Source organism: Syngnathus leptorhynchus, chromosome 1 (assembly GCF_054491065.1).
Source record: "Syngnathus leptorhynchus isolate UIUO chromosome 1, UIUO_Slep, whole genome shotgun sequence".
Classification (NCBI taxonomy): Eukaryota; Metazoa; Chordata; class Actinopteri; order Syngnathiformes; family Syngnathidae; genus Syngnathus; species Syngnathus leptorhynchus.
The window spans coordinates 1,764,791-1,895,499 of NC_141195.1; the positions used below are offsets into that span (position 1 = coordinate 1,764,791).

At 44.3% G+C, this 130,709-nt stretch overlaps 6 protein-coding genes and 1 long non-coding RNA gene across 14 annotated transcripts; 3 read left to right on the plus strand and 4 right to left on the minus strand.

Annotated features, from left to right (window-relative positions):
* The first annotated feature begins 17,452 nt into the window (after nucleotides 1–17,452).
* LOC147061389 (SRSF protein kinase 3-like) lies at nucleotides 17,453–96,887 on the plus strand. 5 transcript variants are annotated; one of them, XM_085910434.1, is made up of 18 exons: nucleotides 17,453–18,008; nucleotides 19,783–19,866; nucleotides 26,048–26,144; nucleotides 35,635–36,698; nucleotides 36,803–36,911; nucleotides 37,003–37,090; nucleotides 51,504–51,591; nucleotides 51,684–51,790; nucleotides 51,925–52,090; nucleotides 52,282–52,307; nucleotides 56,199–56,291; nucleotides 66,145–66,178; nucleotides 72,772–72,990; nucleotides 85,449–85,546; nucleotides 85,651–85,758; nucleotides 85,848–85,917; nucleotides 92,247–92,339; nucleotides 92,407–96,887. In XM_085910434.1, exons 1-18 carry the CDS (start codon nucleotides 17,657–17,659, stop codon nucleotides 92,589–92,591), a joined length of 3,081 nt encoding a protein of 1,026 aa, XP_085766560.1. In that variant the 5' UTR covers nucleotides 17,453–17,656; the 3' UTR covers nucleotides 92,592–96,887. The 5 variants fall into 5 exon arrangements, 4 of the variants coding, with proteins under 4 accessions (XP_085766560.1, XP_085766565.1, XP_085766573.1 ...); XM_085910456.1 differs by lacking the exon at nucleotides 17,453–18,008 and adding an exon at nucleotides 19,533–19,669; XM_085910439.1 differs by lacking the exon at nucleotides 56,199–56,291.
* On the minus strand, nucleotides 71,716–89,342 carry LOC147061390 (uncharacterized). The gene is made up of 3 exons (XR_015065909.1): nucleotides 89,031–89,342; nucleotides 85,690–85,751; nucleotides 71,716–72,975 (listed from the first exon to the last, which is right to left on the minus strand). It is a non-coding gene; the product is annotated as an uncharacterized LOC147061390 (long non-coding RNA).
* On the plus strand, nucleotides 74,936–78,678 carry LOC147061391 (uncharacterized). The gene is made up of 2 exons (XM_085910471.1): nucleotides 74,936–75,081; nucleotides 75,695–78,678. Exons 1-2 carry the CDS (start codon nucleotides 75,007–75,009, stop codon nucleotides 77,456–77,458), a joined length of 1,839 nt encoding a protein of 612 aa, XP_085766597.1. The 5' UTR covers nucleotides 74,936–75,006; the 3' UTR covers nucleotides 77,459–78,678.
* A 5,791-nt stretch (nucleotides 96,888–102,678) lies between the features above and the next one.
* On the minus strand, nucleotides 102,679–110,317 carry ndufs1 (NADH:ubiquinone oxidoreductase core subunit S1). Of its 2 annotated transcripts, XM_085909631.1 has the most exons (20): nucleotides 109,966–110,078; nucleotides 109,875–109,904; nucleotides 109,424–109,500; nucleotides 108,698–108,789; nucleotides 108,418–108,525; nucleotides 108,269–108,345; nucleotides 108,091–108,172; nucleotides 107,865–107,995; nucleotides 107,599–107,784; nucleotides 107,397–107,531; nucleotides 107,203–107,317; nucleotides 106,890–107,035; nucleotides 106,683–106,811; nucleotides 105,387–105,516; nucleotides 105,144–105,304; nucleotides 104,929–105,083; nucleotides 104,675–104,850; nucleotides 104,464–104,598; nucleotides 103,050–103,122; nucleotides 102,679–102,958 (listed from the first exon to the last, which is right to left on the minus strand). In XM_085909631.1, exons 3-20 carry the CDS (start codon nucleotides 109,494–109,496, stop codon nucleotides 102,867–102,869), a joined length of 2,196 nt encoding a protein of 731 aa, XP_085765757.1. In that variant the 5' UTR covers nucleotides 109,497–109,500; nucleotides 109,875–109,904; nucleotides 109,966–110,078; the 3' UTR covers nucleotides 102,679–102,866. The 2 variants fall into 2 exon arrangements, with proteins under 2 accessions (XP_085765757.1, XP_085765748.1); XM_085909622.1 differs by lacking the exons at nucleotides 109,875–109,904; nucleotides 109,966–110,078 and adding an exon at nucleotides 110,161–110,317.
* A 111-nt stretch (nucleotides 110,318–110,428) lies between these two features.
* On the plus strand, nucleotides 110,429–116,327 carry unc50 (unc-50 homolog (C. elegans)). Of its 3 annotated transcripts, none has more exons than XM_085909677.1 (6): nucleotides 110,447–110,654; nucleotides 111,421–111,641; nucleotides 111,723–111,843; nucleotides 111,917–112,056; nucleotides 112,562–112,669; nucleotides 115,599–116,327. In XM_085909677.1, the coding sequence occupies exons 2-6, from the start codon at nucleotides 111,491–111,493 to the stop codon at nucleotides 115,733–115,735; spliced, it is 657 nt and encodes a 218-aa protein (XP_085765803.1). In that variant the 5' UTR covers nucleotides 110,447–110,654; nucleotides 111,421–111,490; the 3' UTR covers nucleotides 115,736–116,327. The 3 variants fall into 3 exon arrangements, with proteins under 3 accessions (XP_085765792.1, XP_085765803.1, XP_085765784.1); XM_085909658.1 differs by having other exon boundaries at nucleotides 110,454–110,654; nucleotides 111,370–111,641; XM_085909666.1 differs by lacking the exon at nucleotides 112,562–112,669 and having other exon boundaries at nucleotides 110,429–110,654; nucleotides 111,370–111,641.
* A 1,464-nt stretch (nucleotides 116,328–117,791) lies between these two features.
* On the minus strand, nucleotides 117,792–121,620 carry LOC147061394 (inosine-uridine preferring nucleoside hydrolase-like). The gene is made up of 8 exons (XM_085909645.1): nucleotides 121,151–121,620; nucleotides 120,522–120,703; nucleotides 120,262–120,441; nucleotides 119,286–119,397; nucleotides 119,060–119,196; nucleotides 118,902–118,979; nucleotides 118,658–118,774; nucleotides 117,792–118,569 (listed from the first exon to the last, which is right to left on the minus strand). The coding sequence occupies exons 1-8, from the start codon at nucleotides 121,221–121,223 to the stop codon at nucleotides 118,417–118,419; spliced, it is 1,032 nt and encodes a 343-aa protein (XP_085765771.1). The 5' UTR covers nucleotides 121,224–121,620; the 3' UTR covers nucleotides 117,792–118,416.
* A 3,100-nt stretch (nucleotides 121,621–124,720) lies between these two features.
* LOC147061395 (inosine-uridine preferring nucleoside hydrolase-like) lies at nucleotides 124,721–127,226 on the minus strand. Its single transcript, XM_085922881.1, has 8 exons — nucleotides 127,160–127,226; nucleotides 126,389–126,569; nucleotides 126,129–126,308; nucleotides 125,946–126,057; nucleotides 125,721–125,857; nucleotides 125,572–125,649; nucleotides 125,019–125,135; nucleotides 124,721–124,941 (listed from the first exon to the last, which is right to left on the minus strand). The coding sequence occupies exons 2-8, from the start codon at nucleotides 126,566–126,568 to the stop codon at nucleotides 124,789–124,791; spliced, it is 957 nt and encodes a 318-aa protein (XP_085779007.1). The 5' UTR covers nucleotide 126,569; nucleotides 127,160–127,226; the 3' UTR covers nucleotides 124,721–124,788.
* Between the last annotated feature and the right edge of the window lie 3,483 nt (nucleotides 127,227–130,709).

Here is a 130,709-nt window from a genome sequence, read left to right on the forward strand (position 1 = left end):
TGCGCAATTTAAGTGGACCTCCACTTAAATTTTGGGAAGTACATCAGGACTTTAAAAATATTTTCTAAATTTCAGCGGCCGCTCTGTCACAATAATGCGACCAGCGCGGTGCAGTTGCGCGCTGCAGTTGCGCGGTTGGCGACGCGCTACGGTTGCGCGTTCGACGGTGCGCTGCAGTTGCGCGATCGGACAAAAAGTAAAAACAAGAAGGCACATACAATGAATAAATAAATAAATAAATAAATAAATAAATAAATAAATAAATAAATAAATGGTGCAAAAATGGAGCAAGTGTGCAGACAGTCAGAATATAGCGCAAAAGTACAGGCAGCCAAGGTGGCCCAAAAGGCCAGGACGTTATGCAGCCGAGGGTGGAGGGGGGAGAGAGTTCAGGATCCTAAATGCCGGGAGTATAAAGCTGTTGGTGAGTCTGGTGGTGCAGGAGCCCAGGCTTCTGTACCTCTTCCCAGAGGGCAGTAGATCAAACAAAGTGTGAGCGAGGTGACTCACATCACACACAATCGTGGTCGCCTTGCGGATGAGATAGGAGGTGTAAATGTCCTTCAGGGATAGGAGTGAAGCACCAATAATCCTACCAGCTGTGTTCACTATGCGCTGCAGGGCCTTGTTGTATTCAGTGCAGCTACCACCCCACACAGCGATACAACTGGAGAGGACGCTCTCAATGGTGCCACGGTAGAATGTGGTCATGATGGCTGGTGGAGCACTTGCTCGCCTGAGTTTCCGCAGTAAGTACACGCAGCACTGAGCTTTCTTCGCCAGTGATGCAGTGTTGGTGGTCCAGGAGAGGTCTTCACTGATGTGCACCCCCAGGAATCTGGTGCTGCTCACTCTCGCCCGACTGTGCCTTCCATTCTTCTGGCGAACGTTCGGTCGCTGGACAACAAACTGGATTACGTTCGTCTGCTGAGATCCACGAACCGGGCAGTGAGTAACTGCTGTGTGCTCGTGTTCACTGAAACTTGGCTCAACATTCCGGACTCTGCTGTGCAACTGGAGCGGCTAGCGGGCTATCGGGTGGACCAGGCCATTGAAAAAGGGAAAATCGCGTGGAGGAGGTATCTGTGTCTACATCCGCGACGAATGGTGCCGGGACTCTGTAGTTGTGTGCAGACACTGCTCGCCACTGGCAGAGTTTGTGATCATTAAGTGCTGACCTTTCTACCTGCCAAGGGAATTTACTGCGATTCTGCCTGTCGCGGTCTACATCCCGCCTTCCGACGTTGGGAGTGACAGGACCTTAGTGAACTGTACCAGGCTGTCAGTGATCAGCAGACGGCGCACCCTGACGGTTTCACCATCTTCGCTGGTGATTTTAATCATGCTGACCTGAAGTCTGTTTTTCCAAAGCTTCACCAGCATGTTAATTTTCCAACACATGGTTACAGCTTCCTGGACCTGGTCTACACTGCACAAAACGGAGCTTTCAAGGCCACCCCCCTCCCCCACATTGAACTTTCTGACCACGTCACCATTCTGCTTACGCCCGCGTACAGACAAAGAGTGAGGGCTTCCAGGCCGGTTCGCAAGCGGGTGAGAGTGTGGCCTGAGGGGGCCTCTGATGCTCTTCGAGACTGCTTTGGCACTACGGACTGGAAAATGTTTAAGAGGGCGGCCACATGCAACAATCGGATGGACATTGAGGAGTATGCTGACTCTGTGACCTCGTACATCGCAAAGTGCATTGATGATGTGACCCTCACTAAGTACGTCGTCGCTCGGGCTAACTGGAAGCCATGGGTGACAGGGGCTGTCCTCGGGCTGCTGAGGGCCAGAGACAAAGCCTACAGGATGTAGCGGGCGTGAGATCAGCCAGGGCGAAGCTGTCCCGGGGCATCAAGGTTGCGAAAAAGGCGTTCTCTTCCAAGATCACTGCCCACTTCGAGGACAGCAGGGATGCTCGGGGCCTGTGGCGAGGCATACAGACCATCACGGACTACAAGCCCGCGCCGCGGAGCTGTGAGGGCGACGTCCCTCTGCTCAACAAACTGAACCGCTTCTTTGCTCGCTTCAACGCTCAGAACGACACTGCCTCTCTGCCGTTAGCGTGAGGAGGGCGCTTGCTGCTATCAACACCCGTAAGGCGGCGGGCCTGTTCTTTTGCGCTATGATCTGGCGGTCTGCTATTAGCACGCTTGCTCCATTTTGCTGCTCTTGTCTATTTATTTATTTATTTATTTATTTATTTATTTATTTATTTATTGTTTATTTATTTGGGTTAATTGCTTATTACTTATTCGTTGCTCTTGTCTGTTCGTTTTTACTCTTTGTGCTATTTGCTTGTGAGTGTTGTGTACTGTGTCTAGTCACCGTGGGACGGTGGGAAACGTAATTTCGATCTCTTTGTGTGCCTTAACGTGAAGAAATTGACAATAAAGCGGACTTTGACTATGACTTTGAATGTGGTTCTCAAAATATTGTACATCCTAAAGAACAGGACACATTTGTCAAACAAGTTTTGTTTGATTATTGGCATTCAGAATTAAATGTCTTATCACCACCATATGAATATTATTATTATTATTATTAATAATAATAATAATAATAATAATAATAATACCATTGAATTTGTCCTTGACAGCAACAAGCCTGTATTGTATTGGCTTGTAACAATTTAGACAATGTTTATGATGAAAATATTATTGCAATTGATGATTGTTTTCAGTACAGACATACATTGTATACATTTTACATTGTATACATTTTACCGTGCTGGATTTTAAATGTGCCTAAGGTATTGTGAATTCACATTGTGCTATCACTGTGTGCCTTAACGTGAAGAAATTGACAATAAAGCGGACTTTGACTTTGAATGTGGTTCTCAAAATATTGTACATCCTAAAGAACAGGACACATTTGTCAAACAAGTTTTGTTTGATTATTGGCATTCAGAATTAAATGTCTTATCACCACCATAATAATAATAATAATAATAATAATAATAATAATAATAATAATAATAATAATAATACCATTGAATTTGTCCTTGACAGCAACAAGCCTGTATTGTATTGGCTTGTAACAATTTAGACAATGTTTATGATGAAAATATTATTGCAATTGATGATTGTTTTCAGTACAGACATACATTTATATTGTATTATTTATATTATATTATATACATTTTACATTGTATACATTTTACTGTGCTGGATTTTAAATGTGCCTAAGGTATTGTGAATTCACATTGTGCTATCAAGTCAAGTCAAGCCAAGTCAAGTTTATTTGTATAGCCCTAAATCACAAGCAGTCTCAAAGGGCTTTACATAGACAATCAATTCACAATTATTCTCAAAGCATCCCCTGATCTTGGGCTCCCAAAAGGGCAAGGAAAAACTCAAAAACCCCTACCAGGGGAAAAATGAGAAACCTTGAGAAGGGACCACAGATGGAAGGATCCCCCTTTCAGGATCACCAGGCTGCAATGGATGCAAAGAGGACACATAAAATACATAATATGGAAATCAAAAAGTGGATGCCCAGGCCAAAGCGAAGAGCTGTCGGAGGTGCCTTCGATTGTCCTGGCAGTGTCATCTAGGAGGGTATTCCGCTGCAGTTCCCTCATGCTGAATTGGTCCACGAGAATCTAGATAGCCGTCGTCAGCTTGGGTGTCACCTAACCACCTCCCCAGCCGGGGAGCGGTGGGGGGAGTGGGGTCGGGGAGAGGGAGCAAAAACAAACTCCAGCCGAATCGGCTACTACAGGTTAATTAAAGGCCATATCATAGAAATACGTCTTTAAACGTGTCTTAAATGTTTCTACTGAGGTAGCAGTTCTAATATCCATTGGTAGGGCATTCCAGAGCTCTGGAGCCCGAATAGAAAATGCTCTAGCCCCTGCAGACATTTTCTTGGCCCTCGGTGTCACTAAAAGACTCGCGTTTTGCGAACGAAGGTTACGAGACGGAACATAAGGAACAACTAAGTCGACGAGATATGAAGGCGCTAAGCCATGCAATGATTTATAGGTTAATAGAAGAACCTTGAAGTCGCATCTTAAATGGACCGGGAGCCAGTGTAAATTGGCTAATATCGGGGTAATGTGATCAAATTTTCTTGTCCGTGAGAGCAGCCTTGCAGCAGCATTTTGAACTAACTGTAGACTTTTGATGCTGGACTTGGGAAGACCAGAGAATAATGCATTACAGTAGTCCAGGCGCGACGTGATAAATGCATGTATAATAATTTTCACATCACCGGTCGAGAGGATTGGGCGAATCTTAGCAATATTACGAAGGTGAAAAAATGCTATTCTGGTTATATTCTTAATGTGCTTTTGAAAGGAGAGCGTTTGGTCAAATATTACCCCGAGATTAGTTACAGTATCACGCTGAGTGATAGTACGGTTATCTAGAGTTATAGCGGTTTCCTTAAATAAATGTTGATAACGAGCTGGACCAATTATCAACATCTCAGTTTTATCTGGGTTCAGACGAAGGAAGTTGAGAGACATCCATTGCTTGATCTCCGCAAGGCATGCCTCAAGATTACAACAGTCCCGCGGATCTGTCATTGATAATGGCATATATAATTGGGTGTCATCCGCGTAACATTGAAAACTAATATTATATTTACGTATTATGTCCCCAAGCGGAGTCATATAAATATTAAATAGAATTGGTCCTAGTACCGATCCCTGTGGGACACCACACGTAACTTTATAGAGCTCAGAGGACGCATTGCCATGGACCACTCGGTGCGTCCTGTCTGATAGATACAAATGAAACCAGCCTAGTGCTGACCCCGAAGTACCAACACAACCTTTAAGACGCTCTAATAAAATTTTGAAGTCAACAGTGTCGAAGGCAGCACTAAGATCGAGTAGTAACAATACCGATGAAGTATTTGAATCCATAGCTAAGAGGAGATCATTAGTCACTTTAGCAAGTGCTGTCTCAGTGGAATGATTAGCTCTAAACCCAGACTGAAAAGATTCATATCGATTATTAGCGACCATGTAATCAATAAGCTGCTGGGCTACTACTTTTTCAAGCAGTTTTGCTATGAATGGGAGATTTGAAACTGGCCTATAGTTACAGAGACAGTCCGGGTCAAGATTTGGTCGCTTAAGCAGCGGTTTAATGATAGCGGTTTTAAAGGCTGTTGGCACTATCCCAGAGGAGATAGACAGATTGATTATATTTAGAACGGACGGTCCTAAGATTTGAAATAATTCTTTAAATAGTTTGGTTGGAAGCGGGTCAAGTAAACATGTTGTTTGTTTAGCCGCACTAACTAATTGTGTAAGCCTTTCGAGGGACACGCTTTTAAAATTTGAAAGGGTTATTGCATGATCGTCGGCGCCGGTAATCGGCGATCCCGACTGAGTGATTGGAATGGTCATCTTGATCTCATCCCTAATGGATTCAATCTTTCGAGCAAAAAATTTCATGAACTCGTCAGCCGAGTGAAAGGAGCTATCGGGGGTTGGCTGGCGTAGTGTTAGCTTTGCCACCGTATCAAATAGGTATTTAGGATTGTTCTTATTGAGATTAATGACCTGCGAAAAATAACGAGTTTTTACTAAAATGAGCGCATCTTTATATTTCAGGAGGCTGTCGCGCCATGCCTGATGGAAAACCTCAAGTTTGGTTAAACGCCATTTGCGCTCATGCTTTCTACTTAATTGTTTAAGCGAACATGTTTCATCTGTGAACCACGGAGTAGGCAGTCTACGGCGAGTTTTTAGACGTAGCGGCGCCACAGAATCAATGGCATTTAACAATGTAGCATTGAATTCATTTGTAAGATTATCAATAGAGCCGGTATATGAGGGCAATACGGCAGTTGCTGGTGGCAGTAGCCCAGATAGCGCAGTCGCAGTCATGGAGTTAATATTACGGCTGCTATAATTCTGATTGCTCTCTTGTCTTTGACTAAGAACTAAAATTTCAAATTTTATTAAGTAGTGATCAGACAAAACAGTAGTGTATGGCAGTACTGTTATATTAGAGGTTGCCAGTCCTCGGGATAATACCAAATCTAAGGTATTACCATTCTTATGCGTTGCTACCTGTACGGCTTGCGTAAAACCAAACGTATCAATTAGAGTCTGAAACGCCGAAGTAAGTGGCTCTGACGGTAAATTCATGTGGACGTTAAAATCGCCCATGATTATTATATTATCCGCGTTTGTCACTAGATCAGTCACGAATTCTGAAAATTCATCCAGGAAGCTAGCGTAAGCCCCAGGTGGACGGTAAATAACAGCAAGATAAAATGACGGTAAAGCGGTGGATCGGACAGTGAGAACTTCAAATGTTTTAAATATGTTAATCGAACGAGGCGTAATTCTAAGATCGGAATTTGAGATGATGGCAACACCCCCACCCTTTTTTCGAGGACGCGCCACATGCGAGCTCACAAAATTTGGAGGCGAGGCCTCATTAAGCGGTAGCAGTTCATTAGGTTTTAACCAGGTCTCGCAAAGACCAAATATATTTAGATTATGTTCCGTGATGAGGTCATTAACGAGAACTGCTTTTGTATGAAGCGATCTAATATTCATAAAACCAAGTTTAAGTGTAATCGGTTGGTCAGGGTTTGGATTTATCAGAGGATTTTTTAACGAAATGAAAGTAAGATTGTGTTCTCTAGGCCTGACATCACCTCTCAATTGTTTATTCGCGTGGTGGGACGATACGACCGTAGGAATTTGATAGTAAATATTTGGTACACACGTAATATTATCTGAAACAGGCACCATATCATCAGCTATACCGGTCGGGGTGGAGCGTTTGGATTTGTCTGCCACCTCAGTAGAAAGTGTGTTCATGTGTACTGTAGCACTATTCAAACTGTGACGCTCTAGTCTACACAAGGAGCTATGTGCATGCTGGAAGTCTAGCCTAGCGCTAGTTAACTTTAACTTAACTGACTCCAAACCCATCCTGACAGGTGGTCTAGTCACCTGTGCTCCGGCCTGCTCTAAGGTGACCTGTCATGAGTGGCTCAAACAGTAATCTATATTTCTAGAAAGAGTGAAGGCCGTCCTTCCTCAGCAGGTCGGGGCGGCCCCAGAAGGAGGTCCAGTTATCTATGAAATACAGTCCCTGCTTTTTACAGAACCCAGCCATCCATCGATTAAGGGAGACTAATCTACTAAACCTCTCATCAGAGCCTCTCCCAGGCAGGGGGCCAGAGACAAATACTCGATGCCGACTCATCTTTCTGGCGAGATCACAAGTCCTCGCTATGTTTTTCTTTGTGATCTCTGATTGCCTCATCCTATCATCATTGGCGCCAACGTGTATCACTATATCAGAGTAGCTAGCTGTTGCTAGCTGTAGCTAGCTGTTGTTGGAACTACGCTGTTGACTAGTCCTATTGCGAGTCAGCTCCCTAAGATTAGCTTCTATGTCGGGTGCTCAGCCCCCAGGAATACACATTACCGTGGCTGGATTTTTAAGCGTGATATTTCGGGTAATGGAGTCACCTATGACCAAGGTGCGAGGGCCAGTAGACCGAGATGACTTTGGACGGCTATGCGTCTTACCTGGCTCATCGCAATTAGCAAGCTGCTTGGGCCTAATGCTAACGGGGCTAGCGGGCTGACTACAGTCCGCGACTGTGTCCGCCACATCTACTGTTATCGCACTATTCTGCTCTAACTGGCGGACACGTCCCTCTAGCAGGGACAACCTCTCTAACAGAAGGGTGCAGTTGGTGCACGCAGCAGTACAAACCTCTTGTTCCGCAGCCATACTATAGGTGAGGGTAGGAGCGTAGATCGACCAGTAAATCGAGAGCTTTGCCATTTGGCTCAGCTCTCTCTTCACCACGACGGACCGGTACAGAGTCCGCATTACTGCCGACGCTGCACTGATCCGCCTGTCGATCTCAGGCTCCATCCTGCCCTCACTCGTGAACAAGACCCCAAGATACTTGAACTCCTCCACTTGGGGCAGGATCTCATCCCCGATCCGGAGAGGGCATTCCACCCTTTTCCGACCGAGGACCATGGACTCGGATTTGGAGGTGCTGACCCTCATCCCGACCGCTTCACACTCGGCTGCGAACCGCTCCAGTGAGAGCTGGGGATCATGGACTGAAGAAGCCAACAGCACCACGTCATCTGCAAAAACCAGTGACGCGATGCTGAGGTCCCCAAACTGGACCCTCTCAAAGCCTCGGCTGCGCCTAGAAATTCTGTCCATAAAAAGTATGAACAGAATCGGTGACAAAGGGCAGCCTTGGCGGAGTCCTCACTGGGAACGAATCCGACTTACTGCCGGAAATGCGGACCAAACTCTGGCATCGGTGATACAAGGACTGAACCGCCCTTATCAGTTGGCTCGGCACCCTGTACTCTCGAAGCACCCTCCAGAGAACCTCCCGAGGGACACGGTCGAACGCCTTCTCCAAGTCCACATAACACATGTGGACTGGTTGGGCGAACTCCCATGCACCCTCGAGGATCCTGCCGAGGGTGTAGAGCTGGTCCACTGTTCCACGGCCAGGACGAAAGCCACACTGCTCCTCCTGAATCCGAGGTTCGACCTCCCGACGGATCCTCCTCTCCAGCACCCCTGAATAGACCTTACCAGGGAGGCTGATAAGTGTGATTCCCCTGTAATTGGAACACACCCTCCGGTCCCCCTTCTTAAAGAGGGGAACCACCACCCCAGTCTGCCAATCCAGAGACACCGTGCCCGATGTCCACGCAATGCTGTAGAGGCGTGTCAGCCATGACAGCCCCACAACATCCAGATTCTTTAAGAACTCCGGGCGGATCTCATCCACCCCCGGGGCCTTGCCACCAAGGAGTTTTTTTAACTACCTCAGTGACTTCGACCTCCAAGATTAGAGAGTCCGCCTCAGAGTCCTCAGGCCCTGCTTCCACAATGGAAGGTGTGTCGGTGGAATTGAGGAGGTCTTCGAAGTATTCCCCCCTCCGACTCACGACATCCCGAGTCGAGGTCAGCAGCACACCATCTCCACTGTAAACAGTGCTGACCGTGCACTGCTTCCCCCTCCTGAGACGCCGGATGGTGGACCAGAATTTCCTCGAAGCCGTCCGGAAGTCATTCTCCATGGCCTCGCCAAACTCCTCCCACGCCGGAGTTTTTGCCTCAGCAACCGCCGAAGCCGCGTTCCGCTTGGCCATCCGGTACCTGTCGGCTGCCTCCGGAGTCCCGCAGGCCAAAACGGCCCTATAGGACTCCTTCTTCAGCTTGACGGCATCCCTTACCGCCGGTGTCCACCAGCGGGTTCGGAGATTGCCGCCACGACAGGCACCAACAACCTTACGGCCACAGCTCCGGTTGGCTGCCTCAACAATGGAGGCGCAGAACAAGGTCCACTCGGACTCAATGTCCCCCGCCTCCCCCGGGACGTGGGAAAAGCTCTGCCGGAGGTGGGAGTTGAAGCTCTTCCTGACAGGGGATTCTGCCAGACGTTCCCAGCAGACCCTCACAAAGCATTTGGGTCTGCCAGGTCGGACCGGCATCTTCCCCCACCATCGGAGCCAACCCACCACCAGGTGGTGATCAGTTGACAGCTCCGCCCCTCTCTTCACCCGAGTGTCCAAAACATGCGGCCGCAAATCCGATGACACGACTACAAGGTCGATCAACGAACTGCGGCCTAGGGTGTCCTGGTGCCAAGTGCACACATGGACACCCTTATGCTTGAACATGGTGTTCATTATAGAAAATCCGTGTCGAGCACAGAAGTCCAACAATAGAACACCGCTCGGGTTCAGATCGGGGGGACCGTTCCTCCCAATCACGCCCTTCCAGGTCTCACTGTCATTGCCCACGTGAGCATTGAAGTCACCCAGTAGAACGATGGAGTCCCCAGAAGGAGCGCTCTCCAGCACTTCCTCCAGGGACTCTAAGAAGGGTGGGTACTCTGAGCTGCCGTTCGGTGTATAGACACAAACAACAGTCAGGACCCGTCCCTCCACCCGCAGGCGGAGGGAGGCTACCCTCTCGCTCACCGGGGTGAACCCCAATGTGCAGGCGCCCAGCCGGGGGGCAATAAGTATGCCAACACCTGCTCGACGCCTCTCACCATGGGCAACTCCAGAGTGGAAGAGAGTCCAGCCCCTCTCGAGAGGGCTTGTACCAGAGCCCAAACTATGTGTGGAGGCAAGTCCGACTATGTCTAGTCGGAACCTTTCTGCCTCACACACCAGCTTGGGCTCCTTTCGAGCCAGAGAGGTGACATTCCATGTCCCTAGAGCCAGCCTTTGCAGCCGGGGATCGGACCGCCAAGGTCCCCGCCTTTGGCCGCCGCCCAGCTCACAATGCACCCGACCCCTTTGGCCCCTCCTACAGGTGGTGAGCCCATGGGAAGGGGGACCCACGTTTTCTTTTTGGGCTATGCCCGACCGGACCCCATGAGCGAAGGCCCGGCCACCAGGCGCTCGCCTTCGAGCCCCACCTCCATGCCTGATTCCAGAGAGGGGCCCCGGTGACCGACATCACCGACAAAACGACATCCAAATATTTTTTTCATCATAAGGGGTCTTCTGAGCCGTGCTTTGTCTGGCCCCTCACCTAGGACCCTTCTGCCATGGGTGACGTATATGATCTATATGTGCTGTTAGTACTGACAAACAGCTGAGATGAGACGTTTGGATAATTTTCTGCTGTGCAACAAAATTCGACAATGTGTGAAATATGGGTGTAAGAAAAAAATATGCACCCCTTTGGCACTATTTTGTTAGGGAACCCAAACAACACCCTTGACACCTATTCTGAGTCAATGCAAAAAGCAGTTATGCGCATTTGTTATTCTTGTGTCAGTGCGATCTTGAATGTTTCCAAAACACCATTTCATGTGATTGGCAGATGTGCATATGTCCATTTACAGCTTCATATAAGTACTGAAGCTTTGCATGCATTTTTGATTGGTCATTTACAGTGGGGGAAAAAAGTATTTGGTCAGCCACCGATTGTGCAAGTTCTTCCACTTGAAAGGTGAGAGATGCCTGTAATTTTCATCATAGGTATACTTCAACTATGAGAGAATTTTTTTTTAATCCAGAAAATCAGATTGTCTGATTTTTAAAGGATTTATTTGTAAATTATGGTGTAAAATAAATATTTGATAAAAAAAAAATGGCCTCGATCTCGGGCTCCACGCAAGATCTTACCCCGTGGACCTAGTGAATGACTTGGAGAGAGCTGGGACCAAAGTAACAAAGACTACCATCAGTAACACACTATGCCGCCAGAGACTCAAATCCCGGAGTGCCAGACATCTCCCCCTATTTAAGCCAGTACATGTTCAGGCCCGTCTGAAGTTTGCTAGTGAGCATTTGGATGAACTAGAAGAGGATTGGGAGAAGGTCATATGGAATGTCAAATTTCAGATGGGCCTGGACATGTCTGGCTTAAGAAGGGGGACAAAATCCCCAAAATTGCCAAGTTAAATTTAAAATTTAAAAACATTTAAAATGTGCGCAAAATTTCACAAAATTTTGGTTTTCACTTCTAATTTCTACATTTTTCAACCAATTCAACCCATTCCAATATTAAACTGTCAATCATTTGCCTACTTATTCCAGAACTTGCCACAATCCAGGGGTGTTGACAGTTGAAAGACGAGTCAATTGAAGCTAAAAATGTGCTCTTCATCAAACCTAGATAGGATGAACAGATTTAGACAGGATTTGACACAAATATGGACCCTTCATGCTCCAACTTTTTCCATTCATCTTCCATTCCATATAAGGTGTGAGTGAGTGAGTGAGTGAGTGAGTGAGTGAGTGAGTGAGTGAGTAAGTGAGTGAGTGAGTGAGTGTGTGTGTGTGTGTGTGTGTGTGTGTGTGTGTGTGTGTGTGTGTGTGTGTGTGTGTGTGTGTGTGTGTACGTGCGCCCGTGCGTGCATGCGTGTGTGCATGTGTATGCATGCATGCATGCATGCAAAGCTTCAGTACTTATATGGAGCTGTAAATGGACATATGCACATCTGCCAATCAAATGAAATGGTGTTTTGGAAACATTCAAGATCGCACTGACACAAGAATAACAAATGCGCATAACTGCTTTTTGCATTGACTCAGAATCGGTGTCAAGCGCGTTGTTTGGGTTCCCTAACAAAATAGTGACAAAGGGGTGCATATTTTTTTCTTACACCCATATTTCACACATTGTCAAATTTTGTTGCACAGCAGAAAATTATCCAAACGTCTCATCTCAGCTGTTTGTCAGTACTAACAGCACATATAGATCATATACGTATAGAACAATTTCACAGTCTCACAATATACTGTTAGTTACAATTGCTACCACAACAGTGGAAAAAGGTAAATAAATCCATCCATGCATTATCTGAACCGTTTATCCTGACGAGGATTGTAGGCATACTCAAGCCTATCCCAGCTGACTTCAGACAGCAGACAGAGGACACCTTGAACTGTATCTGGAGAAAACCAACATGCAGACTCCACGCAGGAAGGCCAGAGCTCGAATCGAACCTACACCTCTAAGTTGTGTCAGTTTAACGCGTTAATGCGATGAATTCAACCCTATTTTAATGGCATAAATTTTTTTAATCGCGCAATTAAGGCTCATTTTGGCCTCATAAAATGTGCACTTATTTCATGTACTGTTGCCGTAAAAAAACTACAACACCTCAACGAGACCGGAAATAAACGTCAAGCATGCCACACTGGTGACACTTGCCAGGGCCTGTTGTGCAGAGAAACAAACTTTAAAAATGGTTTGTTGCACTATAGATTTAATCCTTGTTTTTCTGTGCATGTTGTATTTTTTTATATTGCCCAAATTTTCAACTCTTAGAATGGAATGTTGATGTATGTGTGTCTTATTAAAAGTGTGTCTTATTAAAGAATTAACTCATGGTTAATCACATATTTTATTTATTGTAAAAAAAATAAATGAAAAAAATCGCTTTTTTTTCTGTGCCACTATTTTACAATAAATTAAATGTGCAATTAACTGAAACACACGCCCACACCCACACACTTACAAACAAGCATCTGACGTCTGAACTTCGTAAGCGCGTTCTCCAGATCTCCGGCGGCTGATTCCACCACAGCGATTATCCTTCAAACTGCACACACGCACGCACACACACGCACACCTACGCAGTCCCAAGTATTGCTCCAGTTGATAGGATTAGCATTCCATTCACCATCATGTATGATGTCCAGCTAAAGACTGATTACCAAACTATTAAATGCTGATTTATTCTGTATTGTATAACACGAACACAAAGGTGATATAAACCTTTGTCTCGTATGAAGACAAATTATTTGCATATATAAATATTTACACATTTTGAGCATTTTGATTGAAATATGCATTAGAGCAATTAATTTCTAATATTTAGATTTTGTAAAGCATATTCTATCAATACAAACATCATTCAAAGTCTGTGACCTCACGTTATAAATTAAAACATTTAACATTATATCCCACACTACATAAATAAAAAACCTCATTACAAGTTTACCAGCTATGGTTGCAGATTTTGCATTTTGCTTTTGTAATTTGGAAGCATTATTTGTCAAGAACAGAGACGGGGCGACCAAATGCAGCACAAACCTTTATTGAACAGGGGGGAGGGGAAGTGGAACACTAGACTGCCGGTGTGGCTGAGCAGAAGAGCGCAGGGCGTACTCGGAGACAGGCAGGGCGTTGAGGCAGGCGGCGATCCGAAAGTGGTCAAGGATAGGTGAGTAGTCAGGGCAGGCAGCGAGCAAGGCAAGTCGGGTCAGAACACAAGCAAAGTCGACAACGGGAATCGTTCGGGCAGGGCGCAGTGAGCAGGTCGCAGTGAGCAGGGCGCAATGAGCAGGGCGCAGTGATGAGGGCGCAGTGAGCATGTCTATAAAGTAATTTGAGACTGTAGATAATTTTATTCATTGGGTTCAGTCTGGGATTCTTGATTTAATGTCAGAATTGGTATGGAGCAGGGCAACCAAATGCAGCTTGGACCAGGGTTTATTGAAGGGAAAAGGTAGTTGGAACGGGAACAAGACCAACAGAACTGACAAACTAACATAACGGACCAACCGACAGGGATGGCAAACAGAAAACGACCGAGGCAAAAACGGAAAGACAGGAACGACGAGAGACAAGAAATAATCCGACAAGGTCGTAACACGCAGACAGGACCGCGAAGGACTGCTTTTTGTTAAAAAAAGACATCAAATTGCACACCCCCATATTGCACAGTTAAAATATAGACATGTTAAACATTGTTAGTTTACGGATTTTAGCTATTGATCTGACTCCAAATTGCGATCAACACTTAACACAAGTTGCTATGTCCTAATCCACACACTGGCGCACCTAACAATTTTGCGAGTTCGTTCTGTCAAAGAGAAGACCAGTAGATCAATCAGACCAAATTTACCAATTGTTTATTCCTCACAAAGCGCACTAATACAGGCCTGGGTCCCGGGTGCCTCACACTAAAACTCGTGCATTTTTGTGACCACCAAAAGACGACACATTCTTCCAGGTTGCCCAGTTTTAAAGAAACACAATATGAATACTAAAACATGCAAAACATTGTGTGATGATTGGTCGATGGCCATCTCCTCCCCGTCGAGGTGTCATCACTCTGGTCAGGCGGTTGTTTTTTTTCCTCTCGAAGCCCAACTACCTGGACGTGGTGTTGTTCTTTGTTCTCGTTCCTCACCGACCTTGAGGTGTCATCGTCCGGTACTCCCTTCGTCCCGTACTCCCTTCGTCTGGTACTCCCTTCCTGGGCCTGTTCCACAACACTTCAAAGAAGACAAGTTCATCCAGTGTGCCTGCACATTCCTCACCCCCACCAATCCACACGAGCACTCCAATACTAGATATTATATTGGTATGATTATAAGTTTAACACAACCTAAAAAAATATGTTTGCAAACTGCTGAAAGCACATTTCCCTTTAACATGTAGATTACCATTTTTTTTTTAGCGGCATTAAGTGTGACTACGCTGTAGGGTAAAAGCTGTTGGCGAATCTGCTAGTCCTTGATCTAATTGGTCTGTAGTGTCTGCCTGATGGCAACAGTTCAAAAAGGGTGTGGCCAGGGTGGGAAGTGTCCTTCAGAATGTTCTGTGTTTTTTTGAGACAGACGGTTCTGTGTAGGCCTTCCAGTGTGGGGAGAGGGCAGCCAACGATCTTCTGTGCTGTGTTGATGACCCCTTGGAGCTTTTTCCTCTGAGCTGCAGTGCAGCTGGTGTACCAAACACATATACAATATGTTAGAATGCTCTCTATGGAGCACCGATAGGATACCAGCAGTCTTTGTGTAATGCTGTACCTCCTGAGCACCCTTAGGAAGTAGAGTTTCTGCTGGGCCTTTTTTAGCAGCTCAGAGGTGTTCATGCTCCAGGTGAAGTCCTCCTCGATGTGAACTCCCAGGTAGCGGAAGGAGGACTTCCTCTCCACACAGACCCCGTTGATGATAAGTGGTGGAATGTCCGTTTTTTTTTTTTTCTCCTAAAGTCAATGACCAGTTATTGGGTTTTAGCCATGTTTAGGAGCAGATTGTTCTCTCCGCACCACTCCGATAGCTGCACCACCACGGTGGTGTCATCCACAAACTTCACGATGGTGTTGCTGCGGTGGGCGGGGGTGCATGTGTGTGTGTAGAGCGTGTAGAGCAGTGGGCTCAGTACGCAGCCCTGTGGGGAGCCGGTACCAAGGCTGAGAGGTGTGGATGTATGACGGGCCACTCTCACCCTCTGGCTGTGACCCGTCAAGAAGCTCCTAATCCCCATGCAGGTGTTGTGTGGAAGTCCCAGGTCCCCCAGTATGTCCACCAGTCTTTGGGGGAGGATGGTGTTAAAAGCCGAGCTGAAGTCCACGAAGAGCAGGAGTGATGTGATGTGACCCCGGACCAGCTTTTCAAAGCACTTCACCACCAGGGTGAGTGCGACTGGCCGGTAGTCATTAAGGCTGGTATTGTGGCGTTTCTTGGGCAGGGGGAGAATAGTGGAGGATTTTAAACAGGATGGAACAGTAGACTCCGTAAGGGACTGGTTGCAGCCTTACTCGGGTTGATGGTCCGCAGCGTGCCCCTCACCTCGTGTTCCTTCACTGTGAGGGTGAAGCTGCTGCAGAATGTGGGATGTGATCTGGCCGCTTCAGGTGGCTCAGACTTGAGCCGGGCAAAGAAAGTGTTATGGTCCTCTGTTAGTGAGGCGTCCCCTTCAGCAGCTCTGATGGTGGTCCTGTAGTTGGTGAGATGCTGGACTCCTTGCCACACGTGCTTGCTGTTGTTGCTGTCCAGGTGAACCTCAATCCTCCTCTTGTAGTCAAGCTGGGTCTATCTGATGCCTCTTCTCAAGTTGGCTTTGGCTGTGCTGTAGAGAGCCCCGTCCTCAGACCTGAGGGACAGGGCGGTGTCCCTCTCCTCCAGCAGCCGAAGGACCTCCTGGGTCATCCAGGGCTGACAGGAGCTGATTTTCTGATGGTGGGATATGCAGGGAATAATAGCAGTGACATGGTCAGACTGGCCCAGGTGAGGTAGCTGTTTTGCCCTGTGGCCTAGCTTGATGTTGGAGTAGACCTTCTCCAGTGTTAACTCCTCTAGCGGCACATTTAACATGCTGGTGGAATCTAGGGAGTGCTGCTTTCAAGTCTGCATGATTAAAGTCCCCTGCTATGATGTGGACTGCGTCAGGATATCTGCTCAGTTGGCTGCTAATACTGCCATGTAATAATCAAATAGCTAGCTTAGCATTAGCCTCCAGGGGTATGTAGACAATAGTCGTCATGACTACAGTAAATTCACGAGGGAGGTAAAAGGGCCTGCATTTAATAGTCACATACTTCAGGTCCGGGCAGCAGTGACTGTCTACAGCAGGGGTGTCCAAACTTTTTGCAAGGAGGGCCAGATTTGATAAAGTGAAGGGGCCCAGGGGCCAGTAGTTTTTTTGGACATTTTTTTAACTACAATTTCATCCAAATAAACACTGTTATAAAACAAATTTCATTCTCCCAATTGTCTTTATTTTTTAAATGACAAAATAACCAAATATAAGCCACTCAGGCAGATGTGAACAACTCTAAAAACACAAATTCTGCCTTTCATTCATATCTGAAGAGTCCTATAACATTGAACAAACTGTATGAAATACCTTAAATTTACATGAGTTTAAAATTATTTTCGCCTCATGAACATTTTAAACAGGAGTTATAAGTAATACATAAAATACGATAACATTGAACAAGCTGTATGAAATACCTTAAATTTACATGAGTTTAAAATTATTTTCGCCTCATAAACATTTTAAACAGGAGTTATAAGTAATACATAAAATACGATAACATTGAACAAACTGTATGAAATACCTTAAATTTACATGAGTTTAAAATTATTTTTGCCTCATGAACATTTCACACAGGGTTCACACAGGGTTCACGCAGCCGGTTCGCGCGTACCCTTTTTACAACGGGTTTATTTCCGCATTTGACTTGCGCATGCTCCGCATAGCAGGACAGCTGGAGTCATGTTCTCGCTGTGAAATCACGCCGGGTCGCGCGAGATTACATTTCTGCGGCATAAATATAAAATAGCTTTGGTACGTGTGTATTAAAGCGCTGGTCAACAATGCCGGCGGGCCACATACTAAAGATTTTATCACAGAGGCTGCGGGCCTGATGAAATTTGACCACGGGCCGCAATTGGCCCGCGGGCCGGACCTTGGACATGTCTGTTCTACTGGGTGACTTCAATGCTCACGTGGGCAATGACAGTGAGACCTGGAAGGGCGTGATTTGGAGGAACGGCCCCGCTGATCTGAACCCGAGCGGTGTTCTATTGTTGGACTTCTGTGCTCAACACGGATTTTCTATAATGAACACCTTGTTCAAGCATAAGGGTGTCCATGTGTGCACTTGGCACCAGGACACCCTAGGCCGCAGTTCGATGATCGACTTTGTAGTCGTGTCATCGGATTTGCGGCCGCATGTTTGGGACACTCGGGTGAAGAGAGGGGCGGAGCTGTCAACTGATCACCACCTGGTGGTGGGTTGGCTCCGATGGTGGGGGAAGATGTCAGGTAATGCAACCTAAAATACCTTGTTTGTGATAAAAGAACCAAAAAAATGATCCTTTATTGACCTTTATTGTCGCCAATGGAATCATAACAAATGGAATGTTATTTAAAAAAAAAACAGTTAGAGGAAAGAAAAGAAAATGCAACTTGTAGACAAAACAACCGACTATACTTATCGGCTGAAAGAAAACAGAGAGAAGCACAGTAAGATGGAGAGTGTGTAAAAGGGGACAGGAATGAATGAATGAGTAAATTTGTTTCAAACATGTAAACTATACATCAATCAATCAAATGAAGAAAAATAAGGTGAAAATAACTCAAACTGTGACTTTGTAAAAATGTTAGGTACAAACCAACCTCTGTAAGTCTAATTTGTGTTTTGGTGTCTTATTCTTTTCCTAAACCTAAAGAAAGACAACGACCATGCAGTGAGTGAATTGTATAAGAGCTGATTGGCTATGGCTTGAGGCGCGGATAGCGTGCGTCCCACATTTCAGACCAAATCCAACAAACTGAATGTGGAAAGTTTCAATGAGGTGGAAGGTTTTAACAAAGTTAATAAGTCCAGTCAACATTCCAACATATGATCAAAATAATTTGTCAACCCTAACACTGTCAAAGACTTGTGTTTTCATTTTCCGAATTTCTCACACAGTAATGTTTTTCATTTTTATTTCCATGTATTCTCTGTGTGAATATTTTATTGGTCAGCCACAGTCTGAAAAAACGGCACTGGCATGTAAGCTACGTACAGTCATAAGTTACAATGACAATGTTATATATTTTAAATGTTTTCGCACAGGTATTGGCTTTTGCAAACAAAATGTGTCATTATGATCACTGTGGCATGTGTTTAGCACTCTGCGTTAACAATGACATTGTTCCATATTTTAAATGTTTTGGCATTTTGCAAACAAAATTTGTCATTATGATCACTGTGGCATGTGTTCAGCATTCTGCGTTAACAGTTTGAAAATGTCGATTTTGAGTTGACGTCTGCGTCAAAAAAATCTGTAAAAACTGTAAAATATTCTTGGTGGGAGAGTGCAAGTCTTATGTTTGATTTTACCACCTTTTAAATCCTGCTAAATATTATTTATAACTTTGTAACTTTTTGTAAATTCATGTTTAGAATTAACAGACCCAACAATGGAATTAAAACGTCGCTAAATGATCCTACTTTGAGTGATCTTAAGTATACTTGAATGTTCTGAAAATATTGGCTACATAATTGCATGCTTTTTAAACCAAGAATTGCACTTTAGCGTGCTTATTCCTGTGTGATGAGCTTTTTGAGTACTGTCTGTTGTCTCAAACTCGTGGTTTTTATTTTGTCTTGTTTTACTTGGACCATCAATAAAGATGTATTAAGTATTAATGCTAAACAGTTTTGAGGTCAAATTACACTAACGTGCATGTATTTCCTGTTTACATATCATTCTCTCGCTCTCTCGCTCTTGCTCTCGCTTGCTCGCTCGCGAGGTGGCCAGTGCGCATGTGTCAAGCAAGCTGGTGTTGTGCCAAAGTGTTTGGTGTCAGCAGCTGTTCTCAGCAGTGATCAATCTCTTCAAAAGCAGCACACCAAGAATAACCCAAGAAGTTATGGAACAAACAAACCACTGAGCCGGCAGTGCGGAAAGATGCTCTGTTCACCACGGCACGCCGTGAGTTAAAGAGGGAAAGTTCTGACAGGCTGAGAATAGAGCGTCAGCTGCTCTGACAGCGCACCTCACTCACCAGCTCAGACCCTGACCCAGTTCTTACCCTGTGCCGCTAGGAACCACCAGAGAAGCCGGACTGTCTCTCAAGTCTGTTGAGCTTACAAAGTTCGAGGATAGCTTGGGTTCCACAATGCTCATAGGTAAAGTATTATGGATTGGGTGTTGGTTTCATAATTCAATGTTCATTCACTCATGCATTTAATGTGGTCATGAGCAGGTCAACATGCTAAGTGCTTAACAGCTCCACGACCACAAAAATACACGTTCATTTGGCACTCATTGATGTCACTTGTTGTGTGTTTCCTTGGTATATTGCGGTTCACCTTTCACGGCGTTGCTGTTTAGCAGATTTTTTTGAGGGGCTATCAGTGTAGCAAAGAGTGAACATTTTCGATCCGGGGGAGGGGAGCGTTTAGTCGCCGACTGCAGGACAAGGATGGTGAAACATTAGCAAATAACTATGCTATTGTTTTTGTTAGAATTTGTTTTACCTGAACTGTAATCTGACATCTTCAGTCAAAGGTACAGTCCTAGTGGTTTATGGTGTTCCTTATTGGTGTTATTCTTCAAAGTAAGTTGCCATGGCTACTTCTGGCTGGTTCATCTTCATACTCTTATAAGAACAGAGTAGTAGATGATGACACAACGAAGTAGATGACAACAGAAAAGATGACGAAGTAGAAGATAACAAAGAAGCAACAAAGTCGAGGCCACCAACCTTTGTTTTTTAGAACAAAAACAAAGAGCTTAAAGTCACACAAATCCACCAAAAATGAAATCCACCATGGGATTCTAATTAAAGGAAGCCATTTTAAGATAAAGAATGTACCGTATTTTCCGGACTATAAAGCGCACCGGATTATAAGGGGCACCTTCAATGAATGGCCCACTTTAAAACTTTGTCCATATATAAGGCGCATAAAATAGAAGCTATACTGCAACAAACTGAGGTTGACTAGTGTTGCGGTATGCGTCCACTAGCCAATAACCAATGAGCCCTCTGTAAACAATCGCGTTTCTCAAACTATCTCCTATAAAATCTAACAATCGATCTAACGCATTGGTACTGCATACCTATGTTTCCCTTCCATATTGATCTCTAGATTTACTCAAAACATTAACAGACCAGCCTATTTTGACATGAAATAGCCTCGTGCGTATAGCAGCTATTACTAAAGCATTAGCCACCTGCAAACTCCCATGAGCCTCAGCTCGCAGACTCCCATGAACCTCAGCAAAGTGTAAACAATCGCGTTTGTCTAACGAGCTCCTATAAAATGATCGGAACTGACTAAAGTTCGATCTAACACATTGGTACTGCTTACATATGTTTCCCTTCCATATCGATCCGTAAATTTTTTCGAAACATTAACGGAGCAGCCTATTTTGAAATGAAATAGCCTCACGGGTACAACAGCTATTCAGTGACGCCCCCTGACCACGGTTGCCGTAATGCTGGGAAGCGATGCGACTTTGTAATTTACTAGTAGTACTAAAATGTACTGAAACAATTTGGCAGAGCACTGTGTACAACCAGGATGAATCAACAAATTCATCAATTGATCCATATATAACGCGCACCGGACTAAAAGGCGCACTGTCAGCTTTTGAGAAAATTTTAGGGTTTTAGGTGCGTTTTATAGTCCGGGAAATACGTTAGTACTCGTCCACTGCTGTGGGGCAAAGCGCACCCCTTCTTACAGCCCGCAGCTCGCAATCTTTTCTTGATTTTGCGTTTTAGAATTTTTATTTATTTTCGTTAATAGAGTACCATTTATGTGTGTGGGGGGGGGGGGGGGGGGGGCTCGTAACTGTGTAAGAGGCGTAAATAATAATAGTAATGGTAACTAGAATTGGCAATTTCTGGAGAAATTGCGTGTGAAGGCGAAGGCACTTCACACTATTGTGGGACTCGAAATGATGATTAAATGACATAAAAATGGTAAATTGATGATGATTAAATAAAATAAAAATGGTAAATTAATGATGATGATGAAAATAATTATTAAAGTGATGTGTTAAAATTGAATGAATGAAAAAAAAATATTGGTCAAGCGGGATTCGAACTCGCACGGGAACAGCGCTCGTGCTCCAATTTCCAGTCTCTTCTTACTGAGCTAAACAGCGGCTTAGTGTTGCTGAGGTGGAATGATGATATTAAACAAGAAATAAATGGTAAATGCCAAAACGGTAAAATGATGTTTTTAACTTAAAATTAAATGAATAACTAAATGAATGAATGGAAAATAACCAAATAAAAAATAAAAGAGTTAAATAAACGAGTTAAGGAAAGAAATCATGAAAAAAGTTGTCAGATGTCAAAATTTGAACTCACTCCTGAACGTCGCTCGTGTCTAATGCGCCATTAAGAATGAATGGGGGATTTTAAGGCACAAATTTGCTAATTATGCAAAAACGGTAAATGTTATGAACAAATGAAATACTAGCAGTCATGCCGTGAATTTTTGGAACGTGTGAAAGTTGGAATGGGGTGAATCGGTTAAAGCATGTGGGAGTAGTTAAGTGTCAAAAAAGTGGGAGGAATAAAGTAGGATAATAACTAGAATGTGCAATTCCTGAGGAAATTGCGTGTGAAGGTGAAGAAGTTGAATAAATACTCGGGGAATGCCGAAGAATGATGTTGAAACGAGTCGAATCGGTTGAAAAATGTCGAAATTAGAGTGGAAAAAGGAAATTTCGGAAAATTTGGTTGAATTTCAAATTTGAAAATGTGGAATTTATGGTAAGTGTGAATTTGGGGAATAGGGAGGAAGAATATGAAGAGTTGAAAGTTGAAACGAGTTGAATCGGTTGAAAAATGTAGAAATTAGAGTGGAAAAAGGAAATTTCGGAAAATTTGGTTGAATTTCAAATTTGAAAATGTGGAATTTATGGTAAGTGTGAATTTGGGGAATAGGGAGGAAGAATATGAAGAGTTGAAAGTTGGAATGGGTTGAATCGGTTGAAAAATGTAGAAGTTAGAGCAAATGATAAATCCCCATTGAGAATGAATGGGAATTTCTAAAAAAAATTGCGCCAAAAAGTTTTGAAATTTGGAACGAAACGAAATATACGGCTGTCTAGTTGTCACTTTCGGAGTTAAATGTTGAAACGGGTTGAATCGGACAAAAATTGAAAAAGTTAGCGAAAATGCATAAGTTGAACAAAGTGAATACAATTGGAATGGGTTGAATCGGTTGAAGAATGTTGAAATTAGAGTGGAAAAAGGAAATTTTGGTTGAATTTCAAATTTGAAAAATGTGGAATTTTTGTTAAGTGGGAATTTGGGGAATAGGTAGGAAGAATATGAAGAGTTGAAAAGTGGAATGGGTTGAATCGGTTGAAAAATGTGGAAACTAGAGGTGAAAAACGAGAATTTTGCAGAATTTGGTTGAATTTCAAATTTGAAAAATGTGAAATTTTTGCTGAATGGGAAGGTGTGGAATAGGTAGGGAAAAGATGAACAGTTGAAAGTTGGAACGAGTTGAATCGGTTGAAGTATGTTGAAATTAGAAGTGAAAAAGGAAATTTTGTGAAATTTTGTGAAATTTTGTGAAAATTTGAAACGTGAAAACGTGAAATTTTTTAATTTGCCAAGTTTGGGAATGTCCCCAATGTGATTTGAATGTGTTGAATTATGTGAATTTCAAACTGGAACAACGTAAATGTGAAATGTTGAATCTGCCATTAAGAATGAATGGGGAAAAAATTGCCGTAAATTTGTGAATTTTGTGAAAACGGAAAATTTTTTGAATGTATAAAATGTGAGCGCGCGATTCCTGAATATTTGGAATAAGTGAAAAGTGGAACGGAGTGAATTGGTTGAAGTATGTGGAAGTAGTTAAGCGCCGAAAAAACAGGCAGAATAAGTAAAATAATAACTAGAATTTGCAATTCCTGAGGAAATTGCGTGTGAAGGTGAAGAAGTTGAATAAATACTCGGGGAATGCCGAAGAATGATGTTGAAACGAGTCGAATCGGTTGAAAAATGTCGAAATTAGAGTGGAAAAGGGAAATTTCGGAAAATTTGGTTGAATTTCAAATTTGAAAATGTGGAATTTATGGTAAGTGTAAATTTGGGGAATAGGGAGGAAGAATATGAAGAGTTGAAAGTTGGAATGGGTTGAATCGGTTGAAAAATGTAGAAGTTAGAGTGGAAAAAGGAAATTTTGGTTGAATTTCAAATTTGAAAATGTGGAATTTATGGTAAGTGTGAATTTGGGGAATAGGGAGGAAGAATATGAAGAGTTGAAAGTTGAAACGAGTTGAATCGGTTGAAAAATGTAGAAATTAGAGTGGAAAAGGGAAATTTTGGAAAATTTGGTTGAATTTCAAATTTCAAAATGTGGAATTTATGGTAAGTTTGAATTTGGGGAATAGGCAGGAAGAATATGAAGAGTTGAAAGTTGGAATGGGTTGAATCGGTTGAAAAATGTAGAAGTTAGAGCAAATGATAAATCCCCATTGAGAATGAATGAGAATTTTAAAAAAAAATTGCGCCAAAAAGTTTTGAAATTTGGAACGAAACGAAATATACGGCCGTCTAGTTGTCACTCTCGGAGATAAATGTTGAAACGGGTTGAATCGGACAAAAATTGAAAAAGTTAGCGAAAATGCATAAGTTGAACATAGTGAATACAATTGGAATGGGTTGAATCGGTTGAAGAATGTTGAAATTAGAGTGGAAAAAGGAAATTTTGGTTGAATTTCAAATTTGAAAAATGTGGAATTTTTGTTAAGTGGGAATTTGGGGAATAGGTAGGAAGAATATGAAGAGTTGAAAAGTGGAATGGGTTGAATCGGTTGAAAAATGTGGAAACTAGAGGTGAAAAACGAGAATTTTGCAGAATTTGGTTGAATTTCAAATTTGAAAAATGTGAAATTTTTGCTGAATGGGAAGGTGTGGAATAGGTAGGGAAAAGATGAACAGTTGAAAGTTGGAACGAGTTGAATCGGTTGAAGTATGTTGAAATTAGAAGTGAAAAAGGAAATTTTGTGGAATTTTGTGGAATTTTGTGAAATTTTGTGAAATTTTGAAACGTGAATATGTGAAAATTTTGAATTTGCCAAGTTTGGGAATGTCCCCAATGTGATTTGAATGGGTTGAATTATGTGAATTTCAAACTGGAACAACGTAAATGTGAAATGTTGAATCTGCCATTAAGAATGAATGGGGAAAAATTGCCGGAAATTTGTGAATTTTGTGAAAACGGAAATTTTTTTGAATGAAGAAAATGTGAACAGCCGTGTCATGAATATTTGGAATAAGTGAAAAGTGGAACGGAGTGAATCGGTTGAAGTATGTGAAAGTAGTTAAACGCCGAAAAAGTAGGCAGAATAAGTAAAATAATAATAATAATAATAATAATAATAATAATAAAGGACAGGAATAACAATAGTGTGAAGGTCTTCACCTTCACACTAATAATAATAATAAAGGACAGGAATAACAATAGTGTGAAGGTCTTCACCTTCACACTAATAATAATAATAATAAAGGACAGGAATAACAATAGTGTGAAGGTCTTCACCTTCACACTAATAATAAAGGACAGGAATAACAATAGTGTGAAGGTCTTCACCTTCACACTAATAAAGGACAGGAATAACAATAGTGTGAAGGTCTTCACCTTCACACTAATAAGAAGAAAAATAAAGTAGAATAACAATAGTGTGAAGGCCTTCGCCTTCACACTAATAATAATAAATCCAGGGCTACATGGTGGATGCGACTGTGAGTGTGAATGGTTGTTCGTCTATGTGTGCCCTACGATTGGCAACTACAATGTCATTTTCAGTCAACAGCAAGTGGCAAAATGGCTGCCCCCTGAGTTACTTAAGAAATTGGTGAATTTTGCTGTTCAACCCAGACTCCACAAACACAATATTTATAGGTATATAGTACATGGTATTTTCCGGACTATAAGTCCCAGGATTTTCATAGTTTGGCTGGGGGTGCGAATTATATTTAGGGGCGATTTTTATGTGAAATTATTAACACATTAGCATATCACCACAAATGTTGTTTTCACGCTCAACTGCATGTGGAATAATTGGAACTGCAACTGAGGATGAGTCTGATAAGCCACGTAGAAGACAAAGCACTGCATCTTGTACTTCCGCGGTTAGCAGAGTCGTTTATAAGTGACACAGAGGATGAAGATTTTGTTGGATTTAATGATTTGGAGTGACGCGGATGATTCGATAAACTTGTTAGCATGTTTTTATGCTATAGTTATTTGAATAACTCTTAATAGGGTATGTTGAAGCTATGCGTTCATGGCTTTTTGATGACATGTTTTTTTTTTCTCTGTCTGTCAGCATCAGCCGGGATTGCACGTGAAACCCCTGTCTGCGTAAACAAGAAACACAGGCGGCGAGGCAGAAAGCAACGTAGGGTCCGCACTGAGGAGACCTGGTGAGACGGACGCATGTGGACTCTTAATCTATAGATGGATGCGTGCTCCCTGCATTCATTGCACATGTGGCATGCACAGCTCGCCACTGCATGAACATGAACTGCGCTAAGCTTAGCCAGGTTGTCCAGACTCTAGCCTCCGTTCTTCTAGCCTATGCTAGCTGGTGTCCAGCTGATTCAGAGAGGATTAATTGACAGGCCGCAGCCAGTCACGGCCATTAATACACTGCTCAAAAAAAATTAAAGGAACACTTTGAAAACACATCCGATTTAAATGGTGAAAAAAAAGTTGGATATCTATACTGATATGGACAGTTTAATGTCTCAGGAACAAAAAGATGCCACATCTTTTGATGGAAATAAAAATTTTCAGCCTACAGAGGGCTCAGTATATAGACACCCCAAAAATTAAAGTAAAAAAATGATGTGGCAGGCTCGTCCATTTTGCCTAAATTCAATTTCTGCAATTCAAAACTCTTTTCAATATCTTGTGTAGCCCCCACATGCTTGTATGCATGCTTGACAACGTCGCGCCATGCTCCTAATGAGACGACGGATGGTGTCTTGTGGGATGTCGTCCCAAATCTGTCTAAGGGCATCAGTGAGCTCCTGCAACGTCTAACGAGCAACCTGGCGGCGTCTGGTGGACCGAAACATTATGTCCCAAAGGTGTTCTATCAGGTTTAGATCAGGTGATCGTGAGGGCCATTCAATTGTGTCAATTCCTTCATCCTCCAGATACTGTCTGCACACTCTTGCCACATGAGGCCGGGAACGTCGTGGATCAGGAGGAACCCAGGACCTACCGCACCAGCGTAGGGTCTGACCACGGGTGCAAGGATTTCATCCCAATACCTAATGGCAGTCAGACTGCCATTCTCTAGCCTGTAGAGGTCTGTTCGTCCCTCCATGGAAATGCCTCCCCAGACTATCACTGAACCACCACCGAACCGGTCATGCTGAATGATGTTGCAGGGAGCATAGCGCTCTCCTTGGCTTCTCCAGACCCTTTCACGTCTATCACAGGTGCTCAGGGTAAACCTGCTCTCATCTATGAAAAGCACAGGGCGCCAGTGGCGGACTTGTCAATTCTAGGGTTCAATGGGTAATGCCAATTGAGCTCCGCGGTGCTGAGTGGTGAATATAGGGCATACTACAGGACGTCGTGCCCCGAGGCCACCCTCGTGAAGTCTGTTTCTGACTGTTTGGGCAAAAACATTCACACCAGTAGCCTGCTGAAGATCATTCTGTAGGGCTCGGGCAGTGCTCAACCTGTTCCTCCTAGCACAAAGCAGCAGATATCGGTCATGCTGATGGGATGAGGACCGTCTACGGCCCTGTGCAGCTTGTCTCCTGGAATCTCCTCCATGCTCTGGAGATTGTACTGGGAGACACATCAAATCTTCTTGTAACAGCACGCATGGATGTGTCATCCTGGAGGAGTTGGACAATCTGCGCAACTTCGGGAGGGTTAAGAAATTGCCTCATGCTTCCAGTTGTGATAATGACTCTTGCTAAAGCCAACACTTGTGGAAAAACAGTTAAAAAAGATCAAGAGGGAGCAGCTTGAAATGGCTCCACCTGCAAAACCAGTCCTGTTTTGCGGACCATCTCATTGTTGCCCCTCTAGTGTACCTGTTGTTAATTCCATCAACACCAATGCAGCTGAAAGTGATTAACAACCCCCTCTGCCACGTGCATGACCGAAACCTTATCAGAAAAGTGTAATTGAATTCATGCCATACCCTGATAAAAAAACAGTTCCTTTAATTTTTTTGAGCAGTGTAGAAGCACACACACACACACACACACACACACACACACACACACACACACACACACACACACACACACACACACACACACACACACACACACACACACACAGTGTGCAAATGTCTTAAAACTCATGACCACATCCTGTTCCTGGTTTACAGGGTGTTGCATGTGTGTGAGCGCATGATGGTGCAGACACGTATATGTTTGACAACTGTCAGTAAATGAGGGCTGATTCTAAAAAGCAAATAATGTGTATTTCAAAAGTAAAATCAGCCATATTATGAAAGTTTCTCGACTCTTGGTATGTGTTGGTGCATGTGTGTGTGTGCTCTGTTCTATAATTTGTATCCATTAGCATCAGTCTTAACGTGGTTGAGCCAAGGAAGACCTGAGAGAGATGGGAGTTAGCTGACATGGAGCAGGAAGGATCGCCAGTGACCAGAGCAAATGGAGAGAACTTGTCGCCCAATGTTTCAATAGGAATAGGAGGAACTAACTAACTAACTAACTAACTAACTAACTAACTAACTAACTAACTAACTAACTAACTAACTAACTAACTAACTAACTAACTAACTAACTAACGCGGTTAATAATTAGGGATGGCAGATATCAAATTTTTAGGAGGATTACTGTATTTTCCGGACTATAAGGCGCACCTAAAACCCTAAAATTTTCTCAAAAGCCCACAGTGCGCCTTATAGTCCAGTGCGCCTTATATATGGATCAATTTATGAATTTGTTGATCCATACTGGGTGTACACAGTGCTCTGCCAAAATCTTCAGTACGTTTTAGTACAACTAGTAAATTACAAGGCTGCATCGCTTACCAGCATTACGGCAACCGTGGTCAGGGGGCGTCACTGAATAGCTGTTGTACCCGTGAGGCTATTTCATGTCAAAATAGGCTGCTCTGTTAACGCGATTGTTTACACTTTGCTGAGGCTCATGGGAGTTTGCCGGTGGCTAATGCTGTAGTGATAGCTGCTATACGCACGAGACTATTTTATGTCTAAATCGGCTGCTCTGTTAATGTTTCGAGTAAATTTACAGATCGATATGGAAGGGAAACGTAGGTAAGCAGTACCAAGGTGTTAGATCAGACCTGGGCATTGTACGGCCCGCGGGCCACATACGGCCCTTTGGTTGACTTTGACTGGCCCGTGTAAGGTTCATTGGAAATTACAAAATAAACATATTTTCTTATTTTACTTGATGCATGGACTGAAGCTGCCTTGCTTTTATTTTGAAGTTGTTTTTTATTCACGTACATGCAATACGTATATCAAGGCGTGCGAGACGTGCGCATGATTGGATCATTGTCCTAGCAAGTCACAAGACTTAAGCCCTCAGAAATGCCCGCTGCTAAAAAAGGTAGATGCCGAATGCAGGGTTTTCAACAAAAACTGGACTGCTAAGTATTTATTTACTGAAGTCGGAGGTAAAGCCGTGTGTTTAGTTTGCGGGGAGCAGATCGCCGTGTTTAAAGACTACAATTTGAGTCGGCATTACATCTCACTGGCGATCATCTGTCAGCTGTGCTTCGCATCTCCACCTCAGACATGCAACCTCACTTCGATGCACTCGTTAAAGCACAGCAGAGACTAGATTTCTCTCACTGAACAAGAAAAAAGAATTTAAAAATGTAAGAAGGTAGAAGTTTTAAAGCATGTTTTTATGGTTGAGTTGTGCATGATTTTAATTGTAGTGTGGTTATTTTTATTTGCATGTTTAGTGTGTTTTTATTATGTTGTTTTAGTGATTTAATTATTTAATTACATGCTTTTCTTCAGAGATATTGATTACCTGATTGCCTGCATCTAAGTTCATTGGATAAATGTCACAGATAGTAAAAAACGTTCACATTTTGTTTACCATTGTTTTGGGAAAATTTGATTGAATAAATGACATTTTTTGCTAGGAAAACTCACTTTTTCATTACTTAATTATGATATGTACTCTTACCAGCTTGTCAAAAATAATGTTATTTACTGCTTTTTATAAAGAAATGCAATTAATAATATGAAGAATTGAGTTCAGCCTTTTGGCCGGCCCTCCACAATATTTTCAGTTTCTCATGTGGCCCCATGGAAAAAATAATTGCCCACCCCTGTGTTAGATGGAATTTTAATCAGTTCTGATCATTTTATAGGATAGTTTGAGAAACACGATTGTTTACAGAGGGCAGACAACACACACAAACACACACACCACATACACAAACACACACACATACACACACACACCACCCCTTCCTCTTTCTCACACTCCCTTCGTTGTGTTTCATTGACTAAACGAATGGCTCGTCAGCTGATGGCTCTCAACTACTACAACTTTCGAAACAACAGTTCAACGTTGACAAAACACCCTTTCCTCTCACACTTTCTTCCCTTTTGATTCAATTGCACAGACTTAGGTTGCACAGGCTGAACAAAATACTAGTCAGCTGGTGGTTCTCAAACCAACAGTAAAATGTTAACAATGAACCCTAGTTTACAACGCATTTGGGTCCTGACTGTATCGAAGACCTTGGCACGTTTTAACTCGGCATTGCGCAAGATTTTCCCTCATGTTCCACACGAAATTAACCGCAGAACAAAGGCAATGGGTGGCCTCTCCATCTAAAGAGAGGGGTTACCTTGCCTTGCTTACCTGACTGCTGTGTCTTTATTCATTGTCATAAACACCTCTTTCTTTTTTCATTCCCCGATTTAAAATGCTGCAACATCTTTGCGGCTACGAGTCATTATTCCACTTTAATAGTAAGTCACTGTTTAGCTCAGTTAGTAGAGAATGGCACATTCAACATGAGCTATTTTTTCCCGGTTCGAATCTCACTTGGCCGTTATTTTTTATTCATTAATTCATGATGTAATTTCATGAAAATTAAATGAATTTTAAAACATCATTTTAATAATTTATTTCATTCAACATCAATATAATTAATTTACCATTTTTTTCATTTAATCATTTTATTTCTCATGATTTAACATTATTCGTCCGCTTCAAGGTCACTGTTTAGCTCAGTTAGTAGACAATGGCACATTCAACACGAGCCATTTTGGGGTTTTGGGTTCAAATCTCACTTGGCCGTTATTTTTTATTTATTCATTTAATTTTTACACATCATTTTAATAATTTATTTTATTCAACACCATCCATCCGTCCATCCATCCATCCATCCATCCATCCATCCATCCATCCATCTTCTAACGCTTATCCGGGGTCGGGTCGCGGGGGCAGCAGCTTTAGGAGGGACTCCCAGACCTCCCTCCCAAGGCGTTCCCAGGCCAGCTGAGAGACGTAGTCTCTCCAGCGCGTCCTGGATCGTCCCCGGGGTCTCCTACCGGTGGGACATGCCCGGAACACCTCCCCAGGGAGGCGTCCAGGAGGCATCCTGGTGAGATGCCCGAGCCACCTCATCTGGCTCCTCTCAACGTGGAGGAGCAGCGGCTCTACTCCGAGTCTCTCCCGGATGACCGAGCTTCTCACCCTATCTCTAAGGGAGAGCCCGGACACCCTGCGGAGGAAACTCATTTCGGCCGCTTGTATTCTGGATCTCGTTCTTTCGGTCACGACCCATAGCTCGTGACCATAGGTGAGGGTAGGAGCGTAGATCAACCGGTAAATTGCGAGCTTTGCCATTTGGCTCAGCTCTCTCTTCACCACGACGGACCGGTACAGAGTCCGCATTACTGCCGACGCTGCACCGATGCGCCTGTCGATCTCGCGCTCCATCCTGCCCTCACTCGTGAACAAGACCCCAAGATACTTGAACTCCTCCACTTGTGGCAGGATCTCATCCCCGATCTGGAGAGTGCATTCTACCCTTTTCCGACCGAGGACCATGGACTCGGATTTGGAGGTGCTGACCCTCATCCCGACCGCTTCACACTCGGCTGCGAACCGCTCCAGTGAGCTGAAGATCACGGACTGAAGAAGCCAACAGCACCACGTCATCTGCAATAAGCAGAGACGCGATGCTGAGGTCGCCAAACCGGAACCCCTCAACGCCTCAGTTGCGCCTAGAAATTCTGTCCATAAAAATTATTAACAGAATCGGTGAATAAAGGGCAGCCTTGGCGGAGTCCAACCCTCACTGGGAATGAATCCGACTTACCGCCGGAAATGCGGACCAAACTCTGGCATCGGTGATACAGGGACCGAACCGCCGTTATCAGTTGGCTCGGCACCCCGTACTCCCGAAGCACCCCCCAGAGAACCTCCCGAGGGACACGGTCGAACGCCTTCTCCAAGTCCACAAAACACATGTGGACTGGTTGGGCGAACTCCCATGCACCCTTGAGGATCTTGCAGAGGGTGTAGAGCTGGTCCACTGTTTCACGGCCAGGACGAAAGCCACACTGCTCCTCCTGAATCCGAGGTTCGACCTCCCGACGGATCCTCCTCTCCAGCACCCCTGAATAGACCTTACCAGGGAGGCTGAGAAGTGTGATTCCCCTGTAATTGGAACAAACCCTCCGGTCCCCCTTCTTAAAGAGGGGAACCACCACCCCAGTCTGCCAATCCAGAGGCACCGTCCCCGATGTCCACGCAATGCTGTAGAGGCGTGTCAGCCATGACAGCCCCACAACATCCAGAGCCTTTAAGAACTCCGGGCGGATCTCATCCACCCCCGGGGCCTTGCCACTAAGGAGTTTTTTAACTACCTCAGTGACTTCGACCTCTGAGATTGGAGAGTCCGCCTCAGAGTCCTCAGGCCCTGCTTTCACAATGGAAGGCGTGTCGGGGGAATTGAGGAGGTCTTCGAAGTATTCCCCCCACCGACTCACGACATCCCGAGTCGAGGTCAGCAGCACACCATCTCCACTGTAAACAGTGTTGACCGTGCACTGCTTCCCCCTCCTGAGACGCCGGATGATGGTCCAGAATTTCCTCGAAGCCGTCCGGAAGTCATTCTCCATGGCCTCGCCAAAATCCTCCCACGCCCGGGTTTTTGCCTCAGCAACCGCTGAAGCCGCGTTCTGCTTGGCCCTCCGGTACCTGTCAGCTGCCTCCGGAGTCCCGCAGGCCAAAACGGCCCTATAGGACTCCTTCTTCAGCTTGACGGCATCCCTTACTGCCGGTGTCCACCAGGGGGTTCGGGGATTGCCGCCACGACAGGCACCAACAACCTTACGGCCACAGCTCCGGTTGGCTGCCTCAACAATGGAGGCGCGGAACAAGGTCCACTCGGACTCAATGTCCCCCGCCTCCCCCGGGACGTGGGAAAAGCTCTGCCGGAGGTGGGAGTTGAAGCTCTTCCTGACAGGGGATTCTGCCAGACGTTCCCAGCAGACCCTCACAAAGCATTTGGGTCTGCCAGGTCGGACCGGCATCTTCCCCCACCATCGGAGCCAACCCACCACCAGGTGGTGATCAGTTGACAGCTCCGCCCCTCTCTTCACCCGAGTGTCCAAAACATGCGGCCGCAAATCCAATGACACGACTACAAGGTCGATCAACGAACTGCGGCCTAGGGTGTCCTGGTGCCAAGTGCACACATGGACACCCTTATGCTTGAACATGGTGTTCATTACAGAAAATCCGTGTCGAGCACAGAAGTCCAATACAGTAATCCCTCCTACTTCGCGGCTTCAACTATCGCGGCTTCGCTGTATCGCGGGTTTTCAAAAATAAATTAATGATTTTATCGCAGAAATTTCATCATTTCACGAGGTTTCGCGGCCACTTGAGTTTCTTCATTTTCCTTTAATAATGATAGCTTATGTTTAAAAGTCGTTTTCTTGTTTTGAAATGAATAAATTAAAGAGTCAGTACAGTATACTTTATCGTCACATGTGACTTCAGGGCGTTCTCTCTGTTGTATATTTTGGACTAACTCATGTTCCGTAGTGGGAAAACCCCGGATGTGGGAGGGGGAGCTTCGGGGACGTTCAGTGTTGCGATGTACGGCCAGTGAACTGACTGTGATGAAAGGAATAAAGCAGTATCCATCACGTCGTTGTCCGAACCATGCTTGCTACATCAGAACCTGGAAAATAGTAAAGATATAACACTCTCCACCGGCGGTGGCCTTCATCTGGACATAGCAATACACTGTTAGTCTCGTCGCTAAGGCATGAATGCGGAGCGCACAGTCCATTGATATGAAAGTCCCCTAGCAGCGAGCTGGTTGATGTCAGCGATAAAAATAGAATATCTTCCAAGAATAGCTAAAAAAAATCTAGTTTCTATTTCGCGGAAATTCCCATTTCGCGGGTGGGTCTGGAACGTAACCCCCGCGAAGTAGGAGGGATTACTGTAATAGAACACCGCTCTGGTTCAGATCGGGGGTGCCGTTCCTCCCAATCACGCCCTTCCAGGTCTCACTGTCATTGCCCACGTGAGCATTGAAGTCACCCAGTAGAACGATGGAGTCCCCAGAAGGAGCGCTCTCCAGCACTTCCTCCAGGGACTCTAAGAATGGTGGGTACTCTGAGCTGCCATTCGGTGCATAGACACAAACAACAGTCAGGACCCGTCCCCCCACCTGAAGGTGGAGGGAGGCTACCCTCTCGCTCACCGGGGTGAACCCCAATGTGCAGGCGCCCAGCCGGGGGGCAATAAGTATGCCAACACCTGCTCGACGCCTCTCACCGTGGGCAACTCCAGAGTGGAAGAGAGTCCAGCCCCTCTCGAGAGGGCTTGTACCAGAGCCCAATCTATGTGTGGAGGCAAGTCCGACTATGTCTAGTCGGAACCTTTCTGCCTCACACACCAGTTCGGGCTCCTTTCCAGCCAGAGAGGTGACATTCCATGTCCCTAGAGCCAGCCTCTGCAGCCGGGGATCGGACCGCCAAGGTCCCCGCCTTTGGCCGCCGCCCAGCTCACTATGCACCCGACCCCTTTGCCCCCTCCTATAGGTGGTGAGCCCATTGGAAGGGGGACCCACGTTTTCTTTTCAGGCTATGTCCGACCGGACCCCATGAGCGAAGGCCCGGCCACCAGGCGCTCGCCTTCGAGCCCCACCTTCAGGCCTGGCTCCATAGAGGGGCCCCGGTGACCCGCGTCCGGGCGAGGGAAAATCACATCCATATATTTTATTCATCATAAGGGGTCTTCTGGGGTCAACATCATCATCATAATTAATTTACCATTTTTATTTCATTTAATCATTATTTCGAGACCCACAATAGTGTGAAGTGTCTTCAAGATTTAAGAGGAATTTATTCGCCATGTTTGAGCGTGCCAAACAAAGAATTTAACTTCGTTACATCACAGTCTCTGTTCAACATTTAGGTGACTAACAACACTCAGGACATGTGAAAAAGACAAATGACAATACAATGACAATATTCTCAGCCATCCCTTGGTCTTAAACTCCCATGAGGGCAAGGAAAAACTCAACTCTCCGACTAGGGGAAGTGAGAAACCTTGAGAAGAGACCACAGATGGGAGGGTCCCTCTTCCAGGATGACCAGGCTGCAATGGATGCAGAGAAGACACATAGTGCAAGCAGTGTAGACAATCCAAAATTTTCCATTTTGAAATTTACGCCAAATTTTCCAAATGTTTGTTTTTCCCTTCTAATTTCTACATTTTTCAACTAATTCTACCCATTCCAACTTCAAACATTATTCTGCAGCATTCCCCAAGTTTTTATTCAGCTTCTTCGCCTTCATTCTCTAGTTAAGTCGCTAATATTTTCGTGAAACCTTGCCTCCTTTCATTAGTGAGTGTACTTAGTCATGGTTTCTGTCTCTTCTAGTTGTGATGACCATTGTGACAGACCACAGCACTGGACGCAGGAAGATCTCTCAGTCCCACCCTTAACTCCCAAAACAGTCCCACCTCTAGACAGTACTCATAGTGACACCACAGTTGAAGTCCAAGAAGTTACCCCCCACTCTGTGGATACAAGATTCCCCCACCTGGACCCACCCACCACAGATTCAACACGTACCCCTTTAGATTGTCCGCACTGCCCTAAAGATGTTCCTGACAATGTCATTCTCCTACCTCTTGACACTATAGCATTGCTGCCTACAGAGACACACCTCAGCCAGCTGTTTTCTGTCACACCTCACAGGCCCACCCAGTCACTTCAGATTTCACATGAGTTCCCTGCCGACAACCAGCTACTTCCTATCCCATCCCAGAGTCCCACCCACTGCACATCATTTCCTGTTTCACCTCAGACCAGGCATTTACTTTCTGTCTCACATCAGAGCCCCTTCCACTCTCAGGCCCTTTCTGATCCAGGTCAGAGCCCCACCCACAGCCATTCACTTCCTTCCCATAGCCAGGCACCCCTTGTCACATTTCAGAGTCTCCCGGAATTCTCTCAGAACGCCACCGACAGCCAGTCACACGCTGTCCCAGCTATGAGCCCCAGCCAAAATCATTCATTTTGTATGCCATCTCAAAACCATGCACATCCTGTCACATTTCAGATTTCTGCCCACAGCCAGTTATTTCCTGTCCCTTCTCAGAGTCCCACTCATAGCATTAGCCAATCACCATCAAGTGTCAAGAAGGAAAGGCCATCTGATTTCAGCACATGGACTGATTTAACATTTGAAAACTCAAAATCTTGTCTGACAGCAGCCAAAACCAACACCCTGTGCCCAGCTGAGGCCTTTAGTTCTACATTAAGCTCGTCCCACACAAATCCATCATCAAATGCTAACCATTTAAGTTCTGTGATATCATCAGTGCCAATGTGCAAAGCCATGGCATCACCGGCCCCACCTGCGGGATTAAGACTGCCCCATGGTCAGCTTCTGGGCTCTGATGATGAAGAGCAAGAAGACCCATCAGATTATTGCAAAGGTAAAATTTTATAAATAAAACCTTATCTGGTCATCCCAGGAATCTTTTTACATGACCATTAGCTGGATTAAGTATATTTGTGACTTCTGATCTTTGTCTTCTAGGTGGTTATTACCCAGTCACCATCGGGGACCTCTTTAATGGGAGCTACCATGTGGTCCGCAAACTTGGTTGGGGACATTTCTCGACTGTCTGGCTCTGCTGGGACCTACAGTATGTTTCTGTACAGTTTGTATGGTTTTGCTACCTTTGCCTGGAGTCATGTCTTCTTACCTGCCTGTGCCTTCTCTTTGTTTGTTGTCAGGAAGAAGCGCATTGTGGCATTGAAGGTGGTGAAAAGTGCACCCCATTACACAGAGACTGCACTGGATGAGATCAAACTGCTTAGATGTGTGAGTGTCAAGCGTGACATTTACATCCTTTACCTAACTCTTCTTTGTGTCCTGCATGAAGCCCTCAAGCTTGGCTTACACCTCGCCCTGTTCAAAGTGTTGCACCTACTCTTGTACAAAGTCCTGCACATAGTCATGCACTTTGCCCTGGACCTATCCCTAAACTTAGTCCGACACTTTTCTGGACATATGATACTGGTCATAGTATTGCACACAATGTTATATGTAGCATTACATGCGTAGTTCAGCACAAAGCCTTACAACTTGTCGAGACGTCGTCAGACATGGAATGCATCACAAAGCTTTAGTCCAGGGGTCGCCAACCTTTCTTAAACCGAGGGCTACTTCCTGGGTACTGATTAATGCAGGATTGGGCAAACTTTTTGACTTGCGGGCTGAATTGGGTTCTAAATTTTGACTGAGGGCCGAACCAGGAGCAGATGGATGCAGTGCTTGCGTGAAGTTAGATAAATGACATGTAAAGTTCATTGCATAAAAGGTTTTGGCCTTAAGTAGGTAGTAAAGCATGAATGTTCGAAAAAAAAAGCTTTTTGAAAACAAATGCATTTATTAACAGCATTAAAAAAATCCCCCCAAAAATATATAAATCAGTGATTCTCATTAAATACGACACTGTAATTATGAATAAGATTTATGAAAGATGGAACAATCAACAACTTATTCCTCCCACTTTTTTGCGAACTAACTAGTCCCATATGCTTTAACCGATTCACCCCGTTCTCAAATTCACGCGCTATCTACCATTTTGCCCCACATTAAACTAATTCCACGGTTTCAATAGAAGGACACTGGTTAGCTCAGTTGGTAGAGAATCAGACTCCTAACCTTAGTGTCGTGGGTTAGATCCCTACATTGGGCAACTTCATCAATATCTCCATTTATCAAGTCAAGTTTATTTGTATAGCCCTAAATCACAAGCAGTCTCAAAGGGCTTCACATAGACAATCAATTGACAATTATTCTCAAAGCATCCCCTGATCTTGGGCTCCCAAAAGGGCAAGGAAAAACTCAAAAACCCCTACCAGGGGAAAAATGAGAAACCTTGAGAAGGGACCACAGATGGAAGGATCCCCCTTTCAGGATCACCAGGCTGCAATGGATGCAAAGAGGGCACATAAAATACATCATATGGAAATCAAAAAGTGGATGTCCAGGCCAAAGCGAAGAGCTGTTGGAGGTGCCTTCGATTGTCCTGGCAGTGTCCTCTAGGAGGGTATTCCGCTGCAGATCCCTCATGCTGAATTGGTCCACGAGAATCTAGATAGCCGTCGTCAGCTTGGGTGTCACCTAACCACCTCCCCAGCCGGGGAGGGGTGGGGGGAGTGGGGTCGGGGAGAGGGAGCAAAAACAGACTCCAGCCGAATCGGCTACTACAGGTTAATTAAAGGCCACATCATAAAAATACGTCTTTAAACGTGTCTTAAATATTTCTACTGAGGTAGCAGTTCTAATATCCATTGGCAGGGCATTCCAGAGCTCTGGAGCCCGAATAGAAAATGCTCTAGCCCCTGCAGACATTTTCTTGGCCCTCGGTGTCACTAAAAGACTAGCGTTTTGCGAACGAAGGTTACGAGACGGAACATAAGGAAAAACTAAGTCGACGAGATATGAAGGCGCTAAGCCATGCAATGATTTATAGGTTAATAGAAGAACCTTAAAGTCACATCTTAAATGGACCGGGAGCCAGTGTAAATTGGCTAATATTGGGGTAATGTGATCAAATTTTCTTGTCCGTGAGAGCAGCCTTGCAGCAGCATTTTGTACTAACTGTAGACTTTTGATGCTGGACTTGGGAAGACCAGAGAATAATGCATTACAGTAGTCCAGGCGCGACGTGATAAATGCATGTATAATAATTTCGGCATCACCGGTCGAGAGGATTGGGCGAATCTTAGCAATATTACGAAGGTGCAAAAATGCTATTCTGGTTATATTCTTAATGTGCTTTTGAAAGGAGAGCGTTTGGTCAAATATTACCCCGAGATTAGTTACAGTATCACTCTGAGTGATAGTACGGTTATCTAGAGTTATAGCGGTTTCCTTAAATAGATGTTGATAACGAGCTGGACCAATTATCAACATTTCAGTTTTATCTGGGTTCAGACGAAGGAAGTTGAGAGACATCCATTGCTTGATCTCCGCAAGGCATGCCTCAAGATTACAACAGTCCCACGGATCTGTCATTGATAATGGCATATATAATTGGGTGTCATCCGCGTAACATTGAAAGCTAATATTATATTTACGTATTATGTTCCCAAGCGGAGTCATATAAATATTAAATAGAATTGGTCCTAGTACCGATCCCTGAGGGACACCACACGTAACTTTATAGAGCTCAGAGGACGCATTGCCATGGACCACACGGTGCGTCCTGTCCGATAGATACGAATGAAACCAGCCTAGTGCTGACCCCGAAATACCGACACTACCTTTAAGACGCTCTAGTAAAATATTGAAGTCAACAGTGTCGAAGGCAGCACTAAGATCGAGTAGTAACAATACCGATGAAGTATTTGAATCCATAGCTAAGAGGAGATCATTAGTCACTTTAGCAAGTGCTGTCTCAGTGGAATGATTAGCTCTAAACCCAGACTGAAAAGATTCATATCGATTATTAGCGACCATGTAATCAATAAGATGCTGCGCTACTACTTTTTCAAGCAGTTTTGCTATGAATGGGAGATTTGAAACTGGCCTATAGTTACTGAGACAGTCCGGGTCAAGATTTGGTCGCTTAAGTAGCGGTTTAATAATAGCGGTTTTAAAGGCTGTTGGCACTATCCCAGAGGAGATAGACAGATTAATTATATTTGAAACGGACGGTCCTAAGATTTGAAATAATTCTTTAAATAGTTTGGTTGGAAGCGGGTCAAGTAAACATGTTGTTTGTTTAGCCGCACTAACTAATTGTGAAAGCCTTTCGAGGGACACGCTTTTAAAATTTGAAAGGGTTATTGCATGATCGTCGGCGCCGGTAATCGGCGGTCCCGACTGAGTGATCGGAATGGTCATCTTGATCTCATCCCTAATGGATTCAATCTTTCGAGCAAAAAATTTCATGAACTCGTCAGCCGAGTGAAAGGAGCCATCGGGGGTTGGCTGGCGTAGTGTTAGCTTTGCCACCGTATCAAATAGGTATTTAGGATTGTTCTTATTGAGATTAATGACCTGCGAAAAATAACGAGTTTTTGCTAAAATAAGCGCATCTTTATATTTCAGGAGGCTGTCGCGCCATGCCTGATGGAAAACCTCAAGTTTGGTTAAACGCCATTTGCGCTCATGCTTTCTACTTAATTGTTTAAGCGAACGTGTTTCATCTGTGAACCACGGAGTAGGCTGTCTACAGCGAGTTTTTAGACGTAGCGGCGCCACAGATTCAATGGCATTTAACAATGTAGCATTGAATTCATTTGTAAGATTATCAATAGAGCCGGTATATGAGGGCAATACGGCAGTTGCTGGTGGCAGTAGCCCAGATAGCGCAGTCGCAGTCATGGAGTTAATATTACGGCTGCTATAATTCTGATTGCTCTCTTGTCTTTGACTAAGAACTAAAATTTCAAATTTTATTAAGTAGTGATCAGACAAAACAGTAGTGTAAGGCAGTACTGTTATATTAGAGGTTGCCAGTCCTCGGGATAATACCAAATCTAAGGTATTACCATTCTTGTGCGTTGCTACCTGTACGGCTTGCGTAAAACCAAACGTATCAATTAGAGTCTGAAACGCCGAAGTAAGTGGCTCTGACGGTAAATTCATGTGGACGTTAAAATCGCCCATGATTATTATATTATCCGCGTTTGTCACTAGAGCAGCCACGAATTCTGAAAATTCATCCAGGAAGCTAGCGTAAGCCCCAGGTGGACGGTAAATAACAGCAAGATAAAATGACGGTAAAGCGGTGGATCGGACAGTGAGAACTTCAAATGTTTTAAATATGTTAATCGAACGAGGCGTAAATCTAAGATCGGAATTTGAGATGAGGGCAACACCCCCACCCTTTTTTCGAGGACGCGCCACATGCGAGCTCACAAAATTTGGAGGCGAGGCCTCATTAAGCGGTAGCAGGTCATTAGGTTTTAACCAGGTCTCGCAAAGACCAAATATATTTAGATTATGTTCCGTGATGAGGTCATTAACGAGAACCGCTTTTGTATGAAGCGATCTAATATTCATAAAGCCAAGTTTAAGTGTAATCGGTTGGTCAGGGTTTGTATTTATCGGAGGAGTTTTGAACGAAATGAAAGTGAGGTTGTGTTCTCTAGGCCTGACATCACCTCTCAATTGTTTATTCGCGCGGTGGGACGATACGACCGTAGGAATTTGATAGTAAATATTTGGTACACACGTAATATTATCTGAAACAGTCACCATATCATCAGCTATACTGGTCGGGGTGGAGCTTTTGGATTTGTCTGCCACCTCAGTAGAAAGCGCGATCATGTGGACTGTAGCACTATTCAAACTGTTACGCTTTAGTCTACACAAGGAGCTATGTGCATGCTGGAAGTCTAGCCTAGCGCTAGTTAACTTTAACTTAACTGACTCCAAACCCATCCTGACAGGTGGTCTAATCACCTGTGCTCCGGCCTGCTCTAAGGTGACCTGTCATGAGTGGCTCAAACAGTAATCTATATTTCTAGAAAGAGTGAAGGCGCCTTCACGGTTAGGATGAAGGCCGTCCTTCCTCAGCAGGTCGGGGCGGCCCCAGAAGGAGGGCCAGTTATCTATGAAATACAGTCCCTGCTTTTTACAGAACCCAGCCATCCATCGATTAAGGGAGACTAATCTACTAAACCTCTCATCAGAGCCTCTCCCAGGCAGGGGGCCAGAGACAAATACTCGATGCCGACTCATCTTTCTGGCGAGATCACAAGTCCTCGCTATGTTTCTCTTTGTGATCTCAGATTGCCTCATCCTAACATCATTGGCGCCGACGTGTATCACTATATCAGAGTAGCTAGTGTTGTTGGAACTACGCTGTTGACTAGTCCTATTGCGAGTCAGCTCCCTAAGATTAGCTTCTATGTCGGGTGCTCTGCCCCCAGGAATACACATTACCGTGGCTGGATTTTTAAGCGTGATATTTCGGGTAATGGAGTCACCTATGACCAAGGTGCGAGGGCCAGTAGACCGAGATGACTTTGGACGGCTATGCGTCTTACCTGGCTCATCGCGATTAGCAAGCCGCTTGGGGCTAATGCTAACGGGGCTAGCGGGCTGACTACAGTCCGCGACTGTGTCCGCCACATCTACTGTTATCGCACTATTCTGCTCTAACTGGCGGACACGTCCCTCTAGCAGGGACAACCTCTCTAAAAGAAGGGTGCAGTTGGTGCACGAAGCAGTACAAACCTCTTGTTCCGCAGACATACTTCCGCGTCCGATGATCGACGGTAGACAAACGGTAGACAAACGGCCACCACAGCCAGAGCAGGCGGCGATTTGGTTGCTTCTTTGTCGCCTCTGGAATGCCAGATGCTGGCTAAATTAAACTAAGCTAATTTTAGTGTCATGGATTTCTTCCGTATGGACCCAAAATACATCATGACGGAACCAGCCGGATTTTTGTAAAATTGTCCTCACAATCCCAAGCAAGTCGAAGACGAATCCGAAAATATGAAATCACGTGAGCTTGAGAGGATCACCATTTATTTCCCTTTTCATTTTTCCCCTTTATCATTTTCCCATTTATCTTTATCATTTATTTCCCTTTTTATTAATTTGTCATCATTTATCACCATTTATTTCCCTTTTTTATATTTCCCGCTTATCGTTTTTCCCATTCATTCTACTTCTCATCATTTATCATCATTTGTTTCCTTTTATGTTTTTTCCACTTATCATTTCTAACGTTTATAATTTTTTACCATTAATCTTTCCCATTAGAATTTTTAGCCTCTTCGCCTTCACACACAATTTGTCCAGAAATTGCAATTCTAGTTATTTTTTTGTATTATTCTCCTCACTTTTCTGTCCTTCTTCTTCTTCCATATAATTTCAACCCATTCACTCCATTCCACCTTTCACGTATTCCAAATATTCACGAAATGAGTGCTTCCATTTTTCTTATTCCGAAAATTCTCAGTTTTCGCAAATTTCCGACAAATTTTCCCCCATTCATTCTCAAAGGCACATTCAACATTTCACATTTACATGGTTCCAGTTTGAAATTCACATCATTTAGCAGAGGATCCTGAATTCCTTCCCCCCTCCACCCTCTGCTGCATAACGTCCTGTTCTTTTGCGCTATGATCTGGCTGTCTGCTATTAGCACGCTTGCTCAATTTTGCTGCTCTTATTTGTCTGTTTATTTATTTATTGTTTATTTATTTGGGTTATTTGCTTATTACTTATTCGTTGCTCTTGTCTGTTCATTTTTACTCTTTTTGCTATTTGATTGTAAGTGTTGTGTACTGTGTCTAGTCACCGTGGGACGGTGGGAAACATAATTTCGATCTCTTTGTGTGTCTTAACGTGAAGAAATTGACAATAAAGTGGACTTTGACTTTTGACAATCAAATTACATTCAGAAAGATTCTCGACATCCCCCAACTTCCCACTTTCCATAAATTCCACATTTTCAAATTTGAAATTCCACCAAATTCTCAAGTCAAGATTCTCGTGAACCAATTCAGGATGAGGGAACTGCAGCGGATTACCCTCCTCGAGGTTACCTCCGACAGCTCTTCGCTTTGGCCTGGACATCCACTTTTTGATTTCCATATTATGTATTTTACTATGTGCCATCTTTGCATCCATTGCAGCGAGGGGATCCTGAAGGGGGGATCCTTCCATCTGTGGTCCCTTCTCAAGGTTTCTTTTGTACTAACTGTAAACCTTTGATGCTGGACTTGGGAAGACCAGAGAATAGTGCATTACAGTAGTCCAGGCGTGACGTAATAAACGCATGTATAATAATTTCCACATCACTGGCCGAGAGGATTGGGAGAATCTTAGCAATATTACGAAGGTGAAAAAACGCAATTCTGGTTATATTCTTAATGTGCTTGTGAAAGGAGAGCGTTTGGTCAAATATTACCCCGAGATAAGTTACATTATCACTCTTAGTAATAGTACGGTTATCTATAGTTATAGTGGTTTCCTTAAATAAATGTTGATAATGAGCTGGACCAATTATCAACATCTCAGTTTTATCTGGGTTAAGACGAAGGAAGTTGACAGACATCCATTGCTTGATCTCCACAAGGCATGCCTCAAGATTACAACAGTCCCACGGATCTGTCATTTATAACGGCATATACAATTGGGGGTCATCCGAGTAACATTGAAAACTAGTATTATATTTACGTATTATGTCCCCAAGCGGAATCATATAAATATTAAATAGAATTGGTCCCAGTACCGATCCCTGTGGGACACCACACGTAACCTTATAGAGCTCAGAGGACGTATTGCCATGGACCACTCGGTGCGTCCTGTCCGATAGATATGAGTGAAACCAGCCTAGCCCTGAAATACCAACACAACCTTTAAGACACTCTAATAAAATATTGAAGTCTACAGTGTCGAAGGCAGCACTAAGATCGAGGAGCAACAATACCGATGAAGTGTTTGAATCCATAACTATGAGGAGATCATGAGTCACTTTAGCAAGTGCTGTCTCAGTGGAATGATTAGCTTTAAAACCGGACTGAAAAGATTCATACATATCAATTATTAGCGACCATGTAATCAATAAGCTGCTGCGCTACTACATTTTCAAGCAGTTTTGCTATGAATGGGAGATTGAAACTGGCCTATAATTACTGATACAGTGCGGGTCAAGATTTGGTCGCTTAAGTAGCGGTTTAATGATAGCGGTTTTAAAGGCTGTTGGCACTATCTCAGAGGAGACAGACCGATTAATTATATTTAAGACGAACGGTCCTAAGATTTGAAATAGTTCTTTAAATAGTTTGGCTGGAAGCGGGTCGAGTAAACATGTTATTTGTTTAGCCGCACTAACTAATTGTGTAAGCCTTTCGAGGGACACGCTTTTAAAATTTGAGAGGGTTATTGGATGATCGTCAGCGCCAGCAATCGAGCGATCGGAATGGTCATCTTGATCTCATCCCTAATGGATTCAATGTTTCGAGCGAAGAATGTTATGAACTCGTCAGCTGAGTGAAAGGAGCTATCGGTGGTTGGCTGGCGTAGTTAGCTTTGCCACTGTATCAAATAGGTATTTCACCTTCATCTTCTTCCGCTTATCCGGGGTCGGGTCGCGGGGGCAGCAGCTTTAGGAGGGACTCCCAGACCTCCCTCTCCCAAGCCACTTCCTCCAGCTCATCCCGGGGGATCCCAAGGCGTTCCCAGGCCAGCCGAGAGACGTAGTCTCTCCAGCGCGTCCTGGGTCGACCCCGGGGTCTCCTACCGGTGGGGAACACCTCCCCAGGGAGGCGTCCAGGAGGCATCCTGATGAGATGCCCGAGCCACCTCATCTGGCTCCTCTCAACGTGGAGGAGCAGCGGCTCTACTCCGAGTCTCTCCCGGATGACCGAGCTTCTCACCCTATCTCTAAGGGAGAGCCCGGACACCCTGCGGAGGAAACTCATTTCAGCCGCTTGTATCCTGGATCTCGTTCTTTCGGTCACGACCCATAGCTCGTGACCATAGGTGAGGGTAGGAGCGTAGATCGACCGGTAAATCGAGAGCTTTGCCTTTTGGCTCAGCTCTCTCTTCACCACGACGGACCGGTACAGAGTCCGCATTACTGCCGACGCTGCACCGATCTCGCGCTCCATCCTGCCCTCACTCGTGAACAAGACCCCAAGATACTTGAACTCCTCCACTTGGGGCAGGATCTCATCCCCGATCCGGAGAGGGCATTTCACCCTTTTCCGACCGAGGACCATGGACTCGGATTTGGAGGTGCTGACCCTCATCCCGACCGCTTCACACTCGGCTGCGAACCGCTCCAGTGAGAGCTGGAGATCACGGACTGAAGAAGCCAACAGCACCACGTCATCTGCAAAAAGCAGAGACGCGATGCTGAGGTCCCCAAACCGGACCCCCTCAACGCCTCGGCTGCGCCTAGAAATTCTGTCCATAAAAATTCTGAACAGAATCGGTGCCAAAGGGCAGCCTTGGCGGAGTCCAACCCTCACTGGGAACGAATCCGACTTACTGCCGGAAATGCGGACCAAACTCTGGCATCGGTGATACAGGGACCGAACCGCCCTTATCAGTTGGCTCGGCACCCCGTACTCCCGAAGCACCCCCCAGAGAACCTCCCGAGGGACACGGTCGAACGCCTTCTCCAAGTCCACAAAACAGATGTGGACTGGTTGGGCGAACTCCCATGCACCCTCGAGGATCCTGCCGAGGGTGTAGAGCTGGTCCACTGTTCCACGGCCAGGACGAAAGCCACACTGCTCCTCCTGAATCCGAGGTTCGACCTCCCGACGGATCCTCCTCTCCAGCACCCCTGAATAGACCTTACCAGGGAGGCTGAGGAGTGTGATTCCCCTGTAATTGCAACACACCCTCCGGTCCCCCTTCTTAAAGAGGGGAACCACCACCCCAGTCTGCCAATCCAGAGGCACCGTCCCCGATGTCCACGCAATGCTGTAGAGGCGTGTCAGCCATGACAGCCCCACAACATCCAGAGCCTTTAAGAACTCCGGGCGGATCTCATCCACCCCCGGGGCCTTGCCACCGAGGAGTTTTTTGACTACCTCAGTGACTTCGACCTCCGAGATTGGAGAGTCCGCCTCAGAGTCCCAGGCCCTGCTTCCACAATGGAAGGCGTGTCGGTGGAATTGAGGAGGTCTTCGAAGTATTCCCCCCACCGACTCACGACATCCCGAGTCGAGGTCAGCAGCACACCATCTCCACTGTAAACAGTGTTGACCGTGCACTGCTTCCCCCTCCTGAGACGCCGGATGGTGGACCAGAATTTCCTCGAAGCCGTCCGGAAGTCATTCTCCATGGCCTCGCCAAACTCCTCCCACGTTTTTGCCTCAGCAACCGCCGAAGCCGCGTTCCGCTTGGCCATCCGGTACCTGTCAGCTGCCTCCGGAGTCCCGCAGGCCAAAAAGGCCCTATAGGACTCCTTCTTCAGCTTGACGGCATCCCTTACCGCCGGTGTCCACCACCGGGTTCGGAGATTGCCGCCACGACAGGCACCAACAACCTTACGGCCACAGCTCCGGTCGGCTGCCTCAACAATGGAGGCGCGGAACAAGGTCCACTCGGACTCAATGTCCCCCGCCTCCCTCGGGACGTGGAAAAAGCTCTGCCGGAGGTGGGAGTTGAAGCTCTTCCTGACAGGGGATTCTGACAGACGTTCCCAGCAGACCCTCACAGAGCGTTTGGGCCTGCCAGGTCGGACCGGCATCTTCCCCCACCATCGGAGCCAACCCACCACCAGGTGGTGATCAGTTGACAGCTCCGCCCCTCTCTTCACCCGAGTGTCCAAAACATGCGGCCGCAAATCCGATGACACGACTACAAGGTCCCCAGAAGGAGCGCTCTCCAGCACTTCCTCCAGTGACTCTAAGAAGGGTGGGTACTCTGAGCTGCCGTTCGGTGCATAGACACAGACAACAGTCAGGACCCGTCCCCCCACCCGAAGGCGGAGGGAGGCTACCCTCTCGCTCACCGGGGTGAACCCCAATGTGCAGGCGCCCAGCCGGGGGGCAATAAGTATGCCAACACCTGCTCGACGCCTCTCACCGTGGGCAACTCCAGAGTGGAAGAGAGTCCAGCCCCTCTCGAGAGGACTTGTACCAGAGCCCAAACTATGTGTGGAGGCAAGGCCGACTATATCTAGTTGGAACCTTTCTGCCTCACACACCAGCTCGGGCTCCTTTCCAGCCAGAGAGGTGACATTCCATGTCCCTAGAGCCAGTTTCTGCAGCCGGGGATCGGACCGCCAAGGTCCCCGCCTTTGGCCGCCGCCCAGCTCACTATGCACCCGACCCCTTTGGCCCCTCCTATAGGTGGTGAGCCCATTGGAAGGGGGACCCACGTCTTCTTTTCGGGCTATGCCCGACCGGACCCCATGAGCGAAGGCCCGGCCACCAGGCGCTCGCCTTCGAGCCCCACCTCCAGGCCTGGCTCCAGAGAGGGGCCCCGGTGACCCGCGTCCAGGCGAGGGAAAACGACGTCCATTTATTGTTATCATCATCAGGGGTCTTCTGAGCCGTGCTTTGTCTGGCCCCTCACCTAGGACCCTTCTGCCATGGGTGACCCTACCAGGGGCATGAAGCCCCAGACAACATGGCTCCTAGGATCATAGGGGCACGCAAACCCCTCCACCACGATAAGGTGACGACTCACGGAGGGGCAAATAGGAATTTAGTTTTGTTTTTATTGAGATTAATGACTTGTGAAAAATAGCGAGTTTTTGCTAAAATAAGCGCATCTTAATATTTTTGGAGGCTGTTGCGCCATGCCTGATGGAAAACTCAAGTTTGGTTAAACACCATTTGCGTTCATGCTTTCTACATAATTGCTTAAGCGTACGTGTTTCATCTGTGAACCACGGAGTAGGCAATCTACGGCGTGTTTTCAGACGTAGCGACACCACAGAGTTGATGGCATTTAACAATGTAGCATTGAATTCATTTGTAAGATTATCAATAGAGCCGGTATATGGGGGAAATACAGCAGTTTAAGTAATAGGCAAATAACCCAAATAAACAAACAATAAATAAATAAATAAATAAGAGGAGCAAAATGGAGCGAGCGTGCTTACAGCAGACAGCCAGCGCAAAAGAACAGGACGTCACGCAGCCGAGGGTGGAGCGGGGAGAAAATTCAGGATCCTGACAGCTTGGAGTACGAAGCTGTTGGCGAGTCAGGTGGTGCGGGAGCGCAGCCATCTGTACCTCTTCCCAGAGGGCAGAAGATCAAACAAAGAGTGAGCGGGGTGACTCACATCACACACAATCGCGGTCGTCTTGTGGGTGAGACGGGAGGTGTAAATGTCCTTCAGGGAGGGGAGCGGAGTCCCAATGATCTTACTAGCAGTATTCACTATGCGCTGCAGAGCCTTCATGTTGTATTCAGTGCAGCCACCACCCCACACAGAGATACAACTGGAGAGGACACTCTCAATGGTGCCACGGTAGATTGTGGTCATGATGGCAGGAGGAGCACTTGCTCGCCTGAGTTTCCGCAGAAAGTACAGGCGGCGCTGAGGTTTCTTCGCCAGCGATGCAGCGTTGATGGTCCAGGAGAGGTCCTCACTGATGTGCACCCCCAGGAATCTGGTACTGCTCACTCTCCACCACAGCACCGTCGATGGTCAGCGGTAGGTGTTGGGCATGATCCTTCCGGACGTCAACAACAATCTCCTTGGTCTTGCTGACGTTCAGCAGGAGGTTGTTGTCCCTGCACCACGTGGCCAGAAGGTCAACCTCCGACCTGTATTGGGTCTCGTCGCCCCCGGTGATCAGACCCACCGCAGTCGTGTCGTCGGCATATTTCAGCACGCGGTTGCTGCTGTAAGTTGCGGTGCAGTCATTCGTCAGCAGGGTGAAGAGCAGCGTGATGCTGCCGGAGACATTGTCGCCAACACCTACTACCTGAGGCTGCTGACAGAGGAAGTCCAGTAGCCAGTTTCAAAGGCAGGTACTGAGGCCCAGCTTGTCGAGTTTGCAGAAAGCTCCGTTTTTTGCAGATGAGACGCTGTGGAACAATAGTGTTGAATGCAGAACTGAAGTCCACAAACAGCAATCTCACATACGAGTCACATACAAGGGCAAAGCAGATGGCATCCTCAGAGGACCGATTGGCTCGGAAGGCAAACTGGAAGGGATCTATGGTGGGGGGAAGAACAGATCTGACGTGCGCCATGACAAGCCGCTCAAAGCACTTCATGATGATGGGCGTCAGTGCCACAGGACGGTAGTCATTGAAGCAGGAAGGAGCAGGATTTTTCGGCACAGGTATGATGGTGGGAGCCTTGAAACATGACGGGACGACGGCCTGCTGCAGGGAAATGTTAAAGATGTCCGTGAAGACATCCATCAGCTCCTCAGCGCAGTCCTTTAGCGCTTGCCCCTGGATGTTGTCCTGGCCCGCCGCCTGACGGGTGTTGATAGCGGCAAGCGTCCTCCTCACGCTAACAGGAGAGAGGCACAGGGGTTGCTCGTTCGAAGGGGGAGAGGTCTTCAGCGGGCAAGTGCTGTTTTGAGCATCGAAGCGAGCAAAGAAGCGGTTCAGTTCGTTGATCAGAGGGACGTCGCCCTCACAGCTCTGCGGAGCGGCCTTGTAGTCCGTGATGGTCTGAATGCCTTGCCACAGGCCCTGAGCATCCCTGCTGTCTTTGAAGTGGGCAGTAATCTTGGAAGAGAATGCCTTTTTCGCATCCTTGATGCCCCGGGACAGGTTCGCCCTAGCTGATCTCACACCCGCTTCATCCCCAGCCCTGTAGGCTTTGTCTCTGGCTTTGTCTCTGGCCCTCAGCAGCCCGAGGACAGCCCCTGTCAGCCAAGGCTTCCAGTTAGCTCGAGTGACGATGTATTTTGTGAGGGTCACATCATCAATGCACTTCGCGATGTAAGAGGTCACAGAGTCAGCATACTCCTCATTGTCAGTCTGATTGTTGCAAGTGGCTGCCTGCTTAAACATTTCCCAGTCTGTAGTGCCAAAGCAGTCTCGAAGAGCATCAGAGGCCCCCTCAGGCCACACTCTCACCCGCTTGCGAACCGGCCTGGAAGCCCTCACTCTTTGTCTGTACGCGGGCGTAAGCAGAACGGTGACGTGGTCAGAAAGTCCAATGTCGGGCAGGGGGGTGGCCTTGAAAGCTCCGTTTTGTGCAGTGTAGACCAGGTCCAGGAAGCTGTCACCACGCGTTGGAAAATTAACATGCTGGTGAAGCTTTGGAAAAACAGACTTCAGGTCAGCATGATTAAAATCACCAGCGAAGATGGTGAAACTGTCAGGGTGCGCCGTCTGCTGATCACTGACAGCCTGGTACAGTTCACTAAGGGCCGTGATCCTGTCACTCCCAACGTCAGAAGGCGGGATGTAGACCGCGACAGGGAGAATCGCAGTAAATTCCCTTGGCAGGTAGAAAGGACGGCACTTAATGATCACAAACTCCGCCAGTGGCGAGCAGTGTCTGCGTACAACTACAGAGTCCCGATCAATCGGTTGGGACAGAGAGAGGCCGCTCCGTGTGCACGCGCCGCCATCTTTTCATATGTTGAAACAAGAATAGCAAAAATAAACTAAATAGGTGCAGCTCACTGATAAGTGTCGCTAATTGAGCTAATTATAGAACAGACCTGTGGGCGACTCATGCGGTCCTCACGGGTGACCTGGTGCCCGAGGGCACCGTGTTGGTGACCACTGCTTTAGTCAATACATATTCCTTCATTTTGCGTGGTCATGTACCCATTGAATAGGCAACACAGTGCCTCTCTGTGTCCAGGTGAGGGACAGTGACCCCTCCGACCCCCACAGGGAGAAGATTGTCCAATTAATTGATGATTTCAAAATTTCTGGAGTCAATGGAGTTCGTATCCTTCATTCAGTCCCACCTGACTCACCTGATTTGTCTGTCTGTCTGACCATGTCCCCTTGAGTCTTTGTTCTCCTCAGCCATTGTTAGATGTGTGTATGGTTCTGGAGGTTCTTGGTCATCATCTGTTAAAGTGGATCATCAAGTCAAACTACATGGGGCTACCTCTTGTATGCGTCAAGAGCATCATCAGACAGGTAACAAAAACGCAATACACGCACGCACACACACACACACACACACACACACACACACACACACACACACACACACACAAACTGTGATGTCGTGTCACGTGTTGTTTCATATGTATTTGCTGACATGTTTGCAGGTGCTACAGGGTCTGGATTACTTGCACACAAAGTGTAAGATCATCCACACAGACATCAAACCAGAGAATATCTTGCTGGATGTGGATGAGGTCTACATCAGGAGGCTGGCTGCCGAAGCCACTATCTGGCAGAAAGCGGGAGCCCTGCCTCCATCTGTCTCATTAGGTGAAAGTCACTGTTTCGTAAGACTCTTCTTTAATGCTGACGAATCTGTCACACTCAATGCTAGTATACTCCTCTTTGCCTGACTGGTCTGCTGCTGTCTTTTAAAAGCCAGTTCCAGACGTTTTATGCACTTCCTGCTCCCTGTTCTCATTTTCTCCTCTCTTCATCTTTCCCTCCATATGTGTGGCCAGTCAGCACAACTCCCATTGATGTTCAGGTAACAGATTCACTGTACCAGATGCTGTGTTGTGATTGGTTGTTTTGCTTCTCTTGACTTGTAACTGATTGAACAAACCTCAATACAACAGCCAAATGTCTATGTCATCACCAACTTCATACCACTCACCCAGTCACACACAAATAGGCAAATACTTTTGGACCTGCTCCTCCCCTTGCGATCACTTGTTGTAAAGCTCCTTTGATCTCAGCGTTCGTTTAGTATGGGAATACTGCTTTTTTATTTGGCCTCACTTTCGTGTCAATCTTTGTGACACAGCAGTTAGGCTCAACAGCACACATACAAGCTATTATACACACTTGGAGACTTCGACTCAACTTTGCAGCTCCACCACAATTTAACCAAATTTAATTTAAAATTAAATTGGCGTCAACTTATCGTGGTGGAGGGGTTTGCGTGCCCCTATGAACCCAAAGGTTGGAGATTCGATCCTCAGCCATTGTGACCATGTCGAAGTGTCTTTGAGGCAAACACTCAACCACCGGTTGCTCCTGATGGCATGTCATCAGTAGGTAAATGAGGAAGCAGTGTGAAGAGCTTCAAGTACCAAAAGTAGAAAAGTGCCATACAAGTACCGTAATTTTCGGACTATAAATCGCTCTGGAGTATAAGTCGCACCACCCATAAAATGCACACTAACGTGAAAAAAAACATATATAAGTCGCACTTTTGGGGCAAATGTATTTGTCAAAATCCAACACCAAAAACAGACACAAACCAGCAACAACAGGCTAAACGATACGGTATGCTAACGTGACATACACAAACGAGAGGCTGAGAACGGGCCTAACGTAACATTCAGATTTATTCAAATGATTATTACATAAATAACACGTTTATCAAACCATCTGTGTCACTCCAAATCATAAAATACATCGATCATCGATCGTGTAAACAATGCCTCGTACGTGCGCTGTCGGACTCGTGATTTGCATGTCTAATTATTCCACAGACCCATATAACGATATATAAAGTATATTTCAAATAACTATCATATAGCAACAATATTACCAAACCATCTGTCACTCCAAATCATAAAATACATCGATCATCGATCGTGTAATCAATGCCGCGTATGCGCACCGTAGGACTCGTGATTTGCATGTCTGGCGTGATGTGTGCTCGCATGCTGTCCATCACAAGCAGAGCTTGCATCCTAAATTGCATTGCTGCCCCTACTGTTTTTTTTCTTTTTTTACATCACCACACTAAATTCTCTTCACCAGACCTGTGCTTTTTAAAAACTCAAAAAAACAGCGCTTTCCCCTCCCAGTTGTTGCGTTACGGCCAATGGTGAAATTTAAATCACCATCCTTCAGTTTAGTTTGAAAATAACTATATTTCTTTTTCAGTTGTTTTTTTTTGTTTTGTTTATTTGTTTCATGAACTTGAATCTTGTGCTTTAAAGTGTGAATTGCTTTATTCGTTTTTTCAGTGTATTAAAAATAATATGTGAGGTCATCAACTGTACTAGTAAGTGATGTGTTAATCCATCCATCCATTTTCTGAACCGCTTTGTCTCTATGGGGGTCGCGGGCGTGCTGGAGCCTATCCCAGCCGTCATCGGGCAGTAGGCGGGGGACACCCTGAACTGGTTGCCAACCAATCGCAGGGCACACAGAGACGAACAACCATTCGCACTCGCACTCACACCTAGGGACAATTTGGAGTGCTCAATCGGCCTATCAAGCATGTTTTTGGGATGTGGGAGGAAACCGGAGTGCCCGGAGAAAACCCACGCGGACACGGGGAGAACATGCAAACTCCACACAGGGAGGGCCGGAGGTGGAATCGAACCCGCACCTTCCTAACTGTGAGGCGGACGTGCTACCCACTGCCCCACCGAGCCGCCCTGATGTGTTAATGATCAAGTAAAATTTTTTGAAAAAAAACAAACAACTCATATAAGTTGCTCATGTCAACCCCCCCCCCACCCACCCAAACTATGAAAAAAAACGCGACTTATGGTCCGAAAATTACGGTACTATTTACCATTTTTCGGCTGAAAGTGGCAGTGGCAGTTGCGATTAAAAACTCAATATTCTGTGGATTTCATCTTGAATGCTTAATCAGAATCAGAATCAGCTTTATTGGCCAAGTATGTGCATGCCAAACAAGGAATTTGACTCCGGTCGATCTCAGCCTCTGTACAACATTTAAGTGATGAACAACATTCAGGTGACTAACAACATTTAAGTGGCAAGAACAGGATGTCTCTGAGTCTCTATGAAATATGCGAGCTCATCAGAGCGGCAGCTTGGGGAAAGAAGCTGTGTCTCTATCTGCTGGTTTTGGCGTACAGCGCTCTGTAACGCCGTCCGGAGGGGAGTAGTTCGAACAGACTGTAACCTGGATGAGAAGGGTTTGTAGAGATGTTACTTGCACGTTTCCTGGTGCTGGACAGGTACAGGTCTTGGATAGATGGGAGGTTGGTCCTGATTATCTTTTCTGCTGTCCTGATTGTCCGTTGCAGTCTGTGCTTGTTTTGTTTGATTGCCGATCCAAATCAGACAGTGATGGAGGTGCAGAAGATAGACTGGATGATGGCAGGTAGGAGGTCTTCAGCAGCTCCTGTGGCAGATTGAACTTCCTGAGCTGTCTTAGAAAGTACAACCTCTGCCGGGCCTTCTTCCAGACAGAGTCTATGTGGCCAGTCCATTTCAGATCCCGGGAGATTGTGGATCCCAGGAACTTGAAGGTGTCTGTGGTGGGAATAGCATTACTGAGGATGGTGAGGGGTTGAAGTGGCGAAGGGTCTCTCCTGAAGTCCACTGTCATCTCCATGGTCTTGAGCGGCTTCAGCTCCAGGTCGTTTTGGCTGGACCAGTGGACCAGCCACTCCACCTCCTGTCTGTACGCATTCTCGTCACCGTCCCGGATCAGTCCGATGAGAGTGGTGTCGTCCGCGTACTTCAGGAGCTTCACAGAAGAGTCTCCTGAGGAGCAATCGTTGGTGTAGAGAGAGAAGAGCAGTGGGGAGAGTATGTACCCCTGGGGGGCGCCAGTGCTGGTGGTCCGGGTGTCGGATGTGATGGTCCCCAGCCTCACATGCTGTCTCCTGTTGGTCAGGAAGCTGGTGATCCACTGACAGATGGAGGCAGGCACAGCGAGCTGAATGAGCTTCTGCTGGAGGATGTTGGGTGCAATGGTGTTGAACGCCAAACTGAAGTCCACAAACAGGATCCTGCCATACATCCCTGGGGTGTCTAGGTGGCGCAGGATGTAGTGCAATCCAATGTTGAAACCATAAATAACCATTAGGAAAGAAATTATAGTAGTCATGTTGGAATCTATTTTGGGCGTCCTTATATACCTGCATTTTAATACATGATACTGTGAGCCCAAACAAAAACAATTCCTGAACCATAGTAAAAGAACTTAAAGATACATTAGACCTGGGGTGTCAAAGAATTTGTTTTCGCTGGCCGCATTATAGTCATAGCTACTTTCAGAGGGCCATTATGACTGTCAACCCAAATAAATGTATGAGCACCTCATATTATATACAGTAAAAGCTACAAAACAAACTGACAGATAACTTGTTTTCAAATCAGACGAGTAAAAAAACCTGTCAAATATTTTAAAAAATATATATATTATCAAAAGTGAAGACAATTTGCAATTCTAGTAATGACACACGAATTTGATGCACAATTTGTCTTCGCGGGCCACATAAAATGATGTGGCGGGCCCCCGGGCCATGAGTGTGACACCTGTGCATTAGACTATAGTTTGTGTGAGTATAGCGCTTGCCTTCTGGAGGGCCATAATTTGATGTGATGCCTATGCTCACAGTTATAGTATGTGATTGAACTGAATTTACAATTTTGTTGTGTCTTCATTCATTCTCATATGTATGTGTGTTTGTAGGTTGGTAAAATTTCAAAAAACAAGAGGAAAAAATTGAAGCGAAAAGCTAAGCGGCAAGAAAAACTGTTACAGGAGAGACTGATGGATATTCAGGTACTGCAATCACACTTATTTGTAAGCAAACATATACCATGGTACTATTACCAATTCTAGTAGCGTCTCTATTGACTAATCCTGAATTATTACATTACATCATTAAGATTTTCTTTCATATTATAAATCACCCTAGAGTATAAATAACATAAGTCAAAAAATGCGTCAAGAAAAAAAAACCTAGCATTTTTTGGACTATAGTCTCACTTTGTTTCATAGTTTGGCTGGTCCTACAATAGGTGCAACTTATATTTCTTAAAATTAGAGCTCAGAAGTCCCCATTTTCTAATCAGGTTTGCTTTCTTTTTGGAGTTGAGAAATAGTTTTAATGTGTTATTGCATGTGACCAGAACGTGCTGGTAATGGGCCGAAAGTATTTGCTAACCGTCAAAAGAAAGAAGGAGCACGTGTCAAGTCAAGTTTATTTATACAGCCATTTATCACAGAAACATCTTTAAGAGCTTCACATTCCCACAATTGACAAGTATTAATGACACCCCCTGATCTTAACACCCAGAGGGTAAGAAAAAACAAAAAAAAAACTCATTCAGGGCAAAATGAGAAAGCTTGTGAAGAGGCCACCAATGGGGGAATGCCCCATTTTAGGACGACAAGGCTGCATTGGGTGCCTAGTGTGCAAAATTTAACATATAATGTGATACAGAGCAATATGAGATAAAATAGAGTGATAGTCTATTCAATCAGGAGAAGCACCGCAGGAAGATGTTCAGTCAAGTGTTGCTCAATGCAGAAATCTCAACGGCAGCGACTGCAAAGTGGTGGTTCCCCTCAAATCTTGTCCCGGTCAGTCAGAGCAGAATTGAGACGGCAGCTTTCGGTTTGGAGAGTAGAAGCAGTTGTCAAATTGGCCAATATTTATCTTAACAAAATGTCAGACGTTGTTTATCAGGTTTTGAATATTTCTACAAATAACTGTAAGTAGTGCTTTCCAGAGCTCTGGTACCCAAATAGAGAATGCGCTAAAACCTGGGGACATCTTTTTGGCTCTCTGGGTCATTAAAAGAACAGTGTTTTGTGAAAGGTTTCATGATGGAATATGTAGTACCAATAAATCAATGAAATAGGAAGAAGTTAATCCGTGTAATATTTTATTGGTAAATCACAAAGCCTTGAAATCGCATTGCAAGTGGATCGGGAACCAATGCAAGATGGCTATCACAGTAATCAAATCCAATGTTCTAGCTCAAAGTCAGCTTTATTGTCAATTTCTTCACGTTAAGACACACAAAGAGATCGAAATTACGTTTCCCACCGTCCCACGGTGACTAGACACATTACACAACACATACAAGCAAATAGCACAAAGAGTAAAAACGAATAGACAAGAGTGATGAATAAGCAAATAACCCAAATAAATAAACAATAAATAAATAAATAGATAAATAAGAGCTGCAGCATTTTGTATTAACTGCAGACTTTGTCTAGGTATAGTAAGACCAGGGACCAGAATACATTGCAATAATTGTGACCAGATGTAACAAACGCATGAATTATGATTTCTGTGTTATGTGTTAATGTGTGTTTGAAACAAGAGAGTGAGTCACGTATAATTTCACATGATTTTCTGTTGAATCATTTTGGGTTGTATTACTTGTATCAAGACTCAGAGTGGTGTGCTTAAATAGGTGATGATGACAAGCAGGGCATATGATCAACAACTCGGTTTTATCGCGGTTAAGAAGCAAAGAATCAAAATATGTGCCAAGATTACAGCAATGACACGGATTTGTTATTTCCAAGAGTAAATATAATTGGGTATCAACCACATAACAGTGAAAACTAATTTACATACTAGAGTTGCAACCAGCAATAAAGGGCCCTCGCAGCCGTGGGAATGTTAGGGTACTGGCACATTGGGATACTAGCACATTAAAATTTTAATTTTTTTCAAAAAAGAACATCAGACTAAAAGCTTCCTTGATCAAATATGACCTCAATCAAAGGCTAAAAATGAGGCAAATTATAAAAGGAAGTAGAAAATGGCTGTTCTCCTGTTCAGTTCAGAATATAGCTTAGAGCTCCAGAGACTTTTTGATGCTCCTCTGTGCGACATTGCGGGATGGAAGGAGACTTTCCAGCCAATCAGCACCATGTTCCTCATATGCAGAAAAGGTTGGGCAGTCCAAGCGCAAGTTCGAGTCCGCCGTGCCTGGCATTGCGTAAAAAATATTCACCCAACTTGGGAATCGCACCCACGCCACCGGTGACCCCAGGTTGGAAGCGCAAACCACGAGCCGTGGAGTTAAACTTTGGGGCTACCAATCCACATAATTGACTTATAACCCCAATGGAAAGTACATCTGAGGCTCGCATGATGAGCATCTGTGAAACAATTTCACATTTGTGGCTTTTTGTCCCCTCTGACCCAGCAAGATGCCCTTCAACGTGCACATTAATTGTTGATGAGCCAATGAACGTACTAATAATTAATTTACAATGGAGGACTTGGGGGCAGCGCTCATGAGAAAGACGATTTAATAGTTAATAATTAATTAAATTAATTAACAATACAGAATTGTCCCACGATGGTGTTATACTTGTGAATGAAATAGCTACATGACGTTGTCCATCATTCACACCTGTGAGGCGTTCTGTGCCTCGGTTAAATAAACCAAAATGAAGTTCTACAGCTTGCACATAAAAGTGGAGATACTTTTTTCGGTCTTGCATTTATTCTACTTTTTACACCAAAACAGCAGGCGCGTATGTGAGACGTAGCGTGTCCACCAAATTTATAACCATGCCAAATTAAACCTATGTCCCTGAAAGTTTCAACATGCTCTAAGGAAATTTTGTGCTACATGTAACAGCCCAAGACCTACAAAAAAGTCTCTTGGAGCCATATGTTAAAATGAAAAAGAAGGCAGACATTTTGAATTCACTTTAGAATTTGGGATAGCTTTGACTTAAAAAGCTGCTGTAACTTTACCTTACCCATGATCTTAATTTGCAAACTTTTGCAAATTTAATGACAGTTTGGGCCTAAGGTTATCTACAAGCTTAGTTTTCGTTGTAGTGGCAGCGCCACCTACTGGCTACAGTAAAAAAAAGTTTTATTATTTTGTTTTGCCTCCTAGCAGGTCAACCAGATCTCTTTAAACCAAGTAAGAGTTTTGAGTTTTTCCTTGCCCTCCTGGGAGTTTAAGATCAGGGGATGTTTGAGAATAATTGTCAATTTTCACACATGTCCTGAATGTTGTTAGTTTTGTAAGGCAGAGACCTACCGGAGTCAAATTCCTTGTTTGGCATGCCCTAACATGGCCAATAAACTTCTTGAATCTTAATATTTGCTTGTCAAATCAAGTTTATTTATATAGCCCTAAATCACAGGCAAGTCTCAAAGGGCTTCACATGTACAAAAAATTGACAATTATTCTCAAACATCCCGTCATTATAAACTCCCAGGAGGGCAAGTAAAAACAAAAAAAAACCCTACTGGGGGAAAAATGAGAAACCTTGAGAAGGGACCACAGATGGGAGGATCCCCCTTCCAGGATGACCAGGCTGCAATGGATGCAGAGAGGGCACATAGAATACATCATAAAAAATAATCTTTAGAAAAATGTAGAAATGTCGAAATGTCTCTTGTGACGCTGTGGCACTCTACGGGGAAAACCGGAAGATTGTGTGGTCGGATGGAAATGATGAAAAATCAGCTTGCGTTTAGACCTTCTCGGTGCTTAAAACACTGTCACGGCAATGCAGGGTTTACAAAAACAACACTAAATTTGGCCTAAACCTGAACGAAAACTCATGAAGCTGCACACACATCAAGGTAGGCAAACTCATCAAATCATCATCATCCCTGGTTCCATTGGGATGTGGAATGTCATCTCTCTGGCAAGGAAGAAGTCCAATCTGGTGTGCGAGGCAGAGGTGTTCTGACTAGACATAGTCAGATTTGCCCCACACATAGCTTAGATTCTTGTACCAGTCATCTCGACAGGGGTTAGACTCTCTTTCACTCTGGAGGTGCCACTGTTTGAGAGGCACAGTGCAGTTGTGGGCATACTTATTACCCCATGGGTCGACGCCTGTACACTGGGGTTTATCCTTGTGGGGTTTACCCCTGTGGACATGAGGGTAGCCTTCCTCTGCATAGTCCTTTGTGACTATGCACCAAATAGCAGTTTAGAGTACCCGCCCTTTTTGAAGTCCTTAGAAGTGCTGGAGAGTGCCCCTCCTGGAGACTCCATCAATCTGCCGGCTGACTTAAATGCTCATGTGGTAAATGACAGTGAGACCCAAAAGGGCATGATTGGGAGGAATGGCCACCCTGATAAGTGCCCAGCTGGTGTTTTGTTTTGGGACTGTGCTCGTCATGGATTGTCCGTTACATTATGTTTAAAAACAAGTTTATCTATATGAGCACTTGGTACAATGACACGCGAGGCCGCATTTCAATGTCCAACTTTGTAGTTGTGTCATCAAATTTGCGGCCGCATATTTTGTACAATCGGGTGAAGAGAGGGGGGAGAGGTGCGGAGCTGTCAACTAATCAGCACACCTGGTTTTGTGCTGGCTCCGATGGTGGGAGAAGATGCCGGTCCACCCTGGCAGACCCAACTGTATTGTTAGCGTTTGCTGGGAATGTCTGACAGACCCTCCTTTCAGAAAGCGTTTCAACGCACACCTCTGGCAGAACTTTACCCACAATCTGAGAGAAGTGGGTGTCTAAGTGGATCATGTTCCATTGTTGATGCTCCTGATCGGAGTTGTGGCCGTAAGGTAGCTGGTACCGTTCGTGGCAGAAATCCCAGAACCTGCAAGTGTACACCAGCGGTAAGAGATGTTGTCCACCTAAAGAAAGCCCTATCAACCCTTTTTAGTCTGTGGGGTTCCAGAGACAGCTGATGGGTGCTGCATGGACAAGCAAAAGGCAGCTATGGCGGTTGCTGAGACAAAAACGTGGCGAGGCCATGTAAAATGACTTCTGGACGGCTTTGAGGAAATTCTGTTACACCATCCTATGCAGTACACCATTAACACTGTAGCATGAAAACGTGGTGCTGCTGACCCAGACTGGGGACGTTGTGGGTCGGTGGGGAGTAGACCTCAATTCCAACAACACGCCTTCTTGAGGAAGCACAGCCTGGAGACTCTGAGGTGGGCTCTCCTATCTCTGAGTTTGAAATCACATAGGTGTTTAAAAAGCTCCTGAGTAGCAAGGTTACCAAAAGGCTTTGGATGTTGTGGGGCTGATCTGGTTGACTCACCTCTACAACATCATGTGGCCATCGAGGACAGTGCCCCGGGCTCCTCTCAACGCAGAGGAGCAGCGGCTTGACTGAGTCCCTCTGGGATGACCGAACTTCTCACCCTATCTCTTTGGGAGAGCTCGGACACAGAGACCAAAAAGGGTTGATAGGACTTTTTTCAGGTGTACAAGATCCCTTGGGACCCACAGCTTGTGACCATATGTGGGTAGATGGTAGTATGTCATCAGTGGGTAAATGAGGAAGCTGTGTGAAGCAGGTAGAAAAGTGCTATACAAGTACAGCCCATTTCAAAATGCTGATTTTCATCCCAACCACTTCAAACTTGGCTGAGAGCCGCCCCAATGAGGGTTTGAGATCATGGCTAAAGAAGCCAACAAATCAGAAAAACAAGAGAAATAAAACAAAAAAATAAATACATTTGTATCAAAGACAGTAACAGGTTATCTTACTTGAAGGCTTAGTCTTGGCTTACAGAAAAAAATGACATTAAGTGATGGTAAAAAAAGCACCACAACATTTGCAAATAGCAGAGATGCGAAACTGATTTCACTTAACCAGACCTCCCAATGCCTAGGCTGCATCTAGAAATTTTGTCCATTGAATTTATAAACAGAGGGCAACCTTGGCGGAGTCCAAACCTACACCGGAAAAGAATCTGACTTACTCATACTCAGTAGGTTTGGTAGAATAGGATGACTTTATTGTCATTGTACAACCAATGCACAATGAATTTAAGATATTCTACCAGCAGGTGGCTGCTGCCATGCAGGGCGCTTCCAGATGCCACTTGGAGAAATTCTGGGTTGAGTGTTTTACTCAAGGACACTTGGACATGGTCACCATGGACATGGGATGAGGATTGAACCCATAACCTGCAAGTTGGGAGACAAACACTGTACCATTGAGCTACAGCGCCCTGATCCTGTACCCTCCACATAATGAATCTGAAATTCGACCGCCTAATGGACCCTCCAGTACCCCTGAATAGACCTTATCAGGGAGCCTGAGAAGTGTGATTACTCTGGAGTTGGACCGCCATCCCAGTTTGTTAACCCAGATGAGTTAACTTGTGCATCTGATTAAGATACTGCCTTTATGCCTCCCCAGTTGAAGTCGCAGGAGGAAGTGTTAGGGTAAACCCTAACTCAGGACGCATAGGAGAGACTATGTCTCTTGGCTGGCCTGAGAGCGTTTTGGCATCCCTCAGGACGAACTGGACAAAATGCCTGATGAGAGGGAAGTCTGGTTTTCTCTACTCAAAACTGTGGATGGAACAAATCCAACCAAAACTTTTTATTTTGTCCACGACTGTTGTCGTGGGAACACATTGTTTGCTAAAAAAAAAAAAAAAAAAATGTATGGTCTTAGCAATGATGAAAATATATTATAAAATATAGGGCTCAAAAGTAGGACATGTCCGGGAAAAAGAGGACGTCTGGTCACCCTAGATCTACATTGAATTAGTTCTACTTTATCTTCATTCATCTTCTCTCAGCTAGAAAAGAAGTACATGTTTATTGAGTCCTGTATGTGCAAATGGAGGGGTGGCAAAGAGCAAAACTGCCCACACTTTCCCACACAAACACACAACATAATTAGACACTCATCCATGTTACAGTTGGCTCAACACTCAGTCATGTACTTTATTTACAATAAGGTATTTTTCTTCTTTAAAACAGGCCTATGTTAAAACACAAACCTTTTGCGAAGCGCTGTTGCCATGGTTCCCAAGTAAATAGCACTTACTTTGATTGTCTAAACGTGCACCAAATCTATTATAAGTTTATTTCCTAAACATCTCACAAACAATGAGGAGAGAAGACACTTCCAGTTACTTGCAAGGAGAATTAGGAGAGCTGTATGCTGTTCTCTCACCTATTCTCCTCGCAAGGAGAATAGGAGAGTCGTATGCTGGTCTCTCAACTACTCTAATCAGCTCTCCCATCAACCTCACTTTTATTTGGTTTGAGGTCCCTAATTTACATAACTCTAAGGGGTGGGGAAATCAGCCCTTGTTTGCATGTTTTTCTTGCCGAGTCTCTGCAAGAAGATATTAGCAGATAAGCTCTTTTGCATGTCATTTCATCATATCACCTAACAGCAGAAATGTCTTCTCCAGTGGTTTCCTCTTATCGCCGGCTTGGGATCAGCTGGGGCCAAGCAGAGGCAACAGGTTTCGGCTCCTCTGCTTCTGTTCCTTAGTTACTACACACTTTCCACAGCGATCACAAGTGTATAATAACATAATAAATCACAATGAAATATTACTGCGACAAAAACGCACACGCATGGGTTTGGCTTAATCATCAATGTTTTATTAGTTATTGTGATTTTTTTTTATGGTTCAATGAAGCACCCTACAAAAGTTTAAAAGAGCAGCTCCGGTTGTAAGTTCCTACTAGCTCTTTGCAAAATATCAACACATGTAATAGCTCGAGACCTACTAAAAGTCCCTCACAGCTACATACTAAAGCCAACAGGAAGGTGGCCAATTTTTTATTTAACGTATTTTTTTGGACTAAAAGTCGCTCCGGAGTATAAGTCGCATTTTGGGGGAAATTCATTTGACAAAATCCAACACCAAGAACAGACATGACATGACATGACACGACATAACCAGCTCAGTGGCCTAGTGGTAGAGTGTCCGCCCTGAGACTGGAAGGTTATGGGTTCAAACCCCGGCCCGGTCATACCAAAGACTCTAAAACATTGGACCCATTGCCTCCCTGCTAGGCACTCAGTATTAAGGGTTTGAATTGGGGGGTTAGCTCACCAAATGGTTCCCGAGCGTGGCACCGCTGCTGCTCACTGCTCCCCTCTCCCCCAGGGGATGGATCAAAATCACATGGGGATGCAAAGGACAAATTTCACCACACCCAGATGTGTGTGTGACAATGTCCGACCCCCATCCACCGTCCCCGGACAGCCACCCGGCCGAGCACCGGCCCCTGACTTTCATCCAGGTGAAAGAGAGCTCCGTCGAGTCGGACAGGGCGTGCGTAAAAGCCATAATAGTTTTTCAAACCTTCTGTGTCACTCTAAATCATTAAATCCTTCAAACTCTTCATCCTCCGTGTCACTTACAAACAAAGCCGCTAATTATGCCGGTAGTACGTGGGGCCCTTCGTCATCTTCATCATCCCGTGATCGAATCCTTTGCCCTTTATGCAAACAACTGCCGCGCGGCACGGGTGACGTCACTTGCAGTTCAAATGACGTCATTTTCGTCGTCCCGTGATCAAATATTTGGCCTTTATGTAAACAACCGCCTCGCCGCTGATGTCACTTGAAATTAAAATTACAGCAATCCCTTGCTACATCGCGGTTCGTTTATCACGGTTTCCCACGGTTGTGAAAAAAATCACATATAAGTCGCTCCTCAGTATAAGTTGCCCCCCCTCACCCAAATTAATAAAAAAAAACGCGACTTATAGTCAGAAAATGACGGTACTTCAAAATTCTGTGTAGCATCGACTTTAAAAGTAGCTTGAACATTCCCTACATGACCCTATCTTGTAAAGAAAATGCAGATTTAATCAGAGTCTAGTCATGAAGACATCTATGAACTTATTTTTTGTTGTAGTGCTATCACTATGGTCAACTCCAAAAAATCGTAGTCAATTTTCAATTGTCAACAAACTATTGTCCCCACGTAGTTATCCCTGTAAAAAAAAAATAATCAGCGAACCACCTGTTCTGATTTTGGTGGGTCAAACACATTACAAAACTTTCAATGTGCTCATTTACTGACTACTTTTTGCTGTTTGGTGCATTAAATGAGTATTTTTGGGGATATTTGAGATGTAGGACTGTATGAGTGGTGGAGGCACCTTGAGTAAACTGCTGAACGTGTGTACAGTTCCTTTGTTTCTCTACGCAGCTATTGATCATTCGATGCAAGCACTTTTTTAAAAAAAAACATAAAACTGGAAATTAGGAAACACAAAAGTATGTTTGCGTCTTTAAATGATAACAACAAGTAATGTTGCACCTCTGTCACTCAATTCGTGCCCGCTCCTGTAGGGATACTACTATATTGGCACAACAACTGTTGAGATGCCTCAACAAATGTTGCGTTGTCATTATATTTCATTGGGCATTTGTAAAGGCTATGCACGGAAAATGTCTTTCTTGCAAAATCCCAATTGTTCCCACAGAGGAAGCTGCATTCCGCTGTCTCGTCTACTCTTCCTCATCGCTGTTATTATCTCGATTGCATGCTTGATGTATATCTGTGGCGCCAGCAATGTATACGAGCGGAAAATGAATTAAAATTGACTGAAAATAACTTTCAAATAAATATTAAAATTATTTTAGGGATTTTTAGTCTAAAATGATGTCATGAACTATTTCAATTGAATTGCTCAATAATTTAAAACAATTATGTTTTGTAGGTGTGGCCAGCTCCAACGTAAACAACTCCAGCTCTCATGGTTGTAACTCTAATGCGAGGCAGACAATTCATTGGGGAATGGGAATCTTGGTTGCGAGTCTGAACTCTAATTTGACGACATACAAGTCACAAATGCAACTATTACAAAAAGTGCTACTAAAAAGACTGCACTATAAATTAACAATCAATTACATTAAATATGTCTTTTGTTTGTCTTCAGAAGATGGATGAGGATGACGACACACACTCAAACTGTGAGTACACACGTACAGTAATTCTATGATATTGTAAACTAGGGCTGGGCGATATTTTGTCAGAGGTGGTCATTGTCCTCCATCCTTGAGTTTTGTGTCCTTTACCCATGTGGGCCCAGCCTGCCCCTCATTGGTGACAGCCAATCGGCATTTAGACCATAATTTCCACGTCACAAGCAGGCACAATGCAAGCAGACAGCCAAATAACAACAAAAAAAGAAACGCACTCTGTTTTATTTTCCTTGTTCTTTACTTGGCAGCATGTTAAGTGTGCAGCATCTGGTTTTGATGAGGTACTGATGAGTCCGTTCTCTATGGCATTCGGCTGACTCGGACTGACTGAGCGAGGCTGTAATGGGGACTGGAAAGACAGGGACAACTCTAGTTCCATCCATCGTTTTCTATACCGCTTGTCCCCCACTGGGGTTGCGGGCGTGCTGGAGCCTATCCCAGCAGTCATCAGGAAGTAGGCAGGAGACACCCTGAACCTGTTGCCATCCAATCCCAGGACACACAGAGACGAACAACCACCCGCACTCACACTCACAACTAGAGGCAGTTTGGAGTGCTCAATTGGCCTACCAAGCATGTTTTTGGGATGTTGTAGGAAACCGGGAATGCCCGTCGAAAACCCACGCTGGCACGGGGAGAACATGTAAACTCCACATAGGAGGTGGAATCGAACCAGCACCCTCCTAACTGTGAGGCGGACATGCTGACCGAGCCACCCCCACCTCTAGTTATCGTATAAAAATCAAGACATGAACATTAAAGATATTAACATCGAAATTAGGCCAATATCAGTCATGTGACCTTGCCACACTTGAGTTGCATGTTTAGCTCAGTCCAGCTAACCACATTGCTCCTTTCAAATTGGACATGGAAAAAAAAATAAGCCACCCAATGATGGTCATCATGCGGAGGATGCAGGGCATGCAGAGCCGCAGCATACAGTAGAACCCTCGGTCTTGACGCTAATTTCTACTAAAAGAAGCATTGACTAGCGTTCCGTATGTGGCGCATGATATGTCGGACATTTAAAAGAAAATTATGAGCTGGAAATAAATTAATCATGACAAAATAATACTACTTAAACACAAAACGTACTTACCATGGTAAAAGAGCCAAAGTACTGAAAATAATGTCCCAATACGAATCAATGTGAACAAAAGAATAGCTTGTAGTGCTTTCTCCAAGCACAACATAATTCACTTCATCATATGTGTGTTCTGTTATATGTTATGATGTTTTGATTAAATTTATAGTTGCGTTTGTTTTAAGAGTTCCGGTGACGTTTACCGTTGCTGGCTTTTTCTGTCATGCGCATTGGATGTTATTTTGTCAGTTAATAAACACGGCTCACAGAGTCTGAATGTGAGAGGTTTTTGGCTCATTTTCTACTTTAAAGCAAGTTCCACACTGGTGACCCCTGACGTTTGTTTACTGGACTTATCCAGATCGACATGGCCGCCAACGCTGTGTCTCTCAAGCTCCCCAAGTTCTGGGAGTTTTCTGCTTCAGCCTGATTCGCTAAAACTGAGGCACAGTTTGCCTTACGACAGATTACCGCCGATGAAACGAGATACTACTACAAGGTATCTGTCCTCGGGAGGTGGTGAGCCTTCTTAAACGTCCTCCTCAAACAAGAAAGTATGAAACTGAAGTACTTACTGAAGAAGTTTGAACTGTCTGACACTGAGAGGGCCAGTAGGCTTTTCTCTCTTCAAGCCTCAGTGACAGCAAGGCCTCAGAGCTAATGGACCGAATGCTCGATCTGCTTGGTGACAATGAGCCAGGGTTCCTTTTCGTCCACCTTTTCCTGCGCCAACTGCCTGCTCATGTGAGAGCTGTTTTGGCCAACACAGATTGCAGAGAACTGGCGGATGAGGCTGACAAGTGTTTCTTGGCTAGTCAGCAACCCTGCGCAGCTGCCCTCCACCCTACTGGTTTTGTATCTGAGGTAATGGATGATCATTCGCTCGTCGCAGCAGCCCTGCATCATCTACAGTCTTCGGGTGTGTGCTTCTACCATGCCAAGTTTGGCTCCAAGGCCAAACGATGCCACTCTCCATGCTGCTTCGGTGAAGTGGGAAATGCCAAGGCCGGCGCTCGTTAGTGGCAGTGAGCATCGGCCATGCCGGTAGGCTGCTTTTCATCCGCGACTCCATCTGCGGCCGACGTTTCCTCTCCGACATAGGGGCACAGCGGAGGTTTTTTTTGTGTGCATATGGACTGTTAGTGGACGTTAAAAATCGGCGCTTGATCGACGCCGTCACTTTCTGTTCTTATGCCCGCGCCCTCAGCGACTCTGGCACGGTGCACCTCTCCAGCCTGCTCTCCGTCACAGTTTCCAGCGTCTGCTCGTCAAGTTCCCAGCACTGACCCAGCCCACCTCCTCTTCCACAGCCAAGCACGGTGTCGAGCACCACATTGACATCACTGGCCCACCCGTGTACGCCTGTGCTCGTTGCCTCGAGCCGAACAAGCTTGCCGTAGCCAAGATGGAGTTCGAGTCCATGGACCGCCTGGGAATTTTTCAACGCTCCAACAGTCCTTGGGCCTCCCCCCTGCACCTCGTCCCCAAACCAGGAGGGGGGCTGGCATCCTTGTGGGGACTACCAATGGCTCAACGACGCGACGCCTGACCGCTACCCTGTGCCCCACATCCAGGATTTTTCAGCGCATCTGGTTGACAAGGTCATTTTTTCAAAGGTGGACCTGATCAGAGGATACCATCAGGTGACCGTACACCCTCTCGACATCCCAAAAACAGCTGTGATCACACCATTTGGTTTGCTTGAGTTCCTGCGCACACCATTTGGGCTCAAAAATGCTGCTCAGACTTTCCAGGGGCTCATGGACTATGTGTTACGGGATCTGCCTTTCGTGTTTGTGTACCTTGACAACATCCTGGTGGCCAATTCATCACCTTCAGAGCACCTTTTGCACCTTCGCGCTATGTTTGAGCGCCTTACAGAGGACGGGCTCATCATCAATCCTGCCAAGTGCGAGTTCGGCCTTTCCACCATAGACTTTCTGGGGGCACAGAGTCACAAAGGACGGGATCGTTCCTCTCCCATCAAAAGTGGAGGCCATCGCTACTTTTCCATGCCCAGTCACTGTCAAAGCCTTGTAGGAGTTCCTTGGCATGGTTAACTTCTACCACTGTTTTCTCCCGTTTCTGCCCAAACCATGCGACCCTTGTACGAAGCTCTGATAGGTGGCAAGCCGAAACACACTGACTGGAACCCAGAAAGAGACAGGGCTTTTGCTGACGCTAAGACTGCCCTGGCTAAGGCTGCCATGTTGGCCCATCCCGCCTCCTCTGTCCCAATTGCACTTACCACGGACGCCTCAGACTACGCAGTCGGTGCGGTTTGGGTGGGTAATGCTTGGCAGCCTCTCGCCTTTTTCAGCAGGCAGTTACGTCCCAGTGAACGGAAGTATAGCAACTTCGACCGGGAGCTATTTGGTGTGTACCTTGACATCCGACACTTTCGTTCACTGTTGGAGGTACGCCCGTTCACCATTTTTGTGGACCACAAGCCTCTGACTTTTGCAATGTCCAAAGTCGCTCAACCATGGTCTGGCAGGCACCAGCAGCAGCTGACTTACATTTCTGAGTTCCCGACAGACATTGCACATCTTTCTGGAAAACACAACCAGGTTTCAGACTGCCTCTCCCGTGCTGTTGCAGGGGCGGTTCACCTCGGCATGGACTACGGCAGCATGGCAGCGGAGCAGGCCGCTGACCCGGATGTGCAGGCTTGCTGTTCATCCATGACTGGACTGCAGTTGCAGGAGGTGGCATTTGATGACGCTGGCACCACTCTGCTGTGTGACATCTCCATGGGCCCTCCTAGGCCTATTGTGCCTGTGAAGTGGAGGCTGTCTGTTTTTGACGCCATCCATGGCCTCTAACACCCAGATACCAAGGCCTCACACCGGCTGGTGGCAGCCAAGTTTGTGTGGCACGGACTTAAAAAGGACGTGAGGGACTGGGCGAACACCTATGTCTAATGCCAACGTGCCAAAGTACACCGCCACACCAAAGCGGCACTGGAACAGTTTCAGGTGCCAGAACGATGTTTCGACCACGTCAACATCGACCTAATTGGCCCAGTTCCACCTTCGCAGGGTTACACTCACGTGCTCACCATGGTCGACAGGACACTACGGTGGTCTGAGGCTGTTCCTCTGTCATCTATAACATCAGCTGATATGGCACGGCCGTTTATTGGCACCTGGGTGTCTCCTCAGACCGTGGCGTTCAGCTCACTTCTGAACTTTGGAACACTGTCGCAGGGAGCTTGGGTGTTAAACTCGCACCACGGCCTACCACCCCCAGAGCAATGGCCTCTGTGAACGTTTTCACAGCCTCCCTGCTTGCCGGCCTGATGGACAGTTCCTGGGCTGACAAGCTCCCATGGGTCATGCTGGGTATCAGGACTGCACCAAAGGAAGACTTCTAGAACTCCTCCGTGGAGCTGGTCTATGGTCAGCCACTACAGGTCCCCGGGGAGTTCGTCCCCAGCACCATGACCCCTTGGTCCACCGCACTCCAACACTCCAGCATGTTGGACAATGCCAGGCTGTTTGCTCCACTTCCTACCTCCTGCCATGGTTTGCCAAACTCTCATGTCCCCAGTGGCCTTCGGTCTGATGGCTATGTCTTTATTCGAGTTGACGGCCATCGCGGACCTCTCCGTCCGCCTTACGAAAGCCCTTTCCGCATCGTAGAAACGGAGGACAAGCACTTTGTGGTAGACATTGGGGGCAAGCCGGAGTGTGTGTCTGTGAACTGCCTAAAACTAGCTCACCTAGATCTGGCCAGGCCTGTTGATTTGGCGCAACCCCCAAAACGGGGCCGGCCTCCGACTAGACCCCCTCTTCCCGTTCCTCCTACCCCTCGGCCATGCCACAGGAGAGCCCTACAGACAGGCACGGAGGGGGCGGTTCCGCCTTCTCTCGTTCAGCGGAGCTACACTGGACATCTGATTCGCCCCCCACGCCAGTGATGATCGATTTTTTTCTTTTCTCAGGTTTTATGTAATGTGAATTGTGGGGGGTCATGTGTAGTGCTTTCTCCAAGGACAACATAATTCACTTTATCATATGTGTGTTCTATGTTATGACGTTCTGATTAAATTTATAGTTGCGGTCCCTTTATGAGTTCCGGTGATGTTTAGCGTTGCCGTCTTTTTCTGTCATGCGCATTCAATGTTATTTTGTCAATTAATAAACACGGCTCACAGAGTCTGAATGTGAGAAGTTTTTGGCTCGTTTTCTACGCCTTTAAAGCAACTTCCACAAGCTATTGTCTACAAATACAGTGTGATGCAGAAAAATGATTGACCTTTCACCAAGGCCCCTACTATTTGCTTCTCTTACAATACCTACGTGTCATTGTCCAGTATGGAAGTTGAGCTGAGTTGCATCTCGCGAATATGTTCATTACTTAAAAGGCCCCGCATTAAAGATTGTGCTGGAAAAGATCCGCTGTCCAGCTTCTTCAATGTAACATACTTTAGCTCTCTTTTTGCATGGTTGTGAACTAAACTCTTCAACTTGAACCCCTGTGATCTTGTGGGCTCGCCGGTGCAGCTTTCCAGCTATGTACAATAGCTCTTTTTACCTGGTTGTTATCGCGTGAAGTCTACTCTCAGCGTGAACCCCCATGATCTCGCATTCTTGCGGGGGCAGCTTTCTGGAAGCATGCCGCGCACGACTGCACTCGGGTGTGTCAATGGTTTAAAACCCGCTAAACAACAATGCCAACTAACGTTAGTTTCTGAAGCTTTATCCGACAACCGAGACAAAGATTTCCTGAAATTCTTCAGCAAAAAACGAATACGTCAACTACGGAGGCGGTCAACTTCTGGGGTTCAACTGTACTTGTACATGTAAGCAACATTTGCAAAAATATTTACGGAAAACTGTAAAATATATACGGTATACCTGTATTGAGCTTCAGAACATTATGTTGTGGCAGAAAGAAGCACACCCGGTTGACTGTGAAAAAACGTATTTAATCCAAAATTGCCAACAAGTGAATCATAGCAAGGACAATATTGTGCCAAAAAAATTAAGCATTCCCCCAACTGCCTGCCTGCTTGGGTGAGAGGCATTGTCCTAATGTCCACCACAACATGAACATATTTTCGATTTCCCCATTGCCCATGGATGAAATAGCAGCGCTTGTTGGGAAAATATACAAGCTGCTCGTCCTCACCTGTCTATTCACATGAATGGCCAAGAGCATCAACGTTCATGTGGCTTTTGTCAAGTCGCGTCTTCCTTGACTGCCAGTATGTTTTTGTTGGTAATAAAGTCATACAATGCAATATGTATAGGAATCTAGGGGTAAACGTTTTTTTTTCAAATTGGATAAATCATTACGTAATGCAGTTCACATACGCGTGCACACACACACAAAACAAGCACATATTCTTATTATTATCAAGATATCTAGCAAATATATAGAGATAGGATGTTTTGGCCATATCGCAAAGCCCTAACACATGCACGCACACACAATCACATACATACGCACATTCTTGTGGATTTAATTAAAAAATATATTGCTTCCACAGGCCCACCATTCTTCAACGGCAACACTTCCTGCAATGCAACCTATGACAAAGTGAGCCCATTGTCATCTTATTCTTTGTTGGGGGACAGTTGTAATGGCCTCGGTCATGGGCGGTTCTCCAGCCCTGCTTCCGGTGTGTCAGGGCTCTCCAGTTCTGTGATCTCAGCCACATCTGAATCAACGCTCTCCACAAAGTCAGGATATTCTGGTAGACAAGAATGTGAGAATACCCTCCCAATTAGAAAAATGATTGACCTTTCGCCGAGGCCCATACCTTTCACTTCTCTCAAATATACTGTAGTCATTGCAGTTCTTGCGTTTATATGACCGGCAGGGTGATTGAAGCGTTCAAAGCGGAAATTTTGCTCCTTTGTCCATTCCTCCCGCGTGGACTGAAGTGAACGTTTGGCATTGCATAGGTGACAGCCAATTGGCATCCAAAATGTATCACACGCATGCGCATGAGCAGATACTGCAGCCAAATATAGTTAAAAAACACAAACACCTGAACACAACGTATGTTGTGAAATAGCAATGTGGGAATACAATATTGTTGTGGTCTGTGGAAGAGACTTTCAAGAAAAATGTTGGATTGTGATTTTTCTGGCAGATTTTGTGATTTTGATTTGATTTGTGATTTTATTTAAATGAAGCTTTTCACGTATGCAGTAACACAAACATGACGGGAAATGACATCATAACATTATTTCACTGGTTCTTTTATCACAGACAAATTATTGATTTACCTGACATGTTTTGGCGTGTACTTCCATGCTGAAACATGTCAGGTAAATCAACCTAAATAATTTGTCTGTGATAAAAGAACCAGTAAAATAATCTATAAGTGAAGACAAAATGAACGTAGTACAACGACATCATAACATGAAAAACATTCAAATCTATAATCAAACTGCTTCAAACAGAAACCGAAGGCTTAGCATTATGGCCTGAAGGAAAGTTTAGCGACATGGCCTAAACATCAGACCATAGTATTAATTGAATCTTTTGTTCCTATTAGCAATGGTTAATGTATAAGTGTAGGAATAATAATGGAAGTTGCTGATCGTATTATTTAAATGTGAAAAGGTTAATGTGAAGTCAGAAAGTTCATTCTTCAATCCGCTTCTTTTTACATTTTTCATTTTCATGTGTGGGTTTTGAACTCTAATGTGATGTAATGCAATCTATTTAACAAATAGTAAAAACAGCGTAGTCGCTGGGCAAAGTTGATGTCACAGTTGATACAGTATTTGGTGATCAGTTGACAGCTCCGCCCCTCTCTTCACCCGAGTGTCCAAAACATGCGGCCGCAAATCCGATGACACGACTACAAAGTCGATCATCGAACCGTGGCCTAGGGTGTCCTGGTGCCAAGTGCACACCTGGACACCCTTATGTTTGAACATGGTGTTCATTATAGAAAATCCGTGTCGAGCACAGAAGTCCAACAATAGAACACCGCTCGGGTTCAGATCGGGGGGGCCGTTCCTCCCAATCACGCCCTTCCAGGTCTCACTGTCATTGCCCACGTGAGCATTGAAGTCACCCAGTAGAAGAATGGAGTCCCCGGAAGAAGCGCCCATTCAATGTTCATCATTTAAAAAATATTAGTTGACTTTTATTTTTTTGGTTCACGTTTTATAGCTTTTTTTTAATTCATGGGAACAACTGATTTAGGATATTTTTTTTACGATGATATTTTTTCAAAGTACTAAACACATATAAGTACGGAAGAGGATTAGGGCCAGTGAAGAAAAAAAAACCGAGGGGTGACAGGATTCTGGCTTTTTTTCTCAGAATTCTGACTTTATTCTCAGAATTCTGACTTTAAAGTCAGAATTCTGACTTTAAAGTCAGAATTATGACTTTATTCTCAGAATTCTGACTTTAAAGTCGGAATTCTGACTTTAAAGTCAGAATTCTGACTTTATTCTCAGAATTCCGACTTTAAAGTCAGAATTCCCCATTTCTGACTTTAAAGTCAGAATTCTGACTTTATTCTCAGAATTCTGACTTTAAAGTCGGAATTCTGACTTTATTCTCAGAATTCTGACTTTAAAGTCGGAATTCTGACTTTATTCTCAGAATTCTGACTTTAAAGTCGGAATTCTGACTTTATTCTCAGAATTCTGACTTTATTCTCAGAATTCTGAGAATAAAGTCAGAATTCTGACTTTATGGTGTGGGGTGGCGGAGGGAAAGTCAGTGTGGTGTGGTTTTGACCAGAGAGGACATTATGTCGTCAACGAGTGACTTTTTGCGTGCCAGAGGATTGCCGGAGGACATCATTTCACTCTTGGAGGAGCAGGGGGTGAGTAAATAAAGCATTGTGTTCATTTTGGTGACTGTTGCGTATATAACTGGCTCCGTGTAGCATGTAGCTCCGTTGCCAATTGATAGCTCTTGACGGGATGCGTCGCATTTACACGTAAAGAAGCATTATGCTATTTTTGTTCATTCAGGAGTCAGTTTCATTCAACCGATGACGTAATGTACGATTATAAATGTATATATATGTATATACATAGTTTCCTTAAACCGATGACGTCATGTACGATTATAAATATACATATACATACATACATACACGTCACGGCAACGTCACAAAGCGTCGGTAAAACACCGCGACTCGCGGCATCAAACCCCTTATGCTTTGCTGACTCCATACCACAATCCAACTCTAGCTCATTTTAAGTATGTACACACTCACATTAAGTGAACTGATGATTGAAGTAGTGTATAAAATGAAATAAAAAAACACAGACTTCAGGTATAAATGTGGCTTAATAAATTCCTAAAGATTAAACAGTTGCAACATGTTTGTCGAGTGTGGATTTGATTTACAATAAGTATTATATTTGTGCTTCATTCTTTCAAATTAAGTGATTCTGTGTGATGGATTTTTTTTTTCTATCATCGTGCAGATTGACAGTGATGTCATCACACTGATGGACGATGCCACTCTTGCCAATTACATCCCTCGCTATGGAGACCGGATTGCACTCTTTAATTTTTGCAAGACGAAACAGCCTACATCCAAAAGAAAAAACGGACTTGTAGAAAAACTACGTGAAAAAATGAAACTCAGGAAAGATAGTGACAAAGAGGACACCACCTCAAAGACACAACCACAAGAGACAAAGAAGCAGAAAACAACGAGAAATATTGCAATCGAATGGATACACAGTGATGGAAAGATAACCAAACAGGTAAGGGAGAAGCAGGGAGGGGGTACCAGAAAACTTCAAATGTCCACAGAAGCTGGGTTGAAAGACATTCTCAAGGAAGGAAAAAAACTATTTTTCCCAGATGGAATTTCTCCCAAAGGATCACAATTGGACTTTGAGTTTGAGGTTTGGGATTTCAAACAAAACTGCCTCAGTGATGACACCTGCCATTCCATCGGCTATATGTACGAGGCTGCAAAGCTAACATTGTTGCGTTTTTACATTGCAACAAGACCAAAAGACAACCAAGATGATGTCCACACACACGAGGAAGTTACGTCTGTCAGTGGCAGTGAATACAATGCCGCAGAAAGTGACGAGGTCTCTGTTTATTCAAATGAAGTCTACCAGCCATTCAACATTTCTGTTGATTCAGAAATTACTTTTGGTCCCACATATGACACAATAGAAGATACAGAAGTCACAATGATCTACGGTGGTCCTGCTATGCCCCTCAATCCACCTGATCCACAGGATGTGTTGACTATAACTGTCCACTCCACTGACACATTGAATGATATGATAAGAGCATTCTGTAAAGAAGAAATATTGAACAAACCACTCAGTGTGAAACGCATACTCCCAGATGATAGAGAAGAAACAGGTGTTGGGTCTGGAGTACTGAGAGATGTTCTCACCTGTTTCTGGCAGGAATTCTATGACCGATGCATCCTTGGTACATCAATTAAAGTGCCATTTATCCGTCATGATTTTTCTGCAGCAAAGTGGAAAGCAGTTGGGAGAATACTTATAAAAGGTTACCAAGATTGTTGCTATTTCCCAAACAAACTTGCGTTTCCTTTCCTCGAGCAAGTGCTTTTCAACTGTGTCTACAGTGATCCAAGGGCCCACTTTCTGCAGTTTGTGAGCAGCCAGGAGCGTGACGTTTTGATGGACGCAATGAAGGACTTTTCAGAAGTGGACCAAGATGATCTTGTGGAAGTTCTTGATAGCTACGGGTGTAGAAAGAGAATCACACCTGAAACCTTTCCCACAATACTGCAGGAAATAGCGCACAAAGAGCTTGTCCAAAAGCCCATGTTTGTTATTGACTGCTGGAGGGAGGTTACTTTTCACCATGACTTCATAAGTCCTGACGCACTTAACAAGTTGTGCTCTGACTTGCAACCTACTTCCAAAAAGGTCTGCCAACTGCTGAAATTTCCAAATTATTTAACCTCAACGCAGAAGGAAGTGGTAAATCATCTGAAAAGGTTCATCAGAGAGTTGGATGAACTCAAGCTTCAGATATTTCTCCGGTTTTGCACTGGATCTGATCTTATTGTCACCGACACCATCCTTGTGGAGTTTCAACAAATGACAGAGTTTAGTAGAAGACCAGTGGGGCACACGTGTGGAAAGGTTTTGTGCATTGCTGACAGCTATGAAAATTTCCCAGACTTCCGATCAGAATTCAATGCCGTTCTCGAAAGCAATATCTGGGTCATGGATATTGTTTAATTCTGTCAATAACCATAACTCCGTTAATTATCCGTTGTAAGTTGCATCAACACAACATATTTTGTTCACTGTTATTGGTCAAATAGAAACAAACTTTGTATTCATTCCTTCACTGTTTTTAGAATTTTATAGAAACAGCTTGCATTTGGTATTATGTTCCAGTTATATAAAAATTCTAGGGCTTTATTAAAATGACCCAAGATGTTATGCATAACCATTGTATGGTTGTTTTCAGCAGCTACATTGTATTAAGTGAATGCTTCTGTAATAAACAGTCGTAATATTTTATTGCATTCAATAAACTCACTCTTCATCCACTATGTATTTCCTGACTGTACCTGAATGTTGGTATATAAAAATAAAGTATTGTAATGTTGTACAGATGCCTTCTATGGAAAGACACAATTTTTTATATACAAGTAATACATTAATACATATTTAAGCAGTCAATTTCAGGACATTTCAAGCAAAATGTAACATCTTTGTTTTTGTTAGTCACAAATGGAAAAGAATAAGCATAGATCAGGTAAGCATAGTTAAAAAGCAATTCAATTTTGCAATGAATTATTCCGGAAAATTTGGGTCATTAAGAATAAGAAATCCTTTTTGAATCGCACGTAGATGAAGCCAACGATAACCTTGCATCTGGCCACAAGTCAGGATTTCATGCTGGACAAAAGCCAACACATCTTCCAGGTTCGACTGATTCTTTCTTCGGAACAGACCAAGTCTTTTACAAGTTCTCTTCAGAGTCCGAATACTTATAGTAGTCTGAGCATTATGTGCTAAAACTGCAAGTATTTCCTTGTTACTGAATGCAAGTCTAAAGCATAGTTTGATTAAGTCATCCAAATCCGGCTTTTCAGGCACTGGTTGAGTTGCACCCTCCATCAGTCACTTTATCTGCACAACAAAGTAAAAATAATTACAATTTGTCAAACACAACAGTGGGCATTTTGAAAACATGACTTTATGACAGTATGCTTATTGTACAAAGTTGTTTTATTTAAATAATAATGTTCTCACTCCTGATACGATGTCAGGTGTAACATCACTAAACAAGTCTCATCCAGTGAGTAAATAAAGGTGTGCATGATTATACTTGAAATGATGTAACCTTGAATTGTGGCACGTAGAATCACTACTCTTAAACAACAGTGTGATCAGTGTATTGAGTTAAATTTAAGGTTGCCGGCCACAATCAGCAAGGCATAGTTTATGGCGCGAGTCGCGGTGTTTTACCGACGCTTTGTGACGTTGCCGTGACGTGTATGTATATATATGTATATTTATAATCGTACATGACGTCATCGGTTTAAGGAAACTATATATATATATATATATATATATATATATATATATATATATATATATATATATATATATATATATAATCGTGCATTACGTCATCGGTTGAATGAAACTGACTCCTGAATGATCAAAAATAGCATTATGCTTCTTTACGTGTAAATGCAGCGCATCCCGTCAAGAGCTATCAATTAGCAACGGAGCTACATGCTACACGGAGCCAGTTATATACGCAACAGTCACCAAAATGAACACAATGCTTTATTTACTCACCCCCTGCTCCTCCAAGAGTGAAATGTCCTCCGGCAATCCTCTGGCACGCAAAAAGTCACTCGTTGACGACATAATGTCCTCTCTGGTCAAAACCACACCACACTGACTTTCCCTCCGCCACCCCACGCCATAAAGTCAGAATTCTGACTTTATTCTCAGAATTCTGACTTTAAAGTCGGAATTCTGAGAATAAAGTCAGAATTCCGACTTTAAAGTCAGAATTCTGAGAATAAAGTCAGAATTCTGACTTTAAAGTCAGAAATGGGGAATTCTGACTTTAAAGTCGGAATTCTGAGAATAAAGTCAGAACTTTATTCTCAGAATTCCGACTTTAAAGTCAGAATTCTGAGAATAAAGTCAGAATCCTGTCACCCCTCGTTTTTTTTTTTGTTTTTTTTCTTCACTGGCCCTAATCCTCTTCCGTATTATAAGCACGTATTGGTCGTCCTCTGGGGTAAATTTGACCCCAAGGTGTTTTAGCTGTTAAAACCTCTCTATCAGTGAGATTTCCCACGCCATTGGCATGAATGTGTGTGTGTGTGTGTGTGTGTGTGTGTGTGTGTGTGTGTGTGTGTGTGTGTGTGTGTGCGTGCGTGCGTGCGTGCGTGCGTGCGTGCGTGCGTGCGTGCGTGCGTGCGTGCGTGCGTTCGTTCGTGCGCGTGTGTGTGTCCTGTACTCACATTTCATGGCAAATCAGGGAGGTGCAAACATATAAAAGCATGCATGGCAGACCTCTATCGAAATCATTCCTCATTGAGTATACTGCTATCTGCCTGTCTCTGAAAATGCCGTCTTGAAAAATTTGCTCTCCGTGACACCATAAACAGAAATATTGGTCTTGGGATGCCAAATTTAGAGGGGAAGTGAGTGTTTGGGGACTACGACCTGCCCAAGCTGGTGCAGACCATGCTCAACTTCTTCAGCGACAACACGCACATGGCCCACGCCAACTAGCCGCGCGGCGCCTGAGCTAAGCTAACGCAGCTTTTTTGTACATAGTGTATAAATTGGTCACGATTTTTATCATGATAATCTGTTGTAATTGTGTATGTAAAGCGGCTTTGAGTGTCTAGAAAAGCGCTATATAAAACCGATGAGTTGGAAAGACTTGGTTTTAGTTTACTTGGAACCCTACATCGGCTTGCTAATTTTGACAGGGCTTTACAAATCAAAAGGTGAAGCAACAGCAAGCCTTTGGAATGAATCGAAGAGCAATACTTTCAGCCTCCATGTCTCTGAAGACATTCCATGTTTTATCCCGTGTCATATGCTTCAATGACAAATGAACAAGACAGACCAGCGAGAATATAACGAACTTACAGCAATAAGGGATGTGTAGGACAAATAGAGCCTGCATTTACCCTTGTTTATAATCCAGGCCCCAAAGTGACTGTAGAGTGCTTAGATGCGTTTTGTGGGCGCTTTCCTACCGACAATATATGTCTAGTACACCAGCCAAATATGGCTTCAAAATATGGGCAGCATGTGATGGACACTCTAGCTTTGCCTGAAATATGCAGGTGTACATGCGCGATTTGCCAGCAAAGCAACTGAATGAAACCCCAGCCACAAGGGTTGTGCTTGATATGGCTGAAGGATTGCATGGACATAACATGTGATAATCTTTTCACATCTTATGCCCTGTCTGAGGAACTGCTTAAAAGGAAGGTTAGAATGTTAGGGAAGGTGAAACAGAGTAAATCAGAGCGTCCCAAGCCCTGATAATCAAAGAAGAGGGGTGAATAATATGTTACAGTAATTTGCCACAAATATAATTCAAAAATTAGATGAAAAAACAAGTCATATGCATAGGTCATATTCTATCATCACCAAAACCAGATAGTTGAGAGATAAATTTGACAAGATTTGTATTAAATCAAATTAATTCGAGTATATAGATTTGTCGTCCCCTTATCGTGGTGGAGGGGGTTTGCATGTCCCAATGATCCTTGGAGCCATGTTGTCTGGAGCTTCGTGCCTCTGGTAGGGACACCCAGAGCAAAAGGGTCCGAGGTGAGGGGCCAGACAAAGCATGGCTCAAAAGACCCCTTATGAAGAATGAAATATATGGACATAGTTTTCCCTCGCCCGGACGTGGGTCACCAGGGCCCCTCTCCGGAGCCAGGCCTGGAGGTGGGGCTCGAAGGCGAGCGTCTGGCGGCCGGGCCTTCGCCCATGAGGCCTGGCCGGGCACAGCCCGAAAAGGGAACATGGGTCGCCCTTCCCATGGGCTCACCCCCTGTGTGAGGGGCCGAAGGGGTCGGGTGCATAGTGAGCTGGGCGGCGGCCAAGGATGGGAACCTTGGCGGTCTGATCCCCGGCTGCAGAGGTTGGCTCTAGGGACATGGAATGTCACCTCTCTGGCTGGAAAGGAGCCCGAGCTGGTGTGTGAGGCAGAAAATGTCTAGTTGGACTTGCCTCCACACACAGTTTGGATTCTAGTACAAGCCCTCTCGAGAGGGGCTGGACTCTCTTCCACTCTGGAGCTGCCCACGGTGAGAGGCTGTCGAGCAGGTGTGGGTATACCCTTTGCCCCTCGGCTGTGCGCCTGCACACTGGGGTTCATCCCGGTAAACGAGAGGGTAGCCTCCCTCCACCTTCGGGTAGGATTACGTGTTGGGTCTTCAAGATTCACAAAGAATTTCACAGAGGCAAAGAGTTGTCTTCAATGGCTACAGCTTTTGCAACAGGACGGTGATCAAACAACAGCAAGTGTTGCTCAAAAACCGTGCCCTTCTTCAGGCTGGCCGCTTTTTATTTTTTTATTGAGTAGATAAAATGGGTGCGGTTTACACAAATGTATAGCTTCTCATTTGTTCACAGCAGTCAGTTGAACACATGATCGCAGAAAACCCAGATGTTATTACTTAAGGCGAGCAGTATAGACCTCTCAATGGGGTCATTATTCAAATCCAGGACATTCTTGCTTAACGACTCATGACTCCAGACATATACATCACGACTCATGGCTCCAGACATGTACATCACAACTCATGGCTCCAGACATGTACATCACAACTCATGGAAGAGCAAACCCAGACGTTCTTGCTTAACATTCTATAACGGTTGGAAACTCCCTGGAGGCAGCCGACAGGTATCGGATGGCCAAACGGAACGCGGCTTCTGCGGTTGGTGAGGCAAAAACCCTGGCGTAGGAGGAGTTTGGCGAGGCCATGGAGAATAACTTCCGGACGGCTTCGAAGAAATTCTAGTCCACCATCCGGCGTCTCGGGAAAAGCAGTGCACCGTCAACACTCTTTCCAATGGAGATGCCATGCTGCTGACTTCGACTTGGGACGTCGTGAGTCAGTGGAGAGAATATTAGATCTATAATATGAGATCTCCTCAATTCCACCGACACACCTTCCATTGTGGAAGCAGGGCCTGGAGACTCTGAGGTGGACTCTCCAATCTCAGGGGTCAAAGTCACTGAGGCAGTTGAAAAACTCCCCAAGGGTGAGGCCCCAGGGGTCCAAAAGATCCACCCGGAGTTCTTAAAGACTCTAGATGTTGTGCGGCTGTCCTGGCTGACACGTCTCTGCAACATTGTGTGGACATTGGGTACCCCTCTTTAAGAAAGGGGACCGGGGTATGTGTTCCAACTACAGAGGAATCACACTCCTCAGCCTCTCTGGTTAGGTCTAGTCAAGGGTGCTGGAGAGGAGGGTCCGTCGGGAGGTCAAACCAGGAGGAGCAGTGTGGTTTTCATCCTGGCCGTGGAACAGTGGACCAGCTCTATACCCTCGGCAGGATCCTCAAGGGGGCATGGGAGTTCGCTCAACCAGTCCACATGTGTTTTGTGGTCTTGGAGAAGGAGTTTGACCGTGTCCCTCGGGAGGTTCTGTGGAGGGTGCTTCGGGAGTACAGGATGTTGAGCCAACTGTTAAGGGCGGTTTGGTCCCTGTATCATCGATCCCAGAGTTTGGTCCGCATTTCCAGCAGTAAGTCAGATTCAATCCCAGTGAGTGTTGGACAAGACACCAGGACACCAATCTATTGTCACCGATTCTGTTCAAATCTTTAATCGACAGAATTTCTTGGCGCAGCCGAGGCGTTGAGGGTGTCCGGTTTGGGGACCTCAGCATTGCATCTCTGGTTTTTGCAGACGACGGGGTGCTGTTGGCTTCTTCAAGCCGTGATATCCAGCTCTCACTGAAGCGGTTCGCAGCCGAGTGTGAAGCGGTCGGGATGAGAGTCAGCACCTCCAAATCTGAATCCATAGTCCTCGGTTGGAAAAGGATGGAATGCCCTCTCCAGATCAGGGATGAGATCCTCTTCCAAATGGAGGAGTTCAATTATCTTGGGGTCTTGTTCACGAGTGAGGGCAGGATGGAGCGTGAGATTGGCGGGCGGATCGGTGCAGCGTCGGCTGCAATGCAGATTCTGTATTGGTCCGTCGTGGTGAAGAAAGAGCTGACCCACAAGCTAAGCTCTCAATTTACCGGTCGATCTACGCTCCTACCCTCACCTATGGTCACGAGCTATGGGTCGTGACCGAAAGAATGAGATCCTGGATCCAAGCAGACGGAATGAGTTTTATCCGTAGGGTGTCCGGGCTCTCGCTTAGAGATAGGCTAAGAAGCTCCGTCATTCGGGAGAGACTCGGAGTAGAGGTGCTGCGCCTCCACATTGAGAGGAGCCAGATGAGGTGACTCGGGTATCTCATTAGGATGCCTCCTGGACGCCTCCCTGGAGAGGTGTTCCGGGAATTTTCCACCGGCAGGAGACCCCGTGGATGACCCAGGACGTGCTGGAGAGAATATGTCTCTCAGGTGGCCTGGGAACGTCTTGGGATCCCCGGGGATGAGCTGGGCGAAGTGGCCGGGAAGAGGGAAGTCTGGGAGTTCCTCCTAAAGCTGCTGCCTCTGCGACCAGACCCCGGATAAGCGGATGGATGGATGGATGGATGGATATAAAGATTTGACCTGATGGTGGTGATACAGATGTCAGCTCAATGATTTTCATGGGCTTATTTATGTATTCAACAAACAAAGTGTCTTTCACACTTGGGCTATAGAATTCTGTAAACAATTTTCTGAAGGTAAACTTTTCTGTGGTCAAACGAACCCAAGGACCAATTTGTTTTTTTATTTGAAGACGATAGGAGGGCTGGGGAAAAAAAAAGATTCTCATATAAAACATCCAAAATCATTTTGCTCTACAGAGAGGTATACAACACAGCCACCTTCCTTTACAGACGATACAAAATTATGATTCAGAGCAAAGAAGTCAGAATATCTTGTTAGTAGATCAAATTGTTTAAAATTTTAAAACCAAGATACCTTTTTACAGCCAGCTCAATCATCGCCGGTCACCAGATTGACTGACGATGTGTTTTTTTTTTTTCCCCCAAAGAGGAGTGCTCCTCTCTTTGTCTTGTTAAAGCAACCTGCAGTGAAGTCACCTCCTCGTTAAAACAAATGAAACAAACAACACATTACGATATTTCACATTTGGTCTGAATGTGGCGTAAGCATTAAACCGTCTGCACTCCCTTTGTTTTGGTAAGGCCTTGGTTTCAAATCAGTTTTAAATTTCAACCCAAGTAGACTGTGTGCAGTGCATCCACTCAAGTTAACCAAATTTAAATGCTAGGCTAACACAGCATTCACGTTATAGGGCAACTTTGTCAGTCCTCTCTTTACTTTTACAATGCTTATTGAGTTTTAGCAATTTTCTACTTGCAAATGTATCTACTTATCTTTTCATTTTTCTATAGCCTTTGTTTGCCACTGAAAAATGTGCTGTTCAAGCAAAGACGGCACAAGATCTCAGTGTGATCAACTACAGTATGTTGAAATGGCAAATCTCGACTAAGAGACAATTAAAACTGATTTTTGGAAAAAATTTTATTGCTATTCGAAGCATCGTTTGGAATGTGCAGTCATTCAAAAGCAAAAAACTATAGGTCTATGAGAATATTGCAATCAAAAGTGTGTACATACCGATTAGTTTATCAGATTGAAGTTTTACCAACATTAGCATTTTTGAGAGAACCTCAGATCATTTTACAGATAAGGTAATCATTTTTGAAAAATTTTTTACCCTGTGAGCGATTCAAATGACTGCGTGATTCAAATGTCGATTTGGATAACCAGAGTTTGCGTTTATCTGGCTTACACTGGGGTACTAAAAAGGAAAAAAAAACATTTCCCTTCGATGTACGACTCATATTCTTGTGCAGCTGCCCCAAGCACATCTATTAATCACAAAACAAAAAAACAAAACCCTGGTGAATTTCACAGTGCTTCTAGGAATGTCAGGCTTCTGTTTTTTTCTGCTGCAATTGGCCAGTCTGTTTGGGTGTGGCTTAGCGAAAGGTCAATTGAACAGTACACAACATTACAACAATCTAATTTTGAAAAAAAAGATACTACTTGTCAATGTGTGTCTCGGTGTGTGGTAACAGTGTTACGCGCATCAGACTTTGTCATCAGTCCTCTTGACCCTCAAAACGCCAACAAGCTGCGAGTGAAGATTGCTGATCTAGGAAATGCTTGCTGGGTGGTGAGACTCTTAATGTGCTAACATTCTGTACTTTCGGCATCACAACATCTTTATGAAAAATGATCACTCACACCGCTTATGCCCACTCTGTCTCCTCCACACAGCACAAGCATTTTACTGAAGACATTCAGACAAGACAGTACCGTTCCCTGGAGGTTCTGATTGGAGCTGAGTATGGACCGCCAGCTGACATCTGGAGCGTCGCCTGCATGGTACACTCACGATCAGATACGCGCAGCACACAATGAACTGCGCATACACATTCAAAGAATCATGAGTGTTTGTGTTTTGAATATTTCAGGCGTTCGAATTGGCTACTGGTGATTATTTATTTGAACCTCATTCTGGCGAAGATTACACAAGAGATGAAGGTAAGGCTACATGTGCCCAAACTCTAGGGGCCGTCACAAATAAAATTCAGGATTACGTCTCACACCCATACTAGTGAAACACTCTCATTCACTCATCAAACAACAATTAGACCACATTTCTCTAAGACAACCAACAATCTGCTCCTTGGGCTGCGTTTGGGGATGCAATAAAATTGGGTAAAACAACACAACACAGCAAGTCGGCAGTTTTATCTCCATGGTTCTAGTCGCAGGCAAGCGCAAGCGTTAAATGTTTGCTCATTGTCCAAATATTCCATCACACTGTCAGGTGAATGCAGAGTTTTCACACAATGTATTTAAGTCTTAATGGCTGTTTGCCATATTTTGCATATATGCGTATCGTATTATTATTACACCGCAAAAACTGACTTAGATTTAATTCTACCTTGGGCTATAATGAAGTCGGATCCTGGTAAAGAAGTCATTTTAAACTTTGGGGCATTGTTGCAAGTATTGTAACAACTTGTGACTGAGCGTAATGAAGCGTGCTTAGAGGAGGAATGCAGGAGCGAGAGTGACTGACAGTATGATACAGGAAAGCTATCGGGACGTCCTCACGTTATTTAGCCATGAATCGTTTGAAAGACAGTGACCGCTGATACAGGAGTTACCAATAACTCCCCACCCTGTGATGCCGTGAATCGCTTGAGAAACACAAGTACAAATTCTGCACAATTATGTATGCTGCCTGCCTCGTAGCACATAGTAGTGAGCGATTTTCGTGAAGCAACTACTTAACCCTGCGTTTCATAGGTTCAAATATTGCTCTCAAGCCACCCACATTATTGTTAATGTTATTTTTACTATGTTTACATTATGAACGTCCCTAGGCGTTCATTGTTGAAGCCGCTCTTGGCACCCATCTCTTGTCACACGAGACTCCTCAAATCTCCCGCTGATCAGATGGGAAGTTCTCTCACAATTTCCTCACAATTCAGACATCTCATCCAATCACAATTCCTGGGTATCCACACATATTTACAATCAAGATTTCCGAACATGGAGATTCCAGCAACTTGTCACTAGTTTCGGCCGTGCTCCCACTCCACAATATTACGAAGCAGCCAGGAGATTTATTGAAAAAGGGTTCCCCTTTATGTGTCCCAAACGGGTTTGTAATGTAGAGTGCAGAGCAAGTCACAAAATCCCCAAAACATCACGTCGAGGTCACCATTTTTATGTGGCATCAATGAACAGAATAAAGCAACACAGCAATATATACAGGGTCAGGCAAAATGATCTGACACACCTACCGTAATTTTCGGATTATAAATCGCTCCAGAGTATGAGTCGCACTAGCCATAAAATGCACGATAACGTGAAAAAAAACATATATAAGTCGCTCCGGAGTATAAGACGCACTTTTGGGGCAAATTTATTTGCCAAAATCCGACACCAAGAACAGACATGAACGAGCAACAACAGGCTAAACGATACAGTATGCTAACGTGACATATACACAAACGAGGAGCTGAGAACGGGCCTGATGTAACATTCAAGTAAGTATTACATAAATAACACATTTATCAAACCATCTGTCAGTCCAATTCATTAAATCCATCGATTGTGCTTTATGTAAACAATGCCGCGTATGCGCCGCATATGCTCACGTCAGACCCGTTGTAAATTGCTTTTCTAATTATTCCACAATACCATAGAACGATATATAAAGTATATTTCAAATAACTATCATATTAAAACAATATTATCAAACCATCGGTGTCACTCCAAATCATTAAATCCATTGATCAAATTCCTCGTCCTTCGTCAAAAACGCTGCGCGTGCACACTGACGTCAGCCTTGTCGTTATTCCACAGATCTACTATTTAACTATATTGTAGCGTTAAGAAAGTACAAGCAAAGCCGTGGGTTTGATAAACGGCTCTTTATTTAACAAGAGTTCAACTAGGCAACAACTACTGAACTGTAACGATAAAAACATATACAAATTGCTACATGAAATAAAATATATCAAATAACTATAACATAAATAGCAACTTTTTCAAACCTTCTGTGTTCCTTCAAATCATTAAATTCTTCAAACTCTTCATCCTCCGTGTCACTGACAAACGCCGTTACTGATGCCGGTGGTACGTGGGGCCCTTCGTCATCTCCGTCGCTGACGTCAGACTCCTCGTTAGTTTCATTTGCACTTATTCCAGCTTTTCTGAATCCTGACAGAATGGTTTTGAGTGTAACCGAAGCCCATGCTTTGTCAATCCATCCAATGACGTCCAGGAATGTTGCACGTCGCATTCTCCCGGTTGCCGTGAAGCTGTGCTCTCCGTCCATCATCCACTGCTCCCACAGGTTACGCAGAACTGCTTTAAAGCTCCTTTTCACTGAGACGTCAAGTGGCTGGAGTATTTTAGTGCAGCCTCCAGGGATGATGGCAGGTATGGAGTTGAGTTTTTTAAATGTATTTTTTATCTGTGGCGTGATGTGCGCTCGGATGCTGTTCATCACAAGCAGAGCTTTGTTCGCTCTGAAGAAGCCATCCGGACGCCTAATGTAGCACTTCCTAAGCCACAAGTTCATAATTTCTTGATCCATCCACCCTTTCTCATTTACGGCGACAGTCACTGAGGGGGATTGGATTTTTGGCATAGTTTTTCGTTTAAAAATGACCATTGGTGGCAATTTTGAGCCATCTCCGCAACATACTAGCCCCACTTGTCAAGTGTGATTTTTCATGACCAATTGTTTGTACATTAACACTCCTCTGCCCTTTTTCTGCAACACTTCGGCCCATGGGAATGTCAAACGTGAGGGGGATCTCGTCCATGTTAATAATAAGATCCGGTGTCACGTTGTGCTCACTTACATGCTTCTTAATGAACTCACAGAAACAGACGGTCTTTACTTGGAAATTTGCTGAAAGTGATTGGGACAGCGATGTTCTTGCTCTGATAGAGAGGCGATTGCGTTGCATGAAGCAATAACACCAAGCAGGTCCACCTTGAAAATCTTTTAAATTCATCTCCTTGGCAAGCACCTGATCATGGATTGAGAGGCCTTTGCGTTGCATGAAGCGATAACAACAAGATCCTCCCACTACAAAGTCATTTATTTTCATGATTTTGGCAAATACCTGGGCGTGGAGACGCAAATGCACTGTTGATGGGCCTCTCCCAGCAGAACGTTGTTCAAGCACCCATGTACAAACTCGTTCTTCGAGCTGTGGCCACTTAGCTTTTAGCCGGCGATTAGCTTTTTTTGTTTTCTTCATTTCGCTAAGAGTAACCTCCACTTTTCGCCAATCCCTTACAAGTTTCTCACTAACTCCAAACTTTCTTTCTGCTGCTCGATTACTGTTTTGGCTGCATATTTTACAACTTGCGGTTTGGAACCTGCAGGATACGAGTTTCTTTTTGGTGCCATTTTTGTTAAGCCCTTCCCAGTTGTTGCGTCACGGCCAATGGTGAAATTTAAAGCGCCCTCATCCAGTTTAGTCTGAAAATAACTATGTTTTTCTTTTTTCAGTTGTTGTTTTCTGTTTTATTTGTTTCATGAACTTGGATATAGTGCTTTAAAGTGTTAATTACTTTATTAGTTTTTTCACTATACTAAAAATAATATGTGAAGTGATCAACTATACTAGTAAGTATATATATATATATATATATATATATATATATATATATATATATATATATATATATATATATATATATATATATATATATATATATATATATATATATATATATATATATATATATATATAACGATACAAACGAACCGCGATATAGCAAGGGATTACTGTCATTTGAACTGCAAGTGATGTCACCGGCGCCGCACGGTGGTTGTTTACATAACGGACAAAGGATTCAATCGCGGGATGATGAAGGGCCCCATGTTTGAAGGATTTAATGATTTGGAGTGACACAAGGTTTGAAAGGCAATTTATGTTATAGTTATTTGATATATTTTATTTCGTGGAGCAACTTGTATATGTTTTTATCGTTACAGTTCAGTAGTTGTTCGCTCGTTGAACTCTTGTTTTGTTAAATAAAGACCCATATACCAAACCCACATCTTTCCTGGTACTTTGTTAACGCTACAATATATCGTAATTTTCCAACTATAAGTCGCCCAGAGTATAAGTCGCACCAGCCATAAAATGCACAATAAAATGAAAAAAAAAAACCATATATGTCGCACAGGAGTATAAGTCGCACTTTTGGGGCAAATTTATTTGCCAAGATCCAACACCAAAAACAGACATAAACCAGCAACAACAAGCTAAACGATACGGTATGGTAACGTGAAATATACACAAACGAGGAGCTGAGAACGAGCCTGACGTAACATCCAGAGTTATTCAAGTAAGTATTAAATAAATAACACGTTTATCAAACCGTGTGTGTCACTCCAATTCATTAAATCCATCGATCGTGCTATATGTAAACAATGCCGGATATGCTCACGTCGGACCCGTTGTAAGTTGCATTTCTAATTATTCCACAGACCCACATAACGATATATAAAGTATAATTCAAATAACTATCATATTAAAACAATATTATCAAACCATCCGTGTCACTCCAAATCATAAAATTCATCGATCAAATTCCTCGTTCTTTATGTCAACAACGCCGCGCCTGCGCTGCCGAGATCTAGTATATAACTATATTGTAGCGTTAACAAAGTACCAGGAAAGACGTGGGTTTATATAACAACAATATTATCAAACCATCTGTGTCACTCCAAATCATTAAATCCATTAATCAAATTCCTCCTCCTTCATGTCAACAACGCCGCGCATGCGCGCCGCACAGATCTAGTATATAACTATATTGGAGCGTTAACAAAGTACCAGGAAAGACGTGGGTTTATATAACAACAATATTATCATACCATCTGTGTCATTCCAAATCATTAAATCCATCGATCAAATTCCTTGTCCTTTATGTCAACAACGCCGCGCCGCACAGATCTAGTATATAACTACCGTAACTTTCGGACTATAAGTCGCGGTTTTTGTCATAATTTTGGTGGGGGGGGCGACTTATTTTCAGGAGCGACTTATATGTGATTTTTTTCACAAATTTTCAAAATTCGAAAATCCGGGATGTAGTGAAACCACGATAAACGAACCGCGATGTAGCAAGGGATTACTGTCATTTGAACTGCAAGTGACGTCACCCGTGCCGCGCGGCAGTTGTTTGCATAAAGGGCAAAGGATTTGATCATGGGATGATGAAGATGATGAAGGGCCCCACGTACTACCGGCATCATTAGTGGCTTTGTTTGTAAGTGACACGGAGGACGAAGAGTTTGAAGGATTTAATGATTTGAAGTGACACAGAAGGTTTCAAAAACTATTATGGCTTTTACGCACGCCCGGTCCTTCTCGAACAATACAATACAATACATTTGCACTACAATATAGTTATATACAATCTAGTTAAATATTAGATCTGTGCGGCGTTGTTGACATCAAGGACAAGGAATTTGATCAATGGATTTAATGATTTGGAGTGACACAGATGGTTTGATAATATTGTTGTAATATGATAGTTATTTGAAATATACTTCATATATCGTTATATGGGTCTAAGAATCAATAAGCAATAATAATATAATAATAATATTGTTGTAATATGATACTTATTTGAAATATACTTTATATATCGTTATATGGGTCTGTGGAAAAATTAGAAATGCGACTTACCACGGGTCTGAAGTCAGCATATGCGGCGCGATCGATGGGTTTAATGAATTGGAGTGACACAGATGGTTTGATAAACGTGTTATTTAAGTAATACTTACTTGAATAACTCTGAATGTTACGTCAGGCTCGTTCTCAGCTCCTCGTGTGTCACAGATGGTTTGATAATATTGTTGTAATATGATAGTCATTTGAAATATACTTTTTATATTGTTATATGGGTCTGTGGAATAATTTGAAATGCCTTACGAGTCCGATGTCAGCGGCGCGGCGCATATGCGGCATTGTTTACATAAAGGACGATCGATGGATTTAATGAATTGGAGTGACACAGATGGTTTGATAAACGTGTTATTTATGAAATACATACTGAATAACTCTGAATGTTACATCAGGCCCGTTCTAAGCTCCTCCTTTGTGTATATGTCACGTTAGCATACCGTATCGTTTAGCCTGTTGTTGCTGGTTCATGTCTGTTCTTGGTGTTGGATTTGACAAATAAATTTGCCCCAAAAGAGCAACTTATACTCTGGTGCGCATCAATAGTCTCGTCAACAAGCCTCTAATTTTCATTGACGACAGCACCACTGCACAGACACAGTGCAGGGAGTAACGTTGATGGTTTTTGTTCAGATCACATTGCTCACATCATCGAGTTGCTGGGCTCCATCCCTTTGCCGTTCGCCTTGTCTGGCAGATACTCTAGAGAATACTTCAACAGACGAGGTGAGCCCCCACGTAAGTCCTTGGCGTGTGTGCACATTCTATTATGTGATCCATATGTGGCCATCAGGTGACCTCCGCCACATCTCCAGCTTGAAGCCATGGGCTCTCTTTGAGATTCTTCTAGAGAAGTACGAGTGGCCACTGGAAGAGGCTGCTCAGTTCAGCGGTTTCCTGTCTGGCATGTTAGAGCTGGAGCCAGAACACAGAGCAACCGCTGCCGAATGTCTGCAACACGCCTGGCTTCGGCCATGAGCGCATACTGTTTGTGTTTGTGTGTGTGTTTGTGTGTGTTTGTGTGTGTGTGTGTGCGTGTGTGTGCGTGCGTGTGTGTGCGTGTGTGTGTGTGTGTGTGCGTGTGTGTGTGTGTGTGTGTGTGTGTGTGTGTGTGTGTGTGTGTGTGTGTGTGTGTGTGTGTGTGTGTGTGTGTGTGTGTGTGTGTGTGTGTGTGTGTGTTTGTAAGTGAGAGAGAACTGTCATGGTATTGCAAATAACCATGACTCTGATTTTCCCCTCACTGGTACCATACCTTGCATTTAGGTGATGCCAGCTCCTTAGGAATATGTCACAAGATCACAGGGTGCATTCCCACCTGGATCACACTCATATTTCCTGTCTGGCTTAGGTCTACAAACTTGGTGCCTTGTGTCTGTCATCATATCTCCTGCAAAGGCCATTTGACACGATTACATTTTTGAGAAGTACCTGAAGTGGACTATGCTGCCTCTTCTTTACTTTTGTTTTGGGACTCTGCTGAATTGTATTGATTGAGCATGTATCCTTCGTGACCACAAAAAAACAACTTCATACCATGGAGACAAGCTTCCTCTCTTGAAAAACAAGTGCCTTTAAAATAGCCCTGATCCTTGACTGCCTCCCAGTCTCTATTTTTTCTGCCCATCCGCCTTTTATGTGAATTGTTTCTTCTGTTAAAATAAACACAAAAGCACTCCTGACATGTTGGCGTAGCTTTGACCTCAAGGTTTCCACCCAATAGAGTGAGTGAGTTTATATGCTTCCCTCTGCTGGTGATGCCATACGCTTACAATATATAGAGCTCTGTACGCCAAAACCAGCAGACACAGAGACAGCTTCTTCCTCCAAGCAGTACTGTAAAAAGTTTAATAAAATGTGACCTCTATAAATGGGACACATTTAAAAATGAAGGTAGATGTCCTATTAGATTAGCATATGATTCCAAGAAACGTTTTATAGATTTGTATTTATTGTAACATAAACCTCCAATATGTCATAGAGTTAGATGAAAGCTGACATTTGTGAAAACATTTGTTTGAATCACACAATAACCTAATGAAATAATGCTTTGACCAGGCCTGATGTGTTTTACAAAGTTTCAAATTTATGTTAATGTTTAGACCCTCTGACCAGTTCTTTATCTTTAATGCTTGCTAAGCTAATAGTAATCATCAGAAGACTGCCTTTTCAGTTTAACTAGTATTTAATACTAGGGGCTCAAACTTCATTTACCTGGGGGCCACTGAAGGTAGAACCAGGGGTGAGGCTGGGCTGCATTGTTTTTTTTTAGGCTCGGATAAAAACTTTTAATATTATCAAATGGAATAAAAATAATTATCAAAAAGTAATAAACAAATAAAAGGATAATAATGAAAACAATAATAATACATGTTAGGGTTGAATAGATTAGGTTGATCATATTATGTTGGAATGTAATCAGTAATAATTAACCTAAGCTTGTCCTGTCTTAACAAAGTAGTAGAACAAAGTGCTAAGATCCTTTGCACTGATTGACCAATTGTAGAAGACGCAATCAAAGTTGTTCTGTCTACTCAACATCGTAAAACATCCCCCGCTATGATGTGATCAGAGGCCAGGTGTTTCACCCCCACCTTGGCCACCACACATGTAAATTGTCACCCCCACCCTTCTTTTCTCAATAAATACTGTCTTGCATGAATGCAACGGCAGACTTTGTTCGGACATTGCTGTGTCTACAGCAACGAACAAATTCTCCACTTGCAGAATTTGTTCGGACATTGTTGTATCTACAATGACGAACAAATTCTCCACGTGCAAGTGTTCAAAAGGGCATACTGTCTCGTGTGGTTCTTGCACAATAAGTTAGAGTCGAAACATCTCTAACATTTTGGTGCCGTGACCCGGATCCAACATACCCACTGCTGATCGACGGAGGACGACGTGCTGCATTGTCGACAAGCCAGCGTCCATTAGGAGGACCTGGTAAAGAAAAGACCTGGCAAGTAAATTCTTCGCTGGGCCAGCATCTAAGGTCTGCCTTCGTCGAACAACAGTGGATTGACGGAATCCGGCAGTGCAACGAACCAGGGGACAAGTAAGTTAAAGCCCTAAAAATTGTGTGATTGTGTTGTTGTGAAAGGGGTTGAAAGAAAAAAAAGAAAAAAGAAAAAAAAGATACGGCTTTGGTTTGTCCGAGCTATGAGATACGGCTCTGGTTTGTCCGAGCTATGATATACGGCTTTGGTTTGTCCGAGCTATGAGATACGGCTTTGGTTTGTCCGAGCTATGAGATACGGCTTTGGTTTGTCCGAGCTATGAGATACGGCTTTGGTTTGTCCGAGCTATGAGATACGGCTTTGGTTTGTCCGAGCTATGAGATACGGCTCTGGTTTGTCCGAGCTATGAGATACGGCTTTGGTTTGTCCGAGCTATGAGATACGGCTTTGGTTTGTCCGAGCTATGAAGTTTACGGTTTGGTTTATCCGAGCTATGAGATACGGCTTTGGTTTGTCCGAGCTAAGAAACAGCTGGGGTTCTCGCCCCAGGGGAAGGAACAGGCTAAGAAAAAAAACAGAGCTTCTTTTTCTTAATTGAGGAAGGGCATAGATTCTTTTTTTTTGGTCTGTTTTTCCGAGCTGTTTGCATGAAAGTTGTGTGATTGAGAGTGTGAATGGTAGTATAAATTAAAAAAAAAAAAAAAAAAAAAGGTCAATTCACTACCTTTGGTTCAGATGCTTACTTATTTTTTTTTGTAAAGCATGTCCTGTTTGTGTAAAACATAATCCACAAGGAAACATGAGACCTAAGAGAGGCTCATTTCCAAAACCATCTTACCCATTCCAAATCATGCACATGGATTTTATTGGACTCACAGAAAAGAACTTGTGATCAAACTCTTTTGGATTAATGTCAACGCAACTGTTAAAGGACGAACGTTGCCGCAAGTGGCCTACACAGAGAGACCAGCTGAAGTGAACTATACATGTTACATCCAAGGAAACAAGACCCACAAATGCATCAACGACGACTGCTCTCCAGGAGGACACTGGATGGGAGCTTTGGATGTCACTGCTAAGTGTCAGGATGAGAGAGCCATTTCAAGTGGTTGTCCGATGCTGCCCGCCAACTGGACAAGTGTGTGCACCAGTGTGGGTGACAGACCACACCTACAGGATACAACATCATCAGCTGACGACAGCACGCAACTCTTCTGCACGTCGACGCAGGACTGTTGTGACCTTTGACTCTCATGATCCTGTCTGGGGATGGTTCTGGACTTGATGACTGCAACACGACGGTTCCAGCAAGGAAGCAGATCCACCATCGACAGCGTCCCCGCCCCCAATTCAAATAGAGGCAGAATAATCCTCTTCCCCCTTGGTGGCCAGGTAGTCTACCCTGGCCACTGAAGACTGAAGACGACAACCACACGGCAGACACTTCCAGGTTCTCCCCCGACGAAGCAGTGCTGCAGAGGGGGTGAGAATTGTGCTCACCCTCCAACAGTGGGCGTGCCAAGCCCCCGACGGCTGAACAATCACGAGCAATTTTTGTCTTGACTGTTGTTATTGGTAACATTCTGGTCGCCTAAGGCAGAGGGACCGTGTGAGACTTTTCCTGCATTATAACATCTTGCCGCAGGTTTTTCACTCACACACTAAAATTGATATACGTAGATTGCAATGATGCTGTTTAGCCGTACATGTCTTACAGACACTTAATGATTTGGCCATCGAAAATGCTTCGCAAGTGATGGGTGCAATGATACGCTGTTTCTGTGTTTTTGTTGTTTTTTTTTGTTTGTTTTTTAAATTGTTTTTCTTGACAACATCATATGATAAACAGGAGGGATATGTTAGGGTTGAATAGATTAGGTTGATCATATTATGTTGGAATGTAATCAGTAATAATTAACCTAAGCTTGTCCTGTCTTAACAAAGTAGTAGAACAAAGTGCTAAGATCCTTTGCACTGATTGACCAATTGTAGAAGACGCAATCAAAGTTGTTCTGTCTACTCAACATCGTAAAACATCCCCCGCTATGATGTGATCAGAGGCCAGGTGTTTCACCCCCACCTTGGCCACCACACATGTAAATTGTCACCCCCACCCTTCTTTTCTCAATAAATACTGTCTTGCATGAATGCAACGGCAGACTTTGTTCGGACATTGCTGTGTCTACAGCAACGAACAAATTCTCCACTTGCAGAATTTGTTCGGACATTGTTGTATCTACAATGACGAACAAATTCTCCACGTGCAAGTGTTCAAAAGGGCATACTGTCTCGTGTGGTTCTTGCACAATAAGTTAGAGTCGGAACATCTCTAACAATACAGCAGATATAGAAACCTGAAAAAAACATATCTAGTTGCTGACTAGAAAAATGTGTTATTCATATTCACATCTGTATTAACAGTTCTGCCTGTTAATACAGACTTTTAGCACATGTCTGTATTAACAGTCCTTTACATTTGGAAGGAACATTGTTCTGAACATGGCTTCTGCCAACTTCTTGCTGCTAGAGACCTGGCAGCGCTTCCTTTTGCATTGCTGAGTTACATTTGGCATGAGGGAGGAAGCAGTTGAGACTCTGTCATAGTTTTGAAAATGCGCATCAATAAGTCTGGACCTGTATTGGGGGCATATTGAAATTTAGAAAAGACCTTTTCGCACTCGTACATGTGCTCCCAAAAAAAAGCACATTTGAATCAGCACCCAACCATTGATATCAAAATTGCAGGCCACACTAACATTAAACTTTCATATTAAGCCGAGGGCCACAAACTATCGTCCAGTGGCCGCAATTCGCCCGTGGATCAAGAATTTGAGACCACTGATTTAATATATGCCAGAAAGATCAAGACACAGCTGTGGAGCCTTCTCTGCAAAATTGCGGCAGAAGGCCTAACCGTATGGCAAGCCATTTGACCATTCCATATCCTTGATATCGGACATTAGTGTTCTTCACTAGTACGGTCTTTGTCAGCACTAGTTGGACATTGAGCCACACTAGTCATACAAATTGTCATACAAGTTGCACAGAAACTTAAACCAGTCACTCGTTTTCAACAACTTGCAAACTACTCAAACATGATTTATTCCAACATGTTAACTTGTGACTTGTGATTTTCTGCACAAGTAAACTAGTAAGAGCTGAAATACTCACTAGGTAACTAGGATGGCTAAAACACTGACATGTTAACTCGTGAAAGCCCCTTGAATCCTTGATATCAAACTAGTGAGTCTAAAATTTTTTCTACTTGATTACTAGTCATGCCCCAATTATACACTATTGCGGCAATTTGACTTAACTAGTTCTACTAGTGAGGGAAAAAATGTTCACGAGTAGAACTAATGGATGCCAACCTGCTCACTAGTGAACTAGTTGAACAAAAAACTATTGAGGTGGGACAGATGTGTAAATCCAAGGTTCCTATTGGCTATACAGTTGAAATACACCAATCAGGATTCAGATTTTGTCATTATCCTACCCACTTTATTTGCATGTTTTACACTAGCTAACGTGTTGTCATGTGGAATTGTGAATAGAAGTCAATAGAAGCTGCATGTTATGGGTTACATGTTTACTCGTGAATGCACAAACACAGACTACTTAGCTACTTAAATCTATTTTGACTTTACAAGCTAACTAGTGAGGTGCAAAATGTTTACGAGTCAACTAGTTAATGTAAAAATATCCACTAGTTCACGAGTTGGTCCCAATTTAACCTCACATGCCAACTAGTGAAACACATCTTTTCTTTCTAGTGAACTGGTTTGAGCCATAGTGAGTCACTAGTTAATTAGTGACATTGATTTTGATTTAATTAGTGAACGAGTGCTTCAGTGAACGAGTGCTTCCCATGGGCTCACCAGTGAGAGGGGCCAAAGGGGTCGGGTGCAAAGTGAGCTGGGCTTCGTCCAAAGGCGGGGACCTTGGCGGTCGGATCCCCAGCTGCAGAAATTGGCTCTTGGGATATAGAATGTCTGGAAAGGAGCCCGAGCTGGTGTGTGAGGCAGAAAAGTTCTGACTAGACATAGTCGGACTTGCCTCCGCACACAGTTAGGGGTCTGGTACAAGCCCTCTCGAGAGGGGCTGGACCTGGAAGGGCGTGATTGGGAGGAACAGGCTCTCCGATGTGAACCCAAGCGGTGTTCTATTATTGGACTTCTGTGCTCGGCACAGATTTTCTATAATGAACACCATGTGTGCACTTGGCACCAGGACACCATAGGCCGCAGTTCAATGATCGACTTTGTAGTCATGTCATCGGATTTGCGGCCACATGTTTTGGACACTCTGGTGAAGAGAGGGACGGAGCTGTCAACTGATCACCACCTGGTGGTGGGTCGGCTCCGATGGTGAGGGAAGATGTCGGTCCGACCTGGCAGACACAAACGTACTGTAAAGGTCTGCTGGGAACGTCTGACAGAATCCCCTGTCAGGAAGAGCTTAAACTCCCACCTTCGCCAGAGCTTTTCCCACATCCCAGAGAAGGCGGGGGACATTATGTCCGAGTGGCCCATGTTCCGTGCCTCCATTGTTGAGGCAGCCGACCGGAGCTGTGGCCGTAAGGTGGTCGGTGCCTGTCGGGGCGGCAATCCCTGAACCAGCTGGTAGACACGGGCGAGAAGGGATGCCGTCAAGTTGAAGCAATCCTATCGGGCCGTTTCGTCCGGTGGGATTCCGGAGGCAGCCAGCGGGTACGGGATGGCCAAGCGGAACGCGACTTCAGTGGTTGCTGAGGCAAAAAACCCGGGCATGGGAGGAGTTTGGCAAGGCCATGTAGAATGACTTTCGGTCGGCTACAAGGAAATTCTGGTCCACCATCCGGCGTCTCAGGAGGGGGAAGTAGTGCACCGTCAACACTGTTTACAGTGGAGATGGCGTGGTCTGACCTCAATTCGGATTATCGTGAGTCGGTGGGGAGAATACTTCGAAGACCTCCTCAATTCCACTGACACGCCTTCCATTGTGAAAAAAGGGCATGGAGACTCTGAAGTGGATTCTCCAATCTCTGAGGTCAGAGTCACTGAGGTAGTTAAAAAAACTCCTCAGGGGCAAGGCGCCAGGGGTGGATGAGATGAGTTTTTAAAGGCTCTGGATGTTGTGGGGCCATCCTGGCTGACACGCCTCTATAGCAATGGTGGTTCCTCTCAATAGGGTGAGAAGCTCAGTCATCCGAGAGAGACTCGGCGGAGAGCCGCTTCTCCTCCACGTTGAGAGGAGCCAGATGAGGTGGATCGGGCATCTCACCAGGTTGCCTCCCTGTGGAGGTGTTCCGGGCATGTCCCACCGGCAGGAGACCCCGTGGATGACCCAGGACGCGCTGGAGAGACGATGTCTCTCAGGTGGCCTGGGAATGCCTTGGGATTCCCTGGGATAAGCTGGGCGAAGTGGCTGGGGAGAGAGAAGTCTGGGAGTCCCTCCTAAAGCTGCTGTCCCCGCGACCCGATCCTGGATAAGCAGAAGAAGACTCGTCGAGAAAATACGATTTAGGCAATAAAAATAAAAATGCGTATAAAACAAACCAAACGTTGCAGGTGGTCATTTCTTCATTTGCAATGGTCAACTCGGCACTCTAGAGCCCCCAAGAGCACTTTTTACTATGCCAAATTAACCAGAGTGATGGGAGAGCGACAATTCAGAAAACGCGCTCAACTCGTCGAGAAAATACGATTTAGGCAATAAAAATACAAATGTGTATAAAACAAACCAAACGTTACAGGTGGTAATTTCTACATGTGCAGTGGTCAACTCGGCATTCCAGAGCCCCCAAGAGCACTTTTCATTATGCCAAAATAACCAGAGTGACGCGAGAGCGACAATTCAGAAAACGTGCTTAACTCGTTGAGAAAATGCGATTTAGGCAATGAAAATAAAAACGCGCGTAAAACATAAACCAAACGTTGCAGGTGGTCATTTCTTCATGTGCAATGGTCAACTCGGTACTCTAGAGCCCCCAAGAGCACTTTTTATTATGCCAAACAAACCAGAGTGACAGGAGAGCGACAGTTCAGAAAACGTGCTTAACTCGTCGAGAAAATGTGATTTCGGCAATAAAAATAAAAATGCGCGTAAAACATGAACCAAACGTTGCAGGTGGTCATTTCTTCATGTGTAGTGGTCAAATCGGCACTCTAGAGCCGCCAATATCACATTTTACAAAATCCAGCTGGAGCTCACGAGCGGCTGCCATTGCATTATTACGCCGGTTTAGAGTTCCAAGCGGCCGGCTAAGCATTTTCAGTGACCCGTGGAGCTTCGAGCGGACTTCCAGCTGGAGCTCAGGGGGGCTTCTTTCGGCAACATCACGCCGGGTGAGAGTTCCAGGCGGCCGGCTAAGCATTTTTACCGGATCGTGGAGCTTTCAGCGAACATCCAGCTGGAGCTCAGGGAGGCTTATTTTGGCAATATCACGCCAGGTGAGAGTTCCAGGACCTTGGCTAAGCATTTTCACCGGGTCAAGGAGCTTCTACCGACTTCCAACTGGAGCTCAGGGGGGCTTCCCACCAAACATGCCACGCCGGCCGAGACTTCCAGGACCTCCACCAAGCACTTTCCTCGAATCATGGAAGTCCCAGGGGACTTCCAGCTGGAGCTCAGGGCTTCCATGATCAAGTGCCACGCCGGCTTCCAGGACCTCGGCCAAGCACTTTCCCCGAATCATGGAAGTCCCAGGGGACCTCCAGCTGGAGCGCAAGGGGGTTTCCATGGTCAAGTGCCACGCCGGCTTAGGCTTCCAGGAGCTCGGCCAAGCACTTTCCCCGGATCATGGAAGTCCCAGGGACCTCCAGCTGGAGCTCAGGGGGGCTTCCGTGGTCAAGCGCCACGCTGGCCCAGAGTTCCAGGACCTTGGCTAAGCATTGTTTGACTGCCGGAAAACAACCCAAGATCTTGCAAATAAAGAACCAACTATTACTCCACATCTTTGTTTTCCTTGCTCAACGAGGGACATTTTGAACAAAACGCACCACCACTTATTGCCAGGTGTAATAATTGCTTTGTAAAGTTTATAAATGTTTGTGGGGGTAGGGAATCAGTAAATTGAATTGTTACAGGTGTTCTGTAAGCACGATAAAGATGTTTTCCATTGTATTTGAAGGCAGAAGAATCCACTCTATTTGTGTAAATGACCAATTGACGAATAAAATGTTATCCTTTTGTGGACTTCCGAGGTGCTCGTTGGGTGGATGCAGGAATCAACACATGCACTCGTCCATTGCGTAAGCGACACAACAAAGTATTTATTCTTACCAAAATTGCCTAATAACAGCAAGAAGCCAATTCTCTAAGCGGAACTCCAGGTCACATCCGCCCCTAGCTGCAAAGGTAGTGATGCAGTGACAAAGAACACATTTCTCTGACCCAGACTTTCTACAAGACATTTCACCAAAAAAGGTGGGCTTTGCAGTTTGTGTATGTACACGTGTTCTATGTTGTTGGCCGCCACGTGTTTGAGGTTGGTCCTGCACATTCTTTATTAACTAAAAAATAAAATGTATTTTAAATTAAATATGATTTAAAATATAATTACTTAAATTAATTAATGTATATACTATAGGTCCCTCAGTGTCAGTTGAGGTTACCAACTAGGTTGCCTGTAGCATTTTTAAGGTCCAGCAGGTGTCAGCACTCAGTGACACAGTGTCAACACAGTATCATACAGTATAGCAAGGCGTTGAAACGTTTCATAACGCCTCATCTACCCATCACTAGTGTCCGCCCTTCATGAGGTTGAAGTTTCACAGATGAGGATAATTGGTGCATGGTTTGCTGTCCTTCAGCTGGACTGCCAAGAAGTTATCTTAATTGGTGCATGGTTTGATGTCCTTTGGCTAGACTGCCGACAAAGAAGTTGTCTCGTCTTCCCCATGAAATTGACCACTTCTCTGATGTGGGGGTTTCCTACCACAGCTCCACGTGAGGTCACGCGAGTCTCCCCAGACCTTCTCAGTGACCGAGAAATGAAAAGCAATTATTGCAAGCAGTACTAAGTTATCCTATCTAACGTGTCTACATGGTGACCATACATGTCAATTCTTTAAATGTAAATTCTTACATATTGTAAAATAAAATTTCCATTAAATACACTCATGAAGTTGTGTGGATAATACTTTATTCATTTTGTACATTAAAGCCTCACCCCAACAAAGCTTGTTCTTCAGGAGTGAAAGCAATTGAGGTGGCTACAACTATGACATATTTAAATTAATTTGCTGCAAAACTGTGTTTCGAGAAGTGTGGATTGTTTCAGTAGACCTAAAGGTCTATGGACGCGAATTGCTGTTTAACAAATGGAGGGCTCATCGACAGTGGCAGCGCCCTCTGTGCTGGCTTTCACACACTTGGCCATTGTCTGTGAGGCTCTGCTGATGGCATCTGAACAAGAACAAAGGAAACAGAAGAAAATCTATTGACTTGGGCAGCTGGAGTCTTCTTAGGCCTTTCCAACTGTGAGTATTGCTCATACCTGTCATGTAGAAGTCCTTTACTGAAAGCTGAGGCGGTATCAGAGGCGTCGCAATTAGGTCCTGTTTTATCCCCTGGTGGAGAAAGGAATGATGGTGTCCAAGTGAATGTGTGTACATTTTGGAACAGCAAGAATAAACTCTCCTGTTAATCAATGTGAAAAATATTCATAGAGCTTTGCATTTGGGTTGGTTTGTCCAATTGTTAGTGGTAGGCTACGTACTGGTTCATAGAGAACCGGGAACTGACGGAAGGTGCCAATGTGATTGTAAGAGTTGAAAACTTCCAAATTAAACTGATTGATATGCCGTAATTTTCGGACTATAAATGGCGGTTTTTTTTTTTTTCATAGTTTGGGTGGGGGGGGCGACTTATATTCAGGAGCGACTTATGTGATTTTTTTCAAAAATTTTCAAAATTCAAAAATCCGCGATGTAGTGAAACCGCGATAAACGAACCGCGATGCAAGCGACGTCACCGGCACCGCGCGGCGGTCGTTTACATAAAGGACAAAAGATTCGATCGCAGGATGACCAAGATGACGAAGGGCTCCACATTTGAAGGGTTTAATTATTTGGAGTGACACAAGGTTTGAAAAACGTATTTATGTTATAGTTATTTGATATATTTTATTTCATGTAGCAACTTGTATATGTTTTTATCGTTACAGTTCAGTAGTTGGCTCGTTGAACTCTTGTTTTGTTAAATAAAGAGCTGTTTACCATACCCACATCTTTCCTGGTACAATCTAGTTATATACTAGATCTGTGCGGCGTTGTTGACAAAGGACGAGGAATTTGATCGATGGTTTGATAATATTGTTGTTATATGATAGTTGTTATATGATAGTTATTTGAAATATACTTTATATATCGTTATATGGGTCTGTGGAATAATTAGAAATGCCTTACGAGTCCGATGTCAGCGAGTGCATATGCGGCATTGTTTACATAAAGGACGATCGATGGATTTAATGAATTGGAGTGACAGATGGTTTGATAAACGTGTTATTTATGTAATACTTATTTGAATAACTCAATGTTACGTCAAGCCCGTACTCAGCTCCTCGTTTATGTGTATATGTCACGTTAGCATACCATATCGTTTAGCCTGTTGTTTCTGGTTCATGTCTGTACTTGGTGTTGGATTTTGACAAATAAATTTGCCCCAAAAGTGCGACTTATACTCCGGTGCGACTTATATATGGTTTTTTTTTCACTTTATTGTGCATTTTATGGCTGGTGCGACTTATACTCCGGAGCGACTTATAGTCCGAAAATTACGGTAATACAAAAAAAATCTACCATCATCCACAAAAATTGATAAAATTAAATTGCAATTGGTGAAACGCAACTGGCTGGCATTGTTGCACTGACTACTGTGGCTCAGAAAAACACAATAAGATGTAATTTTACCTTGGCAAGTTCATTTGCTTGCTTAAAATAGTTAGCCTCTTCCACGTCATCATATCGCACCAGGTTTGGAGACACCTCAGCAAGTCTGGATCGCACCTCATCCAACGAGTCGTAGGGGAGCGTCACACCTGCCAGCTGCAGGCACAAAGGCGTGTCTCTATGTGGCTGTCAACATTTTGTTGTATGGCGTCTGGTGCAATCTTTTGCTCACCTCCGCCACAGCTCTGATGATTTTCCAGTCTTCTCGGGCCATTCCCGGCGCTGTCACAGCTACCCGGGTGTGTTGGCTCCTCCCCTCCGTGTTGACATATGTGGCATTTTTCTCTGTGTACGCAGCTCCGGGGAGGATTATATCCGCCATAGTTGCGCCAAGATCACCATGATGACCTGCAAGAATTGAAAAAGAAACTCAAGTATATTTTGGCATCACTTAGGGAAACACAGGTACTTTGAGTCTGCATTTACCCTGGTAGATGATGAGGCTGCCCTTAGGAAGATCAGCTCGGGTGATACACCCACTATCAGCTCCCAGCAAGAACAAGACTTTGGGTGGGTTTGTTCTGATGGCATCCACACCGGCCTTGTAGCCCAAGTCCAGAGCTGCTACTTGACTGGCCACTCTGCTCAAACCCAGAGAAACTGAAACTTGATAACCAATTCACCATAGCTGCCTTTCATACCTGTGCAGGACATTGAGCACTTTCCACCCTTCCTCCACTCCGCTACTGCTTCTGGCATTCTGAGCGATTGAGGAGACTGAACTCAAAATAGCAGCACCGTCCTCTCTCTGCAAAGCGCTACTTCCAACTATGACGACCGGACGCTTTGCAGCTGCGAGGACCTGCGCGCAGAGAAAATAGCCAGTGAGGAAAGTATGCTTGGTGATGTTTGCAACTCCAATGTCAAGTTAGGGCAGATGTTACCTGGTAGAATGCGTGTGTTCCATCAGCCAGTTCTTTCAGCACAGATGTCTCCTCTCCAAGATGGTCATAGGTGTAACTCAGGTCAATGTTGTGACCAACCAGGGCAACACGCAGCTCATTATGAAGCCAGCTGGATCAGGTAGAGACAATAAGGCATGGCAGACACATGTTAACTGTTTCATTTAAAAAGGGCTTGATTAATCAACAGTTCCTCGTTATTGCAAGGCTCCAAATAAGAGACGGATGGTTCATGTCTACCATCTACCACTACCCAACTTCAGATCTCGGTATCCGTCCTTATCACGGCTGTCGAAAATGGCCCTAACGGCGCAGAATTAAACTCAGCAGAAACAAGATATTATGACGACACAAGGGGAGGGGGAAAAAAAGCGACCCGGAGACGGTTGACTGACAGCATGTATTGAGGTTAGTTTGATGTGGCTAGCTTTGGTAAATCCTATCACAACCTTAATGGATTCACACCAGCAGTAGCAAGACCGGAGAGCAGTAATGCAAAGTGACTCTTCTTGCCTGTGTGCTCAAGAGAACTTAAGTCATCATAGAAGCTTTAGGACTGTTGTGCACTGTTGAAATGCGTTCCAAAGTGACTCTTCTTGACTTTGCGCTCAAGAGAACTATATTCATTATAGAAGCTTTAGGACTGTTGTGCACTGTTGAAATGTCAGTGCCAAGTAAATATTCTGATTAATCTATTATTGATTTATTCTTTGAAGTGTGAATTATAATTTGTGCAACTGTAATGCTTTGATTGATTGATTTGGTTAGGATGTTACTACAGTTATAGCCATGATGAATACAGTTGTAGAGTATAAAAACACTAAACATGAAATAATCACTGAAACTTAATGTGTAATATGATGAATATGCAACTAGCAACCGCTACCCATAAAGCTTTTAAACCAGACGCTGTTCTTGGACGAACGAGGCCAGTGAATTTTAGTGCGTACATTCTTGGAAATAACAAAACGACAAGACACCTGCTGTAAATATTGATCCTCAGTTTCTTGTTGGAAAGTGGAAAACAAATTTGAAACAGTGTCCATTTGGACGTGGGGATTCAAAAGTTGAGGGAAGAGCAAATTAAGTTCACCTTGAAAGGTTCTAGTGCATTTTAAGTTCAGCCTGAGTTTTTGTGAGTAATACTTTCAATTGGTTAAGTGGAGTAAAATTTTTAATACCAATGCTCAATCTGCTTATCTTTGAAAGGGCAGAATTTTGGATAGAATCGAATTGAACGGTGCAGGTAAAATGAACATGCAGCTAATGCTATTTTACCTCTTGCGAATTCTGGCATTGAACAACGGAGCTTCGTAACGTGGATTAGTCCCAACCAGTAGAAGCAGGTCACAGTCCTCAATGCCGGCAATGCGCGAGTTCAACAAGTAGTTGGACCGCAAATCGGTGCTGAAGAGGGAGTTAGAACAGAGGGAAATAGATGGAGACGCATGGTAGGCTAGTAGCCTTTTTTCCTCTTCTACATACCCAGCTCCAGCCATAGGGAAGACCTCCTCAGTGCAGAGGCTTTCTGAGTTCAACCTGTTGAGGAGATCTTTGAGGGAGACGAGAGCTTCAGCATCTGCCATGCCTCCTGCGATGGCTGCCACTTCGCTGCACTGTACACCTTGCAGCTAAATACACAAACACAGGGTGGATTTCATGTCTGTTAATCGCAATGTTCCAAGCTGCCGCTGTTTTTACCGCAACCTGTGAAGTTGTTCCCATGCCCTAATCCTAAGGCATCTCAGTTCTTTTCAAATTTCTCTCCTAAGGATGCTCAGCAAGCAATCATACTTACAGCCCCAGCCACACGAGTCAGTGCATCTTCCCAACTGACTGGAGTCAGTTGACCCGATTCATCCTTTACCATCGGCTGCGTCAAGCGCTGCCTCTTCAGACCATCGTAAGCAAACCTACAACACCCAACAAGCTCTTTTTCATTTTTTTTTGTGATACAAATATGCTATAAGCTTAATGCAGCAGGGATTTTACCTGGTCTTGTCAGAGATCCATTCTTCATTAATGTCTTCATGGAGCCTGGGCAGCACCCTCATCACTTCACCCCCTCTTGTGCTCACTACAATGTTACTGCCCACGGCATCCAACACATCAATTGACTCCGTTTTTCTGCAATGTGGTAAACGTGTCAAATGCAAGCCTTCTTTTAGATCAGTTAACCTGTAATTTCATCTACCTGGTTTCCCATGGCCGTGCGGTGAAGGCATACGGCTTGGAAGTGAGAGCGCCAACGGGGCAAATATCAATAACGTTTCCAGACAACTCAGACATGAACATCTTCTCCACATAAGTTCCGATTTGCAAGTTGTTTCCTCTTCCAGTTGTTCCCAAGTCTTCAACTCCAGCAATTTCGCTGGCAAATCTGCAAGAAAACAAGAGTGAATGTATTTGTTTGGAGTTGATACTTGGATATCATCACAGTATTTCAGATATCTCTGTTACCGGACGCAGCGTGTGCACTGGATGCAACGAGTCATGATCGTTTTGATGAGCGGTCCAATGTTTTTGTCTTCCACTGCTCGTTTCTGCTCTGTGAAACGACTGCGGTCGGAGCCAAACTGCATAGACTGATCCTGAAAGCACAGCGGTCCAAAATGCTGAGTCGTCAAGTTTCAAGATCAGTAGTAAATATGATTTCTTCTCTTCTTGTTTTCTAAACAATACCTACCTGCAAGTCGCACTCTCCTCCCTGATCACAAATTGGACAGTCCAATGGGTGGTTGGCTAAGAGAAATTCCATCACTCCCTCTCTGGTTGCACAAAAGAAATGTGCTTGAAATGTTACCAACACCTTGAAGATAGAAGCTACAGTTGGACAGATTTTTGACAAGCATCAAGGTTTGCACCTGGCTTTGCGAGTCTTTTCTGAGTTTGTGAGGATATTCCATCCCTTCATGACGGGCATAGCACAGGCTGCCACCGGCTAGAAGGAGAAACCAATTTACAGCAGCCAGACTGTTGTCAAGAGCCTGATTTCTGAAGTGGACTATCATACCTTTGGAGCTTTCTCAATCTCTACTAGACACATGCGGCAATTTCCGGCCACTGAGAGGCGCTCATGGTAGCAGAACCGTGGGATCTGGATTCCTGCCTTTTCACAGGCCTGATCAGGAACAGCAACAAAAAAATAAGAATATGAACACACATACTGTAGTTGTGCAAATCTACCTAGCTTAACTTATTTTACTTAGTGTGATTTCAATTACATTATGAATATTGATGCATTATCATATGTTTATTCAATTATTGTGAATAAGCAAATAAGTTGATTTTACCTGTAGAACAGTAGTACCAGACTCCACCTCCACTGGCTTCCCGTCAACAAACACCTCCACCATGTTGCTAGCAGCACGCATGTTAACCCGCACTAAAACAGATTCATGTCAGACAGTTTTATGTGTTTGTCTGATCGCACCACGTAGCGCTACGAGTACAGCAGGCAGGTTCTGCTCGACATCGGCGAAAGCGAGTTTTGCGGCGTTTCGGACTTTGGTGCGGGGACATTAAAGTCACTGGGACTACAATGCCTGCATCATCGCTGGACTCGTCTGCTACTCCTTCCCCGGACCAGCAGCGTCGGAAGCGGTGTGCGAGGAGGCAGAAGAGGGGGAAGCGCGGAGGCGTCCGGGCCAGGCTAGCGGCGTGCCCAACTCGCCCGGCCGTGCCTTCCATTCTTCTGGCGACTGTCCGGTCGCTGGACACCGAACTCTGCTGTGCTACTGGAGCGGCGCGTGCTATCGAGCGGACCGGGCACTTATTACTTCTTCGTTGCTCTTGTCTGTTCGTTTTTACTCTTTGTGCTATTTGGTGCGAGTGTTGTGTACTGTCTAGTCACCGTGGGACGGTGGGGAACGTAATTTCGATCTCTTTGTGTGCCTGGCATGTGGAGAAATTGACAATAAAGCGGACTTTGACTTTGACTTTTTGACTTTGTTTACGCCAATACCATTTACATGCGAATGTAACACAGACCAACTCACACATAAAAAGAAACGACTTACTGGGATAGGATGGAGCCAAACTGCCCTTGGTGGCTCCGGCCAAAGCTCGGCCAACATTTGGCAGGCGCAACATGATCCTTCATGAATAAAAAAACAACAACAATATGTGTATAAATCGCTAGATAGCTAGATAGCGAGAGAGAGAAAGAAAGTAATCATGTTATCATTTATGGAGACAAGATATTTCAGAAATGTCACAGCACACGTGGAGGCACACGTTGAGTTTTCCATCTGCCATCTAATGGAAGAGCATCGTTGTTTTCCTGTCACTCTTAAGGAGCTGGCATAGACCAATAAACATGGATAAATGTGGCGTAAATAAGTAATCATTTCTGGACAAATTAAATGAATTTGGGATAATTTCATCTCGGATGATCTCACGAAAGGTTGTGTTTCTATTAATTCACTACGTTTACTGCCAACAATAGCAACAAAAACTCGCGTTACTGACCTGACGTACAACAATGTTTCAGAGAGACATCTGGGGAATAAAATAATCTGTGATTCAGGTAGTTGCTAATATTGAATTGTGTAAAACTTGCCATTCTTTGGAAGCTAATAGTTGACACAAAGCAGCCAAATGACTCCTTGCTGCAAGGAGAATGGCATTAGCTAAACGCACTATTCAAGGACATACGAGTGTTATAAGGGCTTCTCCGGGAACTGCACAAGATATCACGTCATTTTCTACTTCTTTTACAACCAAGATTCTAATATTTACAAATATATCGGATTACCTTTCGCTATTTGGCCTTCTGGACCAGAACAGCGGTGATTATATTCTTGCAATCCACAATCAACGACGTATTTAGCGGAAGTGGCTAGCCCTTCAACTTCCGTTCAAGATAGAATGTGATTAAAAGTCATTAAAAGTAACTTTGCCATCTAGTGGACGAATCGAGAAAACGTTACACAACCATAATATGTTGAAATTGGTAACGGACAATTATATCGAACCATTATACGGACAAGTCAATTCTAGTCAAGTTTATTTGTATAGCCCTAAACCACAATTAATATTTCAAGTTAAGTTGTGTATATTGGTCCTTAAATTTATCGGTCTCGTGCCCTGGTGTTTGGTCATCAGCCATCAACTACATTACCCATAATGCCTCCCGTTATTACCGGAAACTTCTACGTGTTCAGTTTCGCGACACTTGAAGTTTAAACAGCTATACGAACGACCAACAAAAAAATTGCCTTTTTTTGAGGAAAGGACAAAAAGAAAAAGGTAAATCCATGCAGTGGATATGAGCCTCTTTTTACTTAAGTCAAATGATCTTCTGTTGGCATCATTAGAACCTTGTCGAATGTTGGTATAGTTAGCAAGAAGCTAAATGTGTCTGTTAGCAACAACATATTAGCATGAGTTTATTTCTGGAAAACATTGTACATGGTGATGTTGATGTTGCAAATTAGCATTCATTCGTTGCTCCTCTTTCGCTTAGTTTGTGAAGGATTTAGTGAACACATTTGTTGAATTTAAGAGACTATTGTGAGAGATTTTGCTTACATATGCTACAGTAAATGGAGATTAAAGTGGAAACGCACTTTTTAAAAATCTTTTTGATGTTATTCAAAAAGAAGAAACATATTTTAAATTAATAAATGTGTTATATTGGCCTTTATGTAAAACACTTAACTGTGGTTTTTTTTTTTTAATGCTTTACGAAAGCAGTTGTGTATGTCTAACTAAAGTTTTACATGACTAGATCCACCCACACACATTTAACCCTCATATTGTTTCATGATAAATGTTTTTGGGCAATATGTTACAATGTATATAAAACACGCAAGCACACACGCACAGCACACACCGCACACACTCACATGCACGCCACAAGCACACACTCACATGCACGCCACACACGCAAGCACGCCACACACGCAGCCCGCACACGCACACCTCACCCCTCCATACTCCAAGGTGTTTCTGCCATATTTAGGTCCATGTTGCCAACCATCAGCCAACACAGCAATGGTTCCCTTGGTTCAAGGGATGCCGCACGTCACACAGCGGGTGCCAAGCGCTACAAGTACCTGCGAAGACTGCTCCACTTCAGGCAGATGGACTTTGAATTCGCCGTGTGGCAGATGCTCTATTTGTTCACGTCACCGCAGAGAGTCTACCGCAACTTCCACTACCGGAAACAGACCAAGGACCAATGGGCCCGGGATGACCCAGCTTTCCTGGTGCTGCTCAGCATCTGGTTATGCGGCAAGTTTGGTGTCATCATGAGATGTTTCAATGTAAAGATTGAATGATTCATCTTTGATATCCTTTTATACGTATACGCAGTTTCAACATTAGGCTTTGGTCTGGTGCTGGATATGGGCGTTCTTGAAACATTGAAGCTTCTGCTGTGGGTTGTCTTCATTGATTGCATAGGAGTGGGTCTCCTCATATCAACCCTGATGTGGTGAGATATGCAGTAACTGCTATGGTAAAAAAAACGATGGTTGACAAGTAAAACAAATTTATTCTCTTTTCAGGGTGATAAGCAACAAATACTTGCTGAAACACCCAAGCCGCGAGTTCGATGTCGAGTGGGGTTACGCCTTTGACGTCCACCTCAATGCTTTCTACCCACTCCTTGTCATTCTGCACTTCCTGCAGCTCTTTTTCATCAACCGTAAGTGAATCAATGAAATGATCCTTGGTGAAATTTACTTATTGTTGTCACAAAAGGACTATAATTTTATTCAAAATGATCCATAAAAACAATTTGAATCAATACAACTCCACACCCTGACCAAATAACAGCACTGTTTTGGGCCGGATTAAAGCACTGCCCAATTTAAAACCCAAGTTTGAGACTCCCGGGTTAACAGGGTAGTATGTACACGGGCTCCTGAAAACCATTGTTTCTGTTTTTTCATTGATATTTAGAAAATGCTGCGATATACAGCCTTTGATTTCCTCGAGACAGGTGGTCTTAAAAAGGTAGTCACCCCCCAAATTTTGTAGTATGCCTGTGCAGCCCAAGTAGTCAAAACACAGTGTTCTCATCAATGTTTAGTTTTGTGGAATATAAATTAAGTATGAATTTTCACCCATCTCAGAAGGGGGGGGGGCAAAAAAAACAAACAGCAGTGCGGAAGGAGCTTAAAAGTTATTTGTGGCATTGTGTGTTTCAGATTTGATGATGATTAAATCTGACTGGTTTGTCGGATACTTTGTGGGGAACACTTTGTGGCTGATTGCCATCAGTTATTATCTCTACATCACCTTCCTGGGGTACAATGGTGAGACCTCTTTACTTTTTGAAATACACTCAGAAAATGATAGTGGTGCTTGTGTTTTTTTTCTTCTCTAAAATAGCCGTATGTATGACTTGCAAATACATGTGAAGAGGAACAGACGTGTGTTTTGAATTGTGGCATTGGAAATGTACAACACCACGAGCCAGTATTCCTAAAGATTCAGAGAATCTAACCCAAAGATTCCTAGCATGAGTTTCAGCTTATCTTTAGTGTTAGCTTTAGTGTTTTAAGAAAATTCTTAGACCAATTCTGTGCAAGGAATGGACAGAAGCTCCTATCTTAGTGAGGTGTGGTAAACCCCTGTTGCTAGGGATAAATCATTTCAGAAGGTTTGATTGATTCTAGGGCCACACTATTTCAGAGGTTGGTGGTTTGATTCCTCCTCCGGCCTTCACTGTGTGGAGTTTGCATGTTCTCCCCGTGCTTGCGTGGGTTTCCTCCGGGATCTCTGGTTTCCTCCCACATTCCAAAGACGTGCACGGTAAGCCGATGGAGCATTCCAAATTGCCCGTAGGTGTGAGTGCTCGTCCTAGTGCGCCCTGCGATTGGCTAGCAACAAGTTCAGGGCATCCCCCGCCTACTGCCCGATGACGGGTGGGATAGGCTCCAGCACGCCCGCGACCCCCGTGGTGACAAGCGGTACAGATAGAAATTGGTTCATCTTCCTCTGTTGGTTTTCACTTGGCAGTTGTCAAATGAGCTATTGCTGCATTACATCCACCTACTAGTATTGAGTGTGGATACTGATTTCACACAATCAAAAAAGAATAATACAGGGGTTTTGAACTGGTTTTTGTCCACCATTAAAACCAAGAAGCAACTCTGGGACCACTGCTTTGGCGAAATATTGTTTATTTTACACCGAAGAAGGATAGACCTATTAAGGCTATCTATTTGCATCTGAATGTCTATTTTGGGAATCTCAGCTACATTTGACATAATTTGGATGGGTAAATTGTTCACAAAATTAGCTGTGAAATAAATCAAGTCTAAATAATAAATCTATTTCATTAAAAAAAATTACAATTATTTTCCATTTCCAATTTTGCGGGCCATCTGTAATACCGCCACTGACCGCTAAAGAACCGTAGACCACCAGTTGACAATACCTTGAATAAGAGAAAAATTAATGAATTAATTATCCTAGCGATTACCGTAATTTCCGGACTGTAAGTCGCTCTGGAGTATAAGTCGCATCAGCCATAAAATGCACAATAAAGTGAAAAAAAACACATATAAGTCGCACTTTTGGGCCAAATTTATTCATCAAAATCCAACACCAAGAACAGACATGAACGAGCAACAACAGGCTAAACGATAGGTATGCTAACGTGACATAAACACAAACGAAGAGCTGAGAACGGGCCTGGTGTAACATTCAGAGTTATTCTAATAACTATGACATAAATAATACGTTTATAAAACCATCTGTGTCACTCCATCTTCCTTTATGTAAACAATGCCGCGTACGCGCACCGTCGGACTCGTCGTGATTTGCATTTGTAATTATTCCACAGACCCATATAACATTATATAAAGTATATTTCCAGTAACTATCAGATTACAACAATATTATCAAACCATCTGTGTCACTCCAAATCATTAAATCCATCGATCAAATTCCTCGTCCGTCAACAACGGCGCGCGTGTGCCCTGACGTCAGCCTCGTCATTATTCTACAGATCTAGTATATAACTATGTTGTAGCGTTAACAAAGCACAAGCAAAGACGTGGGTTTGGTAAACGGCTCTTTATTTAACAAAACAAGAGTTCAACGAGGCAACAACTACTGAACTTCCAGCCACGGAGGTGGAAGAGAGCTCCATAAAATAGGACCGGGCGTGCGTAAAAGTCATGTCCGAGCCCCAATCACCGTCCCCGGACAGCCACCTGGCCGAGCGCCGGCCCCAGACTTCCATCCACGGAGGTGAAAGAAAGCTCCGTAGAGTATGACCGGGCGTGCGTAAAAGCCATGTCCGAGCCCCATCCACCGTCTCCGGACAGCCACCCGGCCATGCGCCGGTCCCATCACTAGAAATTCTAATTACAGCAATACCTTGCTACATCGCGGCTCGTTCATCACAGTTCCCCCCCCCCCCCCTTTTTTTTTTTTTAATTTTTGAAAATTTTTGAAAAAATTCACATAAGTCGCCCCTCACTATAAGTCGCCCCCCCCCCCCCCCCCCCCCCCCCGCAAACTAAGAAATAAAACGTGACTTATAGTCCGAAAATTACGGTATATCCATTCCCTCAAATACTGCTATAAAGTGCATTTCATTAAGTCATTAAGTTCGTTTTTTGGGAGAATATCTCCTGCCTCAGCCATTTTGTCCTCTGGAACTCTTTCGTGGCTTAAAAGACCTCTTGCCTGCTTTTAACAAATCACATGCTTTTGTCTTTACTAGGATCTACTTTTTACTTCTAGGGCAATTTTCTTCAAATTTGCACTAAGAGTCTTTATCAATACGGCCCCAGATTAAAATTATATATTGGAAGTGATGGAAGCCTTGTAGTCACAAGTCAAGTGCAGCGGAAGTCGAAGTTGTGAGCAATATCACGCCATGGACTTTCTGTTGTAGACGTCTAAACATTAGAGTTCCAAATTCCATGACGTCTGTCCGTCAGTGCTACTGCTATGTGTGTCATCATCATTATAGCTTGTCACGCCAAACAGCCAACCATTCTAGGGTGTGTCTGATTCACATTCTCGGAGGATATGCTTGATGGTCTGAGCGCCCTCTCCACCATGTTATCAGTGGGCCGAGGGTTTATCCTTTTACCACCCACAAGATTGCAATTGGTTGGACTGTTTTGGCGTGTAATGTTAGGATTGGTCTCCTTACGGATTAACAGGGTCATGACGAGAACGTTCCTAACTTGACCCCACTATGTGTGTAATGTGTCCAAACAGCTCTGCCATTCCTGAAGAACACTGTGGTGCTGCTGTACCCCTTTGCCCCGCTGACACTCCTTTACATCCTCTCCATCTCACTTGGCTGGAACTTTACTCAAGGTCTCTGCTGGTTTTACAAGTACAGAGTCCAGTAAGCGAGGTGCGATGGAAGCTGGACACCGGTTTGCACACGTCAAAGTGACTGCATATCACTTAGCAGGACTGATTCTCAATCTGGAATGACGCCGTTTGTTTCCTGTTTGAGTTAGAAAGCCTCTGTTAGCATGCAGTGTCATTGCAGGAACAAAGGAGGAAAAGGGCTACCGCTTCTAGTTCATTTTATATGATTTGTAAATAGAATTCTGTGAGGTTGTAATGTATACACACAAAGAATCGTGAATAAATTTGCTGTGTTTTAGTTTTTTTGGCGTAAGAGAAAAACATTAACTTCAAATGAAAACATGAAACAGTGCACATTCCAATGCTGTTAGCATGCAGTGACATTGCGGGAACAAAGGAGGAGAAGAGCTACAGCTTCTAGTTCATTTTGTATGATTTGTAAATAGAATTCTGTGAGGTTGTAATATATACACAAAGAATCGTGAAAACATTTGCTGTGCTTTTGTTTGTTTTGGCGTGAGAGAAAAACATTAACTTCAAATGAAAACATGAAACAGTGCACATTCCAATGCTTTTTCAATCAAATGTTTTCTGCACTTTAAAAACCCATGTTTGAATTGGTAGGAATTATGTCTTCTCATTTATCTTCATAACAGATAAATTACAATTAATCTTTCATCAGTCCCTGCTACTTCACAGGGGTACTGTTGAGGGAAGAACACAAACACACAGGCGCACAATTTTCTGTGCCTGTCACCCCTTCACACGATTTTGGGGGAATTGAAATGTCATTGGATTTTACACATGGAACACATTTTGCCGAGGTGCATGAATAGTCACTTGGTGGACAATCCGTCCACTGATGACTGATGAAAAAATGTTGACCAAACTAACCTGTGTAACCATCTGGTGAATTGGGATCTGGTCACCCTACACATGCCCCACCCGCTCACGAAAGTGAAGGACCTCCCTGTGTGCTGCCGACCGCATTCTCCGGTGTCAGACTTCTCCGTCTCGGCTGCCTGCCATCCATGTCACACTGTCAGTCAGCCAGCCCATGTCCATCGCGGAGCTTCCAGTCAGCTGTCCAGTGTGCGTCAATTTCATATCATTTAAAAAAAATAACGGCGGTTGCCTTGTCAAAATTTAAAAGTTGTACATGGAGCACCGGACTTTCAGCGATGTGTTGTGGTGAATTGTCTTCGGTGGTCAGTTGTTCTACGGGAGCACGTTGTGGAAGGTGGTTGGCTCGGGGAAGGGAAAAACGTCAGTGATACACGGTTGATTGGAAAAATATTTTAGTCAACTCATGTCTGAGTGGAGTGTCTCACGCCCAGAAAAAAATGTTGACTGTATGCGCCGAGTGTTCGAGTCTCCATTAGGGTTGGGAAGTTCACCGATATGCATCGGAAAATCGATACGACCTGTAAGATGCAGTTGCATCGTGTCGTATCGCACTGAATCACATTGTTTTCAAGTTTAATCGTACTGTATCGCACCGTATCGCAGGAGATGGGAGAATCGTATCGCATCTTATCATTGGCAATTCCATGAATCGTGAATGCATCGAATCGTTGGCAGTGTATCGAGATGTGTATCATATCGCTTTGATGGTGAAGATTCCCATCCCTAGTCTCCATGGTTTATACCCAGCGCCTCTTTCCCCAGAGGTCTGTCTGCATGACGGCTGTAGCTTGATATATGACTTGCTAGTCCATCCTGCAAACCCTATACAGTATGCCTATTATTCTTTCCTGGTCGCAAACAGCTGTACCTTGCTCTATCTTCTGGCATCAGTAAGTCTACATTACTGAAGGCAAGACGCACGAACATGGCCGTCGCCTGACCTGGTTCACAACCCAGGCCGACAAATGGAATAAGAGTGGAATGAAAATATACTACGGTGTGGCCAGCCGAGTGTGGCTGCTTAAAGCACCTGCTTTTCCGAGAGATGGCGAAGGGAACACCCCATATTTAGAAATCTAAGTCAAATATTCCCTCACATATTTCAACACAATATTTTAACTATCTATGAACAATTCATCTTACAAAAAGCCTCTTGGAACAAATTGTGTTTGCATAAAACAGCCAGACTTGAGAGAATTTTACTTTACCTCCATTTCAACATTTCATAACTGGCAGATGTGAAGATGTGATACAATTTAAGAATTTTCTTTTACAGTTTGGCTACCTAAACCAGAATGAGATAAAAAAAAAAAAAAAAAGAAGTAGTAGTGTCTCCTGCTGGCTTTCCTTTTTTCTTTGACACACATACACACACCGCCATATGCGGGAATCAAAGTCATGGTGTCGGCACATAACAGTCCTTATCAACTCCTCTCTATGCAGTGATTGAATGCTTGTTTATGAGAAATAATTAAAGCGCAGGCAAATGATGGTCATGCCAGGATTTTTGTTTCAGTCTTTCTCACATCCACTGACAATGGGCCATTGAAGGAGCCATTGACAGCTGTAAGGGCCTTTTGAGTCTGCAAGAAACCAGTAATGCCAGACCTTGGGTCATTTGAAGTTTAACATGGAAATCTTTACTTTGAACTTAGTTATGTGTTAATGTACATCATCTTTAGCAAACTTAGTTTGCAGAGGTGTGCTCACCACTGTTGGACATTCTCCCATCGCTCCAAAGAACTAGTAACTGGTTTACACAAACATAACATAACCAGAAAGCACTTCTAAAATGATGGCTTCGCTTCTGCTACTTGAGTGCATTCATCAGCAGTTGCTTGAACACTTCAATGTCAATTTTCTTGAGGATGGTGACTTTATGTTCCTTGTGCAGTCCATCAAGGTAGTCCAGGACCATCATGCCTCTGGTGTTTTTTCCCTCCAACTCCACGGTAACAGGCACCTTCAACACATCAGACGCTGTATGTTCACCTTATCATCCCCATGGAGCCCTACTCCACCTTCTGTAAGAATGGAAGAGAACAACTTGCCTCCTCGCTTTCTGTCACCAAGTTGTCACTGATGGCTGCTGCCACAGCGTAGGTGTCGCACGTGTTGAATCCAGATCCTGACACCAGTTCCTTTTGATATCGATCTGTCTGAACCATCTGCAGGGCCAACGGAATAACATGGAAAAGTAGAGATCTATAGAGGTTTTGTCAATGTTCTTAGTTCGCAAGCTTGAAACTGCTTTACACAGGAGAGTAAATGATCGCTCCATAAAATCCTCTTTACCTTGCGGGTGTGAGCATAGATAGTTTCCATAAAATGAGCCTTTGGAGTGTTTTGGGCTAGCCAGGAATCGCAAAAGGACTGGAGAACACAAATATAGTGAGATATGACTGGACAATGGAGCAGTCATACATAAATCAGAAGTGACATATGTTCCTCACCCATGGCAGGCTGTTCCTGCAGCTGAACTCCCAGGAGGCGATAGTAGTGGGACATGTGTAGCGTTCTAGAACTATAAAGGCAGCCTCGGGGTCAGCCAGAAAGTTAAATTCTCCACACACGGTCGTGTTTCCTCTTGCTGCATGAGCCACAGAACAACAGGAGTTCATTATGCGAAACATCTTGATGGGCAATGTAAATTGCAAACGGTTCAAAAAGGCCTCTTACATTCTATGTTGCCCCCCATGATGTAGAGGCCCTTCAGTCTGGCAGGCAAAGAGGGGTCCATTTTGACAGCTAGGGCCAAGTTGGTGAGGGGGCCTGTTGAAACCAAGATCACCTGCACACACACAAGTTGCATTACATTTCACAAAATTACATTGCACTACTCAGTCAATGTGCGGCTCGGTGGCGCACTGGGTAGCACGTCCGCCTCACAGTTAGGAGAGGGTAGTGCGGGTTCGATTCCACCTCCGGCCCTCCCTGTGTGGAGTTTGCATGTTCTCCCCGTGTCCGTGTGGGTTTTCTCCGGGCACTCCGGTTTCCTCCCACATCCCAAAAACATGTTTGGTAGGCCGATTGAAGGCTCTAAATTGTCCCTAGGTATAAGTGCGAGTGCAAATCGTTGTTCGTCTCTGTGTGCCCTGCGATTGGCTGGCAACCGGTTCAGGGTGTCCCCCGCCTGCTGCCCGATGACGGCTGGGTTAGGCTCCAGCACGCCCACGACCCCCGTGGGGACAAAGCGGTTCAGAAAATGGATGGATGGATAATATAATATAATATAATATAATATAATATAATATAATATAATATAAGAAACACAAGCATTGAGGGAACATTTAACTCCATACTGGAAGACCTGGGCTGAGATTTCAAACTAGAATATCTCAACTTTGAAGCACATTACTGACAATGACTCTACCTCCCCGTCAGCTATAATTCTTTTTAAATGGTTTTGCATGCCATTGAGTGACTTTTTCTTTTGGGTCATCCTCATTTTTAGAACTTCAGCAACACACGTGGGCCTTCAGCATCCATCCGTCCGTCCGTCCATCCATCCATCCATCCATCCATCTATCCATCCAGAAGTGTCAAACAATTAAAATAGTAATAATAATCATCATCAGCAGCAGCTTTATCGTCATCATCACGCAAAATTAACACTGACGCAGAGGGAATTTCTTGTGATTTCTCATCGACTCACCTGCCCAGGATTTTGGTTGGAAATGGAGATGATGGCCTCCACGGCATTTGTCTTCTGCACCAGTTCTAGGCCAGGAGCATCTGGATCAGGGGCATCACCCAGCCCATCTTTCCCGTGAAAGTCTCCTGCATGTATTTTGTTGCCCAGAAGGGGCTCCTCAAAGCCGGGGTACACCTTTATCTGTGGTGCATGACATTTCAAAGTTTGACCCCAAGAAGAGGCAACCATTTAGCATTCATGCAAATACAGTAAGTGCTCACATCCAGCCTGTTGCACATCTTCAAGACACGCAGCGTGTTCTTCAGGGCGTTCTGTAGGGCAGTGTTGCCGTGAGTGCAGGTGATCCCCAATATCTCCACATTGGGGGCTGCCAGGGCCATCATGATGGCCTGAGCATCATCCACCCCTGTGTCCACATCTAGGATCAGCCTCTTCATCGTATCTGGAAGCAGTAGTGAGGAGACGTGGCAACAACCCGAGGTCGTGAGGTAAAAAAAATCCACCAATTAAGTGAGCTTTAATGCAGGTGAGACGCTTATGGCTTCTGTATGTCCCATTTGCGTTTAGTTGATTACCAGAGCAAGAGTTCTGCTTTATCTTCAGGCAGAAATTTGACATCATCTCACAATTGCTTTAGATCTACAAGCATTTGCAGGAAACAGCCTAGTGCAACTTTTCATCTCAAAACCTCACGGATCCTGCAGACTATGAAGCAACCACAATGCGGCTCAATCACACAATAAGTTAAAAAGAAAAACAAGTTTACTAGAATTTTTTTTTTTCAAATGAACCTCGATCAAATCTAATTCAGACTAATGTGATTAGTCGAGAAAGAAAATAATAAGTTACTCCATAGGTTTTAGAAAGAGCTCTACAAAAATCAACTTACCTGCCAAACAAGGTTTCTCGATATAATGCAACCTTTCAGTCAGGAAGTGAAGTAACACTTCCCTGTGCTTCATGCTGCTTTTTATGTATGGGGTGGAGTTGGTATGTGGAAAAATGGGAGGTTACATAACATCCACTAGTAAACAATGTCTGCTGGTTATTGGAGACATGTTTGGCCCAACAAATGATGCCTGAAACTGTTTAAGTTACATAAATTGAAACTCCAGCTTTTGTCTTCCCATCAGAATTACTAGGATGAAACTTTTGAAGTCATATGAATAAACACACCATTAAAACACTGATGCATAGGAATGAAGAGGTAACTGAGCACATGTACAGTTTGTCATTCCTCAAAACCACACAGTTTTCTCCCCTGTCTGGATGTTCGAAAACAACATACTCTAAGTTGAACACTATGTTCTGTTTGGATGCTCTGCTGGTGTTAGAAAAAAGTGAGTAATGTCATATCTCTTAGACATGTGGTTCTGCGAAACACCCTGTTTTGCTGCAAAGCCACAAAGCTTTGATTCTTCTGAGTTCTCATATGACTATTACTACGCTGCCTCTGACCAGAGAAGGCGGCATGCAGCTGAATTTGGGACTTTTCAGTAAAGGCTTGTTGCCTCTGCCAGACTGCCACATCAGCATGCAAGGCCTGGCTTGCATTCACCATTTTCACTGAACAGACCTGAAGTATTCACAATCTGGAGCCAATACGTTATTGCACTTCCAGAGCATCAACTGAGGATTTGAGAGGATATTAGAAAATATTCTCTGTGTCAATGTTGGTTAGTGTACCTCACTCTTTCTTGCCCAGAGTCAGCTCAGATAGACCCCAGTGCTTCTAATTAGGCAAATGCTTTAAAAATGGATGGAATACACATGCTGACATGTTTGGTGGGAGCACCTCTGCAGGGCTTGACTTGTATGGTTACAAGACGCTTTCACGATACATACCTGCCACATATTTTTGTCTTTGCATGACAGGAGAGCTTTTCCTTAGGCAAACTCATTCTACAGCTGTTTGTGTGCAGCCAATACAGTACAATTCAATATACTTTTATTTAAATATTTGTCACAACTACTGTGTCAAAATATAAAAACAATGGAAAAGAACATATACATTTAAAAACATTGACAATAATAAAATTGCATCGACTATTTTGGCATAGTCTGCCGAAATAGTCAATACAATTTCGATAGTTGAAGCAGTTATGATGAAAGAGCAGTGTCCTTTCAACAATGGATCAGAGGTGTCATGATCACAGTGTGCATGACATCATGAAGCTGTGACCAGCTAAAATTGAAAAGGAAAAAATCAGCTGTGGCATCCATTGATGAATAGAAACACTGAGAATTCAGGAATTCTGGTCTCCTGTCCCATTAGAGACGGTTCAATTCCAAGCGCCGCCTCGCAGTTCTCAGGACACACCCGCGTTCCGTGCCGAAGCTCCTCACTTTTCATCCACAACTGACATTTCCCCTGGATGAAACGAGGCTGTAAAAAATACTGCCCAGCTCAAGTGCAAAAAAACACAAGGCAAGCCAAGAATGAGCACACATCTGTTTTGCTCACATAACAACCACACCCACACAGAATTTTGTCAACGACGAAAGTGAGGCTGGATGAAATTCCAAAGCCAAAGAATCACTTTTAAAGAGCTGAATTAAGCTTTCCACAGTTAATTATAGTCATTATATTCTTACATATGACCTGAAGCGCATTGGTGATCTAATTTCTTATGAGTGTTATTTTGGTGGGTGGCTCGGTGGCGCACTGGGTAGCACGTCACAGTTAGGAGGGTGCAGGTTTGATTCCACCTGCGGCCCTCCCTGTGTGGAGTTTGCATGTTCTCCCCGTGTCCGTGTGGGTTTTCTCCGGGCACTCCGGTTTCCTCCCACATCCCAAAGACATGCATGGTAGGCCGATTGAAGACTCTAAATTGTCCCTAGGTGTGAGTGCAAGTGCGGAAGGTTGTTCGTTTCTGTGTGCCCTGCGATTGGCTGGCAACCAGTTCAGGGTGTCCCCCGCCTACCTCCCGATGACGGCTGGGATAGGCTCCAGCATGCCGGCGACCCCCATAGAGACAAAGCGGTTCAGAAAATGGATGGATGGATGTTATTTAGGTGGCTATTTTTCAGAATTAAGATGCTTGGTTTACTGAAACTCTGCCTTTGCTGTACGAACGAAAATGTTTGTCGGTAGACTCACAAAGTAGGACATCTGAAAGTTATGTTGAAAAAAGTTCATATGATGCACAAACAGCAATGACTAGTACTTGAGCAGATTGCAGAAAGTACTGTAAAATTTTATTATTGAGTTGATGCACCAAAATCTATGGAAGCATGGAGCTGTACGAACCTCAGTCCTCTGGATCCTCACCCCTCCTCAATGCAGATGGGACTCAGCTGCTGATTGAGAAGAAGCAGATACTGGAGAAACAAGCTGAACATTTCAACAGTGTCCTCGACCGCCTAGCCTCAGTCAACGACGGAGCCATAGACTGCCTACCTCAAGTAGAACCCAACCTTCACCTTGACAACCTCCCCACTGAAGAAGAAGTCACGAAGGTTGTAAAGAAACCTATCCTGTATGTTGCCTGAGGCTTGACGTTGGCCTTGGCTCATTTGAAAATGGAAGATGTTTTGCCTAACAATGAAAGCTGTGGTTAGAAGAATGGTTGGAAGCATGGTGCGGGTTCGATTCCGCCTGCGTGTTCTCCCCGTGCCTGCGTGGGTTTTCTCTGGGTCTTCCGGTTTCCTCCCGCATCCCAAAAACAAACGATTGAACACTCCAAATTGCCCATAGGTGTGAGAGCAAGTGTGAATGGGTGTTCGTCTCTGTATGCCCTCCGGTGGGCTGGCAACCTGTTCCGCCTACTGCCCAATGACAGTTGGGATAGACTCCAGAACACCCGTGACCCCCGTGGTGACAAGCAGTACAGAAAATGGATGGAACGTGGGGAGTTAAAATTTTGCATGGAAAACAGACAAACACAGCAAGGAAACATTGATGGATTGAGTGCTAATGAAACTGCTCATCATAGCATGATCACAAGTTCATGTCCCAACTAACAGTTCATGTCCCACCAAAAAGTTCATCAATCAATCAAGTCAAGTTTATATAGCCCTAAATCACAAGCAGTCTCAAAGGGCTCTGTCCTCTGCATTTAACCCATCCCCATGTGATTTTGATCCATCCCGTGGGGGAGAGGGGAGCAGTGAGCAGCAGCGGCGCCGCGCTCGGGAATCATTTTTGGTGATTTAACCCCCCAATTCCAACCCTTAATGCTGAGTGCCAAGCAGGGAGGCAATGGGTTCCATTTTTATAGTCTTTGGTATGACCCGGCCGGGGTTTGAACCCACAACCTTCCAGTCTCAGGGCGGACACTCTACTACTAGGCCACTGAGCTGGTATGTCCTTATAAGTCCGTAGAACAGTTCATGTCCTCATGTCCAGCAGAGAAGACAGAGGGAAATGGCAGGAGGAGAGCCAAGAAAAAACGTGAACAATGTCCTCAAGCCGATCAAAACATTGAATGTGAACAGATGTTAAAAAGAAAAAAAAAAATCTGTTTTGAATAAAACATTTATTTGACTGATTGAGTTAAGTTCCAATCTTGGCTGTTACAAATCATCCTATTTTAGTGCATTGATGAGCATCTGCTTGAACTTCTCCAAGTCAACTTTCTTCATAATGGTTACCTTGTGTTTCTTCTTCAACAGATCCATGTAATCCAACACCATCATGCCTCGGGTACAGGTCCCATCTAGCTCTACAGTCACAGCGACCTGAAGGTCCAGCACAAGCAGAGACCATGTAGATTTGTTTCCATTTTACAAGGTTATGAAAAACAACTGTCATTTACCTGCTCACTCTCTGTGATGAGTGAGTCATTGATAGCAGCGGCCAGGGCATAGGTGTCACAAGCATTGAACCCATGTCCTGCTGTGATTTCCTTCTGGTATTCCTCTGACCGAGCTTTCTGCCATTGTATGAAGAGTGATAACGTCTTTCATTTTGATGTTTGTGAACATTCTCATTCATCCAGCTCATTTCATTCTCAGGGCAATGAATCGATTGCAACTTTTTGAGAAAACTGCAACAGTGCAATCGATTCAATGAAAATACATTAACACCGCAATCAAATTTGGCTCAGAAGATGAGCAAACTTGAATTGTATCACCTCAAAGGGGTCAATGATACATGTCTGTCTAATACTTTATGCCCCTTTGAATCATGGGCGTCAAACTCAAGGCCAGATATGGCCCGCTACATCACAAAGTCAAATTGTGCATCGACTACAAATTGTCTTCACTTTAAAAAAATATGGCTACAATGATGCCCGCGACAAAAATGAGTTTGATACCCCCGCGAGTTTAAACGTTACATGCTACTATGAAGTCCTGGCTGACTCTTACCGTCATAGAAAGGGATGAAATCTTCTTCATGAAGGTGGCTTTCTCAGTCTTCAGAGAAAGCCACTGGTCACAAAAAGACTGAGCGACAGACAAAAGGCAAAAAAAAGTCAAAGAAGAAAAAAAATACAATTTAACAATTAATTTCATACCCATGGCAGGCTGTTACTGCAGGTGAACTCCCAGGAGGCAATGGTGGTGGGGCAGGTGTAGCGTTCCAGTACGATGTAGGCAGCCTCCGTGTCTGCGACAAAGTTAAACTCACCGCATGTTGTGGTGTTACCCCTGGCTGAACACATCACACAGCATGTCATGCAAGACAGCACTGAGGAAAAGAGGTTCATTAAAATGCATGTCTGGAAAGAATAGACTGGTACACTCAATGTTGCCTCCCATGATGTACAAAGCCTTCAGCTTCTTGGGAAGGGAAGGGTCGAGTTGCACTGCGACTGCAAGGTTGGTCAGAGGTGCGGTCGCCACCAGAGTCACCTACAGACAAATGTAGTTAAGTCCTGCTATGACTCCCACCCAGGCATGTAAACTAGCCTTGCATGGCTTACCTCTCCCTGGTTTTGCTTGACCATTTTGATTAAGGCCTGGACACCTTTTTTCTTCTGCACCAGTTCCATTCCTGGAGCATCTGGATCTGGCACGTCCCCCAGCCCATCCTTCCCATGGTAATCGCTGGCGTGTTGTTTGTTGGACAGGAGGGGCTGTGAGCAGCCCGCGTACACTGGGATCTTGAAATTCGATAGGTGATCAAAGCTCCAAAGCGTGTGTGCCGTTCAATGAGGAATGAAGCATGTACATAGATACTTACATCCAGCCTGTTGCACACCTTCAGAACCCGGAGAGTGTTCTTCAGGACTTTCTCGAGGGGGGTGTTCCCATGGCAACAGGTGATTCCCAGTATCTCCACATCGGGCGCTGACAAGGCCATCATGATGGCCTGAGCATCATCCACCCCGGTGTCCACATCAAGGATTATCTTTCTTTTCATCCTGCATACAAACACAATTATTGTGAATAAAAGTTAAGTGTAAAAAAATTTGACCTTAAAACATGACCTTGAAAAACATGCATGCAAGTGGAACAAAGAAAGCCATTAAAACGAGAATTGAAACCGTAACAGAGGAAATCTGTCTCTGTGGCTGTAAAAAGATTATTATGCGATACTGGAAATGTTGCAAAAGTTAAATCTTGCTGAATCTCTCTATTCGATATCCATTTGGCACACCACAGAGTTGACTGAAGGAGGCATTCCTTTGACTTTTAAAGCTCACTAGTTTGGATGACATTTCCACATTGGAATGCACCAGCTCCGCGCTATTAAGACCAACCTAAAAACAATTTTACACAATGATGTAGATTGTGTTTATCAGCGACCACCTCTCTTTTTTGCCGTTGTGCGTAATACACAGAGTCACAATATAATCTAAAAATCAAGATTTATTCACTTTTTTTTCCCGGTTCTTTTATCACAAACAATTAAATTTTAGGTTACATTACCTGAAAGAAAAAAAAGTGATTGACAAGCGAAACAAAATGATCTTAGTACAACTAAGATTTATTCAAACAAGGGAATCCTCACCTGGGTAGAAATTGTTGCAAGGTGATCTGCAGTTGTTGCTTGTTAATGTGAAAGACCCACTGGGAGGCAAAACTTGCAGAGCCTCTTTTTAAGTACCTAATTTGAGGGAGGTTATTACGCAACAGGCACCGCCCACCCCAGGAGGAGTCATAATTTTGGTTCCTTACAAAAACTCCAATGTCTCACAACGTGTCGTACTTCTTCTTTATGGAGGACCAAAACTTCCAAAAACAAAAATGAACGAAAGTGAAAATAAATAAAAAATATAAACAAAATTCACAGGATATAAACAAGATACAGAAACACAATGTGTACCAAGAGACTTTTTGGATGTTGAATTGTTTATAAATGTTTACAGTATATGCAATTTAAATCTGACATATATGATAGAAAATGGATGGATGGATTGATTACATTCTTTTGCAGTGCTGCAGTACTTCGGCTGCCAGTGTGTCGCAACACTAAACCCCTTGGGATTTATCAAGTTCATTCCAGATTATTTGGGTGGCGGAGACGCTTAGATGCATGTATTTTCCATGTGGAATATTACAGAAGGACATTATGCTATTTTAAATACTGCATCTTAATTACAAACCCATGTGAACACTGACTGCTTGTGTGTGCAAACACGTTCTCCCCTGAGTACCTTGGATGCCTGCCAGTTAATTACAATGATTGTTGTACATCTTCTTTTTGTCGTACTTGACATTGACTTAGACTCTCTGGCCTTTTTTTGTAGAATGGGTGTGTCTTCATATTGCTGTTGGCACAAGTGTAGTACTACCATATATGGTGCCGTATCACACTTTCACTGGGTGTTACGACACTGAGTTGCATCTCCCCCAATGTATCGTCACAGAAAGTAGACTACGGTTGGCGTAAAAACAGGCACATCTTAATTTTCACGCCAGGGCAAGTCTTGTTTAGCATGTTTGTAGTTTAATAAACTGCGCTACTATGGGCGCTCCTGGGACCGAGAGCGTTTTTTATTACACGTCTCCTGGCGCATCTGCAAATTTAGTCAGAAAAGTAAAGTACATTTTTATAAAGTGTTTAGTCATTTTTAGTAATGACTTGAATCACCTTGATTGAAATTCAAAGCCTGGCAATTGAGTCTGGTGAGTATGCATGTTGGAATAATTATATGTAGATGCACTGTCGGCCTGACCAGAGGCCTCATATCATTGCTTAAACAAAGATCTCTGTCTAGCTTCAGGAGTTCTTTAACTCCCTTGCTTTCTTATCTTTTGGTATGCGTCGGTGAGAGTCCCTCACTAGGTACGAGCAAAACACCTTTGTTCTCTGTTTTAGTTCAAGAGAAGTTCTTTCCCTTTGAAAAAGCCTTGTAGTTTTTATTCATAAATTGTTGTTGACCGAGAATGGTTTTCTTTGATATAAAGTGTTATAGAAAATACATACATATTGAAGTAGTTGCACATAAGTTATCCCATATTTACTCAATGATTGTTGAAGTGTTTGCACGAGAGGTATCTGATTATTTACTCATTATTATAATTGTGTGAAATGTAGCAAAAAAGTCTAGAGCATCATTTTACAGGGACACGGCACCCAGCACGTTTGGAGATCGCAGCGGAGGGCGAGGCTGCCAACCAACTCAGGATAGACTCTGCATTGCTGGGGTCACGAATCGGCCAAGGCCTCGCACCACACAACATTGTTAGTTAGCTAATCATCGTTGCTACTGCCACAATCTCCCCTCCCTTTAGACGCCTTTGTAACCTGGGCAACCAAAAATAAAAAGAGGAGATAGCGGAAGACGGCGGCTCGGTGGTGCACTGGTTAGCACGTCCGCCTCACAGTTAGGAGGGTGCCGGTTCGATTCCACCTCCGGCCTTCCCTGTGTGGAGTTTGTATGTTCTCCCCGAGCCCGCGTGGGTTTCCTCCAGGCACTCCGGTTTCCTCCCACATCCCAAAAACATGCTTGATAGGCCGATTGAGCACTCCAAATTGCCCCTAGGTGTGAGTGCGAGTGCGGATGGTTGTTCGCCTCTGTGTACCCTGCGATTGGCTGGCAATCGGTTCGGGGTGTCCCCCACCTACTGCCCGATGACCGCTGGGAAAGGCTCCAGCACGCCCGCGACCCTCGTCGGGACAAAGCAGTACATGGATGGATGGATGGATGGATGGATGGATGGATGGATGGATGGATGGATGGTGGAAGAGGAGCTCAGAATTGGTGGAGGGCTGTAACTGGGCCTTCTACATAATTCTCCTCGCGAATACCGTAATTTTTGGACTATAAGTCGCTCCGGAGTATAAGTCGCACCAGCCATAAAATGCACAATAAAGTGAAAAAAACATATATAAGTCACACCGGAGTATAAGTCGCAGTTTTGGGGCAAATTTATTTGTCAAAATCCAACACCAAAAACAGACATGAACCAGCAACAACAGGCTAAACGATACGGTATGCTAACGTGACATATACACAAACGAGGAGCTGAGAACGGGCCTGACGTAACATTCAGAGTTATTCAAGTAAGTATTACTTAAATAACACGTTTATCAAACCATCTGTCACTCCAATTCATTAAATCCATCGATCGTCCTTTATGTAAACAATGCCGCATATGCGCCGCGCCGCTGACATCGGACTCGTAAGGCATTTCCAATTATTCCACAGACCCATATAACGATATATAAAGTATATTTCAAATGACTATCATATTACAACAATATTATCAAACCATTTGTGTCACTCCAAATCATGAAATCCATCGATCCAATTCCTCATTCTTTATGTCAACAACACCGCACGTGCGCTGCAGAGATCTAGTATATAACTACATTGTAGCGTTAACAAAGTACCAGGAAAGAGGTGGGTTTGGTAAACGGCTCATTATTTAACAAAACAAGAGTTCAACAAGCCAACAACTACTGAACTTCCAGCCACGGAGGTGGAAGAGAGCTCCATAGAATAGGAGCGAGTGTGCGTAAAAGCCATGTCCGAGCCCCATCCACTGTCCACGGTCAGCCACCCGGCCAAGCGCTGGTCCCCGACTTCCATCCACGGAGGTGAAAGAGAGCTCCCGTCAAGAAGGACCAGGCGTGCGTAAAAGCCATAATAGTTTTTCAAACCTTCCGTGTCACTCCAAATCATTAAATCCTTCAAACTCTTCATCCTCCGTGTCACTTACAAACAAAGCCGCTAATGATGCCGTTAGTACGTGGGGCACTTCGTCATCTTCGTCATCCCGTGATCGCATCCTTTGCCCTTTATGTAAACAACCGCCGCGCGGTACGGGTGACATCACTTGCAGTTCAAATGACAGTAATCCCTTGCTACATCGCGGTTCGTTTATCGCAATTTCACTACATCGCAGATTTTTTAATTTTGAAAATTTGTGAAAGAAAATCACAATAAGTCGCTCCTGAGTAAAAGTCGCCCCCCCAACCCAAACTATGATGAAAAACGCGACTTATAGTCCGAAAATTACGGTACTGGTTGTCTTTAAAATGCTTCACAATTCACCCATCCACACACACATTCATACATCAATGGGAGGCTGCTGCTATGCAAGGCACTTCT

What these genes read in the sequence shown, in the direction of transcription:
- LOC147061389 (XM_085910434.1), top strand. Translation starts at nt 17,657, where the DNA reads ATGTCTGTTCTACTGGGTGACTTCAATGCTCACGTGGGCAATGACAGT. An exon ending in TCTGGAGCGTCGCCTGCATG is followed by an intron (nt 85,759 to 85,847) that starts GTACACTCACGA and finishes TGAATATTTCAG; the next exon opens with GCGTTCGAATTGGCTACTGG. An exon ending in AGAATACTTCAACAGACGAG is followed by an intron (nt 92,340 to 92,406) that starts GTGAGCCCCCAC and finishes TGTGGCCATCAG; the next exon opens with GTGACCTCCGCCACATCTCC.
- LOC147061391 (XM_085910471.1), top strand. Translation starts at nt 75,007, where the DNA reads ATGTCGTCAACGAGTGACTTTTTGCGTGCCAGAGGATTGCCGGAGGAC. An exon ending in CACTCTTGGAGGAGCAGGGG is followed by an intron (nt 75,082 to 75,694) that starts GTGAGTAAATAA and finishes ATCATCGTGCAG; the next exon opens with ATTGACAGTGATGTCATCAC.
- ndufs1 (XM_085909622.1), bottom strand. Translation starts at nt 109,496, where the DNA reads ATGTTGCGCCTGCCAAATGTTGGCCGAGCTTTGGCCGGAGCCACCAAG. An exon ending in CAGCCTCATCATCTACCAGG is followed by an intron (nt 104,851 to 104,928) that starts GTAAATGCAGAC and finishes CAATTCTTGCAG; the next exon opens with GTCATCATGGTGATCTTGGC. An exon ending in TCATCAGAGCTGTGGCGGAG is followed by an intron (nt 104,599 to 104,674) that starts GTGAGCAAAAGA and finishes TTGTGCCTGCAG; the next exon opens with CTGGCAGGTGTGACGCTCCC.
- unc50 (XM_085909658.1), top strand. Translation starts at nt 111,374, where the DNA reads ATGTTGCCAACCATCAGCCAACACAGCAATGGTTCCCTTGGTTCAAGG. An exon ending in GCTCAGCATCTGGTTATGCG is followed by an intron (nt 111,642 to 111,722) that starts GCAAGTTTGGTG and finishes ACGTATACGCAG; the next exon opens with TTTCAACATTAGGCTTTGGT. An exon ending in GCAGCTCTTTTTCATCAACC is followed by an intron (nt 112,057 to 112,561) that starts GTAAGTGAATCA and finishes TGTGTGTTTCAG; the next exon opens with ATTTGATGATGATTAAATCT.
- LOC147061394 (XM_085909645.1), bottom strand. Translation starts at nt 121,223, where the DNA reads ATGAAGCACAGGGAAGTGTTACTTCACTTCCTGACTGAAAGGTTGCAT. An exon ending in AGATGTGCAACAGGCTGGAT is followed by an intron (nt 120,442 to 120,521) that starts GTGAGCACTTAC and finishes CATGCACCACAG; the next exon opens with ATAAAGGTGTACCCCGGCTT. An exon ending in CATGGGGGGCAACATAGAAT is followed by an intron (nt 119,197 to 119,285) that starts GTAAGAGGCCTT and finishes TGGCTCATGCAG; the next exon opens with CAAGAGGAAACACGACCGTG.
- LOC147061395 (XM_085922881.1), bottom strand. Translation starts at nt 126,568, where the DNA reads ATGAAAAGAAAGATAATCCTTGATGTGGACACCGGGGTGGATGATGCT. An exon ending in CATGGGAGGCAACATTGAGT is followed by an intron (nt 125,858 to 125,945) that starts GTACCAGTCTAT and finishes TGATGTGTTCAG; the next exon opens with CCAGGGGTAACACCACAACA. An exon ending in GCAGTAACAGCCTGCCATGG is followed by an intron (nt 125,650 to 125,720) that starts GTATGAAATTAA and finishes TCTGTCGCTCAG; the next exon opens with TCTTTTTGTGACCAGTGGCT.